Source organism: Heptranchias perlo, unplaced genomic scaffold, assembly GCF_035084215.1.
Source record: "Heptranchias perlo isolate sHepPer1 unplaced genomic scaffold, sHepPer1.hap1 HAP1_SCAFFOLD_47, whole genome shotgun sequence".
In the NCBI taxonomy this organism is placed as follows: Eukaryota; Metazoa; Chordata; class Chondrichthyes; order Hexanchiformes; family Hexanchidae; genus Heptranchias; species Heptranchias perlo.
Genome location: NW_027139484.1, coordinates 8836615 through 8980793, shown reverse-complemented (window position 1 = coordinate 8980793; position 144179 = coordinate 8836615). Strand labels below are relative to the sequence as shown.

The 144179-nt window shown below is 46.2% G+C and overlaps 1 protein-coding gene and 3 non-coding genes across 4 annotated transcripts; 1 reads left to right on the top strand and 3 right to left on the bottom strand.

Moving 5' to 3' along the window:
* The first annotated feature begins 35517 nt into the window (after positions 1 to 35517).
* On the top strand, positions 35518 to 35600 carry trnal-uag (transfer RNA leucine (anticodon UAG)). The gene has a single exon. It is a non-coding gene; the product is annotated as a tRNA-Leu (tRNA).
* A 5852-nt stretch (positions 35601 to 41452) lies between these two features.
* On the bottom strand, positions 41453 to 41525 carry trnav-uac (transfer RNA valine (anticodon UAC)). Its single transcript has one exon. It is a non-coding gene; the product is annotated as a tRNA-Val (tRNA).
* Positions 41526 to 42333: 808 nt separating this feature from the next.
* Positions 42334 to 42406, bottom strand: trnam-cau (transfer RNA methionine (anticodon CAU)). Its single transcript has one exon. It is a non-coding gene; the product is annotated as a tRNA-Met (tRNA).
* A 27812-nt stretch (positions 42407 to 70218) lies between these two features.
* Positions 70219 to 122353, bottom strand: LOC137313370 (NACHT, LRR and PYD domains-containing protein 3-like). The gene is made up of 13 exons (XM_067979497.1): positions 122347 to 122353; positions 122012 to 122113; positions 119858 to 119953; positions 117738 to 117904; positions 117252 to 117423; positions 117081 to 117146; positions 111687 to 113460; positions 110048 to 110134; positions 109709 to 109879; positions 109357 to 109433; positions 106977 to 106992; positions 70612 to 70689; positions 70219 to 70464 (listed from the first exon to the last, which is right to left on the bottom strand). Exons 1-13 carry the CDS (start codon positions 122351 to 122353, stop codon positions 70293 to 70295), a joined length of 2985 nt encoding a protein of 994 aa, XP_067835598.1. The 3' UTR covers positions 70219 to 70292.
* Between the last annotated feature and the right edge of the window lie 21826 nt (positions 122354 to 144179).

Sequence of the window (144179 nt, the reverse complement as noted above, 5' to 3'; positions counted from 1 at the left end):
GAATACATTCAGGGAGTGGGCAAATCGTGGCGCTGACTGGAGGGGAGTGTGAAGCGACTATTGTGAAGGGCAATGTTAGATCCGCAACTAGGGAATTAGGTCAAATGGGAGAGCTGCTCGCTTAGCATGCGAGAAATAACGAAAGCAATGCCCACATTCTTCCCTTGGGGAATTGTTCCGAAACAAAAATGGTGTCACTTTTCAGCAAATCCATAAACCACGGAAATTCTAAGCTTCGATAAAGAGAGGTCAAGGGGCTGTCAATCTTTTGGAATGCTGCAGTAAGCAAAAGTTTTTGATTTTGGTGTTTAGCAAAGATGGAAAGATGAAGTGAGACATGGAAAAAAGGTTCACAGGTCCTGATATCTTTTCTGTGGATTGAACTCAGGATTTACAAAGTTAATAAAACTAATAGACTCTCTGCTGTGTGTGAAGCGCACGAACGGTGGAGACAGCCAGGCAGCACTGCCAACTAGGTTAGTTTGCAAGCTATCTAAAGTCATAAAGTAATGGACAGTTGGCAAAAACAATCCAGTCAGGTAGGAGTTGTCCAGACAATCTTCTGATTTGTCATTAGACACGATATCCACTGCTCCACTGGTCTCGGGTGTGCAGAGAAAGTAGCAGCTCACACTCTCACAGCGCTGCGGTCTGAGCAGGAAATGAGTCAGTCTCGGTCATGCACACGTGACTCCACGAGTCCGGGAGTGTCAAAAGGCGCACAGTGAACATTTACCAAAGAGAGCAATCTTTGCTGCTTCCCTTCGATCGTTCAGCTGGTACAGCGGAGGACTGCAATACAATTAACAGATAAAAGTCATCCTTAGGTTTCTGGTTGGAACTAGCGAACGTGCTTTTGGAGTAAGCAGAAATTTGCTCAAAGCCGTTTTCTTTACTTTACAGACAGCCAAAAGCTTAACATGTTGGCGCTGAGGCACAGGAGACCTCCGTTCCTTTCTGAAACCAAAAGCTTTTTGTGTCTGCCCGAAATCGGCTGTTTTGCTCGAGCACTTGCATCTGCTCACCAGCAGGGCGTACCTTTGAATAACAACACGTCAAACCGCACTCACTTTCAGGCAAATAAGCCTTCCATCAGTCAGTCAGACCGACAGACAGACTGAGCTCTCGCTGTTTCCTCAAGCTCGGGCTGCTGTTCTTTTCCGATAACCTCGTCTGCGTTCCGCAGGCTCGGGCTCTTCTCGGCATCATTCACGATTACTGTGCCTTCCCGTTCTGCGGTTGCTCACTTGCGAATACTCGATATCGCGGATTGGAGCAAAGTATTGAAAAAATTCAGGGAGGTGGCAATTCGTGGCGCTGTTTGGAGGCGAGTGTCAAGCGACTATTGTGAAGGGCAATTGAATCCACCCAAACAGGGGAATTAGCTCAAATGGTAGAGCGCTCGCTTAGCATGTGAGAAGTACCGGAATCAATGCCCGCATTTTCCACTCACTCTTTTACCTTGGGGTATTGTCCCGAAACAAAAATGGTGTCAGTTTTCAGCAAATCCAGAACCCACGTCAATCCTCAGCTTCGACAAATAGAGGTCAAGGAGCAGCAAAGCTTTTGGTGTGCTGCAGTCAGCAAAAGTTTTTGATTTTGGTGTTTAGCAAAGATGGAAAGATGAAGTGAGACATGGAAAAAAGGTTCACAGGTCCTGATATCTTTTCTGTGGATTGACCTCAGGATTTACAAAGTTAATAAAACTAACGTACTCCCTGCTGTGTGAACAGCGAACGAACGATGGAGACTGCCAGGCAGCACTGCCAATTAGGTTAGTTTGCAAGCTATCGAAAGTCATAAAGTAATGGACAGTTTGCATAAACAATCCAGTCAGGTCGGAGTTGTCCAGACAATCTTAGACACGATATCCACTGCACCACTGGCCTCGGGTGTGCAGAGAAAGTAGCAGCTCACACTGCCACAGCGCTGTGGTATGAGCAGGAAATGAGTCAGTCTCGGTCATGCACACGTGACTCCACGAGTCCGGGATTTTCAAAAGGCGCACAGTGAATATTTACCAAAGAGAGCAATCTTGGCTGCTTCCCTTCGATCGTTCAGCTGGTACAGCGGAGGACTGCAATACAATTAACAGATAAAAGTCATCCTTAGGTTTCTTGTTGGAACTAGCGAACGTGCTTTTGGATTAAGCAGAAATTAGCTGAAGGCCGTTTTCTTTACTTTACAGACAACCAAAAGCTTAACATGTTGGCGCTGAGGCACAGGAGACCTCCTTTCCTTTCTTAAACCTGAAAGTTTTTTGTGTCTGCCCGAAAACGGCTGTTTTGCTCGAGCACTTGCCTCTGCTCACCAGCAGGGCGTACCTTTGAATAACAACACGTCAAACCGCACTCACTTTCAGGCAAATAAGCCTTCCATCAGTCAGTCAGACCGACAGACAGACAGAGCTCTCGCTGTTTCCTCAAGCTCGGGCTGCTGTTCTTGGCCGATGACCTCGTCTGCGTTCCGCAGGCTCGGGCTCTTCTCGGCATCATTCACGATTACTGTGCCTTTCCATTCTGCGGTTGCTCACTTGCGAATACTCGATACCGCGGATTGGAGCAAAGGATTGAGAAAATTCAGGGAGGTGGCAATTCCTGGCGCTGTTTGGAGGCGAGTGTGAAGCGACTATTATGAAGGGCAATTGGTCCCGTTACGCAGGGGAATTAGCTCAAATGGTAGAGCGCTCGCTTAGCATGCGAGAAGTAGCGGGATCGATGCCCGCATTCTCCACTCACTGTTTTACCTTGGGGAATTGTCCAGAAATAAAAATGGTGTCAGTTTTCAGCAAATCCAGAACCCACGTCAATCCTCAGCTTCGATAAAGAGAGATCAAAGAGCAGCAAATCTTTTGGTGTGCTGCAGTAAGCAAAAGTTTTTGATTCTGGTATTTAGCAAAGATGGAAAGATGAAGTGAGACATGGAAAAAAGCTTCACAGGTCCTGGTATCTTTTCTGTGGATTGAACTCAGGATTTACAAAGTTAATAAAACGAATGCACTCCCTGCTGTGTGAAAAGCGCACGAACTTTGGAGACTGCCAGGCAGCACTGCCAATTAGGTTAGTTTGCAAGCTATCTAAAGTCATAAAGTAATGGACAGTTGGCAAAAACAATCCAGTCCGGTAGGAGTTGTCCAGACAATCTTCTGATTTGTTATTAGACACGATATCCACTGCTCCACTGGTCTCGGGTGTGCAGAGAAAGTAGCAGCTCACACTGCCACAGCGCTGCGGTATGAGCAGGAAATGAGTCAGTCTCGGTCATGCACACGTGACTCCACGAGTCCGGGAGTGTCGAAAGGCGCACAGTGAATATTTACCAAAGAGAGCAATCTTTGCTGCTTCCCTTCGATCGTTCAGCTGGGACAGCGGAGGACTGCAATACAATTAACAGAGAAAAGTCATCCTTAGGTTTCTGGTTGGAACCAGCGAACGTGCTTTTGGAGTAAGCAGAAATTAGCTCAAGGCCGTTTTCTTTACTTTACAGACAGCCAAAAGCTTAACATGTTGGCGCTGAGGCACAGGAGACCTCCTTTCCTTTCTGAAACCTGAAAGCTTTTTGTGTCTCCCCGAAAACGGCTGTTTTGCTCGAGCACTTGCTTCTGCTCACCAGCAGGGCGTACCTTTGAGTAACAACGCGTCAAACCGCGATCACTTTCAGGCAAATAAGCCTTCCATTCGTCAGTCAGACAGAGCTCTCACTGTTTCCTCAAACTCGGGCGGCTGTTCTTTTCCGATGACCGCGTATGCCTTCCGCAGGCTCGGGCTCTTCTCAGCATCATTCACGATTACTGTGCCTTCCCGTTCTGCTGTTGCTCAATTGCGAACACTCGATACCGCGGATTGGAGCAAAGTATTGAATGCATTCAGGGAGAGGGCAATTCGCGGCGCTGCCTGGAGACGAATGTTAAGCGATTATTGTGAAGGGCAAATTCACGGTCGCAGCTGGGGAATTAGCTCAAATAGTAGAGCGCTCGCTTAGCATGCGAGAAATAGCGGGATCGATGCCCGCATTCACCACTCACTTTTTTACCTTGGGGAATTGTCCCGAAACAAAAAGGGTGTCAGTTTTCAGCAAATCCATAACCCACGTGAATCCTAAGCTTCGATTAAGAGAGGTCAAGTGGTAATAAATCTTTTGGTGTGCTGCAGTAAGCAAAAGATTTTGATTTTCGTGTTTCGCAAAGATGGAAAGATGAAGTGAGACATGGAATAAAGCTTCATGGGTCCTGGTATCTTCTTTGTGGATTGAACTCAGGATTCACAAAGTGAATAAACCTAATGCATTTCCTGCTGTGTTAAAAGCGCACGAACGGTGGAGACTGCCAGGCAGCACTTTCAATTAGGTCAGTTTGCAAGCTATCAAAAGTCATAAGGTAATGGACAGTTCGCAAAAACAATGCAGTCACGTTGGAGTTGACCAGACAATCTTCTGATTTGTCATTCGACACGGTATCCACTGCTGCATTCGCCTCGGGTGTGCAGAGAAAGTAGCAGCTCACACTGCCACAACGATGCGCTATGAGCAGGAACCGAGTCAGTCTCGGTCATGCACATGTGACTCCACGAGTCCTGGAGTGTCAAAAGGCGCACAGTGAACATTTACCAAAGAGAGCAATCTTTGCTGCTTCCCTTCGATCGTTCAGCTGGTACAGCGGAGGACTGTAATAGTATTAACAGATAAAAGTCATCCTTAGCTTTCTGGTTGGAACGAGCGAACGTGCTTTTGGAGTAAGCAGAAATTAGCTCAAGGCCGTTTTCTTTATTTTACAGACAGCCTACAGCTTAACATGTTGGCGCAGAGGCACAGGAGACCTCCGTTCCTTTCTGAAACCAAAAGCTTTTTGTGTCTGCCCGAAAACGGCTGTTTTGCTCGAGCACTTGCCTCTGCTCACCAGCAGGGAGTGCCTTTGAATAACAACACGTCAAACCGCACTCACTTTCAGGCAAATCAGCCTTCCATCAGTCAGTCAGACCGACAGGCAGACAGAGCTCTCGCTGTTTCCTCAAGCTCGGGCTGCTGTTCCTTTCCGATGACCTCGTCTGCGTTCCGCAGGCTCGGGCTCTTCTCGGCATCATTCACGATTACTGTGCCTTCCCGTTCTGCTGTTGCTCACTTGCGAATACTCGATACCGCGGATTGGAGCAAAGGATTGAAAAAATTCAGGGAGGTGGCAATTCGTGGCGCTGTTTGGAGGCGAGTGTGAAGCGACTATTGTGAAGGGCAATTGGTCTCGCTAAGCAGGGGAATTAACTCAAATGGTAAAGCGCTCGCTGAGTATGCGAGAAGAAGCGGGATCGATGCCCGCATTCTACACGCACTTTTTTTACCTTGGGGAATTGTCCCAAAACAAAAATGGTGTCAGTTTTCAGCAAATCCAGAACGCACGTCAATCCTCAGCTTCGATAAATAGAGATCAAAGAGCATCAAATCTTTTGGTGTGCTGCAGTCAGCAAATGTTTTTGAATTTGGTGTTTAGCAAAGATGGAAAGATGAAGTGACGCATGGAAAAAAGCTTCACGGGTCCTGATATCTTTTCTGTGGTTTGAAATCAGAATTTACAAAGTTAATAAAACTAATACACTCTCTGCTGTGTGACCCGCGCACGAACGTTGGAGACTGCCAGGCAGCACTGCCAATTATATTAGTTTGCAAGCGATCTAAAGTCATGAAGTAATGGACAGTTGGGAAAATAATCCAGTCAGGTGGGAGTTGTCCAGAAAATCTTCTGATTTGTCATTAGACACGATATCCACTGCTCCATTGGTCTCGGGTGTGCAGAGAACGTAGCAGCTCACACTGCCACAGCGCTGCAGTCTGAGCAGGAAATGAGTCAGTCTCGGTCATGCACACGTGACTCCACGAGTCCGGGAGTGTCAAAAGGCGCACAGTGAATATTTACCAAAGAGAGCAATCTTTGCTGCTTCCCTTCGATCGTTCAGCTGGTACAGCGGAGGACTGCAACACAATTAACAGTTAAAAGTCCTCCTTAGGTTTCTGGTTGGAACGAGCGAACGTGCTTTTGGAGTAAGTATAAATTAGCTCAAGGCCGTTTTCTTTACTTTACAGACAGCCTACAGCTTAACATGTTGGCGCTGAGGCACAGGAGACCTCGTTTCCTTTCTGAAACCTGAAAGCTTTTTGTGTCTGCCGAAAACGGCTGTTTTGCTCGAGCACTTGCCTCTGCTCACCAGCAGGACGTACCTTTGAATAACAACACGTCAAACCGCACTCACTTTCAGGCAAATAAGCCTTCCATCAGTCAGTCAGATCGACAGACAGACAGAGATCTCGCTGTTTCCTCAAGCTCGGGCTGCTGTTCTTTTCCGATGACCTCGTCTGCGTTTCGCAGGCTCGGGCTCTTCTCGGCATCATTCACGATTACTGTGCCTTCCCGTTCTGCTGTTGCTCACTTGCGAATACTCGATACCTCGGATTGGAGCAAAGTATTGAAAAAATTCAGGGAGATGGCAATTCGTGGCGTGCTTTGAGGCGAGTGTTAAGCGATTATTGTGAAGGGCAACTCTCTGATCGCAACTGGGGAATTAGCTCAAATGGTAGAGTACTCGCTTAGCTTGTGAGAAAGAGCGGGATCTTTTCTGCACTCTTTCTAGTTTAATAATATCCTTTCTATAATAGGGTGACCAGAACTGTACACAGTATTCCAAGTGTGGCCTTACTGATGTCTTGTACAACTTCAACAAGACATCCCAACTCCTGTATTCAATGTTCTGACCAATGAAACCAAGCATGCTGAATGCCTTCTTCACCACCCTATCCACCTGTGACTCCACTTTCAAGGAGCTATGAACCTGTACTCCTAGATCTCTTTGTTCTATAACTCTCCCCAACGCCCTACCATTAACGGAGTAGGTCCTGGCACGATTCGATCTACCAAAATGCATCACTTCACATTTATCTAAATTAAACTCCATCTGCCATTCATCGGCCCACTGGCCCAATTTATCAAGATCCCGTGGCAATCCTAGATAAATCTAAAGTCATAAAGTAATGGGCATTTTGCAAAAACAATCCAGCCAGGTAGGAGTTGACCAGACAATCTTCTGATTTGTTATTGGACATGGCGAGAGACTGGAAAGTACTGCAGTACAAAGGGATCTGGGGGTCCTAGTGCAAGAAAATCAAAAAGTTGGTATGCAGGTGCAGCAGGTGATCAAGAAAGCCAACGGAATGTTGGCTTTTATTGCTAGGGGGATAGAATATAAAAACAAGGAGGTATTGCTCCATATATATAAGGTATTGGTGAGACCGCACCTGGAATACTGCATACAGTTTTGGTCTCCATACTTAAGAAAAGACATACTTAAGAAAAGACATACTTGCTCTCGAGGCAGTACAAAGAAGGTTCACTCGGTTAATCCCGGGGATGAGGGGGCGGACATATGAGGAGAGGTTGAGAAGATTGGGACTCTACTCATTGGAGTTCAGAAGAATGAGAGGCGATCTTATTGAAACATATAAGATTGTGAAGGGTCTTGATCGGGTGGATGCAGTAAGGATGTTCCCAAAGATGGGTGAAACTAGAACTAGGGGGCATAATCTTAGAATAAGGGGCTGCTCTTTCAAAACTGAGATGAGGAGAAACTTCTTCACTCAGAGGGTGGTAGGTCTGTGGAATTTGCTGCCCCAGGAAGCTGTGGAAGCTACATCATTAGATAAATTTAAAACAGAAATAGACAGTTTCCTAGAAGTAAAGGGAATTAGGGGTTATGGGGAGCGGGCAGGAAATTGGACATGAAGCTGAGTTCGGATCGGTCAATGCCCTGTGGGTGGCGGAGAGGGACCAGGGACTATGTGGCCGGGTCCTGCTCCGAATTCTTGTGTTCTTTAGATTTGTGGTTGGGATCAGTTCAGCCATGATCTTATTGAATGGCGGAGCAGGCTCGAGGGGCCGATTTGCCTACTCCTGCTCCAATTTCTTATGTTCTTATGTTCTTATGTTATCCACTGCTCCACTGGCCCAGGGTGTGTGGAGTCAGTAGCAGCTCACACTCCCACAGCGCTGCGGTGTGAGCAGGTCCCTACTCAGGCTCGGTCATGCACCCGTGGCTCCACGGGTCACGGATTGCCAAAAGGCACAGGATGAACAATCAACAAAAAAAAAAGCGATTTGCTGCTTCCCTTCGATAGCTCAGCTGGTGGAAGCTGTAATTAAAAGTTAATTACACTCTAAGCCAAGTCATCCTTAGATCACTGTTTCAATTCCGGTTTGAAGGAACGTGTCTGCTTTTGAATTAAGCAGCAATTAGCTCAAGGCCGCTCTTATTAATTTTTCAGGCAGCCGACAGCTCAACATGTCGACACCTCTTTTCCTTTCTCAAACCTTTTTCCTTTCTGTGTCGACCCGAACACGGCTGTTTTGGTCGAGCATTTGCCTCTGCTCACCAGCAGGGAGTGCTTTTGAGTAAAAACACGTCAAACCGCACTCATTGACAGGCAAAAAAGTCTTCCATCAGTCAGTCAGACAGACAGGGCTCTCGCTACGCCCTCAAGCTGGGGGCGGCTGTTCCTTTCCGCTGACCTCGTCTGTCTTCCGCAGACTCGGGCTCTTCTCAGCATCATTCACGATTACTGTGGCTTCCCGTTCTGCTGTTGCTCACTTGCTGATGCTCGATACCTCCGATTGGAGTAAAATATTTATTGTATTCTTGGAGGGGGCCAATCCAAGGCAAGATTGATCGTGGAGCCGCTTGGAGGCGAATGCAAAGCAGCTAATGTGAAGGGCAATTTACAAGAAACAACATCAAATATGGAATAAAGTGGGGAGTAGCAACATGGACACAGAATTGGATAAGGGACAGGAAACATCGATTAGTGGTAAACGGTTGTTTTTCGGACTGAAGGGAGATGTAGAGTGGTGTTCCCCAGGAGTCGGTGCTGGGACCACTGCTTTTATTGATATATATTAATGACTTGAACTTGGGTGTATGGGGCACAATTTCAAAATTTGCAGGTGACACAAAACCTGTAAGGGTAATGAAGATTGAGGAGGATAGTGATGGACTTCAACAGGATATCGACAGGCTCATGGCATGGGCGGACACATGGCAAATGTAATTTAACACAGACAAATGCAAAGTGATGCATTTCGGTAGGATTAACGATGAGAGACAATGTAAACTAGAGGGCACAATTCTAAAAGGGGTACAGGATCAGAGGGATTTGGAGGTGCGTATGCACAAATCGTTGAAGGTGGCAGGGCAGGTTTAGAAAGCGGTTAAAAAGCATACGGGTTCCTGGGCTTTATAAATAGAGGCATGGAGTACAAAAGTATGGAAGTCATGATGAACCTTTATAAAACACTGGTTCGGCCACAACTGGAGTATTGTGTCCAGTTCTGGGCGCCGCACTTTAGGAATGATGTGAAAGGGTGCAGAAGAGATTTACTAGAATGATTCCAGGGATGAGGGGCTTTAGTTACGTCGATAGACTGGAGAAGCTGAGGTTGTTCTCTTTGGAACAGAGATGTTTGTGAGGATATTAGAAAGAGATATTCAAATTCCTGGAGGGTCTCGATAGAGCAGATCGAGAGAAACGCTGCCCGTTGGTGGAAGTGTCAAGGACCAGAGGACATAGATTAAATTTGATTGGCAAAAGAATCAAAAGTAACATGAGGAAAACCTTTTTACACAGCGAGTGGTTAGAATTTGGAATGCACTGCCGGAGGGGGTGATTCAATCATGGAAAGGAACATATTTGCAGGGCTACGGGGATGGGGCGGGGAGTGGGACTGGCTTGATTGGTCTTGCATGGAGCCGGTGCGGACTCGATGGGCCGAATGGCCTCCTTCCGTGTGGGAATCTTCCGATGATTCTGGTCGAGTGCTCCCTGCGCAAGCGCGAGAATGCAGCATCGATTCTTCCACCTGAGGGAGCTGTCCACGATCGAGTATTGCCGACCGGCACACTCCAAGGTGCAGGAGAACACGCTGCTGGACTCACTGAAGCGAGGTGCGGCGTCGCAACGGCTCCCTGGGGAAAGGCGACTGTTTCATGCCATCCCACGTGGTATTGTATAGAATGTATTAAGAAATATGTACCGTGGTTAAATTGTAATATTGGGATCATATTGTGTACGATCAGAAACTTATTGCTTTGAAATTGTGATATTTAATTTGTTCTCTGTGTGTTCTTAAATTTTATGAAATAAATTATATTTTGTAATAAAGTAAAAGTTTGCAGCAACCTTTAAGCCATGTAGGATTCGAACTAACTAATCTTCTGATATGCAATCCGAAAACAGGGTATCCAACGATCCACTGGCACACGTTGTCAAAAGTAAGTAGCAGCGTACACTCTGACAGCGCTGCTGTGTGAGCAAGTACCGAGTCAGTCTCGGTCAGGCCCACGCGATTACACGAGTTGGGGAGTTTAAAACGGTGAACAATCAGCAAACAGAAGGATCTTTGCTGCTTCCCTTCGATCGCTCAGCTGGTAGAATAAAGGACTATATTGGAAAACAAAGCAAAGTCACCCTGAGGTTGCTGGTTTAATTCCGGCTCCAAGTAGCAAATGTGATTTTGGAATAAGCAGCAGTTAGATCAAAGCCTTACTGTGGCTTCCCGTTCTGCTGTTGCTCACTTGCTGATGCTCGAAACCGCCGATTGGAGCAAAGTATTTAAAATATTCAGGGAGGGGGCCAACCCAAGGCAAGATTACTCCGCTGGTCGTGGAGCTTTGCAGAGGCCAGTGTGAAGAAGATACTGGAAGGGCAATGTATGAGTATTAAACAGGGAATTAGCTCAAATTGTATCGTGCTCATTTGGCCGGATCGACGCCGGCATTCTCCATTTATCTTGGATCAATTGTCCAGATACAGAAATGGCTTCAGTTTTCAGCGAGCCCATAAACCACGTAATTCCTAAGCTTCACCATGTGCTACGGTACAGAGAGGTCAAGGCAGCAAATCTTTTGGTGTGCTACAATAAGCAGAAATTCTTGATTTTGGTATTGAGCAAAGATGTTTAAAAAAAGCTTTAGAATCCATAATACCTTCTCCGAGAATCGAACTCAAGACCTTCAGATTATGAGACTACCTGCTGCGCTAATAAGGGATTTGGTATGTAACTAAGCAGGCAGCACTGCCGAGTAGGACAGTTTGCAGGGTGTAACGTCATAAAGTCAGGGGCAGGCTGCAAATCCCATCCATCCAGGTAGAAATCGAACCAACAATCTTCTGAAGTCTGGTTAGACACAATCTCCACTGCTCCACTGACCCCGGGATGTGGAGAGTAATTCGAAGCTTACACTCCCACAGCGCTGCGCTATGAGCAGGTACCGGCTCACTCTCGGTCATGCGCACGCGATTCGACGAGTCCGGTAGTGTCAAAAGACGCACGCTGAACAATCCCATTTGCTGCATCCCTTCCATCACTTAGCTGGTAAGACAGAGAATGATAAGTGAGAAATAAAGCAAAGTAAGCCTTTGGTTGCTGGTTCAATTCCAGATCGAAGGAATGAGTTTGTTTTTACAGTTAGCAGCAATTATCTCAAGGCGGCCCTCTGAACTTTTCAGGCAGCCGACAGCTTAACATGTTGGCGCTGAGGCCCAGGACACATCCTTTCCTTCCTCAAACCTTAAAACTTTCTGTGTCTGCCCGAACACGGCTGTTTCACTCGAGCATTTGTCTCTGCTCTCCAGCAGGGATCGCCTTTGAGCAGCAACTTTTAAAAATTTCAAAATATACTTTATTTCATAAAATTTAAGGATACATACAGTTCAGGGTAAAAGTCGCAATTTCAATTCCAAACAATACAAAACAGATCGCACAAACTATGATCCCATTAATTGAATTCAAAACATATTCCATATTTTCGAATATATTCTGTACAATAAAAGGTGGGGTGGCTTTACACGGTGGCCTTTCTCCATAGACCTTACGCGTCGGCCGCACCTCACATCAGTGCGTCCCGCAGCACGTTCTCCTGGCCCTTGGATTGTGCCAGGTTTCAGGTGGACCAAAAAGCCTCCTTCACCGAGTTGATGGTCTTCCAGCCACAGGTGATATCTGTCTCGGTGTGTGCCCCCGGGAACAGCCCGTAGAGCAAAGCGTCATGTGTTCCCGAGGTGCTGGGAATGAACTTGGACAGAAACCAACGCATCTCTCTCCACAACTTCTGCGGGAAGGGGCAGTCTACCTGGAGATGAGCGATGGTCTCGTCCATGCTGCAGCCTCGAGGGCAACTCGCAGTGTTGGAAGGACAGCAGTGAGAGGGGCTTTCTCACCACCATCCAGGCCACATCCTGGTGCCTGTTGGTCAGTTCTGGCGATGAGACATTCTGCCAAATTGCATCGATCTTCTGGTCGGGGAATTGCTCGATCGGATCCACGCTCTCCTTTTCCTGCAGGACCACCAGAACGTTCCGCTTTCGACCACCGTCTGACGGCCTTGTGGGCCAAGTAGTTCCTCCTCAGGAACTTATCCACCTGGGACAGGTTGGGGGGTGGGAGGGGGTGGGAGGGGGTGGGGGGTGCGGTCCAGCTGGACGGGACGTCCTGCGTCTGCTCGGCCAGTTCAAGGACTTTGGAGAGGAAAGGGAGATTGGAGATGGAGGTGATAGTTTGCAAGGTCAGAGGGGTGAAGAGTGTTTTTTTTGAGGAGGGGGGTAATGACTGCAGATTTGAAGTGGAGGAGGACAGTACCTGAGGAAAGGGAACCGTCAACAATATCAGCTAACATGGGGCCCGGGAAGGGAAGTTCGGTGGTCAACAGTTCAGTGGAAATAGAGTCGAGGGAGCAGGAGGCGGGTCTCATGGTCAAGATGAACTTGGAGAGGGTATGATGGAAGACAGGAGAGAAACAAGAGAAAGATGTGAGTTCAGGGCTAGGGCAGGGGGGAATCGTAGGGGATGGGAGGCAGCTGGATGGATGGTCTCAATCATAGTGATAAAGAATTTCATGAGCTCCTTGCACTTTTCGTTGGAGGTGAGGGTGGAGGGGGCAGGGGAGAGGGGTTTAAGAAGATGGTTTGTAGTGGAGAAGAGAAGCCGGTGGTGATCTTTGCATTCCAGGATGATCCTGGAATATTGAGCAGTTTTGGCAGAGGAGAGCAGGACCCGATATTGCCCGAAAGAAGGCTCAAAAGAAGGAGAAATTAGGGGGGATGACAAAAGCTTGAAGCAAGAGATGGGTTTCATGGGAGGTGTGAAAGAAGGAAAGCAATTGTCTTTTTATCGCGCCTTTCAAGACCTCAGGACGTCCCAAAACAGTCAATGAAGAACATTGTGAAGTGTCGTCACTGTGGTAATGTAGGAAACGCAGCAGCCAATTTGCACACAGCAAGATCCCACACATTTCATTGAGATAAATGAGAAGAAAATCAGTTTCAGTAATGTTGGTTGGTGGATAAATTTTGGCCAAGACACCAGGAAGAGCTCCCCTACACTATTTTGAATATTGCCGGGGGATCTTTTACATCTACCTGAGAGGGCAGATGCGCCCTCGGTTTAACGTGTCCTACAAAAGTTGGCACCTCCGAAATTGTCGCGTTCCTTCATTACTGCCCCTCCGAACGTTCAGCACTCCCTCAGTACTGCCACTCCGACAGTACTGTGCTCCCTCAATACTGACCCTCCGACGGTACTGCACTCCCTCAGCACTGACCAATGTACCAAGTTTGTTGATGATGCAAAGCTAGGTGGGTAAGTAAGCTGGGAGGAGGACACAAAGGTTCTGCAAAGGGATATAGACAGATTAAATGTGGGAAAGAAGGTGGCAGATGGAGTATAATGTGGGGAAATGTGAGGTTATTCACTTTGGTGGAAATAATAGAGAAACGGAATATATTTTAAATGGTGAGAAACTATTAAATGTTGTTATTCAGAGAAATTGGGGGGAACTTGTCCACAAAAAAGAGAGTTAACATGCAGGTACAGCAAGCAATGGTATGTCGGAATTTATTGCAAGAGGGTTGAGTGCAAGAGTAAGGAAGTTTTGTTACAATTGTACAGGGATTTGTTGAGACCACACCTGGAGTACTGTGTACATTTTTGGTCTCCATATCTAAGGAATGATATACCTGCCTTCGAGGTGGTGCAACGAATGTTATCCAGATTGATTCCTGGGATGAGAGGGTTGTCAAAAGGGGAGATTTTTTTTTATTCGTTCATGGGATGTGGGCGTCGCTGGCGAGGCCAGCATTTATTGCCAATCCCGAATTGCCCTTGAGAAGGTGATGGTGAGCCGCCTTCTTGAACCGCTGCAGTCCGTGTGGTGAAGGTTCTCCCACAGTGCTGTTAGGAAGCGAGTTCCAGGATTTGACCCAGCGACAATGAAGCAACGGCGATATATCTCCAAGTCGGGATGGTGTGTGACTTGGAGGGAAACTTGCAGATGGTGTTGTTCCCATGTACCTGCAGCTCTTGTCCTTCTACGTCCTTCGCGGGTTTTGGAGGTGCTGTCGAAGAAGCCTTGGCGAGTTGCTGCCGTGCATCCTGTGAATGTTTATGGTGGTAGATGGGGTGCCAATCAAGAGGGCTGCTTTGTCCTGGATGGTGTTGAGCTTCTGGAGTGTTGATGGAGCTGCACTCATCCAGGCAAATGGGGAGTATTCCATCACATTCCTGACTTGTGCTTTGTAGATGGTAGAAATGCTTTGGGGAATCAAGAGGTGAGTCACTCGACGCAGAATACCCAGCCTCTGACCTCCTCATGTAGCCACAGTATTTATGTGGCTGTTCCAGTTAAGTTTCTGGTCAATGTTGACCCCCAGGATGTTGATTGTGGGCGATTCGGCGATGGTAATGCCGTTGAATGTCAAGGGGAGGTGGTTAGACTGTCTCTTTTTGGAGATGGTCATTGCCTGGCACTTGTCTGGCGTGAATATTACTTGCTACTTATGAGCCCAAGCCTGATGTTGTCCAGGTCTTGTTGCATGCGGACACGCTTCATTATCCGAGAGGTTGCGAATGGAACTGAACACTGTGCAGTCATCAGCTAACATCCCCATTTCTGACCTTATGATGGAGGGAAGGTCATTGATGAAGCAGCTGAAGGTGGTTGGACCTAAAATACTGCCCTGAGGAACTTCTGCAACAATGTCCTCGTGCTCAGATGATTGACCTCCAACAACCACTACCATCTTCCTTTGTGCGAGGTATGACTTCAGCCACTGGAGAGTTTTCCGCCTGATTCCCATTGACTTCAATTTTACTCGGACTCCTTGGTGCCACACTCAGTCAAATGCTGCCTTGATGTCAAGGGCAGTCACTCTCACCTCACCTCTGGAATTCAGCTCTTTTATCCATGTTTGGACCAAGGCTGTAATGAGGTCTGGAGTCGAATGATCCTGGCCGAACCCAAACCGAGCATCGATGAGCAGGTTATTGGTGAGTAAGTGCCGCTTGATAGCACTGTCGACCACATCTTCCATTACTTTGCTGATGATTGAGAGTAGACTGATGGGGCGGTAATTGGCAGGATTGGATTTGTCCTGCTTTTTGTGGACAGGACATACCTGGGCAATTTTCCACATTGTTGGGTAGATTGAGAAGAATAAACTCATATTCTCTAGTTTAGAAGAATGTGAGATGATCGCATTGAAATTATAAAATTCTTAGAGGGCTTGACAGGGTAAATGCTGAGAGGCTGTTTCCCCTGGCTGCAGAGTCTAGAACTTGGGGTCATAGTCTCAGGATAAGGGGTGGGCGATTGAGGACTGAGATGAGGAGGAATTTCTTCACTGATGGTTGTGATTCATTGGAATTCCCAACCCCAGACGAGTGTGGATGCTGAGTCGTTGAGTACATTCAAGGCTGAGATCGATGAACATTTGCACTCTAAAGGAATCAAGGGATATGTGGATAGGCCCGGAAAGTGGAGGTGAAGTCGAAGATCAGGCATGATCTGATAGAATGTCGGAGCAGGCTCGAGGTTCCGTATAGCCTACACCTGCTCCTTATTCCTCACGTTCTTATGACCATCCGACAGCACAGTGCTCCCTCAGTACTGACCATCCGACAGCACAGTGCTCCCTCAGTAATGACCATCCGACAGCACAGTGCTCCCTCAGTATGACCATCCGACACCACAGTGCTCCCACAGTACTGACCATCCGACAGCACAGTGCTCCCACAGTGCTGACCATCCGACAGCACTGTGCTCCCTCAGTACTGCAGTGCAGTGTCAGCCTGGATTATGTGTTTCGGTCTCTGGAGTGGGACTTGAACACACAAATTTCTGACTGAGAGATGATAGTCCGACCACTGAGCCACGGCTGGCACCTGAAATGGGGAGAGGGAGATGGAGGAGCTTACGGAGACCACACTGGAGCGTGGATATGGCTGAAGGAACAGCTGTCAAAAGTAGGACAAATGAACTGTGGATGCACAAGTTGCCAAAAGTGAAGGACCGGAGTGATGAGCGACTGACCAATCAAAAAGCCAGGGGTGGGATGGAATCTGTCGCTTGGACTTCCCAATTTTTAACTTGAGGAAATTTTGTCTCATCTAAAACAGAATGTGGGTTTGACAAACACAAAGGCATTGGAGTCACAGAATCATAGAAAGGTTACTGCACAGAAGGAGGCCATTCGGTGCATCGAGTACGTTCCGGGTCTATGCAAGAGCAATCCAGCTCGTCCCACTCCCCCGCCCTATCCCCGTTGTCCTGCAATTTCTTTTCCTTTCAAGTACTTATCCAGTTCTCTTTTGAAGGCCATAATTGAATCTGCCTCAACCACCCCATCTGGCAGTGCAGTCCAGATCCTAAACACTCGCTGTGTAAAAAGGTTTTTCCTCGGGTCATCTTTGGCTCTTTTGCCATCTCCTTAAATTGATGTCATCTGATTCATGACCATTCCGCCAATGGGAACAGTTTCTCTCTCTCTACGCTCTATCTCGACCCTTAATGATTTTGAACACCTCTATCAAATCTCATTGCAACCTTCTCTGTTCCAAGGAGAACAACCCCAACTTCTCCAGTCTATCCACGTAACTAAAGTGTCTCATAACGGGAATCATTCTGGTAAATCTGGTTTGCACCTTCTCTCAGGCCTTCACATTTTTCCAAATGTGCGGGGCCCAGGACGAGACACAATACTTCAATTGTGGCCAAACCAGTGTTTCATAAAGGTTCATCATGACATCCTTGCTTTTGTGCTGTTTGCCTCTATTTATAAAGCCCAGGATCATGTATGCTTTCTCAACTTTCCCTGCCACCTTCAACGATTTGTGCACATATAACACCAGATCTCTCTGTTCCTGCACGAAGGGTCAATGGAGGCGATCGTTTTGTCTGCTTCCATTTGAAAGCTGGTCCGTGTCTGTGGAGTATGTCACCAAAGGACAGCATGTAGATGAGGAAGAGGAGGGAGCCAAGGATTGAACCTTTAGAAACATCAGAGATAACGGTTATAGGGTGGGAAGAGAAGATTCTCCTGACTCTGATCAGATAGGTGAGTGGAACCAAGTGAGGGTAGTCCCAGCAAAATAGCTCCGTACCGATGAATGAGGAGATCATTGGTAGTTTTACTGTGTGTCTGAAGAGGGGAGCGTTGGGCCATGGGGAGGGTTTTAAACCCAAGGATGAGAATTTTAAATTTAAGTGATATGGAACTGTGAGCCAGTGAGGGTCAGTGAGGCCGAGCAGGACCTGGTGCTGGTTGGACACGGACTACAGAGTTTTGGACGAGCTCACGTTTATGGAAGGTGGATGTTGGGTGGCCGGCCAGGAGTGCATTGCAGGAATGGAGTCTGGGGGAGACAGAGGCATTGATGAGGGTTTCAATGGAAATGGGCTGAGGAAGGAATGAAGGCGGGTAATGGAATCACGCAGCCTTGGTGATGGAGGTCAAATCGGGTCATGAGCTCAGCTCAGTGTTACACGGGACGAATTTTACTGGAGCCGTTAACCAATGTAGAATAAACGGGTAAACATCTGCAGTGAAATAGCGGAGAGAGGAATGTCAATGGGACACGTTCAGTGTCCGTCCCCTAATATCACCCACTGTCATTTCTAGGCTGCAGTCCTCAACCTGCCCTTTAACTGTCCTCGTGTCAGAGACTCACAATTCATATTTTAACTGGAAAACTGCAGGAACAGAGTGAAACGGGTCTGCTTGTGTCCCTGGATTCACTCTACACTGAGGAGAATCGATAACGTTTATAAATGAATCACCATGAGTGAACATGGTCAATACAATTATATAAAAACTGTAAATGGCGCCGCACATTATTATTGGATCAGTCCTGTATGAGAACACATTTAACTTTTATTCCTGAGAGAGGTCTGATCAAGATAATGACCTGGGCTTTGAGATGTTTGTATTATATCCACCACATTATTTACATCGGAGTCAAAGCTGCAGATGTAATATGTTTGTTAAACTGACTGTAACTAAGAGCAATGATCAGGAGTATAACCGTGTCAGTGGAGACTTATCCCCTGTATAAATCAGGGCTTGTTGGAATGGATCAGCTCAGAGTTCCTGCTGGAGCTGGGGTTTCCAGGGTAACAGAAGTCACTGCTTCTCACAGAAATGGGATATCCAGTAATATTTTGGGTGGAAGACATTTATTATCCTGTTCTTGCAGCAGTTGGAGTTCCAGGTAAGCCGTTATCTCAGCTGTTAATGGTGTAAATCAGTGTTGAATCTGCTGCTGTACTTGGGATATGATTTTTTCTCCTACCATGTTTAATACAGTCACCTGTTCCGTTCTATTGGTTGAATGATGGAATATGTTAAGTCTCTGCTCTTTCTGTCTTGTAGGAGCAGCATTTTATCCATAATGACCCTTTTATATCCAACCCTGGCATTGTTACTGGTTTATTTCCTGTATTGAATCTATTGTTGAATAATGATATCACTTTAACTTCCAAACTTTCGATATTGTAGGAGTTACATTATATCTGTAATGACTTTGTATATACAAAGCTGGCATTGTCACTGGATTATTCTCTGTGTGGAATGTATTGGAATCAGGTGTCTGGACTAAGAGCTGGTATCAGACCATCAGGAGCTGTTAACAGTTTCATTTTGTGGAACTGACCTGTCCTGGAATATGTTTTCATCAATATGTTTTCAGTGATTGTATAAGAAGACAGCTCACGGTCTCAGTGTTACAAGGAGGCAGTGTAGCGTCCTCCCTTCCCAATAACATGCTTCAGTTTAACTGAGATTTCAATGTATTTATTGATTATCACTGTTGTGAAACATTATTTCATCATGTGTGTATCTGACGCCGCTTCAGATGTCTGGTTACTGAACTGAGTTTGCGATTGGCTCTTTCACATCTCCTTCTCTGCTTCACTGTGGATGAATTCACTGACTGTCTATTACTGGACTTCATTGTAAAATGAAATGTTTGGTTGTTATGTTGTCTCAATTTGCACCGTATCTGTTGGAACCAGGAGCCCTTCTGTGTATCTGTGGATTATAGGTGTGATTTTGGCGTTTTGTTAACAGAACAATCCTGCCATCTATCACTTTAATTTACAATTACAGGTGAAGGGATCTCAATTATTGTGAGATCTGTCTGGAAGAGGCAATTCATTCTGTTTATTTGATGATTTGTACATGAAGTGTAAGTGAACAGGTGGAGAATGGGACGATCTGTCGAAACATTAACCTGTCCGACAGAGGGTTCACTATTTAACAAACGAACACTGAGAATAGGATCGGTGGAACACGGGGCTGGTGAACAGAATGCAGGCACAGGATGATAGGATTTAATTCGATATGAAACTGGACTTGAGAAAGAGAGTAGATTGAGTGATAGAGAGGGCGACTGAGAGGGAAAGCGAGAGGCTGTGGTGTGAATAATTCTTCAGAATGAACCGCTTAAACTTCCAGTACAATTAAACATAGAAAATGTGATTTGAAGGTGTTATTATGATGTGGTCAGATTGGGTGAGTTTTTATTGTGGGACTCGCTCCTCATGTTTATATCCCTGTCAGGTCCTCAGGCTGTTTTTGTGAATGTTCCTTTTCTTGCAACTTGACACGAAACATAATTACAATTTTCTTCAAGAATAGAATCAGAAATTTCTTGATCATAATGAATTATTCGGATACTGTAGTTTTAAAGCTCGGTTGAGTTCAATAACAACGGATTTGATTTTAATAATACTTTTCAGTTTAAATTTAATTTAATGTTCAACTTAAATTTATTAAAGACATTTTATACCCAACACGGGTTCCCTGACACCAATAACCACAGAAATGATCTGTTGAATGTATACGTTGGATTGTGTTCATGGGACCTCGAGATCAGATTTTCTCTAACACACCGCTGCAGTCTCTCCCTGTGAATCCCAGCCTCTCCTCACACTGCAATGAAACCTCGGTCTCTTTGTCGGTTGCTTCAGTTTGTCCGTTTTCCCAAACCAACTGCTCATGACTCCCCAACAGCTCCGACACGTTCATGTACACTACTCTATTCCTTGACTCCCTCCCAATCTCACTCACTGTCAGCTCTCTTAACCCAGAGCAACACACAAGCTGCTCCTCCCCCTCTCCCCTCTCCCCTCACCTTCCCCATTCTTCGATCTCTTTCTCTGTCCGTCTGGATCCCAAATGCGGCTTTAATCCACTGGATTCCCGATGTGTAAAACCCCTTCTCCCTTCCCCACCGACACTGCTCCCTCACTCAGCCCTTCCAGTGGATCCAGTGCTAACTTTATTCATTTTCTGTATCCATCTCCCAAATCATTATTGATCATTGTGTTTAAAAACATCTCTCTGCCCAAAAGCGCTCCCCAGGTCAATGAAACACATTCCTTGGATGCATCAACAAAGCTGGAAATTTCACCCCAGATCCTCTCAAACTGCTGCTTTGTCTCCAGGTCTGATCAGTAATTTCTCTGCTTCCTTTTCTCTCTCTTACAGTTAACTTGGTGGCGATTGTGATCCTGTCCCGAGGAAAGTGCGGTCTCTCCAAATGTATCAGTCGCTACCTGGTGGGAATGGCAGTGGCCGATCTCATGGTCGTTATTCTTCGTGTCATACTGGTGTGGATTAATGCGACGTATAGGCCATGGCCATTCCTGGACATGACTCCTGTGTGTAGTTCTATTATCGTCTTGAGTGGTGCAGGCATCGTGGTTTCGGTCTGGCTCACCGTCGCTTTCACCTTTGATCGATTTGTGGCCATTTGTTGTGAGAAGCTGAAAACTAAATATTGCACCGAGAGAACGGCGGCTGTGGTTCTGGGAACAGTGAGTGTGCTGGGCTGTTTGGTGAATGTCCCCTGGTACTTTACATTGAAACCTGAATATATAATTGATAATGTTCCCTGGGGTTGTGAGACGATACTGAGCTTCCGCACTTCCCCCGCATGGGCCGCATTTGAGATGTTTGACGTCATTTTAACACCTTGTGTCCCGTTCTGTCTGATTTTGCTGCTCAATGTTCTGACGGTCAGGCGTATTTTAGTGTCCAGTCGAGTCCGCAGGGGACTCCGGGGCCGCAGCAATGGAGAGAATCAGAGTGATCCAGAGATGGAGAACCGAAAGAAATCCATCATTTTACTCTTCAGTATATCGGGCAGTTTTATACTGTTGTGGCTGACATATGTTGTATTTTACATTTATGTGCGAATTGCAGACATTCGGTATTTTTACTCCTACACTGACCCTGGTTATATTACAGATCACACAGCAAAGATGCTGCAGCTTCTCAGTTCCTGCACAAACACGTGTATTTATGTCCTGACCCAAAATAAATTCAGAGAGGAGCTGAAGAACGCGGTGAAATACCCATTCAATGTAATTGTTAAATTTGTGAAAACATAGAAAGAGCTGAAGGGTTTCAAGCACTCGAACGAAATCCCATTTCATCCTCCATCCCCCACACTTCCTGGGGGATGGAAAGTACATTTTATATTAACAGCACAGAGTCCTGAAATGATCTTAAATCTGATTCTGAGATTATATTTTATTGATAATCTCACCTATTGAGGCAGGGTTTGCTTTGCAGACAACAATTGAATTTATTGCTCAAAATGGCGGCACTAAAGAGCTCAGCTGGACTTTAATTAACTGACCGCAAGACAAAATGGTCAAAGCTGGAAATCAAAGTCACTTCTGTGGACCTGATCAGGATGTGTGTACTTCACATAACTGGTGGGAGAGAGGGAGAGAGGAAGGGAGAGAGGGAGAGAGAGAGGGGAGACAGAGAGAGGGACAGAGAGAGAGAGGGGAGGGGGAGAACGGGAGACAGAGAGAGAGTGAGAAAGAGGGAGTGAGGGAGCGAGAAAGAGGAAGAGAAAGGGAGAGGAAATTAGAGAGAGACAGAGACAGAGAGAGGGAGACAGAGAGAATGAGAGAGGGAGAGTCAGAGACAAAGAGAGAGTTGGAGAGAGTCAGAGAGAGAGAGACAGAGAAAGAGAGACAAAGGGGAAGAGAGAGGGAAAGTGCGAGAGAGGGAGAGAGAGTGGGAGAGAGAGAGGGAGAGAAAGAAGGAGAGGCAGAGAGACAGAGAGGGAGATATAGAGATGGGGAAGCGAGGGGTAGAGAGAGACAGAGAGAGAGAGACAGAGAAAGTGGGACAGAGAGAGACCAAGTGAGAGACAGAGAGAGAGACCAGGAGAAAGACAAAGAGAGAGGCAGGGAGAGAGAGACACAGACAGATTGAGAGACAGAGAGGGTAGAGAGAGGGGGAGAAAGAGATAGATAGAAAGGCAGAGGGAGAGAGACGAGAGACAGAGAGAAAGACAGACAGAGAGAGAACATAAGGACAAAATAAATGTACCAATTAGAAAAGTGCAGAAATAAAGAAGGGCAGAGACAGAGTTATTCAGAGACGGAGAGATATAAAGAGTAAGTTATTAAGACAAGAGAGGAACATAAAGAGAGAAACAATTCTATATATATATATATAAATAAATATATATATATATATATATGTATATATGTGTGTATATATACATAAAAAGAGAGAGAGAGACACTGCCAAATAATTACAAAGTGAGAGGAGAGGAGAGGTAAACAGACAGAAGAAATCAATTCAAAATAACGAGAGACTGAGAGAGAGTCAGAGCAGGAGAGTGTCAGACATAAAACGACAAAGAGAAAGAGAAAAAGAGGAACAGAAAGCAGGGAGAAAATAGAAAAAAAAGACTGAGTGAGATGGAATGAAATACAGAAACAGATGCAAAGAAGAGTTCGAGAAGTCAAATAGAAACAGAGAGAAAGAAGTGGACAGAAGTAAAGCTGGAGAGAGTGAGAAGCAAACAGAATGAAATAAAGACAGATGGAAAGGGAAGGAAGAAGAGAGAGATAGAAAGAAGGAAAAGGGAAAAGTAGATCCACAGAGGGAAACAGACAGGTGATTCCTGGAGGCTGCACAATAAAGTCACTCAGCCTTGTGTACCTGACCCTGACCATTACTTACTGCAGGGGTTTCCCAGCTTCTCTGTGTAGTAAACATTCATCTGATAAACGAAAGCCTGAGAATAAATCGGCTTCAGCATGTCTGAAGTAAAAGGACGATTAAAAGGAGGAAGGGCTGTTAGAAGGATTGTTAATGTCACCTTGTGAAAGACCACACAGCAGAAGATAGATCACCATAGCAATAATAACGATTCCAGGAGGGCTGGAGATGGTTTGAACACCTGCCGGCTTGACTTGGCTACGAAGTGGACACTGAGAGAAAACAAATGAAGTGTCAATCAATCGTGGGTTGTATTTGTCGGAACCTATTTTTGATAAGCTAACGCCCCAGAGGTGTGGTTCGATGTTACAAAGAAGCTGGGCAGAAGTTGAGTGGAGAGAAACACAGAACCACCACTGCCGCTCCAAACTCACCTTTCACTTCCTGGCAGCACCACCTCACCTGGAATCATCATGACTGCTCGCCACCTCCCAGCTTGATGCCTCGGTGCTGGTTTACAGATTGTCTGTGAAGCAGATGACCTGGATACAAGAGAAAGACAGGCGACACGACAACGGTATCCATCAAAACGCCTGGAATCTTCCAGGCAAGCTTGAGTCAACCATAAGGATATAACTTTCGTTATCAGCTTAGTCGAAGATGGACATTGGATTTCCTAACGGTTATGCATTTTGGGAATTCAGACTGTGTCGTTTTATTGGTGTTAAAGCAATTCTAAATCGGGTATAATCCCAAGATGTTGATTAAATTCTAATGTAAATTTTTCTAGTGTATTAAGAATAATAAATGCTTGTTTTGTTCATAAAGCCATGGTTTGTGCCTCAGGTTTCTTTTGGATAAAGAGCCCATTATTTAAACATAAATTTTAACCTTTTGGAGATAAAAAGTCATTGCCCCAAATTAAAGTGTAAAATCACTTTGCACCTTTTTGCTCCTCCATCTCGACCATGTGTAACTTTCCCAGTGAGCTGCTGGATTCTGTAATAAATCACAATGTACTCTTACCCCTTCTGCTGTGTTACTAAACTGGACAGGGTCCCGCAGCACTCTCCTGCTCTGTTACTGTTACAAACACTGTTATTGTTTCAGATTAACGAAAAATATGATTAATAGAGAAATGAACCAAATCCGAGATCAGAACTACATTCAGATTGAGTCCAATTTTACTCTGATTTATTTAATAGAAGCTAGAATTGTAAACACTACACAAAATGGCTCATTTGACCTTTCCTCCGAATGTCTGGTCTTTCCTTCTCCAGGACCATTCCGTCCAAATAACCAAATGTTAATCCATTTTTTTGCAGATGTTCACATTTTGGTCCTTGATTTCCGTTTGTATCTTTAACTATAGTTCAACAGTGGTTTAACAGGAACAGCAAATGAACCCTCTCCGTATCTCACACCACAACAAGCTTCATCTTGCCCCTCAGTAAGATGGCTGCCTTAATGGTGGCCGTTGGGTTTCAGGATCAAGGCGGCCATTTTGTTTAAGCTTCATGGCGGCCAATTTGTTCAATATGACCATCTTGTCCCCCAGTAATTTGGCCGCCTTGCCCCTCAGTTAAATGGCAGCCTTGTCCCTCAGTAAGATGACTGCCTTACTAGTGTCCATTTTGTTTCAGGTTCATGACATTGAAGTTGTTGTTCATGGATTTAAGGTTTCATGGTAACTACGGCAAAAGAGGAGGCCTTTCGCCCCCTCTGCCTGTGCGAGCTCTTTGAACGGACTGTCGAATTCGTCCTATTTCCCCCTTTGATTTTTCCCCACATCCTTTATGGAGGCTTTGTAATAGTAGTTGTATTATGCAAGTACATATATATATATGTATATATGCAAATTGATGTTGTCGTATGTTGCTGTAAGATTTCAATACAAGTTGTTGTCGATAAAGATTGTCTCTCAATCTTTTACCACTTAGATTCTTCTCCTTTATAAACTGGGCTTTGTTTCTGTGTAAATTAATGTTGCTGAGAGATTGTCCCTGTAACGGATGAGGGATCTTGCTGTGTGTTAGGTTTTTTTAAAAAACTTTTTGCTTTGGCTCTTTTAAATGTCAGGATTTTTTAAAAATCTTTTGCTGATTGGATAAAGCCACAAATTATAAGTTGACCACAAACTACAGGCTTTCTCTCCACAGGGCACTGACCGAGGCCTTTAACAGAGGCTGCACAGAATGGGACTCACGTGAGATTTGTCTGGGTCACTGTGGGATCAATGGAAGCACTGTGGGGTCACAGGTTGCTGTGGGATCACTGGGACACTGCAGGTTCACTGGGGTATTTTGGGATCACTGGGACACTGTGGGATCAGTGGGACACTGTGGAATCATTGGGTTAATGTGGGAGCACTGGGACACTGGCGACCACTTTGTTTAAGATGACCGCCTTCATGGCCGCCATTTCGTTACAGGAGGAATTTCATTACCCATTCTATGTAATATATTATATATATATATATATATATATATATAACACGTTATTTTATATGCACAAATTGTTCAGTAAAAAGAAAGTCTCTCAAACGTTTACACAAATGCAGTTTGGATACTGGTACCTCTGGGTGCACCGTGGAATCACCAGGTGCATGGTGGGAACACTGGTGGCACTGTGGGATCACTGGGATCACTTTGAGAGAACTGGGACACTTTGGGATCACTGAGACACTTTGGATCACTGCGGCAATATCACTGGGTCACGCTGCGATCACTGTGGGAACACTGGGTGCACTGTGGATCATTGGGACACTGTGCATGACTGGGGCATTATCACGAATGCATTGTGGCATCAATGGTTCACTCTGCAATCATTGTGGGATCACTGGGTGCACTTTAGATCACTGGGACACTGTGGATCAATGGGGCACTCTCACTGGGTGCACTGTGGGATCACTTGGTCACTGTGGGAACACTGTGGGATATTTAATTACCCAGATGGGCCGAATGGACTGTTTCTGTGACGTGCTGAATTCTATGCAATATTTATATAAAGATATATTGTATTGTAGTTTACATAAAAGAAGTAGCTGTTGTAAAACAGAAATAGTAGTCGGGCCGAATGGACACTGTACTGTGCTGTACTGTACATTCGATGTTAAATATATATAAATATATTATTAAATTACATATTGTATTCTTTTTTCTACTTCAGAAGTTGTTGTCAAATAAGAAATTCAGGGGAACTTCTTTACACGGATGGGCTGAATGGCCTGTTTCTATGCCGTGCTGTATTCTATGTAAATATATGTAAACATATGTACGGGATTAAATTCGATAACCCCCGAATCCGGGCGCGGGGGTCGATTAGGCCCACGTGATTAACCTGCACCCGGTCATTGAGATGCAGACAGCCCGTGAGATTGGTGCTGCCTGGTGATTTACCTGATTCCTGCGAGCAGTTCAGCCTGGCTGCGCTGTTGAGCAGCTTCGCACCAGCGGGAGGGGTGGGGGGCGATTTTGCGTGAGTGGTGAGCACCTCTTAAAGGCAGCCTGCACCTCACAAAGTCAAACATTTGATTCAGATACAAACCTCCGGGGTCATTTCTTCTCGTACAGTTTTGATTGGCAGCTTCTTCTGAATTAACCAGACCATTGCTTAAAATGACTGGCTCCCAGTCACTGGTTTGAAGGCATTTTTCAGCCTGTCTTTTTCAAACTGGTGAGTCTGTTTGGAATCTCTGAGAGTGTTAATCAAGTCGACAGCTTCCATAGTTTGTGAGAAAAAGACAACAAAGAACCAGGATGTTCGAAAGTTCGGTCACAGTTTCGTATCGTATTTGTGAGTTATTTATTATTTTCTTTTCCAATAAGGATCCGGTTGAGCTTTACAGTAAACTGTTGTCTTATTGATACTATTTGTTTATTCTCTTAATATTTCATCAATTTGTTTGGCAGTTAAAGTCTAAAACAAGCTCTAGTTTAGTGTGAATCTGTCACCCTCTGAAGAGCAGGCACTATTAGGCACTGATAGAACGAGTGGGCTGAGATAATCTGAAGGGGTTTCACTGTTCATTACCTGGAGCCCTTCACATGTTACATTGATATCAGAACAAGCGGAAACACTGAGACATTGGGATTGAGGCTTCAGTTAACAGAGGAACTGCTTTTTCAAGCTTATAAATACAGCTGGTTTTAAATCTGCAAAATTTCACTTCATTAAAGTGGGCAAAAAGGCAGCTATCTCTGAACTGTCGCCACTATCTGAAAAGTACAGACATTTTACTGATCGGGGAATAATGAACTTGTTCAAATTGTAAAAATATAAAAAACAATTGTAATATTTTTAAAATAACGATCTGATATAAAACATTCTCCAACCAAACAAAAGCACCAAGCATTCCCAGGACATTGAGAGATTGTGTGAGTGGGCAAAACTGTGGCAAATGGAGTTCAATGTGGGAAAATGTGAGGTCATCCACTTCGGATCTAAGAAAGATAGATCAGAGAGTTTTCTAAATGGTGATGAGCTGGGAACTGTGGAGGAGCAGAGAGATTTAGGGGTCCAAGTACAGAAATCATTAAAAGCTAGTGGACAGTTACAAAAATAATTTAAAAAGGCTAATAGAATGTCGGCCTTTATTTGAAGAGGGTTGGAATATAAAGGGGTAGAAATTATGTTACAGCTGTACAGAGCTCTGGTTCGACCCCACCTGAAGGATTGGTTTCAGTTCTGGGCACTGCACCTCAGCAAGGATATATTGGCCTTGGAAGGGCTGCAGCGCAGATTCACCAGAATGATATGGGGACTAAAAGGGTTAAATGATGAGGACAGGTTGAATTGCCAAGGCTTGTATTCCCCTGAATATAGAAGATTAAGGCGTGATTGAATTGAGGTGTTTAAGATGATGAAAGGAGTTGATAGGGTAGATAGAGAGAAACTACTTCCTCTGTTGGGGGAGTCTGGAACAAAGGGGCATAACCTTAAAATTATCGCTCGGCCGTCCATGAGTGATGTCACGAATGACTTCTACACAAAAAGGGTCGTGGAAATCTGGAACTCTCTCCCACAAAAGTCTGTTGAGTCGGGTGGTCAATCCGAAATTTCAAAACTGAGATTGATAGACTTTTGTTAGGCAAGGGTATTAAGGATTATGGAACCAAGGCGGGTAGATGGAGTTAAGATACAGATCAGCCATGATCTAATTGAATAGCGGAACAGGTTGAGGAGCTGAATTGTCTACTCCTGTTCCTATATAACAGGCTCGTGTGGCTGAATGGACTTCCCTTGTTCCTATGTAACATGCTCGAGGGGCTGAATGGACTCATCTTGTTCCTTTGTAACATGCGTGATTGGCTGAATGGCGTCCAGATCCTGTATAACAGTCTCGAAGGGCTGAATGGCCTCCTCCTGTTCCAGTGCAACAAGCTCGAGGGGCTTAATGGCCGAGTCTTATTCCAGTGTAATAGGATCGAGGTGCTGAATGGCCTTCAGTTCCAGTATAACACGCTTGACGGGCTGAATTGCCTGCTGCTGTTCCGATGTAACAGGCTTAAGGGGCTGATTGGCCTCCAGGTCTTGTGTAACGGGCTCGAGGGGCTGAATGGCCTTCAGTTCCAGTATAACGAGCTCGAGGATCTGAGTGGCCTCCTCCTGTTCCTATGTAACAGGCTTGAGGGGCTGATTGGCCACCAGATCTGGTGTGGAGGGCTCGAGGGGCTGAATGGCCTCCTCCTGTTGCTATCTGACAGGCTTGAAGGGTTGATTGGCGTCCAGTTCTTGTATAACATGCTCGAAGTGCTCAATGGCCTTCAATTCCCAGATAACCGGCTCGAGGGGTTGAATGGCCTCCTCTTTTTGCTATTTGACAGGCTTGAGGGGTTGATTGGCCTCAAGTTCCTGTATAATAGGCTCGAAGGGCTGAATGGCCTCCTCCTGACTTTTTGTAACACGCTTGAGGAGATGATCGGCCTCCAGTAACGATGTAACGGGCTTGAGGGGCTGAATGGCCAACTCCTTTTCCTGTGCAACAGCCTTCAGAGGCTGAATGGCCTTCAGTTCCCATATAAGAGGCTTGAGGAGCTCAATGGCCTCCTTCTATTCCTGTCGAACACCCGTGAAGGGCTTGCTGCCATTTTGTCCAAGATGATCGCCTCACTTGCCGCCATTTTGTCCAAGATGTCGGGCGAACTTGCCACCATTTTGTCTAAAAATTAGAGCCGGACCTTTCAGGATCGAGATTAGAAAACATTTCTCCACACAAAGGGTGGTAGAAGTTTGAAACTCTCTTCCAGAAACGGCAATTGATACCAGCTCAATTGCTAAATTCAGATCTGAGATAGATAGCTTTTTGGCAATCAAATGATTTAAGGGATATGGGCCAAAGGCGAATATATTGAGTTAGATCACAGATCAGCCATAATCTTATCAAATGGCGGAGCAGGGACGAGGGGCTGAATGGCCTACTCCTGTTCCGATGTTCCTACGATATTATTTATATGGAATTCCGACAGGCATTTGATAAGGTTCCACACAAGAGACTTTTGGCAAAAATGAAAGCGCATGGAACTTGAGGCAATGTATTGACATGTGTAGAGAATTGGTTCGGAGATGGGAGACAGAGAGTAGGGATAATGGGTACATACTCCAATTGGCAGGATGCGACTAGTGGTGTCCCCCAGGGATCTGTAACTAGGGTCTCAGCTGTCACCATATTTATCATTGACTTAGATGAAGGAACAGAGAGTCGTATATCCAAGTTTGCTGATGACACGAAGTTAGGTGGTACAGTAAGTAGTGTGGATGCGAGTGGAAAGTTGCAAAGGGACATTGATAGATTAAGTGAGTGGGCAAAACTATGGCAGATGGAGTTCAATTTGGGGTAATCCACTTTGTACCTATGGTCAGGGTATTATCCAAAAGGTAAGAAGCTAGGAACTGTGGAGAAGCAGAGAGAATTAACGGTTCATTTCCATAAATCAGTAAAAGCTAACGGATGGGTGCAAAAACGGAGTGTTAGCCTTTATCTCAGGGGGCTGGAATATAAAGAAGTGGAAGTTATGTTCCAGTTATATAAAGCTCTGGTTGGACTGCGTCTGGAGTAACTGCGTTCAGTTTTGGACACTGCACCTCAGGAAGGATAGATTGGCCTTGGAGGGGGTGCACAGCAGATTCACCAGAATGTTACCGGGGCTAAGAAGGTTAAATTATGAGGACAGGCTGCAGAGACTGGGCTCATATTCGCTCGAGTACAGAAGATTGAGTGTCGGTCTGAGCGAAGTGTTTAACATGTTTAAATGATTCGATAGAATAGAGAGAGAGAATCAATTTCCTCTGGGGAATCAAGAACGAGGGGGGAAAAACCTTAAAATTAGAACCATGCCATTCAGATTCGAAATCAGGGAGCACTTTTTCACACAAAGGGCAGTAGAAGTCTGAAACTCTGTCCCCCAAAAGGCTGTGGATGCTGGGGGTCAATTGAAGCTTTCAAGACAGAGATCGATAGAGTTTTGTTGGGTAAGGGTATCGAGGGATATGGAGCAAAGGCGGGTAAATGGATTTGAGGTCCAGATCATCTCTGATCTAATTGAAGGGTGGAACAGGTTCAAGGGGCTGAATGGCCTCCTCCTGTTCCCAATCGAAATGTTGAGAATACGTTTTGTTGAGGCTGTGACGTCAGGGTCAACCCCTGTCCAAACAAGGCAGGTCACATTTGGGAGTTTAATAACTTTGAAATGAACATTTTTCTTTTGTGATTCGTGCAACTTCGATCAATTGAATAGTTATGAAAGAGAGTCAATGCAGTCATTCGAACTTCTGGCTGACGATTAGAGCAGAAGTTTCTTTCGTGTTGCGGTTGTCATGTTTTCTTTCCACGTGAAAGGTCCCTGGTTCAATCCCAGGCAGAAACATTATGTTGGGCAAATTTATTTTTTCTCTGTGAAATAGCCGGTCCTGTTAAATTTAACACAAATTCGTGGTCTCACGAGCACTGAACATTTTAAACCGAGCCCTTAAAAATACAGTGTGTAAAATGAGAAGGGATAAAAAGTTCATCGCACAAAAGAAATTATTAAAGTTTTCCAACTTCCCTCAGTTGCCTTTCATTCTGCAAAATAACGTTATCGGTTAATTAATGGTGATGAAAACAATGATTGTTTTTTTTCCTTCCCATAGAGTTTGAGTAAGTTCATGCGATTAATATCACAAGTGTTCAAAAGTTGCTTCTCTGACTTGGAATCCAACCCGCGCCGCGGCAATGAGAGCGCCGAATCCTAACCACTGGACCACCAGGGAACGCTGTTTGCATGATTATCAGGTGTAACGTGGATTTCCCTTTCTCTGTGATTCAGCTTTTTATTCTGTTTAGCTCCTGATTGCGGATATTGCCGAGATTAAATAGGAATAATGCACAATAGGCTCAGGAAAACCCGGGGAGGTGGCATCCCGTTCACCGAGCCTTTCCAGCAGCATTTATCTTACCAAGCACTGGAGTGAGTGAAACTTTCTCCGGGGGGGTCTCAGTGTGGAAAGGATGGCGAGTGAACGAGACATTTGTCAGTCAGCTAGAGCGGTCTAAGGAGCTGCGTTCAGGTCCCCTGAATATCGGAGATTAAGGGGTGATCTAATTGAGCTGTTTTATGATGAATAAGGGAGTTGATTGGGTCGATCACGAGAAACTACTTCCTCTGGTGGGGAGAGTCCAGAACAAGGGGGCACAACCTTAAAATTAGAGCTCGGCCGTTCAGGGTGATGTCTGGAAGCACTTCTTCACACAAAGGGTCGTGGGAATCTGGAACTCTCTCCCACAAAAGTCAGTTGAGGCGGTGGGTCAATACGAAATTTCAAAACGGACATTGATCGATTTTTGTTCGGCAAGGGTATTAAGGATTCTGGAACCAAGGCGGATAGATGGAGTTAAGATACAGATCAGCCATGATCTAATTGAATGGCGGAACAGGTTGAGGAACTGAATTGTCTACTCCTGTTCCTATGCAACAGGTTCGTGTAGCTGAATGGACTTCTCTTGTTCCTATGTAACATGCTCGAGGGGCTGAATGGACTTCTCTTGTTCCTATGTAACATGCTCGAGAGGCTGAATGGACTCCTCTTGTTCCTTGGTAACATGCGCGAGGGGCTTATTGGCGTCCAGATCCTGTATAACAGTCTCGAATGGCAAAATGGCCTCCTCCTGTTCTCAGTGCAACAAGCTCGAGGGGCTTAATGGCCGAGTCCTGTTCCAGTGTAATAGGATCGAGGTGCTGAATGGCCTTCAGTTCCGGTATAACACGCTCGAGGGGCTGAGTGGCCTCCTCCTGTTCCTATGTAACAGGCTTGAGGAGCTGATTGTCCACCAGATCTGGTGTAAGGTGCTCCAGGTGCTGAATGGCATCCTCCTGTTGCTATCTGACAGGCTTGAAGGGTTGAATGGCGTCTAGTTCCTGTATAACAGGCTCAAAGGGCTGAATGGCCTTCAGTTCAAAGATAACAGGATCGAGGGGCTGAATGACCTCTTCCTTTTGATATTTGACAGGCTTGAGGGGTTGATTGGCCTACAGTAGCTGTATAACAGGCTCGAAGGGCTGAATGGCCTCCTCCTGATTCTATGTAACAGGCTTGAGGGAATGATCGGCCTCCAGTAACAATGAAACGGGCTGGAGGGGCTGAATGGCCTCCTCCTTTTCCCGTGTAACAGCCTTCAGAGGCTGAATGGCCTTCAGTTTCCATATAAGAGGCTTGAGGAGCTCAATGGCCTCCTTCTGTTCCTGTCGAACAGCCGTGAAGGACTTGCCGCCATTTTGTCCAAGATGGCCGCCGTGCTTACAGCAATTTTGTCCAAAATGTCCGGCGAACTTGCCACCATTTTGACTAAAAACTAGAGCCGGACCTTTCAGGAGCGAGATTAGAAAACATTTCTACAAACAAAGGGTGGTAGAAGTTTGGAACTCTCTTCTACAAACGGCAATTGATACTAGCTCAATTGCTAAATTTAGATCTGAGATAGATAGCTTTTTGGCAATGAAATGTATTAAGGGATATGGGCCAAAGGCGGGTATATGGAGTTAGATCACAGATCTTATCAAATGGCGGAGCAGGCACGAGGGGCCGAATGGCCTACTCCTGTTCCTATGTTCCTCTGGTATTATTAATATGGAACTCCGACAGGCATTTGATAAGGTTCCACACAAGAGACCGTTGGAAAAAATGAAAGCGCATGGAACTTGAGGCAATGTATTGACATGGGTAGAGAATTGGTTCGGAGATAGGAGACAGAGAGTAGGGATAATGGGTACATACTCCAATTGGCAGCATGGGACAAGTGGTGTCCCCCAGGGATCTGTAACTGGGGTCTCAGCTTGTCACTATATTTATCAATGACTTAGATGAAGGAACAGAGAGTCGTATATCCAAGTTTGCTGATGACACTAAGTTAGGTGGTACAGTAAGTAGTGTGGATGCGAGTGGAAAGTTGCAAAGGGACATTGATAGATTAAGTGAGTGGGCAAAACTATGGCAGATGGAGTTCAATGTGGGGTAATCCACTTTGGACAATGGTCAGGGTATTTTCCAAATGGTAAGAAGCTCGGAACTGTGGAGAAGCAGAGAGAATTAACGGTTCATTCACATAAATCAGTGAAAGCAAACGGGCGGGTCCAAAAATAATTTAAAAGGCTAACGGAATGTTAGCCTTTATCTCAGGGGGCTGGAATATAATGAAGTGGAAGTTATGTTCCAGTTATATAAAGCTTTGGTTAGGCTGAGTCTGGAGTAACTGCGGTCAGTTTTGGACACTGCACCTCAGGAAGGATAGATTGGCCTTGGAGGGGGTGCAGAGCAGATTCACCAGAATGTTACCGGGGCTAAAAAGGTTAAATTATGAGGACAGGCTGCATAGACTGGGCTCGTATTCCCTCGAGTACAGAAGATTGAGGGGCGGTCTGAGCGAGGTGTTTAACATGTTCAAATGATTCGATAGAATAGAGAGAGAGAATCAATTTCTTCTGGGGAATCAAGAACGAGGTGGACATAACCTTAAAAAATTCGAACCATGCCATTCAGGTTCGAAAACAGGAAGCACTTTTTTACACAAACGGCAGAAGAAGTCTGGAACGCTGTCCCCCAAAAGGCTGTGGATGCTGGGAGTCAATTGAAGCTTTCAAGACTGAGATCGATAGAGTTTTGTTGGGTAAGGGTATCGAGGGACAGGGAGCAAAGGCAGGTTAATGGATTTCAGTTACAGATCATCTCTGATCTAATTGAAGGGCGGAACAGGTTCAAGGGGCTGAATGGCCTCCTCCTGTTCCCAATGGAAATGTTGAGAATATGCTTTGTTGAGGCTGTGACGTCTGGGTCAACCCCTGTCCAAACAAGGCAGGCCACATTTGGGAGTTTAATAACTTTGAAATGAACATTTTTCTTTTGTGAATTGTGCAACTTCGATCAATTGAATAGTTATGAAAGAGAATCAATGCAGTCATTCGAACTTCTGGCTGACAACCCAAACAGAGGTTCCTGCAGTGTAGCAGTTATCACGTTTGCTTTATACGTGGAAAGTCCCTGGTTCAATCCTGATCAGAAACATTATGTTGGGGCAAATTTATTTTTTCTCTGTGAAAGAGCCGGTCCTGTTAAATTTAACACAAATTCGTGGTCTCACGAGCATTGAACATTTTAAACCGAGCCCTTAAAAATACAGTGTGTAAAATGAGAAGGGATAAAAAGTTCATCGCACAAAAGAAATTATTAAAGTTTTCCAACTTCCCTCAGTAGCCTTTCATTCTGCAAAATAACGTTATCGGTTAATTAATGGTGATGAAAACAATGATTGTTTTTTTTTCTTCCCACAGACTTTGAGTCAGTTCATGCGATGAATACAACAAGTGTTCAAAAGTTGCTTCCCTGACCGGGAATTCGAACCCGGGCCACGACGGTGAAAGCGCCGAATCCTAACCACTAGACCACCAGGTAGCGCTGTTGGTTAGTTTATCAGATGTAATATGGATTTCCCTTTCTCTGTGATTCAGCTTTTAATTATTTTTAGCTCCTGATTGCGGATATTCCCGTGATTAAATAGGAATAAAGTACAATAGGCTCAGGAAAACCCGGGGAGGTGGCATCCCGCTCACCGAGCCTTTCCAGCAGCACTTATCTTACCAAGCACTGGAGTGAGTGAAACTTTCTCCGGGGGGGTCTCAATGTGGAAAGGGTGGCGAGTGAAAAAGCCATTTGTAAGTCAGGATGGCCGAGCGGTCTAAGGCGCTGCGTTTAGGTCGCAGTCTCCTTTGGAGGCGTGGGTTCGAATCCCACTTCTGACATCAGTTATTTTGACTCCTATTTTATTTGTTGCTGGAGCTGCGGTTGATTTTTCGGCCCAGTTGATTTGCTCTTCCCGCAAAAAGCAACAAGGTCTCGATCCACGGCACGTATTGCCGCCCACCGGCTCATCCCGAAACCGAGCTTTAAACGAAAATATGCTTTAAACACAAGGCAAACAACTATGGAGAGAACAGACACTCGGGGAAATGTACCACAGGAACAGGAGTCGGCCATTCAGCCCCTCGAGTCCGCTACGCCATTTGATAAGATCGTAGTTGACCTGTGATCTCACTCCATATACCTGCCTTTGGCACATATCCCTTAATACCTTCCGTTGGCAAAAAGCTATCGATCTCAGATTTAAAAATTGCAATTAAGCAAACATCAATTGCCGTTAGGGGAAAAATGTTCCAAACTTCTTCCACCCTTTGTGTGTCGAAGTGTTTTCTAATCTCACTCCTGAAAGATCTGGCTCTAATTTTTAGACTGTGCCCCCAAGTCCTAGAATCCCCAACCAGCGGAAATAGTTTCTCTCTATCCAGAAAATGTCAATGACACAGTCAACGAAAGGTGCAGTTCACGAAGGCGGCTCACCAGCACCTTCTCAAGAGCAATTAGGTTATCGGCAATAAATGCTGACCATTCCATTGACACCCACATCCCATGATTGAAGACAAAAAAAAGTCGCCTGCATGGCCGACTAATTTCCTGCTGCTAAACGACGGGAAGAATGAAACCATCGGCTTCAGTCCTTTGAACGAACTGTATACACTTGCCGTCGAGCTCAATCCCCACTTGGTCCTCTGCCCCGAATATCCACGACATCAGAAAATCCTCCACAACATAGAATCACAGCATGAAAACATCACAGAAGGAGGCCATTCGGCCCATCGTGCCTGTGCCAACTCTTTGAAAGAGCTATCCAATTGGACCTACTCCCCTTCCCTTTCCCCATCGCCCTGCAAAATTTTCCCCTTCAAGTATTTATCCAGTTCCCCTTTGAATGTTATTATTGAATCTGTTTCCACCACCGTTTCAGGCAGCGCATTCCAGATCATGTCAACTCGCTGCGTAAAAAAAAAATCTCCTCATCTCACCTCTGTTGCCAATTACCTTAAATCTGTGTCCTCTGGTTACCATCCTTTCTGGCACTGGAAATAGTTTCTCCTGATTTATTCTATCAAAACCGTTCATGATTTTGAACACCTCTGTTAAATCTCCCCTCAACCGTCTCTGCTCAAAGGAGAACAACCCCAGCTTCTCCAGTCTCTCCACCTCACTGAAGTCCCTCATCCCTGGCACCATTCTAGTAAATCACCTCTGCACCCTCTCCAAGGCCTTGACATCCTTCCTAAAGTGTGGTGGGCAGAATTGTGTGATGGCCAGCTGGGGCCGAACCAGTGATTTATCAAGGTTTAGCATAAGTTCATTGCTTTTGTACTCGATGCCTCTATTAATAAAGTCAAAGATTCCGAACACTTTTTTTTTTGCAATCTATTCAACTTGACCTGCCACCTTCAAAGATTTGTGTATGTCTACCCCCAGGTCTCTCTGTTCCTGCACCCCCTTTAAAATTGCACCATTTATTTTAAAGAGCTGGCACAGACTCGATGGGCCGAATGGCCTCCTGTGATTCTATGATTCTATGTTTTTGATTACACCTCTATGAAGCGCTTTGGGATATCCCCCAGAAGTGGGAGTCAGCAGTTCACTTTCTCACTTAACACTATCATCTAACCTTGGCTTGACTAAATAGATGTTTTCGTGGTGTAATGGTTGTCATGTTGGCCTCACAGGCGAACAACTCCCGGTTTAATCCCGGGTCAGAAACAATTTGCTGGAACTTGCTCCTCACAAACTTCCAGGCGCGAGCTTTCTCTCGTCTAAATTGGGCTTCAATCCTTTCAAATTCAACAACGACTGCACCAGATTCCTGGTCTCATAACCTCTGAACACTTCTCAGCAGACTCCGAAAATAAAGTGCGTAAAATGAGAAGGGATGGAAGTCAGAAAAGTTAGCCTAGTTTCGACAGTCACTCGGCAAACTTGTTAGCATTTCGTTCATTGCGAAACAGAAAGTTGTGGGTTTAATAATGGTAATTAAAAGAATCATCTCAGAGACTTGAAACAGTTTCTCCTTATTTGCTCTATCAAAACATTTCACAATTTTGAACACGTCTATCAAATCTTCCCTTAACCTTCTCTGCTCTCAGGGGATAACCCCAGCTTCTCCATTCTCGCCAGAAAACTGATGTCCCTCATCTCTGTTACCATTCTCGTAAATCTCCTCTGTGCCCTCTCCAAGGCCTTGGCATCTTTCCTAAAGTGAGGTGCCCAGAATTGAACACAATGCTCCAGCTGCAGCCGAACCAGTGTTTTATAAACGTTTAGCATAACTTTATTGCTTTTGTACTCTATGCCTCTATTAATAAAGTCAATTTCACCAGGCTGTCTATATCCTCCTGAAGTCTGATGCTATCCACCACATTGTTTTCTACATTCCCGAGTTTCGTGTCATCTGCAAACTTTGAAATTATTCCCTGTGTACCAAAGTCCAGGTCATTAATGTATGTATCAAAAATGAAAACTTTTTTGCAGTGTGACTTGTGTGATTTTAAGCCTAGTTGAAAGAACATCTTCTCATAATTTAACGCATTGCATCCTGGTAACAATCTGGTGAATCTGCGCTGCACTCCTTCCAAGGCCAATATATCCTTTCAGATTAAAAGGGTATAAACTTGAAATAAGCGTCACTGTGGATCAGTTTTCGCTCACTCAAAGTTATCTGTGGGCTTTTAAAGAATAAGGGAGCAGCCACTGTCGCCCCTTTTGACAAGCCTATTTTGTGGCACTTTATCAAACGCCTTTTGAACGGCCATTTAGACAACATTAACCATATTGTCCTCATCAAACCTCTCTGTTAACTTATCACAAATCTCAATCACGATTTGCCTTTAACAAATCCACAGTGGCTTTCTATTATCAATCCACACTTGTCCAAATGACTGTTAATTTTGTCCCAGATTATCATTTCTAAAAGCTTCCCACCACCGTGGTTCAACTGACTGGCCTGTAGTTGCTGGGTTTATCCTTGCACACTTTTTTGAAAAAGGGTGTAACATCTGCAATTCTCCAGTTCTCTGGCACCAAACCCTCTATCTAAGGAGGATTGAAAGATTATGGCCAGGACCTCTGCAATTTACACCCTTACTTCCCTCAGCAACCGAAGATGCATCCCATTCGGACCAGGTGACTTATCTACTTTAAGTACAGCCAGCCTTTCTAGTATCTCCTCTTTATCAATTTTCACCCCATCCAGTATCTCAACTACCTTCCCTTTTACTGTGATTTAGGCAGCATTTTCTTCCTCGGTAAAGACAGATGCAAAATACTCATTTAGTACCTCAGCCATGCCCTATGCCTTCATGCGTAGATCTCCTTTTTGGTCCCAAATTGGTCTTACCACTCCTCTTACTACGCATGAAGGCATAGAGCATGACTGAGGTACTAAATGAGTATTTTGCATCTGTCTTTACCGAGGAAGAAAACGCTGCTTAAATCACCGGAAAAGGGGAGGTAGTTGAGATACTGGATGGGGTGACAATTGATAAAGAGGAGATACTAGAAAGGCTGGCTGTCCTGAAAGTGGATAAGTCACCTGGTGCGAATGGGTTACATCCTCGGTTGCTGAGGGAAGTAAGGGTGTAAATTGCAAAGGCCCTGGCCATAATCTTTCAATCCTATTTCCAATTCTATTTATATGCCTATCGAAGACTTTTAATGATTTGATGAAGGGATCGAGTGTAATGTATCCAAGTTTGCTGATGATACAAAGCTAGGTGGGAAAGTAAGATGTGAGGAGGACACAAAGAGTCTGCAAAGGGATATAGACAGGTTCAGTGCGTGGGCAAGAAGGTGGCTGATGGAGTATAATGTGGGGAAATGTGAGGTTATTCACTTTGGTAGGAAGAACAGAAAAACAGAATCTTTTTGAAATTGTTAGAAACTATTAAACGTTGATGTCCAGAGAAACTTAGGTGTCCTGGACACCTGAACTCCAGGTTGTGCTAACCTAGTAAAGGCATCCAAAACCTGATGACGGAGAAAGGCGAAATAAACACTAAGACATGAAACAATCTTTGGTGGGTTCTGAGAGTCAGCAAAGTGGGATGGTTTACGACCATGAGTAAAGATCAGTGGTGATTATGTACAGAACAATGCAGCCGAATCGTATACAGATAGAGCATGTTCCCTTCTCAAATGTTGGAGCTCTCAATAGGGGACAGTCAGAAGTCCATTGCCACAGGCAATCCGCAAAGGTCAGGTCTGATCGACCTGGATTCGCAGAGAGGTCAGGTTGTGTTGATTGCTTGTCATTAATGTGATCTGTAGACAGTTATATTATAATAATAATATTGTTGAATGTAATGTTGAAGACAGCTGTAGTGCAACTCTGTTGTAAGTCAATCTATTAAACTTGCTATTTTGTAACCACTCGGGCTAAAATCAAGCGGAAGTTATTGTTGATGGATTAACAACCCATAGTTGCGACAGTAATGTGAGAAATCGGCGAACAAACATTCACTTTATATATAAACATCACACCCATAGATTTTATTTTAACACGTTCTTTTTTTGCAATTCTAACCAATGTCCAAACAACGAAAGCCCACGTGTTTTTCAGAAGCTTCCCATCCTGTTATGTATTTTGAGCAGTTTCCTACATGTATAAACATCACACGCATAGTTTATATTTTCACACGTTCTTTTTTGCAGTTCTAATCGACGTCTCAACACCGAAAGTCTAAGTGTTTTTCAGAAGTTTCCCCTCCTGTTATGTATCTTGAGCAGTTTCCCACATCCTTTTCCTGTGATGTGTTAATTCTGGGTGCAGGATGAATGTGATTGGATTTGCTGCAGTCCGCTGACAGCAGGCGATGGAAGCGAGCGCCATGCTGCCGCTGACAGGTGAAGGAAACTTCTGATGCTGCCTGACATCCGGTGGGGGTGGGCGGGGATTTGAAAGCCAACCCATTCCACCAATCTGGAAGCTATGAAGTGGTGCTTGAGAAACATTGATAGAAACAAACGCCCATGGTAGCAGCCAGGTCTCGTGGCGCAACGGTAGCGCGTCTGACTCCAGATTAGAAGGTTGCGTGTGCAAATCACGTCAGGGTCACAGTTTTTTTCCCTTTGAGATGGTTTGTATAATTCTGCAATTAATGTTTTCTTTGCGTCTTCACAATTAACAGAACCCTACTCTGAAGTCTGCCTCTGGTTCCCCAGTGTCAGGGAGGGAAGCACCTGATGATCTCATTTATTTAATGGAACGAACAGAAGAAAAACACACGTCTTCGTTCAAAAACCACCTTGCAGGTGGACACATAGTGAGATAAACACAGGGCAGAGATGCAGACAGTATCCGGAAACATCTGGAAATAGACAAGAGAAATAGATTGAGCTCTTTGTTATCAGAAAATTGTCGAAACCTCCATGGTCAATGAAAGGGCTTTTTTTGACCGGTTTCCCGTTGCAACTTGCAATTCAGGAGAACTTGGTAGATGGTTGGTTCGGTTCCCTTGTCCCCCACCAGTGGAAAAGGTTTGTCGATCCCACCCCACTAACTCCTTTCAAAAGCCACTCTGTCCAAAGCCCATATATCCTTCCAGATTAAAAGGGAATAAAACTTGAAATGAGCGTCACTGAGAATCAGTTTTCTCACACTCAAATTTATCTGTTCAATGAAGTAAAAGATGCAGCTTACAAAGAATAAGGGAGCAGCCACTGTCTCCCTTTTTGACACGAGAAGAAATTCGATCTGGATGTTCATGGAGACCAAGTTTCAAAATAACGTTTCCGCCCGGGATCAAACCAGGGACTTTTTGCGTGTAAAGCAAACGTGATAACCGCTACACTACAGAAACCGAGGATATTTTACCGAACACAATGGGCAACTGAATGGTGTCCTCTCTCTGCTCGTATTTGGAATGTGTTGTTTCACGTGCAGCAAGAGATACAGACAGTGGCTGCTCCGTCTTTTCTTTAAAAACTCTCAGGGTAGTGGGTTTGAGCCCCACGTTGGGCGAGTACCGTTTTAAACTTTTATGCTGCTTCCACCATTGAGCCCCAGCTCTGACACTTCCCCCCGCCCCCTCCCTCCGTCTCACCGGGCACGATGGGGCCGCGCCCGGGCTGAATTTCTCCAATTGGGTTTCCGCCACTGTCGCAGCACGAAATGGTCCTTATCAACTCACAAATGATACCCTATGCGACGACCACCATGATAAACTTTCCCTCCTCATCCTTCTCAAATACAATATCTCACCGTGCTGTTATGCTGTTCGACTAGTTTCCTCTCTCTGCTCTTATTTGGAATGTGTTGCTTTTCCGTCTGACGACACTGAGTATCATCGTATTATGTTTGTCCACAAGAGGAGATCATTCGGCCATCGTGCTGTAATATTTCTATGATTCAAGTCGAGTGCTCGTTGAGCATGTGAAAGATAGCAGGATAGATTCTTGAATTCTCCGCTCATCTTTTGACTTGGGTCAATTGTCCAGAAACAAAAGTGGCGTCAGTTTTCAGCGAGTCCACGGTCCATGTGCTTCTTAAGCTTCACTGCGTGCTACGGTACAGAGAGGTCAAGGGGCAGCAAATCTTTTGGTGTGCAGCAGGAAGAAAAAAATATTGATTTTGGTCTTGAGCAAAGATGGAAAAAAAAAGCATAATGATGCTTTCTCTGAGGATTGAACTCAGGACCTTCAGATTATGAGACTAACGCGCTGCCTTCTGCGCTAAGAAGGCATTTGATGCAGAAATACCCAGGCAGCACTACCAAGTAGGAAAGTTTGCAAGGTGTAAAATCATAAACCAATCCGCAGTTTGCAAAATCTCTCCATCCAGTTGGAAATCGAACCAACAATCTTCTGAATTTTGGTCAGACACGTTCCCCATTGCTCGACTGGACAAAGGTGTGTCGAGTAAGTCGGAGCTCAAACGCTCACAGCGCTGCGGTATGAGCAGGTACCGAGTCAGTCTCGGTCATGCCCACACGACTTCACGAGTCCAGGAGTGTCAAAAGGCACACGGTGAACAATCACCAAAGAGAGAGACCTTTGCTGCTTCCCTTCGATAGCTCAGCTGGTAGTGTGGAAAACTTGTGGAGATTAAAACTTGAAAGCAAAATCACTCTTAAATCGTTGGTTAAATTCTGGCTCAAAATAGTGAACGTGCTTTCGGAGTGAGCGGTATTGAGCTCAAGGCCGCTCACTTAACTTTACAGACTGCTTGCTGCTTAAAATGTTGGCACTTTTCCTTTCTCAAACCTGAAAGCTGTTTTACTCGAGCATTTGCCTCTGCTCACCAGCAGGGAGTGCCTTTGAGCAACAACACGTCAAACCGCACTCACTTTCAGGCAAAAAAGACTTCTGTCAGTCTTTTGGACAGGTCTCTCGCTGCTCAAAGGAGTGCCGTTGAGCAGCAATTTTTTTTTAAATATTCGAAATATACTTTATTTCATAAATTTAATGATACATACAGTTCAGGGTTAAAGTTCGCAATTTCAATTCAAAACAATACAAAACATATCGCACACACGATGATCCCATTATTTCAATACAATACACAGTACATGTCTTGGAATACATTCTGTATAAATAAAGGTGGGATGGCTTTACACGGTGCTCTTTCCCATAGGGCCCTTGCGTAGACCGCAACGCGCCTCAGTGCGTCCCGCAGCACGTTCTCCTGGACCTTGGAGTGTGCCAGTCGGCAACACTCGGTCGTGGACAGCTCCTTCAGCTGGAAGACCAGCAGGTTTCGGGCGGACCGAAGGGCCTCCTTCACCGAGTTGATGGTCTTCCAGCAGCAGCTGACATCTGTCTCGGTGTGCCTCCCGGGGAACAGTCCATAGAGCACAGCGTCCTGTGTTACCGAGGTGTTGGGGATCAGCCGGGACACACACCAACGCATCTCTCTCCAAACTTTCTGCGTAAAGGTCCAGTCCACCAAGAGACGGAGGACGGTCTCAGTCCCGTTGCAGCCTTGAATGCAGCTTGAGGTGGTGCTGAGGTACCGTACATGTTGGAAGGACTGCAGGGGAAGGGCCCTTCTCACCACCATCCAGCCCATATCCTGGTGCCTGTTGGTCAGTTCTGGCGACGAGACGTTCTGCCAAATGGGAACTGACCGATCGGATCCACCCTCTCCTTTTCCTGCACGACCCCCAGAACGTTCCACCGTCTGACGGCCTTGTGGTCGAAGTGGTTCTTCCTCAGGAACTTCTCCACCTGGGACAGTGGTGGGGGACGGTCCAGCTGGACGGGACGTCCTGCGTCTGTTCGGCCACCATGACCAGACCCAGTTTTCTCAGTGTATTGGACAGGTAGAAACTCAGCACGTAGAGACATTTGGTGTTTTTGTACCGGGTCTCTACACACATCCTGAGGCCGCCAAATGCAAAAGTGGCCATCAGGATCAGGGCAGCATTGGGGACGCTTCTGCCCCCTTTGCCTGGGGACTTGTACATGGTGTCCCTGTGGACACGTTCTACGTTGGACCTCCAGACGAAGTGGAAGATAGCTCGGGTGACTGTTGCGAAGGAACTGTGGGGAATGGGCCAGACCTGGGCCACGTAGAGCAACACCGCGAGTACTTCACACTTCATCATCAGGTGCCTGTTGGTTCTGGTGAGAGAGCGTTCCCCCAACATACCAAGCTTCTGTTTGGCTATGGCGACCCGCTCCTCCCATTTCTTGGTGGAGGCTTGGGGCCCCCCGAACCCGATCCCCAACATCATCAGGTAGCCGGACCTGACGGTTAAAGGGACAAAGGATCGGGTCTCCCACCTGCCATAGAATATGTCCTCACTCTTACTGCGGTTCACTGTGGCCCCCTCGAGGCCAGCTCGAAACGTTCGCAGATGCACATCAGTCTGTGGACCGACTGCTGATTGGAGCAAAAGACGGTGACGTCATCCATGTACAGGGTGGCCCAATCCCGAGAATCTGCACTGCATGGGATCGTCAACCCCTGATACCTGTGTCCTTCCTGATGGACGGGGTAAATGAACAAGACCACGGAGAGTCGACAGCCCGGCCTGACCCAAGAGCTGATTGGAAAACTCTCTGACTCCCGCCCATTGATTGAGAATGCTCTATGGATGTCAGCGTAGAAGCAGTCGGATCCAATCGCGGATTCCCTCCCCAAGCCCTGTTTTGAAGACCACGTCCATCATGTACGTGTGGAATATCCTGTCAAAGGCCTTCTCCGTGTACAGGCTGATGAGGCAGATGTTCACCGCCTTTCTTGCACGTAGGCGATCGTATACCTGGGCAGCTCAAGACTATCTGAACTCTTCCTGCCGGGTACAGTGCAGGTCTGATCCGGGTGGATCACCCGCTCCAGAGCAGACTTGAGCCTGTTGGCGATGACCTTGGACAGAATCTTGCATTCGGCATTTAGCAAGGAAATGGGTCGCCAATTTCTTATTTCTTCCCTCTCCCCCTTCTGCTTGTAGATGAGGGTGATGATGCCTTTCCTCATGGACTCTGAAATGCTGCCTGCCAGAAGAAAACTCCCCTACACATCCAGTAGGCCTGGGCCTAAACCAGTCCCACAGAGCCGAGTACAACTCAACCGGTAAAACATCATTCCCCGGATTTCTACTATTCTCGAAGGACCGGACGGCCTTTGTCAGCTTGACCAAGGTCAGTGGGCGATCCAGGCTCTGTCAATCGCTGTCCTCTTAGGCCTCCGTAATAGAGGACAGGAAGGGTTGGGAGGCCGTGCTGTCTCTGAGCTTTGCGTCATACAGTCCGGCTAAAAGGATTTACTGATCCTCAGTATGTCGGTCTGTGAAGACGTCACCGAGCCCTCTTCCTCCTTCAGACTGCTGATCACCAGAGGTCCCTCTGTGTAGCTTCTGGAAGAAGAAGCGCGAACATTTCTCGCCCTGCCCCACGGAGCGGACTCTGGACCGAAAGGTGATCTTCGAGGCCTCGGAGGCGAAGAGTGAGACTTTCTGGCCCTTCAACTCCCTGAGTTCCTCCCCGACATCGATCCCCATCGACTGCAGCTGGAGCAGATCCTGCACGCTTTAATGGAACTGGGACAATTTCCTCTGTCTCTCTCTTGCCCCTTGAACTGGACGGGTCAAACCGTGAGATCAGAGGCTGAGGCTCTTTAACTGGATGGGTCACAACGTGAGATCTCAGGGTGAGGCCGCTTTAACTGGACAGGTCACACCGTGAGAGCTCACGGTGAGATAACTTGAACTGGATGGGTCAAACCGTGAGATCTCAGGGTGAGACCCTGTTAACTGGACGGGTCACACCATAAGATCTCAGGGTGAGACACCTTTAACTGGACGGGTCAAACCGTGAGATCTCAGGGTGAGACCCCTTTAACTGGACGGGTCACACCGTGAGATCACACGGTGAGACTGCTTTAACTGGACGGGTCAAACCGTGAGACCTCAGGGTGAGGCCGCGTTAACTGGACGGGTCTCACCGTGAGATCACAGGGTGAAGTCCCTTTAACTGGACGGATCACACCGTAAGATCACAGGGTGAGGCCCCTTTAACTGGACGGGTCACACGGTGAGATCACAGGGTGAGGCTCCTTTAACTGGACGGGTGACACCGTGAGATCTCAGGGAAAGGCTCTGTGATTCCAGGTGGTATTTCCTCGCTCGGCTAATTTAAATATGTGAGGCGATGAGAGTGTTGGAGAAATGAAGGCTTGAGATGGCAGAAGCACAGGGTCTCAGCAGCAATGGGATCGGGACTGTACTTTGTAACTGGTGCAGGGAAACAGCAGTGGGAACGGAAATCACAAAATCACAAGAGACTTAGAGGTCCATGTATATAGATCATTAAAATGTCATGGACAGGTACAGAAAATAATCATAAAAGTCTCATGAATGCTGGCCTTTATATCTGGAAGACCAGAATAAAATGGGGTAGAAGTTATGCTACAACTATACAAAGCCCTGGATAGACCACACTGAGAGTACAGTGTTCAGTTGTGGGTACCACACCTTCAGAAGGACATATTGGTCTTGGGAGTGCAGCGCAGATTTACGAGAATGTTACCTGGACACTGAGGAGGAAATTTGGATAGGGCCTGTTTTTGGGCGGGAGGAGCACGATCCGCTGTTACCCCGTGCCCAATGGTCCCAGCGCAGGCAGGACGAGATTTTCGTCAGGCCTGAGGACTCACCTGCAATCTGCGTTGGAGATCAGCGTTGAACGAGGATTGCATGAAATTCGCACTTTCCACCAGCAGGGGGAAGCTCCAATCTCTTAAAGGCAGGCTGTCTGTTAGAAATCTATTAAAGGTAGCTGGTACCTGTTATTTGCTGAATATAACAGCCTGCTGTCTGCAAGGAGTATGAACGGAGATGAGACATCGCACACATATACCACGGATGCAGGTCCCATCCCTATTTTGACATACTGATGAGTTAATTTAAAATATCGAATAAAGGTTGCACACCACTCAATCCCACATCCTCCAATCTGCATGCCAGAACTCACCAATCTGCCGGTCTGAGAACACCTGCACCAAGGTTCTCTGCTGAATCTCTTGGTGCAAGAGGTGGACTGAAGGAGGGACATCCTATATCCACGGTAGGCAAGAGGTCCTCCAGACATACACCCAAAAGGTAGTGGGAGGCAGTCGGGGATGAGGTCAATGCCAGGTGCACAGTATCATGAACACGGATGCAGTACAGGAAGAAGTTCAATGCTTTGACATGAGTGGTCAAGATGAGCGAGGTCAACTTTCAAGTGGCGCCTCCTACCAACTACACCACTAGCCGCACCCATTGCTCCACGCACGACACACCCCATCACCCACATACCAACACACTCTTCCCATCAGTACTCAACCCTCTCGCCCTAACACATTACCAACATTGCAAGCCGCTCAGCCACAACTCACAGGCCACACACACTGGCAGCTATTCACCATCATAGGAACATCACCAGACACACATCCCGCTTTCTTGCAGGAGAAGCTGGCACATATCAGGAGGCAGCAAGTGGCGGTGGCATTTTGCCCCTCGAGCCTTTTCCATCATTCGATCAGATCAGTGTGGACCTGTTACCTAACTCCATATCCCCGCCTTAGCCCCATATCCCTTAATACCATTGGTTCACAGAAATCTATCAATCTCTGATTTAGAATTCTTGATTGAGCTAACATCAACTGCCGTTTTACAGAAGACCGTTCCAAACTTTTCCCACACTTTGTGCGTCGAAGCATTTCCTCACTTCACTCCTGCACGTCCTGGCTCTGAATGTTAGGCCAAGTCCCCGCGTCCTAGCTGAGGTATTAAATGAGTACTTTGCATCTGTCGTTACCAAGGAAGAAGAAAACTCACAGAAAAAAAGGAGGTCGTTGAGATATGGGACAGACTAAAAATTGATAGAGGAACTACTAGAAAGGCTGGCTGTACTTAAATAAATAAGTCACCCGGTCCGGCTGGGATGCATCCAAGATTGCTGAGGGAAGTAAGGGTGGAAATTGCAGAGGTTCTGGCCATAATCTTCCAATCATCCTTAGATATGGGGGTGGTACCCGAGGACCGGAGAATTGCAAATGTTACACCCTTGTTCAAAAAAGGGTGTAAGGATAAACCCGGCAACTACAGGCCAGTCGTTTAACCTCGGTGGTGGGGAAGCTTTTAGAAACGATAATATGGGACAAAATTAATTGTCACTTGGACAAGGGTGGATTAATAAAGGAAAGCCAGCACGAATTTGTTTAAAGCAAATCGTGTTTAACTAACTTGACTGAGTTTTTTGATGAGGTAACAGGAGGTTGATGAGGGGATTGCATTTGATGTGTACATGGACTTTTAAAAGATGTTTGATGAATTACCGCATAATAGGCTTGTCAGCAGAATTGAAGCCCATGGAATTAAAGGGGCAGTGGGAGCATGGATACGAAATTGGCTCAGTGACAGTAAACAGAGAATAGTCGTGAACGATTGTGTTTCTGACTGGAGGAAGTGTTCCCCAGGGGCCGGTGCTGGGACCACTGCTTTTCTTGATATATATTAACGACTTGGAATTGGGTGCACAGGGCACAATTTCAAAATTTGCAGATGGCTCAAAAATTGGAAGTGTGGTGAACAGTGAGGAGGATAGTGAAAGATTTCAAGAGGAGATAGGTAGGCTGGTAGAATGAGCGGACACATGACAGATGAAATTAACGCAGAGATGTGCGAAGTGACACATTTTGGCAGGAAGAGGAGAAGCAATATAAACTAAATGGTACAATTCTCAAGGGAATTCAGGAACACAGAGACCTGGGGGTATATGTGCACAAATCTTTGAAGGTGGCAGGATAGTTTGAGAAATCGGTTAAAAAAACATGTGGCGTCTAGGGCTTTATAAATGCAGACATGGAGTACAAAAGCAAGGAAGTTATGTGGAACCTTTATAAAACACTGGTTCGACCACAGCTTGAGTATTGTGTCCAATTCTGGGCATCACACTTCAGGAAGGAAGTGAAGAAGATAGATAGGGTGCCGACAAGATTTACTAGAATGTTCCCAGGGATGAGGGACTTCAGTTACGTGGAGAGCCTGGAGAAGCTGAGATTGTTCTCCTTCGAGCAGAGAAGGTTAAGAGGTGATTTGATAGAAGCGTTCAAAATCATTTCAGGTGATTAGCAAAATAACAAAAGGCGATATGAGGAAAAATCATTTTAATGCAGCGAATTGTTATGATCTGGAATGCGCTGCCTGAAAGGGTGGTGGAAGCAGATTCAATCATGGCCTTCAAAAAGGAATTGGATAAATACTTCAAGTGAAAAACTTTGCAGGGCGACAGGGTAGAGCGGGAGATTGGGTCTAACGGATTGCTCTTATAAAGAGCCGGCACGGGATCGATAGGCCGAATAGCCTCCTCCTGTGCTGTAACAAATGTATGATTCTCTGATTTTGAAGTGTAGTCATTGTGGTAATGTTGGAAATGCTGCAGCCAATTTGTACACAGCAAGATCCCAAATACTGCAATGAGATGAATGACCAGAAAATCGGTTTTAGTGATGTTGGTTGAGGGATAAATATTGACCAGGACACCGGGTAGATCTCGCCTGCACCTTTTAGAATCGTGCCGTGGGATCTTTTTCATCTAGACAGATGGGGCTTCAGTTTAACGTCTCGTCTGCAAGGCGGCATCCACAACAGTGCAGCACTTCCTCAATACGACCCGTTCGACAGTACAGCGCTCCTTCACTACTGACCCTCCGACAGTGCAGCACTTCCTCAATACTACCCCTTCGACAGTACAGCGCTCCTTCACTACTGACTCTCCGACAGTGCAGCACTTCCTCAATACTACCCCTTCGACAGTACAGCGCTCCTTCACTACTGACTCTCCGACAGTGCAGCACTTCCTCAATACTACCCCTTCGACAGTACAGCGCTCCTTCACTACCGACCCTCCGACAGTGCAGCACTTCCTCAATACTGCCCCTTCGACAGTACAGAGCTCACTCACTACTGACCCTCCGACAGTGCAGCACTTCCTCAATACTACCCCTTCGACAGTACAGCGCTCCTTCACTACTGACCCTCCGACAGTGCAGCACTTCCTCAATACTACCCCTTCGACAGTACAGCGCTCCTTCACTACTGACCTTGCCACAGTGCAGAACTACCTCGATACTGTCCATTCGACAGTACAGCGCTCCCTCCGTACTGATCCTCCGACCGTACAGTGCTCCCTCACTACTGACCCTCTGACAGTGTTGCATTCCTGCAGTACTGACCCTCTGACAGTGCAGCAGTGCGTCCATACAGCCCCTCCGACAATGCATCCCTCCCTTAGTATTGACCCTGCGACAGTGCAACACTCCCTCAGTACTGACCCTCCGACAGTGCAGCACTCCCTCAGAATGGCACTGTTGTGTCTGCCCGGATTATGTGTTCATGTCTCAGGAGTTGGATTTGAATTTACAACCTTCTAACTCAGAGGCGAGACTGCTACCACTGATCCACATCTGACACCTGAAAGGGGGAGAGGGAGATGGAGCAACTTAGGTTGGGCTTTCTGGAACGTTGAGATGGCTTAAGGCACGGCTGTCAAAAGTATGGCAAATGGACTGCGGATGCACAAGCGGCCAGAGGTGGAGGAGCAGAGTGTTTGGGAGGGGGTATCGGAATGGAGGAGGTGACAGAGACAGGGAGTGGTGAGGCTCTGATGGATTTGAATGGAAGAAAGAATAAAAATAAGCGACAGGCTTTGGAGACTAGAATCCAACGCAGGTCAGTAAGGGCTTTGGTGATTGGTGAGCAACTCACCAATCAAAAAGCCAGCGGTGGGGATGGAATCTGTGGCAAGGATGTGAAGATTTTGGGGCCAAAGATCATGACTTCCCAAATTTTAACTGGAGGAAATTGTGTCTCATCTCAATCAGGGTGTGGGTCTGACAACACAAAGACATTGGAAGGGTCAAGGGAGGCGGTGGTTTTGTCAGCGTCCATCTGAAAGCTGTTGCATGTCTGTGGACTGTGTCACCAAAGGGCAGCATGTAGATGATGAAGAGGAGGGAGCCAAGGATTGGGAAGAGAAGCTTCTCCTGACTATGATCAGATAGGTGAGTGGAACCAATTGAGGGTAGTCCCAGCAAAAGAGGCCAGTGTCTGGAGAATGAGGAGGTAACTGGATGGGTTGTCTGTCGGTAAGGCGGGGTGGGCCATGGAGGGATCTAATCCCAGGAATAAGAATTTTAAATTTAAGGGATATGGAACTGGGAGTCGGTGAGGGTCAGGGAGGCCGAGCAGGACCTGGTGCTGGTTGGACACGGATTACACAGTTTTGGATGAGTTCACGTTTATGGAAGGTGGAGGTTGGGTGGCCGGCCAGGAGTGCCGGATGAATGGAGTCTGTTGGTTGGGGGGTGCAGGGAACAGAGGCATTAATGAGGGTTTCAATGGCAATGGGCTGAGGAAGGAATAGAGGCGGGTGAGGAAATCACGGGGCCTTTGTGAAGGAGGTCAAATCGGGTCATGAGCTGATCTCGGTGTTGCACGGGGACAATTTTACTGGAGCCGTTAACCAATGTGGAATAAACGAGTAAACATCTGCAGTAAAATAGCGGAGAGAAGAATGTCAATGGGACACGTTCAGTGTCCGTCCCCTAATATCACCCACAGTCATTTCTGTCAAAGACTCACAATTCATATTCTAACTGGGGAAACTGCAGGAACAGAGTGAAACGGGTCTGCTTTTGTCCCTGGATTCAGTCTACACAGCGGAGAAATCGGTCTAAATTACAACTGAATCTCCAGGAGTGAACATGGTCAATACAATTATATAAAAACTGTAAATGGAGCTGCTCATTATTGTTGGATCAGTCCAGTATGAGATCAGATTTAAACTTTATTCCTGAGAGAGATCTGATTAAGTTAATAACCTGGGCTTTGAGATGTTTGTGTTCCATTCACCACATTATTTACATCGGAGTCAAAGCTGCTAATATAATGTGTTTGTTAAACTGACTGTAACTAATAGCAATGATCAGGGGTAAAACCGTGTCAGTGGAGAATTACCCCCTGTATAAATCAGGGCTTGTTGGAATGGATCAGCTCAGAGTGCCTGCCGTGGCTGCGGTTTCCAGGCCAACAGAAGTCAGTGCTTCTCACAGAAATGGGATATCCAGTGATGGTTCAGATAGAACGTATTTATTATCCTGTTCTTGCAGCCGTTGGAGTTCCGGGTAAGCCGTTCTTTCAGCTGTTAATGGTGTAAATCGGTGTTAACTCTGCTGCTGTACTTGGCAAATTGTTTTTCCCCCTGCATATTTCATAGTCACCTGTTCTGCACTATTGGTTGAATGGTGGAATGTCGGAGGTGCATTATATCTGTCATGAACTTTGTATATCCAACACTGGCATTCTTACTGTATCATTCTCTGTACTGAATATATTGGAATCTGGATTCTGGGCGAAGAGTTGGTAGCAGACTATCAGGAGCTGTTAAGGTTTTCTTGTTGTGGAACTAACCTGCCCTGGAATATGTTTTCATCAATGTGTTTTCAATGATTGATAATGAGACAGCTCACGGTCTCAGTGTTACAAGGAGGCAGTGCAGTGTCCTCCCTCCCCAATAACATGCTTCAGTTTAACTGGGATTTCAATGTATTTATTGGTGATCACTGTTATGAAATGTTATTTCATTATGTGTGTATCTGACGCCGTTTCAGATGTCTGGTTACTGAACTGAGTTTGCTGCTGATTCTTTCACATCTCCTTCTCTGCTTCACTGTGGATGAATTCACTGACTGTCACTGGACTTCATTGTAAAATGAAATGTTTTGATGTTTTGTTGTCTCAATTTGCACTGTCCCTGTTGGAATCAGCAGCCCTTCTATGTACCTGTAGGTTATAAGTGTGATGTTGGCGTTTTGTAAATTCAACAATCCCGCCATCTATCACTTTACTTTATAATTACAGGAGAAGGAATCTCAATTATTGTGAGATCAGCCTTGGAGAGGCATTCGATTCTGTTTATTCCATGATTTGTAGATGAAGTGAACAGTGTTGTTGAACAGGTGGAGAATTGAATGATCTGTAGAAACATTAAACTATTCCACAGAGGCTTCACTATTTAATAAACTGACACTGAGAATAGGATCGGTGGAACACGGGGCTGGTGAACAGAATGCAGGCACAGGATGATAGGATTTAATCGGATATGAAAATGGACTTGAGATAGTGATTAGAGTGAGTGATAGAGAGGGCGACTGAGAGGGAAAGCGAGAGACTGTGGTGTGAATAATTCATCAGAATGAACTGCTGAAACTTCCAGGACAATTAAACAGAGAAAATGTGATTTGAAGGTGTTTTTATGATGTGGTCAGATTGGGTGAGTTTTTACTGTCGGACTCGCTCCTCATGTTCATATCATTGTCAGGTCCTCAGACTGTTTTTGTGAATGTTCCTTGCTTTCCAACTTAACAGTAAACATAATTAAAAATTTACTTCAAAAATATAATCAGAAATTTCTTGATTGTAATCAATTATTCGGAAACTGTTTTTTTCAAGCTCGGATAAGTTCAATAACAACGTGATTAATTTTATTAATACTTTTCATTTTAATTTTCATTGAATTTGCAAATTAAATTTATTAAACACATTTTGTACCAAACACAGGTTCCCTGACACCAATAACTATAGAAATGAACTGTTAAATGTAATAGTTGGATTGTGTACAGTCTCTCGATCTGAATCCCAGCCTCTGCTCACGCTGCAATGAATCCTCTGTCTCGTCGGTTCCTTCAGTTTGTCCGTTCTCCCAACCCATCCAATCCTGACACCTCTCGAGCTCCTACACGTTCATGTACACTACTCTTTTCATTGACTCCCTCCCAATCTCACTCACTGTCGGCTCTCTTAACCCAGAGCAACACACAAGCTGCACCTCCCGCGTCCCCTCACCTTCCGACACTTCTCTCTCTTTTCCATCCGTCTGGAGCCCAAATCCGGCTTTAATCCGCTGGATTCCCGGTGTGTAAAACCCCTTCTCCCTTCCTCACCGGCACTGTGCCCTCACTCAGCCCTTCCAGTGGATCCGGTGCTCACTTTATTCACTTTCTGTATCCATCTCCCAATTCATTATTGATCATTGTGTTTAAAAACATCTCTCTGCCCGAAAGCGCTGCTCAGGTCAATCAATCACTTTCCACACTTCGATGCAGCAACAAAGCTGGAATTTTCACCTCAGATCCTCCCCTCATGACTCCAGGTCTGATCAGTAATTTCTCTGTTCCCTTACAGTTAACTTGGTGGCGATTGTGATCCTGTCCCGAGGAAAGTGCGGTCTCTCCAGATGTATCAGTGCCTACCTGGTGGGAATGGCAGTGGCCGATCTCCTGGTCGTTATCATTAGTGTGATATTGAATTGGATTGGTCTGATTTATTTCAGAGATTCATTCCTGCTCATTACTCCAGTGTGTTGTTCTCTTGCCTCCTTGAGTGCTGCAGTCACTGTGGTTTCTGTGTGGTTCACAGTCGCTTTCACCTTTGATCGATTTGTGGCCATTTGTTGTGAGAAGCTGAAAACTAAATATTGCACCGAGAGAACGGCGGCTGTGGTTCTGGGAACAGTGAGTGTGCTGGGCTGTTTGGTGAATGTCCCCACGTACTTTACATTTGAACCTTACGTTATAATTGATAATGTTCCCTGGTTTTGTGAGGTTAAACCGAGCTTCCGTACTTCCCCCGCATGGTCCGCATTTGAGATGTTTCACCTCATTTTAACCCCTTGTGTCCCGTTCTGTCTGATTTTGCTGTTCAATGTTCTGACGGTCAGGTGTATTTTAGTGTCCAGTCGAGTCCGCAGGGTATTACGGGGCCGCAGTCATGGAGAGAATCAGAGTGATCCAGAGATGGAGAACCGAAAGAAATCCATCATTTTACTCTTCAGTATATCGGGCAGTTTTATACTGTTGTGGCTGACAAAGGTTGTATTTTTCATTTATATGCGAATTGCAGACATTCGGTATTTTTACTCCTTCATCGACCCTGGTTATCTCACAGATCACACATCAAAGATGCTGCAGCTTCTCAGTTCCTGCACAAACACGTGTATTTATGTCCTGACCCAGACTAAATTCAGAGAGGAGCTGAAGAACGCGGTGAAATACCCACTCAATCTAATTGTTAAATTAGTGAAATCATAGAACGAGCTGAAGGGTTTCAAGCACTAGAACTAAATCCCATTTCATTCTCCATCCCCTACACTTCCCGGTGGATGGAAAGTACATTTTATATTAGCAGCACAGAAATATGAAATGATCTTAAATCTAATTCTGAGATTATATTTTATTGATAATCTCACCCATTGAGGCAGGGTTTGCTTTGCAGAAAACACGTGAATTGTTGCTCAAAATGGCGGCATTAAAGAGCTCAGCTGGACTTTAATTAACTGACTGCAAGACAAAATGGGCAAAGCTGGAAATCAAAGTCATTTCTGTGGACCTGATCAGGATGTGTGTACTTCACATAAATGGTGAGAGAGAGGGAGAGAGGAAGGGAGAGAGGAAGGGAGTCAGAGGCAGAGAGAGAGAGGGACAGAGAGAGAGAGGGAGGGGGAGAACGGGAGACAGAGAGAGAGTGAGAAAGAGCGAGTGAGGGAGCGAGAGAGAGGGAGAGAAAGGGCGAGGCAATTCGAGAGAGACAGAGACAGAGAGAGGGAGACAGAGAGAATGAGAAAGGGAGAGTCAGAGACAAAGAGAGTTGGAGAGAGACAGAGAAAGAGAGAAAGAGAAAGAGAGACAAAGGGGAAGAGAGTGGGAAAGGGCAAGGGAGGGAGAGAGGGTGGGAGAGAGAGAGAGAGAGATAAAGAAGAAGAGGCAGAGAGACAGAGAGGGAGATATAGAGAGTGGGAAGCGAGGGAAAGAGAGGGACAGAGAGAGAGTGAGACAGAGAGAGTGGCACAGAGAGAGACAGAGATTGAGACCAGGAGAAAGACAAAGAGAGAGGCAGGGAGAGAGAGACACAGAGAGAGTGAGAGACGAGAGCCAGAGAAAGGGATAGACAGAGAGAGAACATAAGGACAAAATATATGTACCAATTAGAAAAGTGCAGAAATAAAGAAGGGCAGAGAGAGTTACTCAGAGACGGAGAGAAATAAACAGTAAATTATTAAGACAAGAGAGAAAAATGAAGAGAGAAAGAAAGTATATATATATATATATATATATAATGAGAGAGAGAGACACTGCCAAGTAATTACAAAGTGATTGGAGAGGATAGGTAAATAGACAGATGAAATCAATTCAAAATAACTAGAGACTGAGAGAGAGTCAGAGCAGGAGAGTGTCGGACATAAAACGAAAAATAGAAAGAGAAAAAGAGGAACAGAAATCAGGGAGAAAATAGAAAACAGGAGAGAGGAGGAGAAATACAAATATTAAAACAGAGACTGAGAAAGATGGAATGAAATACAGTAACAGATGCAAAGAAGAGTTCGAAAAGTCAAATAGAAACAGAGAGAAAGAAGTAGACAGAATTAGAGCTGGAGAGATTGAGAAGCAAACAATGAAATAAAGACAGATGGAAAGGGAAGGAGGAAGAGACAGATCGAAAGAAGGAAAAGGGAAAAGTAGATCCACAGAGAGAAACAAAGAGAGAGGTGATGCCGGGAGGCTGCTCAATAAAGTCACTCAGTCTTGTGTACCTGACCCTGACCATTACTTACTGCAGGAGTTTCCCAGCTGCTCTGTGTCGTAAAAAAAAGTCATCTGATAAGCGAAAGCCTGAGACTAAATCGGCTTGAGCATGTCTGAAGGAAAAGGACGATTAAAAGGAGGAAGGCCTGTTGGAAGGATTGTTAATGACACATTGTAAAAGACCACACAGCAGAGGATAGGTCACCATAGCAATAATAACGATTCCAGGAGGGCTGGAGATGGTTTGAACACCTGCCGGCTTGACTTGGTTACGTTGTGGACACTGAGAGAAAACAATCGTGGGTTGTATTTGTAGGAACCTATTTTTGATAAGCCACCGTCCCCAGAGGTGTGGTTCGATGTTACAAAGAAGCTGGGCAGAAGTTGAGTGGGGATAGACACAGATCCACCACTGCCGCTCCAAACTCACCTTTCGCTTCCTCGCAGCACCACCTCACCTGGAATCTTCCTGACTGCTCGCTACCTCCCAGCTTGATGCCTCGATGCTGGTTCACAGATTGCCTGTGAAGCAGATGAGCTGGATACAAGACAAAGACAGGGTACACTATAACGGTATCCATCAAAATACCTGGAATCTTCCAGGCAAGCTTGAGTCAACCATAAGGATATAACTTTCGTTATCAGCTTCGTCGAAGATAGACATTGGATTTCCAAACGGTTATGCATTTTGGGAATTCGGAATGTGTTGTTTTATTTGTGTTAAAGCAATTCTAAATCGGACAGAAATCCAACGTGTTGATTAAATTGAAATGTAATTTTTTCTAGTGTATTCAGAATAATAAATGATTGTTTTGTTCATAAAGCCATGGTTTGTGACTGATGTTTCTTTAGGATAAAGAGCCCATTATTTAAATGTAAAATTAAACCTTGTGAAGATAAAAAGGAATTGCCCCAAATTAAAGTGTAAAATCACTTTGCACCTTTTTGCTCCTCCATCTGGACCATGTGTAACTTTCCCAGTGAGCTGCTGGATTCTGTAATAAATCACAATGTACTCTTACCCCTTCTGCTGTGTTACTAAACTGGACAGGGTCCCTCAGCACTCTCCTGACCTGTTACTGTTACAAATACTGTTATTGTTTCAGATTAAAGAAAAATATGAATAATAGAGAATTAAACCAAATCCCAGATCAGAACTACATTCAGATTGAGTCCAATTTTACGTTGATTTATTTAATACAAGCAAGAATTGCATTCTCTACACCAAATGGCTCATTTGACCTTTCCTCCGAATGTCTGGTCTCTCCTTCTCTGTAAGAATTAAGTCCAAATAACCAAATATTAATCCATTTTTTTGCAGAAGTTCACATTTTGGTCTTTGATTCCCTCACTGCACCGCTGTCTTTGTGTTAAACACCAGCTAGTTCCAGTCTCACTCAGTTTGTATCTTTAACTGTAGTGCAACAGTGATTTAACAGGAACAGCAAATGAACCCTCTCCGTGTGTCTCACTGCAACAAGCTCCACCTTGTCCTCAGTAAGATGGCTACCTTATTGTCGGCCATTATGTTTCAGGATCAGGGCCGCCATTTTGTTTCAGCTTCATGGCGGACAATTTGTTCAATATGTCTATCTTGCCCCCCAGTAAGTTGGCCGTCTTTCCTCCAAGTTAAATGGCCAACTTGCCCCTCAGTTAATTGGCCGCCTTGCCCCTCAGTTAAATGGCCGCCTTGCCCCTCAGTAAGATGACTGCATTGCTGGTGTCAGTTTAGTTTCAGGTTCATGACATTGAAGTTGTTCATAGATTCATTGTTTCATGGTCGGTACAGCACAAGAGGAGGCCATTCGGCCCACTGTGCATGTGCCAGCTCTTCGAAAGGGCTGTCGAATTAGTCCCATGTCCCCCTCTGCTCTTTCCCCACAGCCTTTATGGGGGCTTTGTAATAGTAGTTGTGTTATGGAAATATATATATATGTATAGATGCAAATTGATGTTGTCGTTGTTGCTCTAATATATAAATACAAGTTGTTGTTGCCGATAGATTGTCTCTCAATCTTTTACTCTTCAGATTCTTCTCCTTTATAAACTGGGCTTTGTTTCTGTGTAAGTGAATGTTGCTGAGAGATTGTTTCTGTAACTGAGTGAGGGATCTTGTTTTTTATTAGTTTTTAAAAAAAACATTTTTACTTTGGCTGTTTTGAATGTCATGAATTTGTTTGAACTCTTTGGTTAATTGGAACAAGCCACAAACTGTAAGTTGACCACAAACTATAGGCTTTTTGTCCACTGCTAATTAAAACAAGAGAAAAGAGCAAAGGTAAAGTTCGTTCACCTTTGCAAACTGCAACATAAAGGGTGAAGTAGCAAAATATGGCCACGCTTTTTGTCCCCTGCTCCAGGAACAGAAGAGAAAATGAGCACAGGGGCAATTTGGACACTGCAGCAAACACAGGCAGACAGACCAGCACCTTTTAGGGGAGGGTTGGTGAAGGCCGGGGGTGGGGGTGGTGAGTGAGGCAATGAGTGGCAAAACAGGAGAGAAAACCCTGCAAACTTGTATTAGAGAGAGAGAGAAGCAACTTGTGCTCTTCAGTCTGCCGTGAGTGTTTTTCTGTCTCTCTCTTTCTCCCAACTTTTCTCTCTTTTCTTTAGATTTTCTGCTTTGTAACTGGGGAGTTTGTTTGTCAGTGGTATTTGCTGAGGGATTGCTGCCTGTGTAATGGAAAGAGTGAGTGAGTTAGTGTGAAAGTGTGTGAGTGAGTGAGTGAGTGAGAGGGAGCTCTGTGCTCCAGCTGAGCAGTTTTAATCGCTTGTTTTGTTTCTAATCAATCCCTTTTCACTATCTCTCTCTCCCTCCAGAGGACTTTTTTTGTGGAAATGCTGTAACATGAAGATGTGGAAAGAGAATTTTTGGGAGGAGGTGGAATCCTTGGACAAGGAGCTTTCTCTCCACATGGGACAGACTGAGGCCTTCAACACAAGCTGCACACAATGGGGCTCATGTGAGTTGTATCTGGGTCACTGTGGGATCAACGGGCGTGCTGTGGGATCACTGGGACACTGCAGGTTCACTGTGACATTGTGGGATCAATGGGACACTGTGGGATCAATGGGACACTGTGGGATCACTGGGACACTGTGCGATCAATGGGACATTGTGGGATCAATGGGACACTGTGGGATCAATGGGACACTGTGGGATCAATGGGACACTGTGGGATCACTGGGACACTGTGAGATCACTGGGACACTGTGGGATCAATGGGACACTGTGGGATCAATGGGACACTGTGGGATCAATGGGACACTGTGAGATCACTGGGACATTGTGGGATCACTGGGGCACTGTGGGATCACTGGGACACTGTGGGATCACTGGGAGACTGTGGGATCAATGGGACACTGTGGGATCACTGGGACACTGTGAGATCACTGGGACATTGTGGGATCACTGGGGCACTGTGGGATCACTGGGACACTGTGGGATCACTGGGAGACTGTGGGATCACTGGGACACTGTGAGATCAATGGGACACTGTGGGATCACTGGGACACTGTGGGATCAATGGGACACTGTGAGATCAATGGGACACTGTGAGATCACTGGGACACTGTGGGATCAATGGGACACTGTGAGATCAATGGGACACTGTGGGATCACTGGGACACTGTGAGATCACTGGGACACTGTGGGATCAATGGGACACCGTGGGATCACTGGGACACTGTGAGATCAATGGGACACTGTGCGATCAATGGGACATTGTGAGATCAGTGGGACACTGTGCGATCACTGGGACACTGTGGGATCAATGGGACACTGTGAGATCACTGGGACACTGTGAGATCACTGGGACACTGTGGGATCAATGGGACACTGTGGGATCAATGGGACACTGTGAGATCACTGGGACACTGTGGGATCAATGGGACACTGTGGGATCAATGGGACACTGTGAGATCAATGGGACACTGTGGGATCAATGGGACACTGTGAGATCACTGGGACACTGTGGGATCAATGGGACACTGTGGGATCAATGGGACACTGTGGGATCAATGGGACACTGTGGGATCAATGGGACACTGTGGGATCAATCGGACACTGTGCGATCAATGGGACACTGTGGGATCAATGGGACACTGTGCGATCAATGGAACACTGTGGGATCAATGGGACACTGTGAGATCACTGGGACACTGTGGATCAATTGGACACTGTGCGATCAATGGGACACTGTGCGATGAATGGGACACTGTGCGATGAATGGGACACTGTGGGATCAATGGGGCACTGTGCGATCAATGGGACACTGTGCGATCAATGGGACACTGTGGCATCAATGGGACACTGTGCGATCAATGGGACACTGTGGGATCAATGGGACACTGTGCGATCAGTGGGACACTGTGGGATCAATGGGACACTGTGGGATCAATGGGACACTGTGGGATCAATGGAACACTGTGGGATCAATGGGACACTGTGGGATCAATGGGACACTGTGGGATCACTGGGACACTGTGGGATCACTGGGACACTGTGGGATCACTGGGACACTGTGGGTTCAATGGGACACTGTGGGATCACTGGAACACTGTGCGATCACTGGGGCACTGTGGGATCACTGGAACACTGTGAGATCACTGGGACATTGTTGGATCACTGGGACACTGTGGGATCACTGCGACCGTGGCGGCCATTTTATTTAAGTTGGCCGCCTTACTGGCCGCCATTTTGTTTCAGCTTCATGGCGTTACAGGAGAAACTTCTATACCCATTCTATGTCATATATAAATATTATAAACATGTATATATACATGAAATTATATGTACACAAGTTGTTGTATAAAAGAAAGCCTGTCAAACATTTGCACAAATGCAGTTTGGATACTCGGACTTCTGGGTGCACTGTGGGAACACTGGGTGCACTGTGGGAACACTGGGTGCACTGTGGGAACACTGGGTGCACTGTAGGATCACTGGGATCACTTTGAGAACACTGGGACACTCTTGAATTACTGGGACACTTTTCATCACTGAGGCAATATCACTGGGTGCACTGTAGGATCACTGGGTCACTCTGCGGTGACTGTGGGATCATTGGGTGCACGGTGGATCACAGGGACACTGTGCATGTCTGGGGCACTATCACTGGTTGCACTGTGGGATCAGTGGGTCTCTCCGCGATCACTGTGGGATGACTGGGTGCACTGTGGGATCACTTGGTCACTGTGGGAACACTGTGGGATATTTATTTATCCAGTTGGGCCGAATATCCCCTGATTCTCTGCTGTACATTCGATGTAATTCTATGTAGTATACAAATATATATAATGCTGTTGTTGTTGTCGTGAAGCAGGGACTCCCGGAGAGACTTCTTTACCCAGATGGGCAGAATGGCCTCTTTCTGTGGTGTGCTGTAGTCTATGCTATATATATAGATAGATAAATATATTATATGTACAAGAACATGTTGTAAAATAGAAATAGCAGTTTGGCCGAATGGACTCTGTGCTACACTGTGCTGTACTGTACATTCAATGTAAAATATATATAACTATATAATTATATTATATATTATTTTATACTGCATGTTCAAGAATTTGTTGTTGTTGTCAAATGAGGAATTCAGGGGAAAATCTTGACCCAGATGGGCCGAATGACCTGTTTCTGTGACGTGGTGCATTCTATGTAATATTTATGTGAAGACATATTATATTGTATAATACGTACAAGAAGTAGTTGTCATAAAATAGAAATAGCAGTCGGGTCGAATGACCTCTGTACTGCTCTGCACTGTACATTAGATGTTAAATATATATAAATATATTGTTAGATTATATATTTTATTATATTTTCTACTCTAGAAGTTGTTGTTGTCAAGTAAGAAATTCAGGGGAATTTCTTTACCCAGATGGCTGAATGGCCTGTTTCTGTGCCTTGCTGTATTCTATGTAATACATATATAAAGATATGTACGGGGTTAAATTCGATCACCCCCGAATCCGGGCGCGGGGGTCGATTAACCCCCACGTGATTAACCTGCACCCGGTCGTTGAGATGCAGACAGACCGTGAGATTGGTGCTGCCTGGTGATTTACCTGATTCCTGGGAGCAGTCAGGCCTGGCTGCGCTGCTGAGCGGCTTCTCACCTGCACGGGAGCCCCGATATTGCGTGAGTGGTTCGCACCTCGAAAAGGCAGGTTGCACCTGTTAAAGGCAGACTCCACCTCTTCAAGGCAGGCTCCACCTCTTAAAAGCAGGCTGCACCTCTTAAAGGCAGGGTTCACATCTGAAAGGCAGGCTGCACGTCTCAAAGGCAGGCTGCACCTCTTAAAGACAGACCGCACCTCACAAAGTCAAACATTTGATTCAGATACACACCTCCGGGGTCATTTCTTCTCGGACAGTTCTGATTGGCAGCTTCTTTTGAATTAAACAGACCATTGCTTAAAATGACTGGCTCCCAGTCACTGTTTTGAAGCCATTTATCAGCGTGCCTTTTTCAAACTGATGAGTCTGTTTGGAATCTCTCAGAATGTTAATCAAGTCGACAGCTTCCATAGTTTGTGAGAAAAAGACAACAAAGAACCAGGATGTTCGATAGTTCGGTCACAGTTTCGTATAGTATTTGTGAATTATTGATAATTTTCTTTTACAGTAAGGATCTGGTTGAGCTTTACAGTAAAATTGTTGTCTTACTGCTACTATTTGTTTGTTCTCTTACTGTTTCATCTATTTGTTTTGCAGTTAAAGTCTAAAACAAGGTCCAGTGTAGTGTGACTCTGTCACCCTCTGAAAATCAGGCACTATTCGGCACTGGATGGAACGAGTGGGCTGAGATAATCTGAAGGGGTTTCACTGTTCATTACCTGGAGCCCTTCAAATGTTACATTGATATCAGGACAAGCGGAAACACTGAGACATTGGCAGTGAAACCTCACCTAACAGATGAGCTGCTTTTTCAAGCTTAGAAATACAGCTGATTTTAAATCATCAAAATTTCACTTAATTAAAGTAGACAAAAGGGAAACTATCTCTGAACTGTCTCCACTATCAGAAAAACACGGTCATTTTACTGATCGAGGAATAACGATCTTGTTTAAAAAGTACAAAATAAAAATGAATTGTAATCTTTTTAAAATAACGACCTGATAGAAAGCATTCTCCAACCAAACGAAAGCACCAAGCATTCCCAGGACATTGAGAGATTATGTGAGTGGGCAAAACTGTGGCAAATGGAGTTCAATGTGGGAAAATGCGAGGCCATCCACTTCGGATCTAAGAAAGATAGATCAGAGAGTTTTCTAAATGGTGAGGAGCTCGGAACTGTGGAGGAGCAGAGAGATTTAGGGGTCCAAATACAGAAATCATTATGCAGCTAGTGGACAGTTACAAAAATAATTAAAAAGGCTAATAGAATGTCGGCCTTTATTTCAAGAGAGCTGGAATATAAAGGGGTGGAAGTTATGTTCCAGCTGTACAGAGCTCTGGTTAGAGCCCATCTGGAGGACTGCATTCAGTTCTGGGCACTGCACCTCAGGAAGGATATATTGCCCTTGGAGATGGTTCAGTGCAAATTCACCAGAATTATATCGGGGCTTAACGGGTAAAATTATGAGGACAGGTTCCATGGACAAGGCTAGTATTCCCCTGAATATAGAAGATTAAGGGGTGATCTAATTGAGGTGTTTAAGATGATGAAAGGAGTTGATAGGGTAGATAGAGAGAAACTACTTCCTCTGTTGGGGGAATCCAGAACAAAGGGGCATAACCTTAAAATTAGAGCTAGGCCGTTCCGAGGTAATGTCAGGAAGCACGTCTTCACAAAACGGTCGTGGAGATCTGGAACTCTCTCCCACAAAAGTCTGTTAAGGCTGGGAGTCAATACGAAATTACAAAACGGAAATTGAAGATTTTTGTTCGGCAAGGATATGAAGGATTTCGGAACCAAGGCGGGTAGATGGAGTTGTTATACAGATCCGCCATGATCTAATTGAATGGCGGAACAGGCTCGAGAAGCTCAATGGCCTACTCATGTTCCAGTGTCACAGGCTTGAGGTGCTGAATGGCCTAATCCTATTCCAGTGAAATATAGTCAAGGTGCTGAATGGCCTTCAGTTCCCGTATAACAGGTTCGAGGAGCTGAATGACCTCCTCATGTTCCTGTCAAACAGCTTTGAGGAAATTGCCACTATTTCGTCCAAGATGGCTGCCGTACTTACCGCCATTTTGTCCAAGATGGCGGCCATACTTGCCGCCATTTTGTTCAAAGTGGCCGCCGTACTTGCCGCCATTTTGTCCAAGATGCCAGCCGTACTTACCGCCATTTTATCCAAGATGGCGGCCATACTTGCCGCCATTTTGTTCAAAGTGGCCGCCGTTCTTGCTGCATTTTGTCCAATTTGGCTGCCGTACTTGCCGTCATGCTGTCCATGTGTATATGTTATAAATATAAGATATTGTTGTTGTAACAGTAGTTGTGGTTATCTAAATAGAAAGATTGCCGTTCTGGGATCACTCTGTTCTCACTGCGTACACTCTGGGCTGCCTGGGTGAACACTGGGATCACTCATGTGTGATTGGGCGCACTCTGGGTTCCCTGTGTGCAATCTGGGATTACTCTGGGGTGACTGGGTGCACTCTGGGGTCACCGGGGGCGGGGCGGGGTCACAGGGACGTTCAGAGGTCACTGTGGGATCACTTAGGACATTCTGCGCGGGACCTGCCGCCATTTCGTCCACGATAGCTGCAGTACTTGCCGCCTTGCTGGCCGTTTGTAAATACACATATATCATAGTTACATATATATCAATTATAAATACAAGTCGTTGTTGTTATGGTAGTAGTTGTTGTGGTAGTTGTCTTAATATAAAGATTGCCACTCTGGGGTGCCTGGGTGCACCCTGGAATACCTATGTGCGCGCTGGGATCAATCTGGGTTGACCAGGTGCACGCTGGGATCTCTGGAGGGTCACTGGGATATTCTGGGGTCACCTTGGGATCACTGGGGACACTCTGCGCAGTACTTGCTGCCATATTGACCAAGATGGCTGCCGGACTTGCCTCCATTTTGTTGAAGATGGCCACCGGACTTGCAGTAATTTTGTCCAAGGTGGCCGCCGTACATGCTGGCCGTATACAAATAGATATAATATGTATCATATATATTATATATATTATAAATACAAGTTGTTGCTGTAGTAGTAGCTGTGGTGGTGGTCTAATTATGAAGATTGCCACTCGGGGATCACTCTGGGGTGACTGGTGCACTCTGGTTTCCCTGGGTGCACTCTGGGATCACTGGGTGCAATCTGGGGTCACTGGGACATTCTGGGGTTACTGTGGTGTCACTGGGGACACTCTGTGCGGTACTTGCCGCCATTTTGTCCCAGATGGCCACTGTACTAGCACAGGTTGTTGTTGTTGAATTATTCGTTGTTGTGGCGGTGGTCTAAATACAAAGACAGCCACTCTGGGATCACTCTGGGATGAACAATGCCTCCCTCAGAGGGGACCGATCGAGGCCTCCATCCCTGGAGAGGACCGATCGAGGCCTCCCCAAGAGGCAATCGAACGAGGCCTTCTCCAGAATGGACGGACCGAGGCCTCCTCTAGGGGGAACCGACCGAAGCCTCTTCCATAGGCTGCACCCAAGCAGGGCACATGTGAGTTCGGTCGACTTATTGCCCTGGGCTTTAATTTCCTCTCTGGGCCCTGTGTTTGGGGCCTCGGTTTAACATGTTCCTGTTCGATTGTGAATGTTGTGATATAATCAGGTTCAAGCCTGGGGTTAAAGTCGCCCGGCCTGCAATGTTATACAAATACGTTAACCCAGAGTGAGACAAACAGGGGCCGAGAGGAGATTAACGTCTGAATCGTGAACCCCTCCCTATACGGGCTTCGAGGGTTTGTTATAATTTCAAAATGATGCTTGTGTTTCGGGGAGATGGGACAACTTTGAGGCCACAGAGCGGCCATTTGAGGGGTTTTAGTGGAATAAATAAGGAGAAAATGTTTCCAGTGGCAGGAGGGTCGGTAACCAGAGGACAAAGATTCAAAATAATTGTCAATAGAGCCAGAGGTGACATGAGGAAGGATTATTTTTCTGCAGCGAGTGGTTATGATCTGGAATTTACTGCCGGAAAGGGAGGTGGAAGCAGATTCAAAAGTAAATTTCAAAAGGGAATTGGATAAATAATGTAATGTATCATTCTGTGATATTGTGGCAGGTTCACGGCAGCCATTTTGCGACAGCTTCATGGCGGCCATTTTGTGACAGGTGCGTGGCGGACATTTTACATTGATGTTGGGAAGCTATTTTGTGGAGTCCCAGTTGAGCTGTTTTGCTCACAGTCCGTCGCACCATTTTGTGCAAATTCCATATCCAGCCCCACACCCCAGGTAAGACCCACCCAGTTAAATAGGTCGACCGGTCACATGTATGATGCCATTTGGAGGAGGTGTGATGTAATTTCGTGGAATATTTCAAATACAAACACCAGTAATTTAATAATGAGGAGACGAGGGCTGTGCTGATGTAAATGATGGAGTTTTATTAACACAGCACATTGACAACAACTTATATTTATATAGCGCATTCAGAGTAGCAAAACGTGCCAAAGTGCTTCACAGGAGCAATAAGACAAATTTGACACTAATAAGGAAATATTAGGACAGGTGGCCAAAAGCTTGGTCAAAGAGACAGGGTTGAAGGAGCATCTGGAAGGAAGAGAGAGAGGGAGAGAGATGGAGAGGTTTAGGGACTGAATTCCAGAGCTTAGGGCTTCGGCAGCGGAAGGCAGGTACACAGGAACACGTTCCAGATTCTGAATCCTCACTGGGACAGGCACCCAGGTGCACTGAGTCCAAATATCAGTGACACACTGCACACCAGACTGAGCCCACTCTGAGACCTTCCTGTCCGTAAATTAACCAGTGTCCCACTGCAACCCAGTCTGAGCCCCACCGTGGACTCTTCCTGTCGTTACATTGATACAATGTCTCACTGCAGCCCAAACTGAGCACGACCCTGGGCCCTTCCCGTCTGTACATTGACCAAGTGTCCCACTGCAGCCCAGACTGGGCAATACACTGGGCCCTTCCTGTCTGTACATTGACCCAGTGTCCCACTGCAGCCCAGACTGAGCCCCACCCTGGGCCCTTCCTGTCTGTACATTGAACCAATGTCCCACTGTAGCCCAGACTGAGCCCAAACCTGGTCCCTTCCTGTCTGTACATTGACCCAGTGTCCCACTGCAGCCCAGACTGAGCCATACCCTGGGCCCTTCCTGTCTGTACATTGACCCAGTGTCCCACTGCACCCCAGACTGAGCCCAAACCTGGGCCCTTCCTGTCTGTACATTGACCCAGTGTCCCACTGCAGCCCAGACTGAACACCACCCTGGGCCCTTCCTTTCTGTACATTGAACCAGTGTTCCATTGCAGCCCAGACTGAACCCCACCCTGGGCCCTTGCTGTCTGTACATTGACCCAGTGTCCCACTGCAGCCCAGAATGAACCCCACCCTGGGCCCTTGCTGTCTGTACATTGACCCAGTGTCCCACTGCAGCCCAGACTGAGCCCCACCCTGGGCCATTCCTGTCTGTGCATTGACCCAGTGTCCCACTGCAGCCCAGACTGAACCCCACCCTGGGCCCTTGCTGTCTGTACATTGACCCAGTGTCCCACTGCAGCCCAGACTGAACCCCACCCTGGGCCCTTGCTGTCTGTACATTGACCCAGTGTCCCACTGCAGCCCAGACTGAGCTCCACCCTGGGCCCTTGCTGTCTGTACATTGACCCAGTGTCCCACTGCAGCCCAGACTGAGCCCCACCCTGGGCCCTTCCTGTCTGTACATTGACCCAGTGTCCCACTGCAGCCCAGACTGAGCTCCACCCTGGGCCCTTCCTGTCTGTCCATTGACCCAGTGTCCCACTGCAGCCCAGACTGAGCCCCACCCTGGGCCCTTCCTGTCTGTACATTGACCCAGTGTCCCAATGCAGCCCAGACTGAGCCCCACCCTGGGCCCTTCCTGTCTGTACATTGACCCAGTGTCCCACTGCAGCCCAGACTGAGCCCCACCCTGGGCCCTTCCTGTCTGTACATTGACCCAGTGACCCACTCCAGCCCAGACTGAGCCCCACCCTGGGCCCTTCCTGTCTGTACATTGACCCAGTGTCCCACTGCAGCCCAGACTGAGCTCCACCCTGGGCCCTTCCTGTCTGTACATTGACCCAGTGTCCCACTGCAGCCCAGACTGAGCCCCACCCTGGGCCCTTCCTGTCTGTACATTGACCCAGTGTCCCACTGCAGCCCAGACTGAGCCCCACCCTGGGCCCTTCCTGTCTGTACATTGACCCAGTGTCCCACTGCAGCCCAGACTGAGCCCCACCCTGGGCCCTTCCTGTCTGTACATTGACCCAGTGTCCCACTGCAGCCCAGACTGAGCCCCACCCTGGGCCCTTCCTGTCTGTACATTGACCCAGTGTCCCACTGCAGCCCAGACTGAGCCCCACCCTGGGCCCTTCCTGTCTGTACATTGACCCAGTGTCCCACTGCAGCCCAGACTGAGCCCCACCCTGGGCCCTTCCTGTCTGTACATTGACCCAGTGTCCCACTGCAGCCCAGACTGAGCCCCACCCTGGGCCCTTCCTGTCTGTACATTGACCCAGTGCCCCATTGGGGACCATCCAGCCCCGGATATCCGGCAGAATCAGCGCTGTGGGACCGGGTGACTGAGTCTCGTGACCCTGTCGCTGGGCCTCTGACGTCACAATGGGAGACGACGCTCGCTCAGCTCGAGCTGGAAACCGTTAAAGGGCCGTTCGGATTCAAACCTGGAGCGCGGCCGGTTAAAGGGGAGGGACAGAGAATCGGCCAAAAATATTCATATAGTGAGACCAGCAATGGTTATAAATTGAAATCTTCGTATAATGAGACCAGGAATGGTTATAAATTGAAATGTTCATATAATGAGACCAGGAATGGTTATAAATTGAAATGTTCATATCATGAGACCAGGAATTGTTATAAATTGAAATGTTCATATAATGAGACCAGGAATGGTTATGAATTGAAATGTTCATATAATGAGACCAGGAATGGTTATGAATTGAAATGTTCATATAATGAGACCAGGAATGGTTATAAATTGAAATGTTCATATAATGAGACCAGGAATGGTTATAAATTGAAATGTTCATATAATGAGACCAGGAATGGTTATAAATTGAAATGTTCATATAATGAGACCAGGAATGGTGAGAAATTGAAATGTTCACTCTCCCACACTCAGTCCGGGTCTGGATTCCCGCAGTGACTCTACGTGTCTCTTTCCATTTGGACTGAACTGATTCTCCCTCAGCCTGAAACAAATTAAAGATTTAACAGGAAATAAACAGATTGAACAACAGTGTAAATAACAGGGAGACTGGGGTTAATATTTCAATAATAATTACTGACAAATATTACCGATAATAGGAACTGGATCTCATCGATATTTTATTTATTACATTAAACATTAGCACAAACACTCATCCGATCTGTTCCAGACTTTTGCGGGTCAGTATGAGGGAGCGGAGAGCGGGGACAGATCGGTCTGTGAAGGAGTTTGATCCCAGGGACAGATCCGTCAGTGACCGGTTTGTCCTGAGAGCGGAGACGAGATCCTCGGTACAAGAATCTGTGAGACCGACACCAACCAGACTGGGGATCAGAGAGAAATGGAGAAAAAACAGGAATCAAGATAAATCCCCAATGTTTATTTGAATTATTATTACTTATACCGACATTAATGTACAGTGTTAGACATCCAGTTATGATAAACACAATCTCACACAGTCTGATACTTACTACAGTTCCTGTATTTTACAGTCCGGGTTCCCCAGAGCCGCAGATAGTAGTTTCACTCCTGAATCTCCCAGTTTATTTCTCCCCAGTCGAAGCACAAACAGACAGCGAGTTGGAAACAAACTGAATCCAATCCCAGATCTGATACATTTTTTCTCTGATATTACAGGAAACAATGAAAAATCTTCAGGAAATTAATAACCAGATTTCCCTGTCACTGACAATGAATCTCATTCTGTCCAACAGCCCATATATTCAGGGACTGTCAGTAAATGTATTTATTAAATAAAGTGCTGTCTGCGTGAAGCCTTTAAATGTCCCTCAGTCTTATTCCCTGATGATCAGAATTAAATTGCTGGAGGTTTAATTCCCTGTCGATCAGAACTTTTCATTCCCTGATGATCAGAATTAACCTGCTGAAGGTTTCATTCCCTAATGATCAGAATCACCCTTCTGAAGGTCAGTGACTGGTCCAGTCATGTTTGGGGAAACTGTGTCATTTCTGCTGCTTCGTAAATCCCACATTTTATTGGAATGGGGGTTTTCCCGGAATTAAATGATAAAGCGGTGATTACCTGTACTTTATGCAGTTTTATATTAATCTGTATGATATCTCGGGGTGAGTTATATTGTGAAACTGCGCTAACGGCTGGTGCAAAATCCGTCCCCCAGGATTTTTTTTATTCGTTCATGGGATGTGGGCGTCGCAGGCGATGCCGGCATTTATTGCCCATCCCTAATTGCCCTTGAGAAGGTGGTGGTGAGCCGCCTTCTTGAACCGCTGCAGTCCTTGTGGTGACGGTTCTCCCACATTGCTGTTTGGAAGGGAATTCCAGGATTTTGACCCAACGACGATGAAGGAACGGCGATATATTTCCAAGTCGGGATGGTGTGTGACTTGGAGGGGAACGCACAGGTGGTGTTGTTCCCATGTGCCTGCTGCTCTTGTCCTTCGAGATGGTAGAGGTCGCGGGTTTCGGAGGTGCTGTCGAAGAAGCCTTGGCAAGTTGCTGCAGTGCATCCTGTGGATGGTACAGACTTCAGCCACTGTGCGCCGGTGGTGAAGGGAGTGAATGTTTAGGGTGGTGGATAGGGTGCCAATCAAGCGGGCTGCTTTATCTTGGATGGTGTCAAGCTTCTTGAGTGTTGATGGAGCTGCACTCATCCAAGCAAGTGGAGAGTATTCCATCACACTCCTGACTTGTGCCTTGTAGATGGTGGAAAGGCTTTGGGGAGTCAGGAGGTGAGTCACTCGCCGCAGAATACCCAGCCTCTGACCTGCTCTCGCAGCCATAGTATTTATGTGGCTGGTCCAGTTAAGTTTCTGGTCAATGGTGACCCCCAGGATGTTTTATTTGATAAGGAGAGTTTATTCTGTCCTGTTACAAGTTTTAAATGTCCCTGTACTCCTCATTTATTTCTTGGACACACAAATCTCCATCAAAGACGGCCACCTCAGCACCTCACTCTACCGCAAGCCAACGGACAACCTCACGATGCTCCACTTTTCCAGCTTCCACCCCAACCACGTCAAAGAGGCCATCCCCTATGGACAGGCCCTACGAATACACAGGGTCTGCTCAGACGAGGAGGAACGCGATGGACACCTACAGACGCTGAAAGACGCCCTCGTAAGAACTGGATATGACGCTCGACTTGTCGATCGACAGTTCCGACGGGCCACAGCGAAGAATCGCTTAGACCTCCTCAGAAGACAAACACGGGACGCAACCAACAGAGTACCCTTCGTCGTCCAGTACTTCCCTGGAGCGGAGAAACTACACCATGTTCTCCGCAGCCTTCAAAATATCATCAATGAGGACGAACACCTCGCTATGGCCATCCCCACACCTCCACTACTCGCCTTTAAACAGCCACCCAACCTCAAACAAACCATCGTTCGCAGCAAATTACCTAGCTTTCAGGAGAACAGCGTCCACGACACCACACAACCCTGCCACGGTAACCTCTGCAAGACATGCCAGATCATCGACACAGATACCACCGTCACACGAGAGGACACCACCCACCAGGTACATGGTTCATACTCCTGTGACTCGGCCAACGTTGTCTACCTCATACGTTGCAGGAAAGGATGCCCCGGAGCATGGTACATTGGCGAGACCATGCAGACGCTGCGACAACGGATGAACGGACACCGCGCAACAATCGCCAAACAGGAGGGTTCCCTCCCAGTGGGGGAACACTTTAGCAGTCAAGGACATTCAGCCACCGACCTTCGGGTAAGCGTTCTCCAAGGCGGCCTTCGAGTCACACGACAACGCAAAATCGTCGAGCAGAAGTTGATAGCCAAGTTCCGCACCCATGAGGACGGTCTCAACCGGGATCTTGGGTTCATGTCACGCTACACGTAACCCCACCAGCAAAAAGGGGGAACAAAATTATATGTTTTTTTCATATTCTCTCTCTCTCTCTCTGCCATTTTGGGTTTCTTTCTGCCTGCCTGTGTAATAGACACAATGTTTATCCAGTGTACTGGGACGTGCTGTTCTCCGTGACTGGCCTGTTTGAATAACAACGACACCTTTTGATTGGTGTGATGCTGTCCCAGCCAGGTATAAGATACGCGATTTGAGAACTTTTTCACTCATTCATCTGACGAAGGGGATAATCTCCGAAAGCTTGTGATTTTAAAATAAATTTGTTGGACTATAACCTGGTGTTGTAAGATTCCCTCATTTATAGAGAGGAGAGTATCTCACTTTATTCCAATTAAACTGGCTCTACATTTATTCAGGTGTAACTGGCCCGACAGTTTATGGGGAATTTTCTGAAGTTCCCTCCCGAGCGGGACCACACACAGAGTGGGGCAGATTCGGGGATATTCCCAGGTTCACTGTCCCTGGTTATCCTAGGAGCCGCCCGCTGTGTGTGGGGCCCCACCGCTGGCCGGTGTGTGTCTGTACTCCTGGGCTAATACCCCACAACCCGTTAGATTGGAAACTTTTTACGGGCAGATTTTCGTTCCCAAATCCCACTGAAGCGAGGGGCCTGAATCCACAACCTTCTGACTCAGAGGCACGAATGCTGCCAGCTGGGTGAAGAGATGGTGGATGTCATGGAGAGTGTGAAGGGCTGTGTCATTGATGAGTTAAGACAACGCACTGACGTCGTGCGGGGAAAGCTCAGCTCGCCCACTGGGGGTTGACCGCCCGAAACCTGTGTTTTACTCTTTGTTACTGAATGTTTGGTGTTTCTGCTTCCCTCTCCTACACACGTTGACAGTCCGGTGACTGTCACTTGTCCCCCACACCTCGGTAAGAGGGTGGGATGCTCCAACGCACAGACTGCTGCAGTTAGTGTCAGTCTACGTGTAAGTAACAGTGAGAAGTATCCTCTACAATGGACGTATCTCAGGCAGTGAGAAAAACAGCAACAAATATCATTTATTGCAATTAAATTATCAGACTCTTTCAGTGACCTGTATTTACTGATCCGATAAAGACTGTAAAATCCCGACTTGTTCAAAAGCATCCATTTTAGATTCTCCAGTCCTCAGGGATTTACCGATCCTGTTATCATTTGTCATATTTGTGTTGAATCTGCTTCTCTATGGTTTGAGGAAGCACTGAGGGTAGCAAGGGCACAGTCTTTATTCTGGGTGGGGGACTTCAATATCCTTCACCAAGAGTAGCTCGGTAGCACCACTACTGACCGAGCTGGGCGAGTCGGGAATGACATCGCTGCCAGACTGAGCCTGTGGCAGGTGATGAGCGAACCAACACTGAGGAAAAACCTGCTTGACCTCGTCCTCACCAATCTACCTGTCGCAGATGCATCTGCCCATGACAGTATTGGTAGGAGTGACCACCGCACAGTCCTTATGGAAATGAAGTCCCGTCTTCAGACTGAGGACACCATCCAACGTGTTGTTTGGCACGGCTGGAGTGCTGAATGGGATAGATTCAGGACAGATCCAGCAGCTCAAAACTGGGCATCCATGAGGCGCTGTGGGCCATCAGCAGCAGCAGAATTGTATTCCAGCACAATCTGGAACCTCATGGCCCGGCATATTCCTTACTCTACCATTACCAACAAGCCAGGGGATCAACCCTGGTTCAATGAGGAGTGTAGAAGAGCATGCCAGGTGCAGCACCAGGCGTACCTAAAAATGAGGTGTCAACCTGGTGAAGCTACAACTCAGGACTACATGCATGCTTAACAGCGGAAGCAACATGCTATAGACCGAGCTCAGCGATTCCACAACCAACGGATTGGATCAAAGCTCTGCAGTCCTCCCACATCCAGCCGTCAATGGTGGTGGACAATTTAAAAACTAACAGGAGGAGGAGGCTCTGCAAACATTCCCATCCTCAATGATGCCAGATTCCAGCACGTGAATGCAAAAGACAAGGCTAAAGCGTTTGCAACCATCTTGAGCCAGAAGTGCCGAATGGATGATCCATCTCGGCCTCCTCCCGATATTCCCACCGTCACGGAAGCCAGTCTTCGGCCAATTCGATTCACTCCACGTGATATCAAGAAACGGCTGAGTGCACTGGATACAGCAAAGGCTATGGGCCCCGACAACATCCCAGCTGTGGTGCTGAAGACTTGTGCTCCAGAACCAGCTGCGCCTCTAGCCAAGCTGTTCCAGCACAGCTACAACACTGGCATCTACCCGAAATGTGGAAAATTGCCCAGGTACGTCCTATCCACAAAAAAATACGACAAATGCAATCTGGCTAATTGCCGCCTCATCGGCCACGTCTCAATCATCAGCAAAGTGATGGAAGGTGTCGTCGACAGTGCTTTCAAGCGGCACTTACTCACCAATAACCTGCTCACCAATGCGCAGGTTGGGTTCCGCCAGGACCACTCAGCTCCAGACCTCATTACAGCCTTGGTCTAAATATCGACAAAAGAGTTGAATTCCAGAGGTAAGGTGAGAGTGACAGCCTTTAACATGAAGGCAGCGTTTGACCGAGTGTGGCACCAAGGAGCCCGAGTAAAATTGAAGTCAATGGGAATCAGGGGAAAACTCTCCAGTGGCCGGAGTCATCCCTTCACAAAGGAAGATGGTAGTGGTTGTTGGAGGCCAATCATCTCAGCCCCAGGACATTGCTGCAGGATTTCCCCAGGGCAGTGTCCGAGGCCCAACCTTCTTCAGCTGCTTCATCAATGACCTTCCGTCCATCATAAGGTCAAAATGGGGATGTTCGCTGATGATTGCACAGTGTTTAGTTCCATTCGCAACCCCTCAGATAATGAAGCAGTCCGTGTCTGCATGTAGCAAGACCTGGACAACATCCAGGCTTGGGCTCATAAGTGGCAAGTAACATTCGCGCCAGACAAGTGCCATGCAATGACTATCTACAACAAGAGAGAGTCTAACCACCTCCACTTAACATTCAACGGCATTAGCATCGCCGAATTCCACACCACCAACATCCTGAGGGTCACCATTGACCAGAAATTTAACTGGACCAGCCACATAAATACTGTGGCTACAAGAGCAGGTCAGAGGCTGGATGTTCTGTGGCGAGTGACTCAACTCCTGACTCCCCAAAGCCTTTCCACCATCTACAAGGCACAAGTCAGGAGTGTGATGGAATACTCTCCACTTGCTTGGATGAGCGCAGCTCCAATAACACTCAAGTAGCTCGGCACCATTCAGGACAAAGCAGCCCGCTTGATTGGCACCCCATCCACCACCCTAAACATTCACTCCCTCCACCACCGGCGCACAGTGGCTGCAGTGTGTACCATCCACAGAATGCACTGCAACAACTCGCCAAGGCTTCTTCGACAGCACCTCCCAAACCCGCGACCTCTACCACCTAGAAGGACAAGGGCAGCATGCACACGGGAACACATCCAACTGCACGTTCCCCTCCAAGTCACACACCATCCAGACTTGGAAATATATCGCCGTTCCTTCATCGTCGCTGGGTCAAAATCCTGGAACTCCCTTCCTAATAGCACTGTGGGGAAACCTTCACCACACGGACTGCAGCGGTTCAAGAAAGCGGCTCACCACCACCTTCTCAAGGGCAATTATGGATGGACCATAAATGCTGGCCTCGCCAGCGACGCCCTCATTCCATGAACGAATAAATAATAAAGAATAATTTGCAGACCGCCTTTAACGTAATAAACATTCCCAAGGGGATTCACTGAGAAGTAAATGGAGTAAGAAGATATCAGGAGGACTGGTGAAAACCTTGGTCAAAGAGTGGGCTTAAGGATGGTGTAAAAGGAGAAGAAGTAAATGGAGAGTCGGAGGGGATAATATGGGTTTTCAAGAGTAGAATTTCGAAGTCTGAAGGATAAAAATGGATCCCCGACCAAAGAAGGAGATATTAGGAGGGATGACAAAAGCTTGAAGCAAGATATAGTTTTCATGGAAGGCCTGAAAGAAGGAAAGAACTTGCCTTTATATCGCGCCTTTCAAGGCCTCAGGACCTCCCAAAACAGTCAATAAAGTACATTGTGAAGTGTAGTCACTGTGGTAATGTAGGAAAGGTGACAGCCAATTTGCACACAGCAAGATCCCACTCACTGCAATGCGATAAATGGCCAGGAAATAGGCCTTAGTAATGTTGCTTGAGGGATAAATATTTGCCAGGACACCGGAAAGAACTCCCCTGCACTTTTTCGAATATTGCTGTGGGATCTTTTACATCTCCCTGAGAGGGTAGATGGGTCCACGATTTAATGTATCCTATTGTCGGAACCTCCGACAGTACAGGACTGCCACAGTACTGCCCCTCCAACAGTACTGCACTCCCGCAGCACTGACCATTCAACAGATTGAGAGTCCCTCAGTACTGGCCCTCCGACAGTGCAGCAATTCCTCAGTACTGACTCTCCGACAGCGCAACCCTCCCTCCATACTGACCCTCCGTCAGTGTAGCACTCCCACAGTACTGACCATCCGACAGTACAGTGCTTCTTCAGTACTGACCCTCCGTAAATACAGTGCACCCTCACTTGCATTTCAGTGTCTGCATGGATTATGTGTTCAAGTTTCTGGAATTGGATTTCAATGCACAGCCTTCTAACTCACAGATGAGACTGCTACCAATGATCCACATCTGACACCTGAAAGGAGGAGAGGGAGATGGAGGGGCTTCGGGAGATCATTGAGTCGCGTGGATATGGCTGAAGGCACGGTTGTCAAAAGTAGGACAAATGGACTGCGGATGCACAAGCGATCAGAGGTGGAGGAGTAAAGTGTTCCCGAGGGGCTGTCGGACTGGAGGAGGTTACAGAGGTAGGGAGGGGTGAGGCCCTGATGATATTAAGTGTAAGAAAGAATAAAAATAAACTACAGGCTGAGGAGAATGGAATCCAATGCAGGTCAGTAAGGATTTTGGTGATTGGTGAGCCGCTCACCAATCAAAAAGCCAGGGGTGTGGATGGCATCCCTGGCAAGGATGTGCCAATTTTGTGGCCAAATATCATGACTTCCCAATTTTTAACTGGAGGAAATGGTGGGTCATCTAAAACAGAAAGTGGGTCTGACATCACAAAGACATTGGAAGGGTCAAGAGAGGCGGTGGTTTTATCAGCGTCCATCTGAAAGCTGGTCCATGTCTGTGGACTGTGTCTCCAAAGGGCAGCATGTAGATAAGGAAGAGGAGGGAGTCAAGGATTGAACCTTTAGAAACATCAGAGATAAAGGTGATGGGGTGGGAAGAGAAACTTCTCCTGGCTGTGATCAGAGAGGTGAGTGGAACCAAGAGAGGGTCGTCCCAGCAAAAGAGGCCAGTGTCCGATGAATGAAGAGGTGACGGGTGGGTTGTCTGTAGGTATGGAGATGGGGAGGGTTTTAAACTCAAGGATGAGAATTTAAAATTTAACGGATATGTAACTGGGAGCCAGTGAGGGTCAGTGAGGCCGAGCAGGACCTGGTGCTGGTTGGACAACAACGTTTTGGACGAGCTCACTTTTATGGAAGGTGGAGGTTGGGTGGCCGGTCAGGAGTGTATTGGAGGAATGGAGTCTGGAGTGGACAGAGGCATTGATGAGGGTTTCAATGGCGATGTGCTGAGGAAGGAACAGAGCGTGTGATGGAATCACGGGGCCTTTGTGATGGAGGTCAATTCGAGGAATGAGCTCAGCTCGGTGTTACACGGGGCCAATTTTACTGGAGCCGCGAACCAATGCAGAATAAACGGGTAAACTTCTGCCGTAAAATGGCGGAGAGAGGAATGTCAATGGGACACGTTCAGTGTCCGTCCCCAAATATCACCCACAGTCATTTCTGGGCTGCAATCCTCAACCTGCCCTTTAACTGTCCTCGTGGCAGTGACTCAATATTCATATTTTAACTGGGAAACTGCAGGAACAGAGTGAAACGGGCCTGCTTGTGTCCCTGGATTCAGACTACACTGCGGAGAATCGGTAACATTCATAAATGAATCGCCAGCACTGACCATGGTCAATACAATTATATAAAAACCGTAAATGAAGCCGTTTATTATTGTCGGATCAGTCCCGTTTGAGAACAGATATAAACTTTATTCCTGAGAGAGGTCTGATTAAGATAATGTCCTGGACTTTGAGATGTTTGTGTTTTATTCACCACATTATTTACATCGGAGTCAAAGCTGCTGATATAATGTGTTTGTTAAACTGACTGTAACTGATAGCAATGATCAGGAGTATAACCGTGTCAGTGGAGACTTATCCACTGTATAAATCAGGGCTTGTTGGAATGGATCAGCTCAGTGTGACTGCTGGAGTTGTGCTTTCCTGGTCAACAGAAGTCACTGCTTCTCAAAGAAATGGATTATCCAGTAATATTTCAGATACAAGACATTTATTATCCTGTTCTTGCAGCAATTGGAGTTCCAGGTAAGCCGATATCTCAGCTGTTAATGGTGTAAATCAGTGTTGAATCTGCTGCTGTACTTGGTGTATGATTTTTTTCTCCTAGCGCATTTAACACAGTCACCTGGTCTGTTCTTCGGTTGAATGATGGAATATTTTAAGTCTCTGCTCTTTCGGGCTTGTCGGAGCTGCATTATATCCATAATGACCCTTTTATATCCAACCCTGGCATTGTTAATGGATTATTCTCTGTACTGAATGTATTGTTGACTAATTGTATCACTTTAACTTCCAAACTTTCGATATTGTCGGACTTACATTAGATCTGTAATGACTTTGTATATACAAAGCTGGCATTGTTACTGGATTATTCTCTGTATGGAATGTATTGGAATCAGGTGTCTTGGCTAAGAGTTGGTATCAGACCATCAGGAGTTGTTAACAGTCTCATGTTGTGGAACGAACCTGTCCTGGAATATGTTTTCATCAATGTGTTTTCAGTGATTGATAATGAGACAGCTCACGGTCTCAGTGTTACAAGGAGGCAGTGCAATGTCCTCCCTCCCCAATAAAATGCTTCAGTTTAACTGGGATTTCAATGTATTTATTGGTGATCACTGTTATGAAATATTATTTCATTATGTGTGTATCTGACGCCGTTTCAGATGTCTGGTTACTGAACTGAGTTTTCTGCTGAATCTTTCACATCTCATTCTCTGCTTCACTGTGGACGAATTCACTGACTGTCACTGGACTTCACTGTAAAATGAAATGTTTTGATGTTATGTTGTCTCAATTTGCACCGTATTTGTTGGAATCAGGAGCCCTTCAGTGTATCTGTACATTATCAGTGTGATTTTGGCGTTTTGTTAATTGAACAATCCCGCCAAATATGACTTTACTTTATAATTACAGGAGAAGGAATCTCAATTATTGTGAGATCTGCCTGGGAGAGGCTTTCGATTCTGTTTATTCCATGATTGGCAGATGATGTGAACAGTGTAGGTGAACAGGTGGAGAATCGGATGATCTCTAGAAACATTAAACTATTCCACAGAGGCTTCACTATTTAACAAACCGACACTGAGAATAGGATCGGTGGAACACGGGGCTGGTGAACAGAATGCAGGCACAGGATGATAGGATTTAATCGGATATGAAAATGGACTTGAGAAAGAGAGTAGAGTGAGTGATAGAGAGGGTGACTGAGAGGGAAAGCGAGAGGCTGTGGTGTGAATAATTCATCAGAATGAACTGCTGAAACTTCCAGTACAATTAAATATACAAAATGTGATTTGAAGGTGATATTATGAAGTGGTCAGATTGGGTGAGTTTTTATTGTGGGACTCGCTCCTCATGTTTATATCCCTGTCAGGTCCTCAGTCTGTTTTTGTGAATGTTCCTTGTTTTCCAAACTTAGCACTAAATATAATTCAAATTTACCTCAAGAATAGAATCAGTAATTTATTGATTGTGATGAATTATGAGGATGCTGTGATGTTAAAGCTCAGCTGAATTCAATAAACAACAAGTTTGATATAATTAATATCCAACACAGGTTCCCTGACACCAATAACCACAGAAAGGAACTGTTGAATGCATTAGTTGGATTGTGCAAGTGGGACCGATGGATTAGATTTCCTCTAACACTCTGCAGCAATCTCTCCCTGTGAATCCCACCCTCCCCTCCCACTGCATTGAATCCTCTGTCTCCCTCCAAATCTCACTCACTGGCTCGGTCTCCAGCTGACTTACCCGTTTAGTGCCAGTCCCTGTCGGCTCACTTAACCCAGAGCAACAAACCAGCTGCACCTCCCCCTGTCCCCTCACCTTCCCGACACTTCCCTCTCTTTCCCCATCCGTCTGGAGCCCAAATCCGGCTTTAATCCACTGGATTCGCGGTGTGTAAAACCCCTTCTCCCTTCCCCACCGGCACTGTGCCCTCACTCAGTCATTCCACTGGATCCAGTGCTCACTTTATTCACTTTCTGTATCCATCTCCCAATTCATTATTGATCATTGTGTTGAAAAACATCTCTCTGCCCGAAAGCGCTGCCCAGGTCAATCAATCACTTTCCACCCTTCGATGCAGCAACAAAGCTGGAAATTTCACCTCAGATCCTCTCAAACCGTTGCTTTGGCTCCAGGTCTGATCAATAATTTATCTGCTTCATTTTCTCTCTCTTACAGTTAACTTGGTGGCGATTGTGATCCTGTCCCGAGGAAAGTGCGGTCTCTCCAAATGTATCAGTCGCTACCTGGTGGGAATGGCAGTGGCCGATCTCATGGTCGTTATCTTTGGTGTGATATTGAATTGGATTGGTGCGATTTATTTCCCAGGTTCATTCCTGTTCATTACTCCCGTGTGTAGTTTTATTTCCTCCTTGAGTATTGCAGCCACGGATGTTTCTGTCTGGCTCACAGTCGCTTTCACCTTTGATCGATTTGTGGCCATTTGTTGTGAGAAGCTGAAAACTAAATATTGCACCGAGGGAACGGCGGCTGTGGTTCTGGGAACAGTGAGTGTGCTGGGCTGTTTGGTGAATGTTCCCTGGTACTTTATGTATGAACCTTACGATATAATTGATGATGTTCCCTGGTTTTGTGAGACTAAACCGAGCTTCCGTACTTCCCCCGCATGGGCCGCATTTGACATGATTCACCTCATTTTAACCCCTTGTGTCCCGTTCTGTCTGATTTTGCTGTTCAATGTTCTGACAGTCAGGTGTATTTTAGTGTCCAGTCGAGTCCGCAGGGGACTCCGGGGCCGCAGCAATGGAGAGAACCAGAGTGATCCAGAGATGGAGAACCGAAAGAAATCCATAATTTTACTATTTAGTATATCGGGCAGTTTTATACTGTGGTGGCTGACACAGGTTGTATTTTACATTTATCTGCGAATTGCAGACAATCGGTATTATTACTCCGACTCTGAGCCTGGTTTTCTCTCACAACAGACGGCAATGATGTTGCTGCTCCTCAGTTCCTGCACAAACACGTGTATTTATGTCCTGACCCAGACTAAATTCAGAGAGGAGCTGAAGAACGCGGTGAAATACCCACTCAATCTAATTGTTAAATTAGTGAAATAAAAGAAAGAGCTGAAGGGTTTCGAGCACGAGAACTAAATCCCATTTCATACTCCATAGAATCATAGAATGGTTACAGCACAGAAGGAGGTCATTCAGCCCATCGAGCCCGTGCTGGCTGTTTGTAAGAGCAATCCTGTTAGTCCCATTCCCCTGCAATTTTTTTCCCTTCAAGTATTTATCCAATTCCTTTTTGAAAGCCATGATTGAATCTGCTTCCACCATACTTTCAGGCAGCACATTTTGCCAATCACCTTAAATCGGTGTCCTCCGGTTCTGGACCCTTCCGCCAATGGGAACAGTTTCTCTTTATTTATTTTATCTAGATCATAGAATCATAGAAGTTACAACATGGAAACAGGCCCTTCGGCCCAACGTGTCCATGTCGCCCAGTTTATACCACTAAGCTAGTCCCAATTGCCTGCACTTGGCCCATATCCCTCTATACCCATCTTACCCATGTAACTGTCCAAATGCTTTTTAAAAGACAAAATTGTACCCGCCTCTACTACTGCCTCTGGCAGCTCGTTCCAGACACTCACCACCCTTTGAGTGAAAAAATTGCCACTCTGGACCCTTTTGTATCTCTCCCCTCTCACCTTAAATCTATGCCCCCTCGTTATAGACTCCCCTACCTTTGGGAAAAGATTTTGACTATCGACCTTATCTATGCCCCTCATTATTTTATAGACTTCTATAAGATCACCCCTTAACCTCCTACTCTCCAGGGAAAAAAGTCCCAGTCTGTCTAACCTCTCCCTGGTCCTTCATGTTTTGAACACATCTAACAAATTTCCTTTCAACCTTCTCTGCTATAAGGAGAACACCACCAGCTTCTGAAGTCTATATACGTAACTGAAGTTCTCATCCCTGGAACCATTCTAGTAAATCATTTCTGCTCCCTTTCCAAGGCCTTCACATTCTTCCTAAAGTGCAGGGCCCAGAATTGGACACAATACTCTATTTGTGGCCGAACCAGTGTTTTATAAATGTTCAACATAGCTTCCTTGCTTTTGTACTCTATTTATAAAGCCCAGGAACCCGTATGCTTTTTTAATCTTTAAAGATTTATGCACATATACCCCCAGGTGTGTCTGTTCCTGCACCCCTGCAATATCTTATTTAATATGGAATATTAACATTTCACACTCCAGATGAGAAACCCATTCGGAAGTCAAACGACATCAGTCCCAATCCTTGGAAGATGCAAGATAACAACTACTTGCATTTGTCCAGTGCCTGTAAAGTGGAAAAATGGCCCAAAACACCATACAGGTGTAAGATGGCATTAACTGAAATAAATATCATCTATGAAGAGGCATTTCAGTGACATATGAATTGACATTTCAAATTAAACAGGTAGTCATTTTAATTTTACTTTCAAATCTACTGTTATCATAAAAAGTTATTCAAATCCTGAAGAGGCTGAATGGAAATAGTCATAAATCTTCAAAATATAAATGTAGAGTATCTAAAACCGGAGCAATTGGTTTTCCTTTGCATTATTAAGCTGGAAGATCATTTTCTGCTTGGATACAGTTTCCATTCATATCTAAAATCAGACAGACATCCAACCACATTAAGTTTAATGGACCATAAAGCGGCAATGATTACTTTCCTTCAATTTACTAAAATCTATAGGTTCAAACAAGCTTTTCCAGCGCTTAATATATATTCATGCATTGTATATATGTAGCTGTGCATGAACTGGTTTGTTGTATGTATTTGCTTCCCTTTTCTCTTCCCTCAGTTGGTGACTTTGTCCCCTCAATCTATTTCATCCACACTAGGTCACTACTATTAGTCTCGTCATGTCCCATACACCAAAGAAACCACATATGGTCTCACAGAATTTTTTTAAAATGTTCATGTTCGAATTTTTTTTAATTTTATAGGTTGAAAAAATTGTGATTATTTTGAATATGAAGACTGAGGAAATGTAAAGAAAGTCCATTTAGTGAAATCTACTGCAGTAATTGGTCCATCAGTCGCATGAACAGAGCTGGCTGAATCATAGAAAAGAAACGTGGAAAAATTTACAGCACAGGAGGTGGAAAAAGAGCTACCCAGCCGAATCCCACATCCCAGCACTTAGTCTGTCGCCCTGTCGGTGAAGGCACTTCACGTGCATCTCCAAGTTCCTTTTAAATGTGATGAGGGTTTCTGCCTCTACCACCCTTTCAGGCAGTGAGTTCGAGACCCCTACTATCCTCTGGATGAAAAAAGTTTTCCTCTAATCCTTCTACCAATTACTTTAAATGCATAAGATGGTCGAATAGACCAGTCCATTGATATCTTCCTGCAGTCTACAGCTTTTCTCTTCACTATCAACCACACGGCCAATTTTTGTAACATCTGCAAACTTCTTAATCCTACCCCCTACATTTAAGTCCAAGTCATTAATATATACCACAAAAAATAATGGACCTGGTACTGAGCCCTGTGGAAGCCCACTGGAAACAGCCTTCCAATCACAAAACCCATCGACCATTACCCTTTGCTTCCTGCCACTGAGCCAATTTTGGATCCATTTTGCCACTTTCCCTTGGATCCCATGGGCTTTTACTTCTTTGACCAGTCTGCCATGTGAGACTTTGTCAAAAGCCTTGCTAAAATCCATGTGGACTACATAAAATACACTACCCTCATCGACCCTCCTTATTACCTCCTCAAAAAATTCAATCAAATTAGTCAGACATACCTTCCCTTAACAAATCCATGCCTTTCTAAATGACGGTTTATACTGTCTCTCAGAATTGATTCCAATAATTTGCCCACCACCGAGGTTAGACTGACTGGCATGTAATTAATTGCTCGCTCCCTATTCAAACAGTACAATATTACCAGTCCTCCAATCCTCCGGCATCATGCCTACAGCCAGGGAAGATTGGAAAATGATGGTCAGAGCCTCCGCTATTTCCTCCCTTGCTTCTCCCTTGCTTCTCTTAACAGCCTGGGATGCAATTCATCCGGGCCTGGCGATTTATCTACTTTCAATGATGCTAAATCCCTTAATACTTCGTCTCTCACTATGTTTATCCCATCCAATATTTCACATTCCTCCTCCTTAACTACAATCTCTGTATCGTCCCCCTCTTTTATGAAGACAGACGCAAAGCATTCATTAAGAACCTTACCCACATCTTCCGCCTCCATACATAGGTTATCGTTTTGGTCTCTAATAGGCCCTAACAGGATGGTAAGACAATTGGCTGTTTTTTTTAAAGCAACTTGACTACTCACTAATTTGCATAAGTGCATGCTAGTACTCAAACCTTGAATTTACGCCTCTCACATTGTCTAACATGTTTTTCAAGTTTGACTTCACAAATTCCTAGTGGTGGTGGTAGGTCAAAGGTTGGTTTGCTCCTATTAGGGAATAATGGAGCTCGAACTTGCTGTTTTCTTTCTCTGAGCCAGTGTTATCTCATGATCTATCAAGAATGCTCTTTCCCCTCAAACTTAGTACAGGCTGAAAGTAGCTTCGCATCTGACAAGTTCACTTTTTAAAAAATCATACCTTGTAAGGCATTTTAACATAGTTGGCAATATATTTTTTCTCACTAATGAGTTAATGTATGTGATGCAAGACACTCAAAACACAAGGAATTAATAATATAACTGCAAACTGTGAAAGCAGTATTCATGGAATTTGTACTGAAGTCGATTTTACACAAGTATTAAATCAGATAATCATGTTTTGAAGGATTCATTTTTCCACCCAAATAAATACCATTTTACTCAACCATGAAATTGCTTTGGACTATAACTTTTCTGTCATTGTTATCTTGCAAACTGAACAGGGGACGGAAAGTACATTTTATATTCGCAGCACAGAGTTCTGAAATGATCTTACATTTGTTTCTGATATTATATTTTATTGACAATCTGACCTATTGAGGCAGGATTTGCTCCACACACGGCACATGAACTGTTGCTCGAAATGAAGGCACTAAAGAGCTCAGCTGGACTTCAACTAAATGGCCGCCCTGATAAATAAGCAAAGCTGGTAATCAAAGCAGATGTTTGTGGTCTGATGAGAATGGGTACACTCTAAATAAATGGAGAGGGAGAAAGGGAGTGAGTGCAGAGAAAGAGAGACAGAGAGAGACAGAAAGAGAGAGAGGCGGAGAGGGAGAGAGAGACAAAGAGAGAGAGAGGCAGACAGAGAGACGAACAGAGAGAGGCAAAAAGCGAGAAACAGAGACAGAGGCAGACAGAGAGAGAGAGGCAGACAGAGAGAGAAGCAGACAGCGAGAAACAGACGGAGCGAGGCCGACAGAGTGAAAGAGACAGAGAAAGAAAGACAGGGAGAAAGAGACAGAGAGAGAGAGACAAAGAGAGAGACAGAGAGAGAGAGAGTGAGACAGGGAGAGAACGACAGGGATAGAGACGGACGGAGAGAGGCACAAGGACGAAAGAACTGTAACGATTTAAAAAGCGCAGAAAATTAAGACAGATTCACATAAAAGGGTGAGAGTGTGTGTGTGAGAGAGACAGAAACAAATAGGGGCAGAGACAGTGTTACTCAGAGATGGAGAGAAATAAAGATAGAGTTATTAAGATAGGAGAGAAAAGTAAAGGCAGAAAGAAAGCGGGTACATATAATATATATTATGAGAGAGAGAGAGAAAGCAGACATGGACGGGACGAGAGTGAGACACTGATAAAGAATTACAAAGTGATAGAAACGGAGAGGTAAATAAACGGAAGAAATCAATTCAAATTAAGTAGAGACTGAGGGAGAGGCAGAGCAGGAGAGTGTAAGACATAAACAGACAGTAACAAAAAGAGAGAAAGTGGAATAGAAAGCATGGAGAATAATGGAAAACAATAAAGAGGGAGAAATACAAAGATAAAAACAGAGATTGAAAGAAATGGAATGAAATACAGAAACAGATGCAAAGACGAGATGGAGAAGTCAACTAGAAACAGAGAGAAAGAAGTCGACAGAAGCAGAGCTGGAGAGAGTGAGAAATAGACAGAATGAAATAAAGACAGATGAAAAGGGAAGGAGCAAGATATGGATAGAAAGAAAAGGGAAAAGTAGTCCCACAGAGAGAAACAAAGGCAGATATAGACAGAGGAAAACGGAAAGAGGGAGAAGGATACGGAGAGAGAGGTGGAAAGACTAAAAGACGGATGAAGTCAGAGAGAGAGAGAGCGGGGGGAGACAGAGAAGCTAGAGAGAGAAGATAGGCAGCGACGAGCAGACCGAGAGAGAGAGGGAGGCGTATAGAACTAAAAGCCAAGAGCAACAGATAAAAAAAGATGGAGAGATAAACAGTGACGGAGACTGAAATTACAGTAGAAGTGGAAATAACAAGTAGAAAAAGATGGAGACGTAAACAGCAACAGAGGCGGAAATTACAGTTGAAGTGGAAATAACAAGTAGAAAAACAAACAGAAAATAAACAGAGATCAATGAAATGAACAGGAATAGACAGAATGAAAGACGGACAAACATATAAAGTGACAGGAGGGTAGAGAGAGAAGTGAGAATAGAACACAGAAAGCATTAAATAAACAAACAAACTGTGTAATCAGCCTGGAGTGTGTGAGAGTGCTGACCAGCAGAACAGCAGCAGATGAAGCAGGCCAGACAGTTCATGTTTGTTCTGGGGTAACACTCTTGTGGATTTAATTTTGACATTTCTAATGGTGATGCCTGGAGGCTGCACAATAAAGTCACTCAGTCTTGTGTCCCTGACCCTGACCATTACTTACTGCAGGAGTTTCCCAGCTGTTCTGTGTGGTAAACACTCATCTGAAAAACGAAAGCCTGAGACTAAATCGGCTTCAGCATGTCTGAAGGAAAAGGACGATAAAAAGGAGGAAGGACTGTGAAAAGAATTGTTAATGACACGTTGTAAAAGACCACATAGCAGAGGATAGATCACCATAGCAACAATGACGATTCCAGGAGGGCGACAGGTCGTTTGAACACCTGCCGACTTAATTTGGTTACACTGTGGACACTGAGAGAAAACAAGTGAAGTATCAATCAAATGTGGGTTGCATTTGTAGGAATCTATTGTTGATAAGCTGCCGTCCCCAGAGGTGTGATTCTGTGTTAAAAAAGGTCTTTAAAGCTGGGCAGAAGTTGAGTGGGGAGAGACACAGATCCACCACGACTGCTCCAACCTCGCCTTTCGCTTCCTGGCAGCACCACCTCAACTGGAATCTTGCTGACTGCTCGCTACCTCCCAGCTTAATGCCTCGATGCAGGTTTAGAGATTGCCTGTGAAGCAGATGACCTGACGACAAGAGAAAGCCATGCTTTACTATAACATTATCCATCAAAATACCTGGAATCTTCCCGGCAGGCTTGAGCCAACAATCAGTATAAAACTTTCGTTATGGGCTTAGTCTAAGATAGGCATTTGATTTCCAAACGGTTATGCATTTTGTTAATTCAGAATGTGTTGTTTTATTGTGGGTAAATCAATTCTAAATCGGACATAAACTCAAGGTGTTGGTTAAATTCTATTCTCAATTTTTATACTGTATTAATAACAAATGATTGTTTTCTTTGTGACGCCACGGTTTTATGCCTGAAGTTTCATTAGGAAAAAGAGCTCATTAAGTTTCATGTAAAATTAAACCTTGTGGAGATAAAAAGTCATTGCCTCAAATTAAAGTGTAAAATCACTTTATACCCTTTGCTCCTCCATCTATACCATGTGTAACTTTCTCAGTGAGCTGCTGGATTCTGTAATAAATCACAATGTATTCTTAACCCTTCTGCTGTGTTACTAAACTGGACAGGGTCCCGCAGCACTCTCCTGATCTGCTACTGTTACAAATACTGTTATTGTTTCAGGTTAATGAAAAATATGAATAATGGAGAGATGAACCAAATCCCAGATCAGAGCTACATTCAGATTGAGGCCAATTTTACTCTGATTTATTTAACAGAAGCTAGAATTACATTCTCTGCACAAAATGGCTAATTTGACCTTTCCCTCCGAATGTCTGGTCTCTCCTTCTCGTTAACCATTAAGTTCAAATAATCAAATGTTAATCCATATTTTTGGAAGTTCACATTTTGGTGTTTAATTCCCTCACTGCACCGCTGTCTTAATTTTAAACACCAGCTAGCGCCAGTCTGACTCAGTTTGTATCTTTAATTATAGTGCAACAGTGATTTGCGACCCGTTTTACACTATCACAGTCTACCTCAATGGATCTACAGCAGACCCAGACATGAGCTGTGAAGCTTTGTGAATCTCAGGGTATAAATTTGTCTACAGCAAGCCCAGACATGAGCTGTCGAGCTTTGTGAACCTCAGGGTATAAATTTGTCTACAGCAGACCTAGACATGAGCTGTGGAGCTTTGTGAATTTCAGGGTATGAATTGGTCCACAGCAGACCCAGACATGAGCTGTAGCGGTTTGTGAACCTCAGGGTATAAATTTGTCCACAGCAGACCTAGACATGAGCTGTGGAGCTTTGTGAACCTTAGGGTATAAATTGATCTTCAGCAGACCCAGACATGAGCTGTGGAGCTTTGTGAACCTTCGGGTATAAATTGGTCCACAGCAGACCCAAATATGAGCTGTGGAGCTTTGTGAATCTTAGGGCATAAATCAGTCTCGTGCAATTCCGTAAAACAGGTGGTAAAGAATCAGCCGCCCGTTCTACAATCCGCCCGATTTCCTTTTCCATTGAAGTCAATTGTTGGGAAAATCGGACCAACAACAAAACGGACTGCTGATACACCATCGCTCATTTTACGCTATCGCTTATTTTGCACCATCGCTCATTTTGTACCATCGCTCATTTTGCACCACCGCTCATTTTGTACCATCGCTCATTTTGCACGATCGCACATTTTGCACGATCGCTTGTGATGGAACAATTTCATTCTGAAAGTGCTGTTGACGTCAGGGCTGATTCCTCGAATGGGCGCTCTGGGAGAGCCCATCCATAAACCACAAGGTCGCTGCGCTTTATTTTCTACCCACTAATTTAAATCGACTGGAGATCGAAGAAATCCGTCTGTGGGCCGGAGATTTCCCCACCCTGCTACTCGACCAGTTGTGCCAGCCCTGTTGTTACGAAAGAAGAAGCCTCTAAAGTGGAAAGACTGAAAACCCTGGTGAAAGCAACTCAAAAAATATGTGGGTAAAATTCAACTTACGTAGAAACATAGAAAATAGGAGCAAGAGTAGGCCATTCGGCTCTTGGCCTGCTCCGCCATTCAAAATGATCATGGCTGATCGTCTAACTCAGTAACCTGTTCCTGCTTTTTCCTCATATCCCTTGATCCCCTTAGCATTAAGAAATATATCTATCTCCTTCTTGAATAAATCTAATTACTTGGTCTCCACTGCCTTCTGTGGTAGAGAATTCCACAGGTTCGCCACCCTCTGAGTGAAGAAATTTCTTCTCATCTCGCTTCTAAATGACATACCCCGTATCCTGAGACTGTGAACCCTGGTTCTGGACTCCCCAGCCATCGGGAACATCCCCCTTGCATCTAGTCTGTCTAGTCCTGTTAGAATGTTACAAGTTTTGCTGAGATCACATGTCATTCTTCTAAACTCCAGTGAATATAGGCCTAGTCGACCCAATCTCTCCTCTGACGTCAGTCCTGCCATCCCAGGAATCAGTCTGGTAAACCTTCGTTGCACTCCCTACATGGCAAGGACATCCTTCCTCAGATAAGTAGACCAAAACTGAACACAATAGTCCAGATGTGGTCTCACTAAGGCCCGGTCTAACTGCAAATCCTCTTACAATGAAGGCCAACATACCATTCGCCTTCCTAATTTCTTGCTGCACCAGAATGCTCGCTTTCAGCGACTGGTGTACAAGGACACCCAGGTCTCGTCGCACCTCCCCCTTTTCCCAATCTATCACCATTCAGATAATAATCTGCCTGTCTGTTTTTACAACCAAAGTGGATAACCTCACATTTATCCACGTTATACTGCATCTGCCATGTTCTTGCCCACTCACCCAACTTGTCTAAACCACATTGGAGCCTCTTTGCATCCTCCTCACAGCTCACTTTCCACCCCAGCTTTGTGTCGTCTGCAAACTTGGAAATGTTACATTTAGTCCCTTCATCCAAATCATTGATATATATTGTGAATAGCTGGGGCCCAAGCACTGATCTCTACGGTACACCACTAGTCACTGCCTGCCACCCGGAAAAAGACCCGTTTATTCCCACTTTGTTTCCTGTCTGTCAAACAATTCTCAATCCATGCAAGTACATTCCCCCCAATCCCATGTGCTTTAATTTTGCACACTAACCTCTCGTGTGGGACCTTATCAAAAGCCTTCTGAAAATCCAAGAACATCACATCCACTGGTTCTCCTTTATCTATTCCACTAGTTGCATCCTCAAAAAACTCCAGTAGATTTGTTAAGCATGGTTTCCCTTCCATAAACCCATGCGGACTTTGTCCAATCCTGTTAATGTCATCCAAGTGTTCTGTTATCACATCTTTTATAATAGACTCGAGCATTTACCCCCTACTGATGTAAGGCTAACTGATCTGTAATTCTCTGTTTTTTCTGTCCCTCCTTTTTTAAATAGTGGGGTTACATTTGCCACCCTCCAATCTGTAGGAACTGTTCCAGAGTCTATAGAATTTTGGAACATGATCATCAATGCATCCACTATTTCCAGGGCCACTTCCTTTAGTACTCTGGGATGTTGATTATGAGGCCCAGGGGATTTGTTAGCCTTTAGCCCCATAAATTTTCCTAGCACTAAGTTTTTACCAATAGTGGTTTCCTTCGGTTCCTCCCTCTCACTAGACCCTTGGTTCCCTAACATTTCTGGGAGGTTATTTGTGTCCTCCTTTGTGAAGACAGAACCAAAGTATGTGTTTAATTGTTCTGTCATTTCTTTGTTCACCGTTATAATTTCCCTCATTTCTGACTGTGAGGGACCTACATTTGTCTTCACTAATCCTTTTCTCTTGACATATTAATAGAAGCCTTTACAGTCAGTTTTTATGTTCCCTGCTAGTTTACACTCATACACTTTTTTCTCTCTCTTAATAAATCTCTTTGTCCTCCTTTGCTGAATTCTAAACTGCTCCCAATCCTCAGCATTGCCGCTTTTACTGGCAATTTTATATGTCTCCTCTTTGGATCTAATACTATCCCTGATTTATTTTATAAGACACGGTTGATCCACCTTTCCTGTTTTATTTTTGTGCCAGAAAGAAATGAATAATTGTTGTAATACCTGCACACGTTCTTTAAATATTAGACATTGCCTATCCACTGTCATACCTTTCAGTAAAGTTCTCCAATCTATACTAGCCAACTCGCACCTCATACTTTCGTAATTTCCTTTATTTAGATTCCGGAACCTAGTTTCGGATTCAACTACTTCACTTTCGATCTGAATGAGGAATTCTATCATGTTATGGTCGCTCTTCCCTAAGGGATCCCGCACAACAAGATTGTTAATTAATCCTTTCTCATTGCACAATAGCCAGGCTAGGATCGCCTTTTCTCTAGTTGGTTCCTCAACATATTGGTTTTGAAAACCATCACTTACACACTCCAGGAATTCCCCCCCACCCCCAACAGTATTATTGCTAATTTGTTTGAAAAATCTCTTTGTATATTAAAGTCACCCATGATTATAGTTGTACCCTTGTTGCATGCTCTCTAATTTCCTGTTTAATGCCCACCCCTACATTTCCACTACTGTTTGGGGGCCTATAGACAACCCCCACTAACGTTTTCTGCCCCTTGGTGTTCCTTAGCTCCATCCATACAGATTCCACATCGTGATTTTCAGAGCCAATATGCTTCCTCACTATTGCATTGATTTCCTAACTTTACTAACAACGCTACACCACCTCCTTTCCCTTTTTGCCTGTCCTTCCTAAATATTGAATACCTCTGATATTCAATATTTCGACCAGGGCACAACGCAGGCGGTAGCGGATGGGCCGCCTATTATACACCCCACTCAGTTCTCCTTTGCATTGAAGTCACGGTGTGTAAAACAGGCGGTCGATGCGCTACCGACTGTAATTCAGCTCCACTGAAGTTACATTTCATCCCTGATAATCCACAGGGTGCAGCCACCAGCCTCCGACCTGATCCGGGGCACTCAGCAGGTTCATTCCAGATTGAACTCACTGACCATCTGTCAAGCAGCTCAAAGTGTCCTCAATTTCCACAACTCGAATAGTCCAACACTTTGCCCCATAAACAAAACACTGTTTATGTCTGGGTGCCTCGGTAAATTTTGGTATAAGGAATATAACATTTGCCTTTTATTCCTGTTATCAATGTAACGCAAACTATCTTCCCCCCAGTCATTTTATGTCAGGTCCAACACAGCAGTAGCAATGGGACTTGGACCTGTTTCTGCTCTCATCTCACTTGTGCGTGTAATGCATACTGGGTTCAGTCCAGAACCACACACTGGAATGACACAACCTCATTATCCACGCCATCAGAAACAGTGAAATGTGCAACCACTCCTTGCAGGTCACTGGTGCTGGGAATGGGCTCGGTTGGACTGAAGGTCAGTGTGAGACTGACCGAATTGTTACAGTGAAGCTGTGAAAGCCTGAAATATGCTGCTATTGAGGGCATCAGACTAGTAATCTATGGAGGCGGTAATGACTGTCACTCCAGAAGTAACGAACGCCCTTAGAATCTCCACCATATCCCTTGTTGCAACAGGAATCACCTGGACTGCCATATTGTCCGGGGTGCTCTGAATGGCCTTACATACCTCCTGCGTTGTCTTACAAATGCAGATCTTGAACTTCTCCAACTGATCGGTCATCTCCAGAATGTGAGAGGTGACTGTCTCCACGGCCTGCCCTTTAGGTCTGTGCTGCCAAGTCATAGTTCTGTTGAAGACTGGCGTCCTCAGCTCTGGGGCCTTGGGCCCCTCAGCCAAGGACAGTTGTTCCTCGGCCTCCAAACGGGAGAAATATATTATTTCAAGCTCCTCCTGCTCACTGGTGCTCTGTGCTTAACCCTGTCATATACCCTCAGTCTCACTATAAACATCCTTTCGAGAGGCTGCATCTGGGCTGGTGATGGGAACGGTGAATCAGGTATAGCAATAGATGCTTTAGCGATTCAAAGCTTACTCTCATATCCTTACTTTATTAAATGGTGGGAGACTTTACAATTATCAACAACATGCGTTTATATAACGCCTTTAACGTAATGAATCCTCCCAAGGTTCGAGTCACTATTTCATTCTTTTCATCAAATGCACTCATTTCGCTGAGATGAAGTTTTTTCTTTAATGGCTTAACATTTCATCTTCAAATCCAGTAAATTTCCGTTGTGCTTGTCACTTTTTGATTGTTTTTAACAAGTGTAACTATTTCACTGAGATAAAGCTTTTTCTTTAATGGCTTAACATATTATCTTCAAATCCAAAAAATAATCGTGGTTCACCTTAATGTTTTCTTGTTTTCAATAAATGCACTTATTTCATTTTGTCAACTCATTTAATAAGTACCTTAACCTATATGGCTACGGACCAATTGCTGGAAAATGAGATTCGGCTGGATGGCTCATTTTCGGCCACAACGGACACGATGGGCCGAATGGCCTCCTTCTGTGCCGTAAATTTTCTATGATTCTGTGATTATAAGGCACGTCACAGGAGCTTCTCAGATCAAATCAGAGGACAGCAGCTTGATGACTGGTTGGTGAGTGATACACTTTCTTGCTCTCTCAGTTAGGGGAGTGGTTTAAACTAGAGACCTATAACTTACTAATACTTTATTCAATTATTAACTTAAACTAGATCAATTAATTAATTAAAAAATTATCAAAATAAACCAAGTGAATTAATTACATAAAGACTTTAATGAAGTAAATAAATAAAACAAGGTTAGGTAGGGATCGTAGGGCGGGTGATGTGCTGTAACTGCAGCATGTGGGAGTTTGTGGAGAGCAGCGTGATCCCAGGGATCCACATTCGCAGTAAGTGTCTGCAACTCGAGGAACTTCGGCTCAGAGTTGTTGAGCTGCAGTCCGAGTTGCAGACATTGCGATGAATAAGGGAGGAGTGAGTTATCTGGATACTTCGACCCAGGCGGCAGTCACACCCCTTAGGTTAGGTAGTGGTTTAGATTTAGCTAGTGGTCAGGGACTGGAGGATGTGACTGCGAGTCAGGCAGTTAAGGGGACCTCAGATGCAGTGGTGGAGGAGTCTCATCATTTGCTTTGTCCAACAGGAACGAGGTGCTTGTTGCCTGTGTGGATGAGAATAAAGATTGCAGGGAGGAAGGGCAAATTGACCAGAGCACCGTGGTGCAAGGGGCCATTCAATTTCCGGAGGGGTGGAATTAAAAGAAATATGCTGGTGTTACGTGATAATATACTCAGTGGGATACATACTGTTCTCTGCAGCCGTGACCAGGAGTCCCGAAGGCTGTGTTTCCTGCCTGGTGTCAGGGTTAAGGATATCTCCTCATGGCTGGAGAAGAACTTGGAACATGAGGGGGTTGGGGTATGGAATGTAGTTTTCGTGGTCCACGTAGGAACCAACGACATAGCTAATGCTAGGAATGAGATTCTGCTGAGGGACTTTAAGGAGCTAGGGTCCGAATTAATGAGAAGAACCACAACGGGAATAATCTCTGCATTACTAACTAAGCCACGCCCATATTGGCATCGGGTCAAACAGATCAGAGATTTAAATGCGTGGCTCAAAGAGTGATGTGGGAGACTGAGGTTTCAATTCATGGGGCACTGGCACCAGTACTGAGAAAAGAGGGAGCTGTTCCGTTGGAACTGGTTCCATTTAAACAGGACTGAATAACTAGGGCGGTAGATAGGGCTTTAAACTAAAAAGGGCGGGGGAAGATTCAAGTAAGGTTAAATTTATAAATATGAAGAGGAAAGTCAAGTCCAGAGAGCAGTGTAGCGATTTGGTTAAAGCTAAGCAGAGTGTGTGAGGAAGGGACAGAGAGTGTAACGGGAATAGTACCTCAGTGAATAAGGTCAAATCAGGGGAAAATAGTAAAACGTTAAAATTAAACGCTCTTGATCTGAATGCATGAAGCATTCGGAACAAGATCGACTAATTAGTGGCACAAATAGAGATAAATAGGTTTGATCCAGTAACATAGAAAATAGGAGCAGGAATTGGCCATTCGGCCATTCGAGCCATTTAATATCATCCTGGCTGATCTTCCATCTCAATAGCATATTCCCGCTCTCTCCCCATACCCCGAGATGACTTTTGTGTCTAGAAATCTATTTAGCTCCTTCTTATACATATTCAGTTACTTGGCCTCCACATTCTTCTGTGGTAGAGAATTCCACGGGTTCACCACACTCTGAGTGAAGAAATTTCTTCTCATCTCAGTTCTAAATGTCCTACCCCGTATTCTGAGACTGTGCCCCTCGTTCTGGACCTCTTGGCAGGGGAAACTTCCTCCCTGCATCCAGTCTCGAGCCCTGTGAGAATTTCATACGTTTCAATTAGATCACCTCTCATTCTTCTAAACTCGAGTGAACACATACGACAGTGCTGCCATACCAGGTATCAGTCTGATGAACCTTCGCTGCATTCCCTCGATGGCAAGTGTATCCTTTCTTATGTAAGGAGACCAAAACTGCACGCAATACTCCAGGTGTGGTCTCACCAAGGCCCTGTATAACTGCAATAAGACATCCCTGCTCCTACACACAAATCCTCTTGCAATGAAGGCCGACATACCATTCGCCTTCCTAACTGTTTATAAGAACATAAGAAATAGGAGCAGGAGAAGGCCAATCGGCCCCTCGAGCCTGCCAGCCATTCCATAAGATCATGGCTGATCTGATCCTAACCTCAAATCTAAATTAATGTCCAATTTCCTGCCCGCTCCCCGTAACCCCTAATTCCCTTTACTTCTAGGAAACTGTCTATTTCTGTTTTAAATTTATTTAATGATGTCGCTTCCACAGCTTCCTGGGGCAGCAAATTCCACAGACCTACTACCCTCTGACTGAAGAAGTTTCTCCTCATCTCAGTTTTGAAAGAGCAGCCCCTTATTCTAAGATTATGCCCCCTAGTTCTAGTTTCACCCATCCTTGGGAACATCATGACCGCATCCACCCGATCAAGCCCCTTCACAATCTTATATGTTTCAATAAGATCGCCTCTCATTCTTCTGAACTCCAATGAGTAGAGTCCCAATCTACTCAACCTCTCCTCATATGTCCACCCCCTCATCCCCGGGATTAACCGAGTGAACCTTCTTTGTACTGCCTAGAGAGCAAGTATGTATTTTCTTAAGTATGGAGACCAAAACTGTATGCAGTATTCCAGGTGCGGTCTCACCAATACCTTATATAACTGCAGCAATACCTCCCTGTTTTTATATTCTATCCCCCTAGCAATAACAGCCAACATTCCGTTGGCCTTCTTGATCACATGCTGCACCTGCAAACTAACCTTTTGATTTTCTTGCACTAGGACCCCCAGATCCCTTTGTACTGCAGTACTTTCCAGTTTCTCGCCATTAAGATAATAACTTGCTCTCCGATTTTTCCTGCCAAAGTGCATAACCTCACATTTTCCAATATTGTATTGCATCTGCCAAATCTCCGCCCACTCACCCAGCCTGTCTATATCCCTCTGTTGGTTTTTTATGTCCTCCTCACTTTCTACTTTCCCTCCCATCTTTGTATCATCTGCAAACCTCGGTCCCCTCCTCCAACTCGTTAATATAGATTGTAAAGAGTTGGGGACCCAGCACCGACCCCTGCGGAACACCACTGACTGCAGGTTGCCAGTCCGAGAATGTACCATTTCTCCCAACTCTCTGCTTCCTGTTAGATAACCAATCCTCCACACATGCCAGAATATTACCCCCAATCCAGTGATTATTTATCTTGAGCAATAATCTTTTATGTGGCACCTTGTCGAATGCCTTCTGGAAGTCCAAATACACTACGTCCACTGGTTCCCCTTTATCCACCCTGTACGTTATATCCTCAAAGAACTCAAGCAAATTTGTCAGACATGACTTCCCCTTTGTAAAGCCATGCTGATTTGGTCCGATTAAATTATGTTTATCCAAATGTTCTGCTACTGTCTCCTTAATAATAGACTCCAAAAGTTTACCCACCACAGATGTTAAGCTAACTGGTCTATAATTTCCAGCCTTCTGCCTACTACCCTTTTTAAATAAGGGTGTTACATTGGCAGTTTTCCAATCTGCCGGGACCTTTGCCGAGTCCAGAGAATTTTGGAAAATTATTACCAAAGCATCCACAATCCCTTCTGCCACTTCCCTCAAGACCCTCGGATGTAAGCCATCAGGTCCAGGGGATTTAACCGCCTTGAGTCCCATTAATTTATTGAGTACCAATTCCTTAGTGATTTTAATCGTATTTAGCTCCTCCCCCCCAAGAGCCCCCTGTTTTTCCAGTGTTGGGATATTCTTAGTGTCCTCTACCGTAAAGACTGAAACAAAATATTTGTTCAGCATTTTTGCCATCTCCATGTTTCCCACCATTAATTTCCCGGTCTCATCCTCTAAGGGACCTACGTTTGCCTTAGCCACCCCTTTTCTTTTCATACAACTGTAGAAACTCTTGCTATCTGTTTTTATATTTTTTGCTAATTTATTTTCATAATCTATCTTCCCTTTCTTAATCAATCCTTTTGTTACTTTTTGCTGTCTTTTGAAGACTTCCCAATCTTCTATCCTCCCACTAAGTTTGGCTACCTTATATGTCCTTGTTTTTAGTCGGATATTATCCTTAATTTCTTTACTTGGCCACGGATGGCTGTCATTTCTTTTACACCCTTTTTTCCTCAGTGGAATATATATTTTTTGAAAGTTTTAAAATAACTCCTTAAATGAACACCACTGCTCATGTACCGTCTTACCCTTTAATCTATTTTCACAGTCTACTTTAATCAATTCCGCTCTCATACCATCATAGTCTCCTTTATTCAAGCTCAGTACGCTTGTTTCAGAACCAACCTTCTCACCCTCTAATTGGATATGGAATGTAACCATATTATGGTCACTTATTCCAAGGGGATCCTTAACTAGGACATTATTAATTAATGCTGGCTCATTACACAGGACCAGGTCCAAGGTTGCTTGCCCCCTTGTTGGTTCAGTTACATACTGCTCAAGAAATCCATCCCTAATACACTCAATGAACTCTTCCTCAAGGCTACCCTGCCCAATTTGATTTGTCCAGTTAATATGATAGTTAAAATCCCCCATAATTATAACTGTTCCCTTATTACATGCCCCGACTATTTCTTGATTAATACTTCTTCCAGCAGAGTTGCAACTATTAGGAGGCCTATGTACTACGCCCACGAGTGTTTTTTGCCCCTTATTATTCCTTATCTCTACCCAAACTGTTTCATTATCCTGATCCTTTGTCCCAATATCTTTTGTCTGTATTACAGTGATTCCTTCCCTTATTAACATAGCCACCCCACCTCCCCTTCCTTCCTGCCTGTCCTTCCTGATTGTTAAATACCCTGGCATATTTAATTCCCAGTCGTTGTCACCCTGCAGCCATGTTTCTGTAATGGCCACAAGATCATACCCATACGTTGTTATTTGTGCCGTTGACTCGTCCATTTTGTTACGAATGCTACGTGCATTCAGATGAAGAACTTACAAATATGTTTTGTGACACTTAGTTCCTGCTTTTTCCTTTTTTAACACTTTACCTTTTACTCCATACCTTCTGTCCCTTCCTGATATGCTTTCCTCAGTCTCGCTGCTCACGTTCCCAACCCCCTGTCACAGCTTTGATGCTGGGTTAATCGCCTTACGCCTTCTAGTTTTCATTTTATCTGTCGTGCCTAAAGTGCCTAAAGTACACTTTCTTTCCGCTGCTCTATGCTTTTCCCTTTCATTTGTTCTTGAACAACTGTTTGTACTATTCGTATTGTAGATTTCCCCTGGGTCTTCCCCTCTCTTGCTGCTCTCAACTTTATTCCCTTCTGACTCCCCGCTCAGGTTCCCATCCCCCTGCCATTCCAGTTTAAACCTTCCCCAACAGCACCAGCAAACACCCCCGCGAGGACATTGGTCCCGGTCCTGCTCGGGTGTAACCCGTCACGCTTGTACATGTCCCACCTTCCCCAGAACCGGTCCCAATGTCCCAGGAATCTAAATCCCTCCCTCCTACACCATCCCTGCAGCCACGCATTCATCCTGTCTATTCTCCTGTTCCTATACTCACTAGCACGTGGCACCGGTAGTAATCCTGAGATCACTACCTTTGAAGTCCTGCTTTTTAATTTATCTCCTAACTCCTTAAATTCACCTTGCAGGACCTCATTCCTTTTTTTTACCAATGTCGCTGGTACCAATATGGACCACGACTACTGGCTGTTCACCCTCCCCCTCCAGAATGCCCTGCTGCTGCTCCGTGACATCCTTGACCCGAGCACCAGGGAGGCAACATACCATCCTGGAGTCACGTTTGCGGCCGCAGCAACGCCTATCTGTTCCCCTTACAATGGAATCCCCTATCACTATAGCCCTGCCACTCTTCTTCCTCCCCTCCTGTGCAGCAGAGCCACCCGTGGTGCCCCGAACCTGGCTCTTGCTGCTTTCCCCTGATAAGCCATCTCCCCCAACAGTATCCAAAGCAGAATATCTGTTTGAGAAGGAGATGGCCCCAGGGGACTCCTGCTCTACCTGCCTAGTCCTTTTAATCTGCCTGGCGGTCACCCATTTCCTTTCTGCCTGCGTATTCTTTACCTGCGGTGTGACCACCTCACTGAACGTGCTATCCACGATAGTCTCAGCATCGCGGATGCTCCACAGTGAGTCCACCCGCAGCTCCAGCTCCGAAAAACGGTTAGCCAGTAGCTGCAGCTGGACACACTTCCTGCACACATGGTCGCCAGGGAAACTGGTAGTGTCCATGACTTCCCACATAGTGCAGGAGGAGCATATCACGGGTGCGAGCTGTGCTGCCATGAATTTCCTCAGACTCCTAGACTCTCTTCCCGCTCTCGGCCTCCCCTTTTATACTCTGCTCACCTCTCGGACTCTCCTGCCTCACCTGTGATGTTGCACAGTAGTTGTCTCTTGGTGCAGGTCTGCTGCTGCTTTTATTTCACAATCTCAGTCTTCTACTCTCAGGTACACTGCCGCTCTGGGGAAAAGTTCGGAAAAGCAAGGCAAAGCAGCACCTCCCTCCCCCACTACACCGAACTCCCACACTTACCAAACTCTCAGCACACTGTGTCGTCCGCAGTGACAGGCCCCTGTATTTCGACAGTTGAGACTCAGATGAGTCAGGCAGGCCCCACCTTCAAGTACCAGTTGAATCTAGCTAACCAATTAACTTGCTACAGCAGCTCTCTGCTGAAGCCTGACAGAAATTAAAAAATCAAACTTTTAAATTGACCTTAAACAGTTGAAGCAATATGCACTAGATTTAAAGAGATTAACCCTTAAACTCCCACACTTACCGAACTCTCAGCACACTGTGTAGTCCGCACACCGTGCAGTCCGCAGTGACAGGCCCCTGTATTTCTACAGTTGAGACTCAGATGAGTCAGGCCTGCCCCACCTTCAAGTACCAGTTGAATCTAGCTCACCAATTAACTTGCTACAGCAGCTCTCTGCTGAAGCCTGACAGCAACTTAAACATTTAAACTTTTAAATTGACCTTAAACAGTTGAAGCAATATGCACTCGATTTAAAGAGATTAACCCTTAAACTCCCACACTTACCGAACTCTCAGCACACTGTGTAGTCCGCACACCATGCAGTCCGCACTGACAGGCCCCTGTATTTCTAGAGTTGAGACTCAGATGAGTCAGGCCTGCCCCACCTTCAATTACCAGTTGAATCTAGCTAACCAATTAACTTGCTACAGCAGCTCTCTGCTGAAGCCTGACAGAAACTTAAAAATTTAAACTTTTAAATTGACCTTAAACAGTTGAAGCAATATGCACTAGATTTAAAGAGATTAACCCTTAAACTCCCACACTTACCGAACACTCAGCACACTGTGTCGTCCGCACACCGTTTGCTGCACCTGCATTTTTGCTTTCAGTGACTGGTGTACAAAGACACTCAGGTCCCTTTGTACATCAACATTTCCCAATGTATCACCATTTAAATAATACTCTGCCTTTCTGTTTTTCCTTCCGAAGTGGTTAACTTCACATTTATCCACGTTATACTGCATCTGCCATGTATTTGCCCACTCACTCAACTTGTCTAAATCGCCTTGAAGCCTCTTTGCATCCTCCTCACAACTCACGATCCCACCTAGTTTTGTGTCGTCAGCAACTTGGAAATATTACATTTGGTTCCCTCATCCAAATCATTGATATATATTGTGAATAGCTGGACCCCAAGCACCGATCCCTGCGGTAACACACGAGTCACTGCCTGTTACCCCGAAAAAGACCCATTTATTCCAACTCTCTGTTTCCTGTCTGTTAATCATTTTTCAATCCATGCCAGTATATTACCACCAATCCAATGTGCTTTAATTTTGCACACTGACCTCTTATGTGGGACTTTATCAAAAGCCTTCTGAAAATCCAAATAAACCACATCCACTGGGTTCTCCCTTATCTATTCTAGCAGTTACGTCCTCAAAAAAACCCAGTAGGTTTGTCACACATGATTTCCTTTTCATAAATCCATGTTGACTTTGTCTGATCCGGTTGATATTTTCTAGGTGTTCTGATATCACATCCTTTATAATAGACTCCAGCATTTTCCCTACTTCTGTTCTGTCGTTCAGGGCTAAAGGGTTAAATTATGAGGACAGATTGCATTGACTAGGCTTGTATTCCGCTGCATAGAGAAGATTAAGGGGTGATCTAATTGAGGTATTTAAGATGATTAAAGGAATTGATAGGGTAGATAGAGAGGAACTATTTCCCCTGGTGGGGAATCCAGAACAAGGGGGCATAACCTTAAAATTAGAGCTAGGCCGTTCAGGGGTGATGTCAGGAAGCACTTCTTCACACTCAGGGTAGTGGAAATATGGAACTCTCGCCCACAAAAGTCTGTTGAGTCGGGGGGTCAATACGAAATTTCAAAATGGTGATTGATAGATTTTTGTTAGGCAAGGGTATTAAGGATTAAGGAACCAAGGCGGGTAGATGGAGTTAAGATACAGATCAGCCATGATCTAATTGAATGGCGGAACAGGCTCGAGGATCTGAATGTTCCATTCCTCTTCCTATGTAACATGATCGTGGGGCTGAATGGCCTCCTCCAGTTTCTGTGCAACAGTTTGGAGGGGATGAATAGCCTTCTCCAGTTCCTACTTAACATGATAGAGGGGCTGAATGGCCTCCAGTTCCTGCAAAACAGGCTTAAAGGACTGAATGGCCTCCTCCTGTACCTGTGTAACAGGCTCGACGATCTTAATGGCCTCGTCCTGTTCCTGTGTAACAGGCTTGACGGGCTGAATGGCCTCCTCCTGTTGCTATCTGACAGGCTTGAGTGGTTGGTAGGCCTCCAGTTCCAGTATAATAGACTCGAATGTCCGTATGGCCTCCTCCTGCTCCTATGTGACATGCTTGAGGGGCTGATCGGCCTCAGTACTGATGTAACTGGCTCGAGGACCTGAATGGCATCCTCCTTTTCCTATATAACAGGTTCGAGGGGATGAATGGCCTCCACCTGTACCTGTGTAACAGCCATGAGGGGCTGAATGGCCTCCTCCTGTTCCTGTCGAACTGCAGTGAGTTACTTGCAGCTACTGCATCCAAGATGGCTGCCGTAATCGCCGCCATTTTGTCCAAGATAGCCACCTTACTTGCCGCCATTTGTCCCAGAGGGCCGCCAAACTTGTGCCCATTTTGTCCAAGATGGCTGCCATACTTGCTGTCATGCTGGCCTTGTGTAAATACGCATATATGATATATATATTATGAATTCAAGTTGTTGTTGTTGTACTAGTAATAGTTGTGTTCGTGGTCTAAATATAAAAGTTTGCCATTCTGTGATCACTCTGGGGTGTCTGGGCGCTCTCTGGGATCATTGGGTGCATCCTGGGATCACTCTTGTGAGACGGTGTGCAATCTGGGATCCCTATGTGCGCTCTGGCATCACTCCAGGGTAACTGGGTGCACTCTGCCACCATTTTTTGCAGGATGGCAGCCACACTTGCAGTCACTTTGTCCAAGATGGCCACCATATTTGCCGCAATTTTGTCCAAGGTGGCCGCTGTGCTTGCCGCCATTTTTTTCCAAGATGGCTGCCATTCTTACCGCCATGTTCGCCGTGTTTAAATATACATATATATATCATATATATACTATAAATACAAGTTGTTGTTGTTGTAGTTGTTGTGGTGATAGTCTAAATATAAAGACTGCTACACTGGGATCAACTTGGGGTGACTGAGTACAGTGTGGGATCATTGGGTGCAATCTGAGGTCCCTGGCTGCACTCAGGATTCCCTGGCTGCACTCTGGGATCACTCTGGGTGCAATCTGGGATCCCTGGATGCACTCTGCGATCAATCACGGGTGACTGGTTGCACTCTTGGATCACTGGGTGCACTCTGGATTCACTGTGGGGTCACTGGGACATTCCGGGGTCGCTGTGGTGTAACTGGGGACACTCTGCGCGGTACTTGCCAGCATTTCGAACAAGATGACTGCCGTACTCGCTGGCGATTTGTCCAAGGTGGCTTCGGTACTTGGGGCAATTTTGTCCAAGATGGCCACCACACTAATTCACGTCCTCGTCGTCGTCGTTTGTTTGTTTGTTTGTTGTTGTTGTTGTTGTTGTGTTGGGGGTTGCTGAGGTGGTCTAAATATAAAGACTTCAACTCTGGGATCACTCTGGGTGACGGATGACACCCCCAGAAGGGACCGACCAAGGCCTCCTTCCCTGGAGGGGATGGATGGTGGCTTCCCTTAGAGCGCCTGACCAAGTCCTCCCCCAGAGTGGACCGACTAAGCCATCCCCCAAAGGGGACCAACCGAAGCCTCCTCTACAGAGTGGACTGACCGAGGACTCCTCCAGGGGGTACCGAATGCGGCCTCATGAAGAGGGGACTGACCGAGGCCTCCTCTAGAAGGGACCGAGCCAGAGATCCTGCACAGGTTGCACCCAAACAGGGCCCACATGAGATCGGTCTGTTTATTGCCCTGGGGTTTAATTTCCATTCTGTGCCCTGGTTTTGGGGCCTCGGTTTAACACGTTCCTGTTCGATTGTGACCGTTGTGATTTAACCAGGTTAAAGCCTGGGGTTAAAGTAGCCAGGCCTGCAATATTATACAAACACGTTAACCCAGAGTGAGACAAACAGGGGCCGAGAGGAGATTAACGTCGGAAACGTGAACCCCTGTACGGGCTTCGAGGGTTTGTTACAATTTCAAAATGATGCTTGTGTTTCGGGGAGATGCGACAACTTTGAGGGGACAGAGCGGCGAGTTGAGTCGGTTTTGATGGAGTAAATAAGGAGAAACTGTTTCCAGTGGCAGGGGGTCGGTAACCAAAGGACACAGATTCAAAATAATTGTCAAAAAGCGAGAGGTGACATGAGGATTATTTTTTATGCAGCGAGTTGCAATGATCTGCAATTCACTGCCTGAAAGGGAGGTGGAAGCAGATTCAAAAGTAACTTTCAAAAGGGAATTAGATAATTACTAGAAAAGGAAAAATGTGTTGGCCACGGGGAAAGATCAGGGTAATGGGACTATCTGGTTAGCTTTTTAATAGAGTCGACAATGGCACGATGGGCCGAATGGTTTCCTTTTGTGATGGATCATTCTGTGATTTTGCGGCCGGTCCACGTCAGCCATTTTGCGGCAGGTGCATGGCGGTCATTTTGTTTTGCATGTCGGGAGGCCATTTTGTGGGGTCCCAGCTGAGCTCTTTTGCTCACAGTCCGTCTCACCATTTTGTGCAAACTGCATATCCAGCCTCCGAGTAAGACCCCTCCCCCCAACACAAACATAAACACATACAGTTCACTCGACCAAACAGTCACGTCTGCGGTGCTGCTTGGAGGAGGAAGGATGGAATTTCCAGGATCCTTTACTCAATAATTTGAAACACTAACACCATTTAAAAAAATAACGAGACCAGGCCTGAGCTGAAGTAACTTTCAATAACTTACATTTATATTGCACCTTTATAGCAGAAAAACGTCACAGGGCGCTTCTCAGGAGCGATTCATGTGACACCGAGCCACACAAGGAGGTATTGGCACAAGTGACCAAAAGCTTTGGCAAAGAGGTAGGTTTTAAGGAGAGTCTTAAAGGAGGAGAGAGAGGCGGGGAGGTTTATGGAGGGAATTCCAGAGAATAGGGCCGAGACAGCGAAAGGCACGGCCGGCAATCGTGGAGCAAAGGGAGTGGGGGATGTGCAAGAGGCCAAAACTGGAGGAGCACAGAGATTTTGGAGGGTTCGAGGGTCAGTTGTTACAGAGTCCGACTCATAACTGGGAGGGACAGAGACTGTACATGGGGACATTAATTACCAGGAACACTTCATGTCTGTACATTGAACGAGTGTCCAACTGCAGCCCAGACTGAGCACCACCCTGGGACAATCCTGTCTGTACATTGAGCTGTGTCCCACTGCAGCCCAGACTGAGCCCCTCCCTGGGCCCTTGCTGTCTGTACATTGACCCAGTGCCCGACTGCAGCCAAGACTGAACCCCACCGCTGGGCCCTTCCTGTCTGTACATTGACCCAGTGTCCCACTGCAGCCCAGACTGAGCCCCACCCTGTGCCCTTCCTGTCTGTACATTGACCCAGTGTCCCACTGCAGCCCAGACTGAACCCCACCCTGGGCCCTTCCTGTCTGTACATTGACCCAGTGTCTCACTGCAGCCCAGACTGACCCCACCTTCGGACAATCCTATCTTTACATTGACCCAGTGTCCCACTGCAGCCCAGACTGAGCCCCACCCTGGGCCCTTCCTGTCTGTACATTGACCCACTGTCCCACTGCAGCCCAGACTGAGCCTCACCCTGGGCCCTTCCTGTCTGTACATTGACCCAGTGTCCCACTGCAGCCCAGACTGAGCCCCACCCCGGGCCCTTCCTGTCTGTTCATTGACCCAGTGCCCCACTGCAGCCCTGAATGAGCCCTACCCTGGGCCCTTCCTGTCTGTACATTGACCCAGTGTCCCACTGCAGCCCAGACTGAGCCCCACCCTGGGACCTTCCTGTCTGTACATTGACCCAGTGTCCCACTGCAGCCAAGACTGAACCCCACCCTGGGCCCTTCCTGTCTGTACATTGACCCAGTGTCTCACTGCAGCCAGACTGAGCCCCACCTTCGGACAATCCTATCTTTACATTGACCCAGTGTCCCACTGCAGCACAGACTGAGCCCCACCCTGGGCCCTTCCTGTCTGTATATTGACCCACTGTCCCACTGCAGCCCAGACTGAGCCTCACCCTGGGCCCTTCCTGTCTGTACATTGACCCAGTGTCCCACTGCAGCCCAGACTGAGCCCCACCCTGGGCCCTTCCTGTCTGTTCATTGACCCAGTGCCCCACTGCAGCCCAGACTGAGCCCTACCCTGGGCCCTTCCTGTCTGTACATTGACCCACTGTCCCACTGCAGCCCAGACTGAGCCTCACCCTGGGCCCTTCCTGTCTGTACATTGACCCAGTGTCCCACTGCAGCCCAGACTGAGCCCCACCCTGGGTCCTTCCTGTCTGTACATTGACCAAGTGTCCCACTGCAGCCCAGACTGAGCCCCACCCTGGTCCCTTCCTCTCTGTACATTGACCCAGTGTCCCACTGCAGGCCAGACTGAGCTCCACCCTGGGACCTTCCTGTCTGTACATTGACCCATTGTCTCACTGCAGCCCAGACTGAGCCCCACCATGGGCCCTTCCTGTCTGTACATTGACCCAGTGTCCCACTGCAGCCCAGACTGAGCCCCACCCTGGGCCCTTCCTGTCTGTACATTGACCCAGTGTCCCACTGCAGCCCAGACTGAGCCCCACCCTGGGTCCTTCCTGTCTGTGCATTGACCCAGTATCCCACTGCAGCCCAGACTGAGCCCCACCATGGGCCCTTCCTGTCTGTACATTGACCCAGTGTCCCACTGCAGCCCAGACTGAGCCCCACCCTGGGCCCTTCCTGTCTGTACATTGACCCAGTGCCCCATTGGTGACCATCCAGCCCCGGATATCCGGCAGAATCAGCGCTGTGGGACCGGGTGACTGAGTCTCGTGACCCTGTCGCTGGGCCTCTGACGTCACAATGGGAGAAGACGCTCGCTCAGCTCGAGCTGGAAACCGTTAAAGGGCCGTTAGGATTTAAACCTGGAGCACGGCCCGTTAAAGGGGAGGGACAGAGAATCGGCCAAAAATGTTCATATAATGAGACCAGGAAAGGTTATAAATTGAAATGTTCATATAATGAGACCAGGAATGGTTATCAATTGAAATGTTCATACATTGAGCCCTGGAATGGTTATAAATTGAAATGTTCATATAATGAGACCAGGAATGGTAATAAATTGAAATGTTCATATCATGAGACCAGGAATGGTTATAAATTGAAATGTTCATATCATGAGACCAGGAATGGTTATAAATTGAAATGTTCACACTCCCACTCTCAGTCCGCGTCTGGATTCCCGCAGCGACTCCAGGTGTCTCTTTCCGTTTGAACTGAATTGATTCTCCACCAGACTGAAACAGATTAAAGATTAAACAGGAAATAAACAGATTGAACAATAGTGTAAATAACAGGGAGACTGGGGTTAACATTTCAATAAAAATTACAGACAAATATTACCCACAAAAGGGACTGAATCCCATTGATATTTTATTTGTTAGATTGAACATTAACGCAAACACTCACCAGATCCACTCCAGACTCCTGCGGGTCAGTATGAGGGAGCGGAGAGCGGGGACAGATCGGTCTGTGAAGGAGTTTGATCCCAGGGACAGACCCGTCAGTGACCGGTTTGTACTGAGAGCGGAGACGAGATCCTCGGTACAAGAATCTGTGAGACCGACACCATCCAGACTGGGGATCAGAGAGAGAGAAATCACAGGAATCAGGGTAAATCCCCAGTGTTTATTAATAACACTATTACTGTTACTAATAATAATGTACAGTGTTTATTAATAACACTATTACTGATACTAATAATAATGTACAGTGTTTATTAATCACACTATTACTGACACTAATAATAATGTACAGTGTTTATTAAAAACACTATTACTGATGATAATAATAATGTACAGTGTCAGACATCCAGTTATTATAATCACAATCTCACACAGTCTGGTACTTACTCCAGTTCCTGTATTTTACAGTCCGGATTCCTCAGAAGCGCAGACAGTAATTTCACTCCTGAATCTCCCAGTCCATTGAAATTCAGATCCAGGACCGTCAATGACCGGTTTGTCCTGAGAGCGGAGACGAGATGCTCGGTGCAAGAATCTGTGAGGTCGTTATTCCATAACCTGGAGATCAGAGAAAGTCAGAGGAGAGAGACAGAGGCAAGCAGAGATAACAGGAATCAGAGTAAATTCCCAGTATTGATTTGTATTATTATTACTAAAACTTACATTAATATACCGTGTTAGACATCCGGTTATTGTAAGCACAACCTCACACAGTCTGATACTTACCACAGTTCCTGTATTTTACAGTTCGGGTTCCTCAGAGCCGCAGACAGTAGTTTCACTCCTGAATCTCCCAGTTTGTTGCTCCCCAGTCTAAACACAAACAGACAGTGAGAAACACATTGAATTCAATCCCCGATCTGACACAATTTCTCTCTGATATTACAGGAAACACAAAAATCTTCAGGAAATTAATAACCAGATGTCCCTGTCACTGACAATGAATTTCGCTCTGTTCAATGCCACATATATTCAGGGACTATCAGTAAATGCATTTATTCAATAACGTGCTGTCTGTGTGGAGCCTTTAAATGTCCCTCAGTCCGGTCTCATTCCCCGATGATCAGAATTACCCTCCTGGAGATCAGTGACCGGTCCCGTCAGGTTTGTGAAAACTTGTCTCATTTTTGCTGCTTCTTAAATCCCAGATTTTATGGGAATGGGGCGATTTCCCTGAATTAAATGATAAAGCGGCGATTACCTGTACATTATGCAGTATTTTATTAATCTGTATAATATCTCGGAGTGAGTTATATTGTGAAAAGGCGCTAACGGCTGCTGTAAAATGCGTCCCACAGGACTTTATGTATCAAGGAGAGTTTATTCTGTCCTGTTACAAGTTTTAAATGTCCCTGTACTCCTAGTTTATAGGGGAGGGGAGTCTCTCTCTTTATTCCCATTAAACTGGCTCTACATTTATTTCAGGTGGAACGGGCCCGACCGTTTTTGGGGAATTTTCTGAAGTTCCCTCCCCGAGCAGGACATCACGCACAAGGGGACAGATTATGGGAAATTCCCGGGTTCACTGCCCCTGGTTCACCCAGGAGCCTCCGGCTGTGTGTGAAGCCCCACCGCTGCCCAGTGTGTATTTGTTCTGCTGGGCTAATATACCACAACCCGTTCGATTTCAACCTTTTTACCGGCATATTTTAGTTCCCAAATCCACTGAAGTGTCGGCCTGGATTAATGAGCGAGGGGCCTGAATCCACGACCTTCTGACTCAGAGGCACGAGTGCTGCCAGCTGGGTGAAGAGATGGTGGATGTATTGGAGAGTGTGAAGGGCTGTGTCATTGATGAGTTAAGATAACGTACCGCCGTCCTGCGGGGAAAGCTCAGCTCGCCCACTGGCGGTTGACTGCCCGAAAGCTGTGTTTTGCTCTTTGTTACTGAATGTTCGGTGTTTCTGGTTCCCTCTCCTACACACGTTGACAGTCCGGGGACAGTCACTTGTCCCCACACCTCGGTAAGAGGGTGGGATGCTCCGACACACAGACTGCTGCAGTTACTGTCGGTCTACGTGAAAGCAACAGTGAGAAGGAGTCTCTTCAATGGACGTATCTCAGGCAGTGAGAAAAACTACAATAAATTTTATTTATTGCAATTCAATTGTCAGACTCCTCCAGTGACCTGTATTTACTGATCCGATAAAGACTGTAAAATCCCGACTTGTTCACAAGGATCCATTTTAGATTCTCGAGTCCTTAGGAAATTACTAACCGATCCTCTTATCATTTGTCATATTTGTGTTGAATCTGCTTCTCTCTGGTTTATCTGAACTGTTTGTTTCCCTTCATTACGGAGCAACAATATAATTCGTGACTGTTCTACAATTGGTCTAACAGTTAGAGACAAATGAACAGTTACCTCAACACCTGGCATTTGTGCAGTGCGGGTCCCAGCCGCTGGAGTCCTTCATACCGAATGGAGCAGTTCTCCAGATTGAGGTGTTTTATAGTATCGCAGAGTCCAATGACATGAGACAGCACCGCACAGTCAATCGGGGTCAGTCGCAATTCACTCAATGTAAGTGTTTCCACAGATCCCACTGTGACCCGAGCCAGTGTTTGATTCTGAGACTCAAACAGGTAGTGGAATGTGTTCAGGAGGTCCGTTTTACGAGTTTCTCTCCCTATGTTTCCAATCTCTCCTTCAACCTTTTCCTTCACCCAGTCAATCACTCCACAAATTGTGTGATGAAGAAATGGACCCAGAAACTCCTCCAGGGGCCGAGCTGACCGTGAGGAGGAGAGACCAACAAAAAAACGGAGAAATATCTCAAATCGCCCATCTTCCTTGCTGTGGGCTTCACTGAGGAGTTTCCGGATGTCCCCTGGATCTGGAGTCAGGAATTGTGCGAGTGCGGCTACAAACTCTTGGATGGTGAGGTGCGGGAATGTGTAAACCATACTCTGGGCAGAATCATCTCTCTCCAAAAGTTCCACCATGAACCCAGACAGGAACTGGGAAGGTTGCAGATTGTTCTTGATCAAATCTCCATTTCTAAACACAATCTTCTTCTCGGAGACTCCAGTGAAGGCCATCTCACCGATCTTCAGTAACACATCACGGGGGGATTCAATCTCTCGGCCATGGTTTTTCAGAATGTTGTAAATATAGTAGGAATATAGTTGGGTGATGGTCTTGGGAACTCGCTGCTGTTTCCTGTCTCTTTGTGTGAAGAAGGGACCCAGTGACAGACCGAGGATCCAGCAGTAGGAAGGGTTGTAACACATGGTGTACAGGATCTCGTTCTCCTCCACATGTTTGAAAACAGCTGCTGCCACCGCCTGATCTTCAAAAAACTTGTTGAAATATTCCTTCCGTTCTTCACCAACAAATCCCAGGATTTCAGCCCAGACACTGATCTCAGCCTTTTCCAATAAATGTAATGCAGTGGGGCGGCTGGTCACGAGCACTGAACATCCTGGGAGCAGCTGGTGCTGTATTAAACTGTACACAATGTCAGACACTTCACACCAGTCTTCAGGATCTGTGCACATGTACTGAGGTTCTGTATTTCTCCGATTGTCAGCAAAATCGATACTGTCCTTGAATTCATCTAAACCATCGAATATAAACAGTAATCCTACTGGGGTCTTCCAGAGCTCTCCCAGAATATTCCCAAAGTAAGGATACATATCCAGTATCAGATTCCTCAGGTTTATTCTACAGTTAATAGCGTTCAAATCCCGGAATTTAAAACTGAAAACAAATTGAAAGTGTGGGTATATTTTCCCAGTGGCCCAGTCATAAACAATCTTTTGTACCATTGTTGTTTTTCCAATCCCCGCGACTCCGCTCACTGCTGCTGAACTCCCAGAACTGGATCGCTGGAAGAAACTCTTCATTTTCTGGAACAAACTGCCTCTCTGAGAAAAACTGCTCTGGAACAATTGATCTGTTCGGATTTTTTCCAGTTCTCTCCGGAGATGTTTCCCTCTCCACTCTTCATGGTCTCGGCCTCTTGCCAGCAGTTCATGTTCTACAAGTGTCCGATCTCGAACAGTAGAAATGACCGTTAGCTCAGTGTATAGAGTGACCAGCTGGAAAATCTTAACCTTCTCCTTTATTAGGATCGTGTTCACTCTCAGTGTTTCAGTTTGGACCCGGAGTGTTTCCTTGTGTTTCTGTTGAACATCTTCAATGAGAACAGACAGAAAGTGGTTCTCAATGTTATTTATTTTGAAAAAAGTAACAACTTCTCATTATCACTTTACTCGTCAGTGTCATTTCGTCAGTCCTTGGGCAAGTTATCTTGATTATTGTGGGCACTGGGAGAGAGACAGACTGTGAATGGACAGAAGTCCCACTGTTATTGTATCAGGTCTAGGGCAGGTTATCTGGGATACTGTGTGTACTGAACAGACTGAAATGGGCAGAAATCTATTGTTTAACCTCAGTTGTGGGGAAGCTTTTAGAAACGATAATCCGGGACAAAATTAGTATTCAATTTATTAAGTGTGGATTAGTTAAGCAAAGCCAGCACCGATTGTTAAAGGTAAATCGTGTTTAACTATCTTGATTGAGTTTTTAAATGAGGTGACAGATTGCGTTGAGGAGTGCAATACGATTGATGTTGATATGGACTTTCAAAAGGCGTTTTATAAAGTGTCGCAAAATAGGCTTATTAGCAAATTTGAAAGCCATGGAATAAAAGGGGCAGTGGCAGCATGGATACGAAATTGGCTCAGTGACAGGAAACAGAGAGTCGTGGTGAACGGTTGTTTTTTGGACTGGAGGAAGGTTTACATTGGTGTTCCCCAAGAGTCGGTACTCGGACCACTGCTTGTTTTGCTATATATTTATGACTTGGATCTGGGTGACGCAAAACGTGAAAGTGCAGTAAACAGTGAGGAGGATAGTGATAGACTTCAATAGGACATAGACAGGCTGGTGGAATGGGCGGACATATGCAGATACAATTTAACGCAGAGAAGTGCGAAGTGAAACATTTTGGCAGGAAGAATGAGGAGAGGCAATATAAACTAAATGGTATCATTCTAAAGGGGGTGTAGGAACAGAGAGACCTGGGGGTGTATGTTCACAAATTTTTGAAGGTGACAGGACAAGTTGAGAAAGCAGTTTAAAAAGCATACGGGATACTTGGCTTGAAAAATAGATGCATAGACGACAAAAACAAGGAAGTGATGATGAAGCTTTATAATTCCCTGGTTTGGCCACAACTGGAGTACTGCGTCCAATTCTGGGCACCGCACTTTACGAAGGATGTGAAGGCCTTAGAGATGATGCAGAAAAGATTTATTCGAATCGCTCCAGGGATGAGGAACTTCAGTTACGTGGATAGACTGGAGAAGCCGGGGTTGTTCCACTTGGAGCAGAGAAGATTGAGAGGAGATTTGATAGAAGTTTTCAAATCCATGAAGGGTTTAGGTCAAGTAAATAAGGAGAAACTGTTCCCATTGATCGGACGGTCGAGAACCACAGGACACAGATTGAAAGTGATTCGCAAAAGAACCAATGGCGACAGGAGAATAAACTTTTTTTAAGTAGCGAGTAGTTATGGTCTGGACTGCTTTCTCTGAAAGGGTTTGTGGAAGCAGATTCAATCGTGGCTTTCGAAAAGGAATTCGATAAATACTTGAAGGAAAAGTTTTGCAGGGCTACGGGGAAATAGCAGGGGAATGTGGCGAACTCGGTAGCTCTTGCAAAGAGCCGGCAGGGGCTCGATGGGCTGAACGGACTTCTTCTGTGCTGTAAAAATTTTATGATTCTAATGTATCAGACCGTGGGCAGGTTATCTGGGGTATTGTGGGCACTGCGAGAGGGAGAGTCTGTGAATGGACAGAAGTTCCACTGTTATTGGAACGGACCTCGGGCAGGTTATCTGGGATATTGTGGGCACTGGGAGAGGGACAGAATGTAAATGGACAGAAGTCCCACTGTTATTGTATCAGACCTCTGGCAGGTTATCTGTGATATTGTGGGCACTCGGAGAGGGACAGACTGAGAATGGACAGAAGTTCCACTGTTATTGTATCAGATCGCGGGCAGGTTATCTGGGGTGTTGTGGGCACTGGGAGAGGAACAGACTGTGAATGGACAGAAGTTCCACTGTTATTGTATCAGACCTCGGGCAGTTTATCTGGGATATTGTGGGCACTGGGAGAGGGACAGACTGTGAATGAACAGAAGTTTCAATGTTATTGTATCAGACCTATACTTCTTTAGTCACCTGATCACAGGTAAATATTACTGACATTCTGAAGGTACAGGGGGGATTAAGAAAGACAATTTAAGGTATTAGGAGTTTAGGTTGAGGGAATGGTGAGAGGGTTTGATGTATCTTGTTAGTGTAAGAGACTTCGGTATTGAATCATTTCAACGTAATTCACAACTTTAATGCAGGAAAAAGGCTCACACTCACGAAAATAATTAGAGACGGAGAAAATTTAAAGTCGGAAATAAGAAGAGAAATCAGGGTAATTTTCTCACTGAAGGGTCAGAGAGCGGGGAACCAGTTACCAGGGAAACACACTGAAGGGGCAGTGTAAGTGGGGTTAAAAGACAATTGAACGTGTTTCTGTGGATACACTGAGAGGAGGAGTAGGTGGGGCCATCTCTCAAAAAGAGGCAGGCTTATTTGGGCCAAATGGCCTTTTCCTGTCTCTAATCATTCTCCCGTTATATTGTATTTCAGAAATTGTGAACAATTTTTCAGCAGCTTTGCACCTATATTTAATGTGTTTTTATAACAGTCCTTTCATAGAATTAGAATTAGAACTACTGCCCACATCACTCAGTGTAATGTTAGAGCAGAAAACATTCACAGTTCATATCAACTGTTCTCCCAATAATTATACTCTGTTGTTTCATTTTGGTCTGAATTTCCTACAATGCAGGATTGGGAAATTACAAATCTGTTTCCATCAGTCATTCCATTGGGTCTAAAAAGACCCTGAGTTAAATGACTATTCTTTGAGTGGAATAAGTTCTCTCTTTCACTGCCATCAGTCATTCCATTGGGTCTAAAAAGACCCCGAGTTAAAGGACTATTCTTTGAGTAGAATAAGTTCTCTCTTTCACTGCCATTAGTCATTCCATTGGGTCTAAAAAGACCCCGAGTTAAAGGACTATTCTTTGAGTAGAATAAGTTCTCTCTTTCACTGCCATTAGGAAGCCAGCCCAGAACTTCCGAATTACCCTGAATATTGTCTTTCCCTCACATTTCTCCACGGATTAATGATCTATTGTGTGAACATCTGAACATCTTCTCAGATCAGATCGAACACCGAAGTCTCATTCTGTGCTGTGTAATGAAAATGTTTTAATATTTTGCATTTCTCCACCTCTTTCCCTACCGTTGATGGTGGGCCAGATTTCTAGAGTAGTCGGTAAACCTTAAAGTCTGGCTTAAGGCACTGCTCATTAATTCTGAGCCCAGAGCTTCTATGTGCCTCATAGGAGTTGTGTATGGGGATTCACGGTGTATCAGGATCCTACCAGGTGTGTATGGGGATTCACAGTGTATCAGGATCATGCCAGGTTTGTATGGGTATTCACAGTGTATCTGAATCCTGCCAGGTGTGTGGGGATTTAACAAGTGCTGGCGATCATCAGCTGGATTAAGTGAAATAATGCAACCTCCGCATATTCCTAACGAGGTTTCATTTCTGTACCCTCCACCCTTTGAATTTCTGATTCCCAGATTCTGACAATCCCTAAATAAAAGTCTACAGTCAAACATTCTGATTCTCAGAAGTGAAATAAATGGTTTGAAATCTCCATTTCATCACTTACCTTTCAGCTGACTGGGTATTTCAGTTAAACCTCGTCCGATGTTCATATAATCAAATGGATCAGGACCTGTTTAAATCAATGAGCTTTCATGAAATCAGATCTGTGTAATATTAAAGTAAATTCTGGAGTTTTTCAATCCGAAATTGAATTCAGTGTCTGATTTTACCGTACCAAGTTCCTGCATCTCTTTCAGTATTTTGTCCAACTTTGGTACCGCATGGTGCATTTTCACAAAGGATTCCCACATCACCCTTCGGGCCCGCGAGCCTTTCTCCATCACCAGATTTAGGAGAAGTTTGGAACTGTCAGCTCTATTTCCCTTCTCCACGAGATCAACGACTTTCTGTAAAGAATAATAATTAATATATTGGTCTCTCCTTTTCCCAACCCCACTGAAACTGTTTCCTTTTTTTTCAGTCCACAGAAAAGTTATACCCGAAGCGTTCCTCTATCCTTTGTGCAAGCACTCACCGATCCACTGGGTATTTTCCTCTCATCGTATCATTGTTTCAGATTTACTGTATTTTCAGTTTGATCCATTTATTTCCTATTTGGCATGTTTCTGTTCTGTAACATTGTTTGATTCTAAGATCTGATATCCTGTTATTTCCCTGATGTTTAAATAATCCAAACTCATTCTGTTTCCAGCCCACTTACCCGATGTTCCTGTCCACTGAAATGCCTCTCGTATGTTAACAACGAGCTGACTCCGTCCACCCCTTCTTCAATCGCCTGTTCTAGTCTGTCCCGGTAGAATTTCGTCAACTGGAACAGATGATAGTCGTCGCACTTTGTCAGGAACTCAGTGATTGCAGTGTTCGGATCTGTGAGCAAAAATGGAGAAAACTAAACACATTATCGACTTTCTATCCAGGCGGTTACATTTCCTCTTATAACAAACGGCTGAAGCCTCCTGTGAGCCACATTATCAAACACCTTCTGAAAACCCAGAGACACCGCATGTGATACATTCCATCGACCTATATAGTCACCTCTCAACAAAGCTGCATCAGATTTGTCAAATACGGCTTGTCTGCAGCGAATCATTTCCAGCCTCCCCTGATCATCCCTTGTATCTCTAAATGTTCACGAATTCGACCTGGAATTACAGATTCTAGGAGTTTGCCCACTACTGACGGAGACTAATTGGTCTCCAGTTACCCGTTGACCCTCTCTCCCTATTTTAGCAGAGACATTACTTGGGCTCCTTCAGTCCACCTGGATATTTTTGATAACAAGCGAGGATTGAGAAATTGGGGTCAGAATCCCTCCTATCGCCTCTTTGACTTCCTTTAACAGCCTCGGATGTGTTATCTCTGGGGCCAGTGATTTATCCACCTCGGCGATGTTTCTCAGATCCAAATCCTTCTCTTTACCTCTCTGTTCTCCTTTTGGAATATCCTGGAAACCTACCTCTTTGACCAAGCTTTCCGTCACCAGTTCTAATATCTCCTTATTTGACTCTGTGTCAAATTTTGTTTGATAATCGCTCCTGTGAGGCCCCTTGGGTAGATTTACTATATTAAAGGCGCTATATAAATGCAAGTTGTTATTGTTCTAGCTCTGTCATAGAAGCTTTATTAATACTGGCGACCAGAGGTATTTTTCTTTCTCCTCAAAATGTGATAACCAAGAACGTTTTGTTCTGAGTCCTGTGAAAACTCAGGCCCTGTCTTGCAGATACTAGATCACATCTCTCATGATTCTGATTTTCCAAATGTGTTTGGAGTGATTTGTATATTTAGAGATAAAATTCAACCATAACTCCGATTTTTTGGAATGTTGACCCGTTTCCGTTTATTGTGTTTTTTTAATACCAAGTGACTTTATCTCTCAATACTTCAAAACCACCTTCCTTTTTACCTGCCAATAACTTTTCATTATTTCATAAATCTTCTGTTCCTGCTCCAACAGTTTTATGAATTCCGTTCTCTCATCTCAGACCCGGATATTTCCCACCCTCCAGATTATCAGCTGAAACCCTCCCGCTGCTCCATTCACCCAGTCTGTAAAATCATTGTTGTTCGATTCAGACCGTGACCGTCCCTTCCCTTCTCCCTGAACTCACCCTCGTGCCCCGAGACCGTGAACCCTTCCCTCCTGCTCCATTCACCCAGTCTGTAAAACCAATGGTGGTCGGTTCATATCGTGTCCGCCCCTTCCCTTCTCCCTAAACTCACTCTATTCGCCAAGACCGTGAACCCTTCCCTCCTGCTCCATTCACCCAGTCTGTAAAACCATTGTTGGTCAGTTCATATCGTGTCCGTCACTTCCCTTCTCCCTAAACTCACTCTATTCGCCAAGACCGTGAACTCTTCCCTCCTGCTCCATTCACCCAGTCTGTAAAACCATTGTTCTTGATCGGTTCAGATCGGGACCTGCTCAGGGCTGCAGAAGAGCCTTTCTATTCCCTGACTATGGAATATCCCATCACTATCACTCTCCTATTCCTGTGTCCCACCTGCCTCTCACCCCCGCCCCACTCGGGGTGTCCCCCTGCTCCCTGGCCTCACACTGTTACTCAGGAAGACCATCCTCTGAGTCACTGTCTCTGTCCACCTTACAGTCCCCGCCATCAGGTATCAATTGGACAGTTCCAGTACTCAGGAGATCCCTACACCTGTGACTGCACTATGCCTCTAGATGGTCACTCACTTCCCTCTATCTACACGGTATCTGTACTGTTACATCTTCCTGTGTGAACTGCAGGTTCTTGCTCCTGATCTGGACCCTTTGTCAGGACGGAAATTTTATTGTGAAGAATTTTCTGAACCTACCTGTGTACATTCTCATTCTTGTTGAAGATGTTGGAACTTCTCCCCTGTTTGAACCTTCAGCCATGGTGGTGACAGACGTTCCCAGATTCTGATGCCCTGTAATAAATATAATATAAATAGGAGGGTTAGACGGAAATATTAAAATAAGCAGGAGAGCATTGCCTTGTTAAACATGATTCCAAGTCTCTCCTCCCCCATCAGCACAACAGCTGTTCGCTCTGGGATCGAGCATTTCCCGAGTGTTATGATCAACGCTCCACATCAGGTGTGACATGGACAGCTGCCCAGTGAAGTCCAGTGAGTCCCGCTGATCTCCACAACCCAGTTCCAGACGGGAACCCATCGGCAGAGACTCTGAACTGGGAGCGTCCCTTGGTAAGATTTACTCACACAGTACAGGCCAGAACCAGCCTTATTCCTGAGGCAGTGAATATTCTGGAGGGAAATCTGGAGCGGGGTGATCATTGATGGATTAAATGACCCTTCACTCGGTTTAACACAGTCTGAGGCAATTGTGTTATTTTTATTCACAAATTGTGTTGAATATTTTTGATTTGTTGAGTTTCGTCATTAAATTCAGATACTTTATGAATATGATATCTATCCTCATACACAATATATAGCTGGGTGGGATTCCTCTGGTGCCTTTGGGCAGTGAAAGTGTCCGTGTGTTCATGGAGAGGTGTCCTGGTTGGTGTTTCTACTGGAATATATTTACCACATCCCCATGGTGTCAGCACCTGACAATCACTGTAGGAGGTGAGGAGATTTACCACTGTTCTAATATTAACACTAATGAGCACTGTAGGAAGTGAGGAGATTTACCACTGTTCTAATATTAACACTAATGAAAACTGTAGGAGGTGAGGAGATTTACCACTGTTCTAATATTAACACTAATGAGCACTGCAGGAGGTGAGGAGATTTACCACTGTTCTAACATTAACACTAATGAAAACTGTAGGAAGTGAGGAGATTTACCAATGTTCTAATATTAACACTAATGAGCACTGTAGGAAGTGAGGAGATTTACCACTGTTCTAACATTAACACTAATGTATAATGTTATGAATCGTGTAACTTTAAACATTCAGGTGATGCACAATATTTATTTAGAGAATGTCGTTCTGGGTTTTACAGTCTCAATGTTCAAGTGGTGGATTTGATTGTTTTTATATAATCACGTTTGTGACTGGCAGTTGTATGTGTGTCTCACGAATGTGCTCCCAATCAAACTATCAGTCCCAGTGCCATTTCCTTTCCCCACTGTGGAAATGTAAAAATGATTAAATCTCGGATCAGTAATTTCTCCAAACTATATTTGAAGTTATTCTCCGGCATTAATTTATAACCAAGTTTGAGACTTTGTAAAATTCAATTCCTGCTGTTTCACTCACACTGACACTAGTATAATAAACACACAACAGCAACAACTTGCATCACCACAGAGCCTTTAACATCGAAAAAACATCCCAAGGCGCTTCGCAGATGCTGAATCAGACAGAAAATGGCCAAAATTTTGGTCAAAGAAGTGAGTTTTAGGATGGTCTTTATTGTGACACCGCACACAAAATAATCAAATGGAAGAAATTTTACAAATCTTTATTAAAATTTAAGATCTACATATCATTTTATCACCAAATTATATCGAAATGGTAATCATTTAATTCAACTGTAATTTTGAAATTCAGAAATAGATTTACTGATGGGAAATAACATTAAGTAAAACCCAGTAAGATGATTGATTTTGATAGTTGGATCTGAAATATATTTGAATTCGGTAACACTGTCTGGTACTACCTTAACACACAGCGTAATATCGATATTATGAGGGCTATCAAGGTGGGTTCATTCCGATTTGATGCTGGGGGCGGGGAGACACTGTTTTTCTGCTGGGCTCTGCCTCGGACTGGAGCCACTTCTTCGATCAAACCCCTTCACTCCAAAACACACACAAGATTCATCAGTGACTGTGTGTTTTGAGATAGAAACTGATCTCACTTCACATTTCATTGCACGGCCTCATGCTGGATAATTGTACTCGGTGATCAGACTCTCCCAGTCTCATTCTCACCATTTCGCCCCTTAACTTGTAACCTTTGTGGACCGTCAACAGGACCAGTGTTTATCTGAGTAAGTGAGACTTTCTCTTACCTTTCTCCCCAGTCCATCTATGGAAGCTCTTTGAATCGGAAGGATTCTCTCTGGTTGCTGCTCTCACAATCCTGTGCTGATTCACCTGCTGTTGTTCCTCAGTCTACAATCCCTGTTTACTTCCAGCTGTGGGCTTTTCTCAATCACTCCGTCATTCACCGGGAGATCTAATAATGGCAGGGCAGAAAATGAGACAAACATTGACTGTGTGAAGGAGAATGTAATCTGCACTTTCCCTCTAATGTTGAATTTAAATGAAAGTAATTGAAACTTAAACAATTGAACAACAAATATTTGATTGAATAAACACACTGTTTGAGGAACTCTGTTCTCACATTCCATGTCTCTTTACCATCCCGACCACAATATTTGATCGTTTCATTCTCCAGCCCTCGTTAGAGGCAATTCCTTCTCCATGTCCCGCCCCTGGTTTTAGGATCACATTTGCTATTTGTGAATCAGTGACCATTCCTTTATATTTTCTGGCTGAACTCCATCCAGGGGCGAGACCCCCAGTTTCCAAGTGTATTTTAGTAGCATCATCGACAAACAGGGAGAGTTGATGGGACAATATCCTCAGGGATATGGTTCTACCCACAGAAGGCAGCTGTACTGCCCCAACACCGTGACTGGGAAGTGTGACTATTACAGTGAGTTCACTTCACTGAATATTTACAAAACATAACATAACATGGGACTGATTTATCACAGAAAGAAGAGATTTCCCCTGCTGTGAGTGTTACTGTTTGGACACTGCGATGAGTATAAGTCCTAGTAACAACTGTGGACCGGGTTTCTAACCGTCTTGAATTGACAGTTCCTGACTCAGAGGCTGGATGTGTCTCCAGTTAGCTGCAAACTCCAAAGTTCTGGCACGTGGGGGTGGGGAAGGAACGTTTGTAACTACAAGTGAGACATTTTAATAACAATATTTAACTGTCAAATAGGTATTAACTGTAATAACAACACCTCAGTGTGGGAATGTGGTGGGAACTTTGACCATATTTAAGAGAACAAGAGAAAATAGAAGCTCTCAGCAATTAACTTGTTTCTATTTTGCTATAAATGGTCATTGATGTACAGAACTGGACGATAGATTACAACTCATTCTCATGCCTGTAATAAAATATCTCTGATTAGATAAAATCACGATCAGTAACGAAATCATTTGAAGTAGAATGTGTGAACAAATATGGCCCATTCTTAGTTTTAGGATAAATCAAATCACTATCCCCAAAAATATCAATAGTTGAATGCGTAATTGGAATTGAAAGATTTATTGGGGCCACTGTCCAAACACAATGGATATGATCGAAGGACTCACACTTCAGGGAGGGCACGGTGTCCCCAATGATGACATTGTACCGTGTCTGATACAACGGGGCGGGGAGGGCACTTTGTCACCACAGGATGGTATTGTACCTTGTATCGAACAAGGTGGCGGGGAGGGCACTTTGTCACCACAGGATGGCAGTGTACCGTGTATGGCACAATGGGGCGGGGAGGGCACCGTGTCACCACAGGATGGCAGTTTACCGTTCCTTACACAATGGGCGGGGCAGGCACTCTCGGGTACCGACCCCAAAAGATGGCAATGTACCATATGAGATATGGAGGAGGCGTGGGTATATCAGTCAGTGATTCTTTGTGTGTTTGATAGAGAGAGATAGGGGAAGTGAACTCGTGTCTATTTCAGTGAGTGAATCTTAATGTTTGTGTGTACATGAGAGAGAGGGAGAGTGAAACAGATTTTATCAGTGAGCAACTGAGGATTGTATGAGTATGAGAGAGAGACAATGGATGCCTCTGTCTAACTGTGAGACTCTGAATGTGTGTTTATGTGATGGAGCCAGATACATTGTGCATCAGTGAACAACTGAGTGGGTGTGTGTGTGTGTGTGAGAGAGAGACAGAGAGAGAGAGAGAGAGAGAGAGAGGATGTGTCTGTATATCTGAGTGACTCTGAGCAGGTGTGTGTCTACGTGACGGAGGGAGACACATTGTGTATCAGTGAGGGACTGACTGAGTGTTTGTGTATGTCAGAGGCAGAGAGAGAGAGAGAGAGAGAGAAAATAGCTCTGCATATCTGAATGACTCTGAGTGAGTGTGTGTGTGAGAGAGGGAGACAGAGGATGCCTCTGTATATAAGTGAGTGACTGACTGTGTGTATTTTCTGTTGGGGGAGAAGCGGCAGGATGATGAAATATAACCTTTAACTATCAACCACTTCTAAGATCGTACACAGACCGGTATTTAACAAGTTAAATTGCCAGAAGACACGTGTCCATATCAAACGTTCAATCAGACACAGCAAGGGCAGACGACATGCAAAGTGCAAAAACCTCTTGCTCTTATAGATTAAAAGTTGGAGGAAGTGAGTTCCCACAAACGGAAACCGTTCAGCTCTGTCTCTGCAAGATTCAGCATTTTGCTGTTACTTTGTGTCACTCAGGGGCAGACATTTTGAGACTCACTCAGTACCCCCTTCAGTTAGATTTTTTTAGCAGAGGTTTATTCAATCCCATTAGTTCTGATTAAAGTAGCTCTGGGTTTCAATTCGACCCGAACATCCACCTGAGAATAATGGGGTCACCCGCATTTGGTGTTGATTAATTCTCTGCATTAGGTTTTATCGTTAATTCTGATCACCATCTGGTTTCCACCCAGAACCGTGTGTGTGACGAGATCTGCACTTAATGTAGAAATGTGTTTCCTTCTATATCATCCCCCACTCTCAGACATTCTCAGTCACTCACCCAATTCGTCCTTTGAAAAGACTGAAGCCACATGTGATCTGGTCCGCACGGGCCCTGTCGCCAGTCAGGACTTGATACCTAGGGATTAGGCTGATCTCCCCGCCTTGCTCTCCCTGTCCCCAGTGAAGACTCTGGTACTCGTGGATTCGGTTGATCTCCCCGCCTTGCTCTTCCTGTCCCCAGTGAAGACTCTGATACTCTGGGATTCAGCTGATCTCCCCGCCTTGCTCTTCCTGTCCCCAGTCAGGACCCTGGTACTCGTGGATTCGGCTGATCTCCCCGCCTTGCTCTCCCTGTCCCCGATCAGGACTCTGCTACTCGGGGATTCGGCTGATCTCCCCGCCTTGCTCTCTCTGTCCCCAGTGAAGACTCTGGTACTCGGGGATTCGCCTGATCTCCCCGCCTTGCTCTCCCTGTCCCCAGTCAGGACTCTGATACTCGGGGATTCGGCTGATCTCCCCGCCTTGCTCTCTGCTCGACACAATTTGGGTGGAGCGCTCCAGGAAGTGTCAGCGCACACCAATATCGCTGTCACCTCTTCCGCTAAATGTTACTGACATATAAAGTTCGTGTGGGGCATAACCCGAAACCTCGCGTTGCCTTTACTCTTCCTACCAGCTAATTCACGTGGGTTTGATGTGAGTTAAGTTTCGTATTAAGTGCTCAAATGATGTAAGTGCTTCGATTAAAAATCCCCCCATTGATTTGAATCAAACAAAACAGAAGGAGACCATTCGGCCCCTGGTGTCTGTGTTGGTTCTTTGAAAGAGGTATCCATTTAATCACACTCCCCTGCACTTTCCCAATGGTCCTGCAACCTTTCTCCTTTCTCCTTTACAAGTATTGATCCAATTCCTTTTTGAAAGTTCACCGCGAGCGACTGGACAGACAGACCATCCGTTATACACAGAGACATTGGGGTAGATTTTAAACACGAATCTGCTTCCACCGCCCTTTCAGGCATTGGGTTCCAGATCAGAACAATTCGCTGCGTGAAGATTATTCGACTCATCTCTCCCCTCCCCCGCTGGATTTTTCCAATTCTCATCAATCTGCGTCCTCTGGTTACCGACCCTCCTGCCAGTGGAAACGGTTTCCCCCGATCCACCCGATCAAAACTCCTCGATTAAATCTGCGACAAGTAGAGCAACCCAAGCTTTGAAGTCCCTGGGCCAGACGCAGAAAATTGCAGGATATTCGCTGGAAGTTAATTTTATTGAAGTCAATCGAAGCAGCTCAGTGATGTGAGAATTCTGAGCAGTCAGTAATTCACATTAAAACACGGAAACAAATTGTACAGATTAAAGTAAGGGGCTCTCTGTCATTCTCTCTATCCCCCCTTCCCACGCCCATCACTGATTAAAGTAAGGGCCTCCCTGTCATTCTATCCCTCCCCCCTTCCCCCGCCCATCACTGATTAAAGTAAGGGGCTCTCTGTCTTTCTCTCTCTCCCGTCTTCCCCCGCCCATCACTGATTAATATAAGGGCCTCCCTGTCATTCTATCACTCCCCCCTTCCCCCGCCCATCACTGATTAAATTAAGGGGCTCTCTGTCATTCTCCCTCTACCCACCTCCTCCCATCCATCACTGATTAAAGTAAGTGGCTCTCTGTCATTCTCCCTCTCCCCCTCCCCCCGCCCATCACTGATTAAAGTAAGAGGCTCTCTGTCATTCTCCCTCTCTCCGCCTCCCCCCGCCCATCACTGATTAAAGTAAGAGTCTCTCTGTCATTTCACCTCTCCCGCTCCCCCGACCATCACTGATTAAAGTAAGGGGCTCTCTGTCATTCTATCTGTCTCCCCCCACCCCGCCCATCACTGATTAAATTATGGGACTATCTGTCATCGTCCCTCTCCCCCTCCCCCCGCCCATCACTGATTATATAACGGGCTCTCTGTCATTTTCCCTCTCCCCCTCCCCCCGCCCATCACTGATTAAAGTAAGGAGCTCTCTGTCATTATCTCTCTCCACCTCCCCCCGCCCATCACTGATTATAGCAAGGGGCTATCTGTCATCCTCCATCAACCCCTCCCCCCGCCCATCACTGATTGAAGTAAGGGGCTTTATGTCATTTTCCCTCTCCCCCTCCCCCGCCCATCACTGACGAAAGTAAGGGGCTCTCTGTCATCCTCCCTCAACCCCTCCCCCCGCTCATCACCGATTAAATTAAGGGGCTCTCTGTCATTCTCCCTCTTCTCCCTCTCCCACCCATCAATGATTAAAGTAAGGGGCTCTCTGTCATTCTCCCTCTCCCCCCTCACCCGTCCATCAATGAATTATATAAGTTGCTCTCTGTCATTCTCCCTCTAACCCCTCCCCGAAACATCACTGATTAAACTAAGGTGCTTTCTGTCATTCTCCCTCTAACCCCGCCCATCACTGTTTATCGTAAGGGGCTCCCTGTCCTTCCCCCTCGCCCACCTCAACCTGCCCATCACTGAATAAAGTAACGGGCTCTCTGTCATTTCACCTCTGCCGCTCCCCCCGCCCATCACTGAATAAAGAAAGGGGCTCTTTGTATTTCGCCCTCTCCCCTCCTCCACTCATCACTGATTAAAGTAAGGGGATCTCTGTCATTCTCACTCTCCCCCTCCCTCCACCCATCACTGATTTTGGGAAGGGGCTCTCTGTCATTCTCCCTCTCCGCCTCCCCCGCCCATCATTGATTAAAGTAAGGGGCTCTCTCTCATTCTCCCTCTTCCCCTCCCCCTCCCATCATTGATTAAAGTAAGGGGCTCTCTCTCATTCTCCCTCTCCCGCTCCCCCCGCCCATCATTGATTAAAGTAAGGGGCTCTCTCTCATTCTCCCTCTTCCCCTCCCCCTCCCATCATTGATTAAAGTAAGGGGCTCTCTCTCATTCTCCCTCTCCCGCTCCCCCCGCCCATCATTGATTAAAGTAAAGGGCTCCCTCTCATTCTGCCTCTCTCCCCCTACCCCTGACTATCACTGATCAAAGTATGAGGCTCTCTGTCATATTACCTCTCCCCCTTCCCCCGCCCATCACTGAATAAATTTAAGGGCTCTCTGTCATTCTAAGTCTCACCCCTCCCCCACCCATCACTGATTGAAGTAAGAGGCTCTATGTCATTTTCCCTCTACCCCCACCCACCGACCATCACTGTTTGAATAAGGGGGTGTCTGTCATTCTCCCTCACACTCACCCCCCGCCCATCACTGATTAAAGTAAGGGGCTCTCTGTCATCCTCCCTCACCCCCTCCACCACCCAACACTGATTAATATAAGGTGCTCTCTCTCATTCTCCCTCTCCCCCTCCCCCCGACCATCACTGATTAAAGTAAGGGGCTCTCTCTCATTCTCCCTCTCCCGCTCCCCCCGCCCATCATTGATTAAAGTAAGGGGCTCCCTCTCGTTCTGCCTCTCTCACCCTCCCCCTGACTAACAGTGATCAAAGTAAGAGGCTCTCTGTCATACCACCTCTCCCCCTTCCCCCGCCCATCACTGAATAAAGTTAAGGGCTCTCTGTCATTCTAATTCTCACCCCTCCCCCCCGCCCATCTCTGATTGAAGTAAGAGGCTCTATGTCATTTTCCCTCTCCCCCCACCACCCGACCATCATTGTTTGAATAAGGGGGTCTCTGTCATTCTCCCTCACACCCACCCCCCGACCATCACTGATTAAAGTAAGGGGCTCTCTCTCATTCTCCCTCGAACCCCTCCCCGAAACATCACTGTTTAAAGTAAGTGGCTCTTGGTCATTCTCCTTCTACCCGTCCCCCGCCATCACTGATTCAAGAAAGGGGCTCTCTCTCATTCTCCCTCTCCCCCCGCTCATCAATGATTAAAGTAAGGGGCTTTCTCTCATTCTCCCTCGAACCCCTCCCCGAAACATCACTGATTAAAGTAAGGGGCTCTCTCTCATTCTCCCTCTCTCAGCCTCCCCCCGCCCATCACTGATCAAAGTAAGAGGCTCTCTGTCATTCTCCCATTCTCCGCCTTCCCCCGCCCATCACTGATTAAAGTCAGAGTCTCTCTGTCATTTCACCTCTCCCGCTCCCCCGCCCATCACTGATTAAAAGTAAGGGGCTCTCTGCCATTCTCCCTCTGCCCCTCCTCCACCCATCATTGATTAAAGTAAGGGGCTCTCAGTCATTCTATCTCTCTCCCCTCCCCCCGCCCATCACTGATTAAATTAAGGGGCTCTCTGTCATTCCCCCTCCCCCCGCCCATCACTGATTAAATTAAGGGGCTCTCTGTCATTCTCCAGCTTCCCCCACCCATCACTGATTAAAGTAAGGGGCTCTCTGTCATTCTCCCTCTCCCCCCTCACCCGCCCATCAATGAATTATATAAGTTGCTCTCTGTCATTCTCCCTCTAACCCCTCCCCGAAACATCACTGATTAAAGTAAGGTGCTTTCTTTCATTCTCCCTCCAACCCCGCCCATCACTGTTTATCGTAAGGGGCTCCCTGTCCTTCTCCCTCTCCCACCTCAACCTCACCCATCACTGATTAAAGTAAGGGGCTCTCTATCATTCTCCCTCTCCCCCCAACCCACCCATCACTGATTAACGAAAGGAGCTCTCTGTCATTCTCCCTCGCCCCCCTCAACCCGCCCATCACTGATTAAAGTAAGGGGCTCTCTGTCATTTCACCTCTCCCGCTCACCCCGCCCATCATTGAATAAAGAAAGGTGCTCTCTGTCATTCTCACTCTCCCCCTCCCTCCACCCATCACTGATTTCGGAAAGGGGCTTTCTATCATTCTCCCTCTCCCCCTCCCTCCACCCATCACTGATTTCTGTAAGGGGCTGTCGGTCATTCTGACTTTCACCCACCCCAACAAATCACTGATTGAATTAAAGGGCAATCTGTCATTCTCCCTCTCCCGTTCCCCCCGCCCATCATTGTTTAAATGAAGGGGCTCTCTCTCATTCTCCCTCTCCCCCTCCCCCCTCTGATTAAAGTAAGGGGCTCTCTCTCATTCTCCCTCTCCCGCTCCCCCCGCCCATCATTGATTAAAGTAAGGGGCTATCTCCCATTCTCCCTCTCCCGCTCCCCCAGCCCATCATTGATTAAAGTAAGGGGATCTCTCTCATTCTCCCTCTGCCCCAACCCCGCCCATCATTGATTAAAGTAAGGGGCTCTCTCTCATTCACCCTCTCCCCCCTCCCATCATTGATTAAATAAGGGGCTCTCTCTCATTCTCACCCTCCCGCTCCCCCCGCCCATCATTGATTACAGTAAGGGGCTCCCTCTCATTCTGCCTCTCTCCCCCTCCCCCTGACTCTCACTGATCAAAGTAAGAGGCTCTCTGTCATATTACCTCTCCCCCTTCCCCCGCCCATCACTGATTAAAGTTAAGGGCTCTCTGTCATTCTAAGTCTCACCCCTCCCCCCGCCCATCACTGATTGAATTAAGAGGCTCTGTGTCATTTTCCCTCTCCCCCCACCCACCGGCCATCACTGTTTGAATAAGGGGGTGTCTGTCATTCTCCCTCACCCCCATCCCCCGCCCATCACTGATTAAAGTAAGGGGCTCTCTGTCATCCTCCCTCACCCCCTCCCCCACCCATCACTGATTAATATAAGGTGCTCTCTTTCATTCTCCCTCTCCCCCTCCCCCCGCCCATCAATGATTAAAGTAAGGGGCTCTCTCTCATTCTCCCTCGAACCCCTCCCCGAAACATCACTGTTTAAAGTAAGCGGCTCTCTGTCATTCTCCCTCTCCCCCTCCTCCATCCATCACTGATTAAAGTAAGCGGCTCTCTGTCATTCTCCCTCTCACCCTCCCCCCGCCCATCACTGATTAAAGCAAGGGGCTCTCTGTCATTTTACCTCTCCCCTTCTCCCTGGCCATCACTGATTAAAGTAAGGGGCTCTCTTTCATCCACCCACTCCCCCTCCCCCCACGCATCATTGATTAATTTAAGGGGTAACCTGTCATCCTCCCTCTCCCCCTCCCCCGCCCCATCACTGATTGAAGTAAGGGGCTCTCTCTCATTCTCCCTCTCCCCCTCTCCCCGCCCATCACTGATTAAAGTAAGGGGCTCTCTGTCATTCTCGCTCTCCCCCGCCCCCCACCCATCACTTATTAAAGTAAGGGGTTCTATAACATTCTCCCTCTCCCCTCCTCCACTCATCACTGTTTAATGTAAGGGGTTCTCGATCATTCTCCCTCTCCCCCTCCTCCACCCATCACTGTTTCAAGTATGGGGCTCTCTCTCATTCTACCTCACCCGCCCATCAATGATTAACATAAGTTGCTCTCTGTCATTCTCCCTGCAACCCCTACCCGAAACATCACTGATTAAAGTAAGGTGCTTTCTGTCATTCTCCCTCGAACCCCGCCCATCACTGATTATCGTAAGGGCCTCCCTGACCTTCTCCCTCTCCCACCCCACCCCACCCATCACTGATTAACGAAAGGAGCTCACTGTCATTCTCCCTCGCCCCCCTCCCCCCGCCCATTACTGAATAAAGAAAGGGGCTCTTTGTCTTTCGCCCTCTCCCCTCCTCCACCCATCACTGATTAAAGTAAGGGGCTCTCGGTCATTCTCCCGTTCCCCCTCCTCCACCCATCATTGATTTTAGGAAGGGGCTTCCTGTCAGTCTCCCTCTCCCCCCGCCTGCCCATTACTGATTAAAGTAAGAGGCTCTCTGTCATTTCCGTCTCCCCCTCCCCCCGCCCATCACTGATTAAAGTAAGGGGCTCTCTGTCATTCTCCCTCGCCCCCTCCCTCCACCCATCACTGATTTCGGTAAGGGGCTGTCGGTCATTCTGCCTTTCACCCACCCCAACAAATCACTGATTAATTAAAGGGCAATCTGTCATTCTCCCTCTCCCGCACCCCCCGCCCATCACTGATTAAAGTAAGGGGTTCTCTGTCATTCTCCCTCTCCCCCCACACATCACTGCTAAAATAAAGGGGAAATCCTTCATTATCCCTCTCCCCATCCTCCACCCTTCACTGATTAAAGAAAGGGGCTCTCTGTCATTCTGCCCCTCACCCCTCCGATCACTGATTAAAGTACGGGGCTCTCTTTCATTCTCCCTCTCCCCCACCCCCCACCCATCACTGATTAAAGTATGGGGCTCTCTGTCATTCTGACTCTCCCCCTCACGCCACCCATCACTGATTAAAGTAAGGGGCTCTCTGTCATTCTCCCCCTCCCCCCACCCATCACTGATTAAAGTAAGGGGCTCACTGTCATTCACACTCTCCCCCGATCCCCTCCCCCTCCCCCCTCCACCTCCCCCCTCCCCCCTCCACCTCCCCCTCCCCTCCCCCTCCCCCCCTCCCCCTCCCCCCTCCCCCTCCCCCCTCCCCCTCCCCCTCCTCCCCTCCCCTCGCCCTCCCCCGCTCCTCCTCCCTCTCCCCTCGCCCTCCCCCCTCCCCCTCCCCCTCCCCCCCTCTCCCCCCTCCCCCCTCCCCTCCCCCCTCCCCCCTACCCCTCCCCCTGCCCCCCTCCCCCTCCCCCTCCCACCCTCCCCCTCCCCCCTCCCTCTCCCCCCTCCCCCCCCCTCCCCCCCCTCCCCTCCCTCCCCCCCTCCCCCCCTCCCCCCCTCCCCCTCCCTCCCCCTCCCCCTCCCTCCCCCTCCCCCTTCCTATCACTGATTAAAGTAAGGAGCTCTCTGTCATTCTCCCTCTCCCCCCTCCCTCTCCTATCACTGATTAAAGTAAGGGGCTCTGTCTCATTCTCCCCTCCCCCGCCCATTACTGATTAAATTCCGTGCCTCTCTGCCATTCTCCCTCTCCCCCTCCCCCACCCATCACTGATTAAAGTAAGGTGCTCCCTGTCATTCCCCCTCTCCCCCTCCCCCTGCCCATCACAGATTAAAGTAAGGAGCTCACTGTCATTCTCCCCCTCCCCCCACCCATCACCGAATAAAGTAAGGGGCTCTCTCTCATTCTCCCTCTCCCCCTCCCCCCGCCCATCACTGATTACAGTAAGGGGCTCACTGTCATTCTCCCTCTCCCCCTCCCCCCACCCATCACTGATTAAAGTAAGGGGCTCTCTCTCATTCTCCCTCTCCCCCCTCCCCCCGCTCATCACTGAATAAAGTAAGGGGCTCTCTCTCATTCTCCCTCTCTCCCCTCCCCCCGCTCATCACTGAATAAAGTAAGGGGCTCTCTCTCATTCTCCCTCTCTCCCCTCCGCCACCCATCACTGATTAAAGTAAGGGGCTCTCTCTCATTCTCCCTCTCCCCCCTCCCCCCGCTCATCACTGAATAAAGTAAGGGGCTCTCTCTCATTCTCCCTCTCTCCCCTCCGCCACCCATCACTGATTAAAGGAAGGGGCTCCCTGTCATTCTCCCCCTCCCCCCACCCATCACTGATTAAAGTAAGGGGCTCTCTCTCATTCTCCCTCTCCCCCCTCCCCCCACCCATCACTGATTAAAGTAAGGGGCTCTCTCTCATTCTCCCTCTCCCCCCTCCCCCCACCCATCACTGATTAAAGTAAGGGGCTCTCTCTCATTCTCCAACTCCCCCCATAGATTTGGTCCCTTTTGGATCAATCCCGATTGACAAGTCCGTCCCCATTTCCTCCCTAACCGACTCCTCCCCCTGGGCCCATCCGGGGCGGGATCTGCGCACTGCGTGCTCGGGACAAATGAACGCCGAACCCACATGCACCGCCCTCTTTCACTTGATCGACCGCAGAAAGGGTCACGTGTCTCCAGATTTTTAAACCCTTTCGGCCGTTTCACCGACTCAGCGCGGGCCCGGATGCAGCGCGCTTGTGTGATGTCAGCAATCGGGTGGGGTCGCGAACTGACTGATTGGAGAGTCCAGGGGACTGGAGAGGATCAACCGGTCCCCATCCACCACCATCATCTCAATCCACCGCCATCCTCCCCCTGGAGAAGATCAACCGGTCCCCATCCACCGCCATTATCTCAATCCACCGCCATCCTCCCCCTGGAGAAGATCAACCGGTCCCCATCCACCGCCATTATCTCAATCCACCGCCATCCTCCCCCTGGAGAAGATCAACCGGTCCCCATCCACCGCCATCATCCCCCTCGAGAGGATCAACCGGTCCCCATCCACCACCATCATCTCAATCCACCGCCATCCTCCCCCTGGAGAAGATCAACCGGTCCCCATCCACCGCCATTATCTCAATCCACCGCCATCCTCCCCCTGGAGAAGATCAACCTGTCCCCATCCACCGCCATCATCTCACTCCAAGGCCATCCTCCCCCTGGAGAAGATCAACCGGTCCCCATCCACCGCCATCATCCCCCTCGAGAGGATCAACCGGTCCCCATCCACCGCCATCATCTCAATCCACCGCGATCCTCCCCCTGGACAAGATCAAACGGTCCCTATCCACCGCCATCATCTCAATCCACCTCGATCCTCCCCCTGGAGAAGATCAACCGGTCCCCATCCACCGCCATCATCTCAATCCACCGCCATCCTCCCCCTGGAGAAGATCAACCGGTCCCCATCCACCGCCATCATCTCAATCCACCACCATTCACCTCTGGGCGGAAGTGTGAATCAGGTGGTTAATCTGACTCATCCATCCCTTTATCACCTCCAGACTCCACTATTCCAATACTCTCCTGCCCGGCCTCCCATCTTCCATCCTCCATAAACATCCAAAACTCTGCTGCCCATGACAGAACTCGCACCAAGTCCCGTTCACCCATCACCCACTGTGCTCACTGACCTGCATTGGCTCACGATCCGGGAACGCCTCCATTTTAAAATTCTCATCCTGATTTTCAAATCCCTCTCCGACCCTCGCCCCTCTCCCCATTTCTGTAACCTCCTCCAGCCCTACAACCCTCCGAGATCTCTGCGCTCCTTCAATTCTGGCCTCCTGCCTATCCCCCGATTTCCATCGCTCCACCATTGGCGGAAGTGCCTTCAGCTGCTGGGGCCCAAAGCTCTGGAATTCGCTCCCGAAACCTCTCCACCTCTCTCTCTCTCCTCCTTTAAGACGCTCCTTAAAACCCATCTCATTGACCGAGCTCTGGACGGGCTCTGAACAGAGCTCTGTACAGCTGCAACATAACGTCCTCCCCTTTATATTCCAGCCCATGAGATAAAGGCCAACATTACATTTGCCTTTTTGATTACTTTCTGTACCTGCCCACTAGCTTTTAGAGATTTGTGTACTTGGACCCCTAAATTTCTCTGCTCATCCACAGTTCCCACACTCTTCCCATTCAGAAAATATTCCGATTTGTCTTTTTCTGATCGAAAGTGGATGACCTCATTAAACAGCATCTCCCACAGTTTTCCTCACTCACTTAGTTGGTCTGTGTGTCCCTGGTTTCCAGTTTCCCAATAGGGTCCGATTCTGTTTTCAGTACAAAGTAACAGGGAATCAAATCTACCCTTTTATTAGCTGGATCGAGGTGATAGGAAGTTGAGGTACAGTTCGGCTACGATCTAATAAAATGGGGGACAGGGTCGAGGGGATGAATGGCCTCCTCCTGTTCCTGTGTAACAACCTCGGGGAGCTGAACGGCCTCCCCCTGTTCCGGTGTAACAGGCTCGAGGGGCTGAACGGCCTCCTACTGTTCCTGTGTAAAAGGCTCGAGGGGCTGAATAGGCTCCTCCTGTTCCTATATAATGTCATTGGTTGTGTTGTGAAACACACGGGTAATGATACAGTGTCAAACACTTTGTGGAAGGCACTGGGTCACCACACAATGGCAGGGTACCGTGTGAGAGACACAGTGTGAAAGGATGTGTGTGTGTATCAGTGAGTGAGAGTGAGAGAAAGAGGATGCCTCTGTATATCAGTGAGTGTGTGAGAGAGAGGATGCCTCTGTATATCAGTGAATGAGTGAGTGTGTGTGAGACAGAGGATGCCTCTGTATATCAGTGAGTGTGTGAGAGAGAGGATGCCTCTGTATATCAGTGAGTGTGTGAGAGAGAGGATGCCTCTGTATATCAGTGAGTGTGTGAGAGAGAGGATGCCTCTGTATATCAGTGAGTGTGTGAGAGAGAGGATGCCTCTGTATATCAGTGAGTGTGTGAGAGAGAGGATGCCTCTGTATATCAGTGAGTGTGTGAGAGAAGATGCCTCTGTATATCAGTGAGTGTGTGAGAGAGAGGATGCCTCTGTATATCAGTGAATGAGTGAGTGTGAGCGAGGGTGCCTCTGTATATCAGTGAATGAGTGAGTGTGTGAGAGAGAGAGGATGCCTCTGTATATCAGTGAGTGACTCGGAGTGAGTGTGTGAGAGAGAGGATGCCTCTGCATATCAGTGAGTGTGTGAGAGAGAGGATGCCTCTGTATATCAGTGAGTGTGTGAGAGAGAGGATGCCTCTGTATATCAGTGAATGAGTGAGTGTGTGTGAGAGAGAGGATGCCTCTGTATATCAGTGAGTGTGTGAGAGAGAGGATGCCTCTGTATATCAGTGAGTGTGTGAGAGAGAGGATGCCTCTGTATATCAGTGAGTGTGTGAGAGAGAGGATGCCTCTGTATATCAGTGAGTGTGTGAGAGAGAGGATGCCTCTGTATATCAGTGAGTGTGTGAGAGAAGATGCCTCTGTATATCAGTGAGTGTGTGAGAGAGAGGATGCTTCTGTATATCAGTGAATGATTGAGTGTGAGCGAGGGTGCCTCTGTATATCAGTGAATGAGTGAGTGTGTGAGAGAGAGAGGATGCCTCTGTATATCAGTGAGTGACTCGCAGTGAGTGTGTGAGAGAGAGGATGCCTCTGCATATCAGTGAGTGTGTGAGAGAGAGGATGCCTCTGTATTTCAGTGAGTGTGTGAGAGAGAGGATGCCTCTGTATGTCAGTGAGCGAGTGAGTATGTGTGTGTATTTTGTGTTGGGTATAAGTGGCAGGATGATGCAACCCGACCTTAAACCATCAACAACTTGTAAAATCCGACACAGACTGGGACTGAACAAGTTAAATTCCCAGAAGACACGTGTCCATAACACAGGTTGGATCAGACACAGCAAGTGGTGTCTCGGGACAAAGGATCACAAACCTCTTCCTCATATTGACCCATTCAGCAGAGGGGGGTGATGCAACAGATCTACTTTACCCCCCAGTCTCCAGGTTACAAACCACAGTCAGCAGAGGGGGGCGATGCAACAGATTTACTTTACCCCCCATTCTCCAGGTTACAAACCGCAGTCAGCAGAGGCGGGCGATGCAACAGATCTACATTAACCCCAGTCTCCAGGTTACAAGCCTCAGTCAGCAGAGGCGTGAGATGCAACAGATCTACTTTACCCCCCAGTCTCCATGTTACAAACCGCTGACAGCAGAGGGGGGGGGGGCGATGCAACAGATCTACTTTACCCCCCAGCCTCCAGGTTACAAACCTTTATCAGCAGAGGCGGGCAATGCAACAGATCTCGTTTCCGTTCCTTGAGCTCGCTGACAACTTACAGCTGCCAAATGGAAAAAAGTGTTTTGAAGTTTGTGTCGCTGCAATTATGCTTGTTTTTCATAGAACATTTTATAAACCCGCCATTTCTTAACAACTGTATTACTTATCATGATCACTTTGTAATATGAAAGTTACATGACACGCCAGATTGTACATTAATCTAAAGGGCCTGTCACTCACTGATGTTTTGAAAACACGGTCCTCTATTTATACCTGTTAAGTTGGATTAAATATAATTATAAATCGATAAACGGATGGTTAGAAAAAAGGCTTTTAAGATTAACATGTGTCGATAACCAGGGGAGACAGATTTAAGACAATTGACAAAAGAAGCAGGCGGGGGGTGATGGAGAGATTTTCATTTTGATGTGGCCAGATATTATGATCTGGAATGCACTATGAACGGGTGGTGGAAGCAGATTCAATAGTAACTTGAAAAAGGAATTGGATAGAATAACGGAATGATTACAGCATCGATTCTATGATTCTATCCAAGTTACATAATTGGTTTAATATTAATTACTTGGGATACAATGAAATATATGAATCGTTATCACAATTAAAACAGCATGGCGGCACTCCAATTTTCCTGCCAGCTATCGGGGCAGGTGGCCCTGTTGTGCCTGTATAAGTGTGTACCACGCACCCAGATTATTTAAATGACCCTTTCTCTGTGATTTTGGATGGGGTCTACAGCGGTAGCTGCATTTCCTACGGTGGAGTGGGACTCCCAGGATTTCAGGTCCAAGTTGTCTGGGCAGGGTAAAGAAACTTTATACCTGGCTTGGGAATGCTTGATGTTGATATTCAATGTCCAGAATGGAAATCCCAAGCACAAATATTCCCGCACCTGGATGAGCACAAAATTCACTGAAAAGAGTAAATAGATAAATATCTCAGATTAAAGTAAGGAGGAACGTGGTCTACATGGACTTTAGACAAGGTACCGCATGGTAGGTTGTTACATAAGGTTAAATCTCACGGGATCCAAGGTGAGGTAGCCAATTGGATAGAAAATTGGATTGACGACAGAAGACAGAGGGTGGTTGTAGAGGGTTGTTTTTCAAACTGGAGGCCTGTGACCAGCGGTGTGCCTCAGGGATCGGTGCTGGGTCCGCTGTTATTTGTTATTTATATTAATGATTTGGATGAGAATTTAGGAGGCATGGTTAGTAAGTTTGCAGATGACACCAAGATTGGTGGCATTGTGGACAGTGACGAAGGTTATCTAGGATTGCAACGGGATCTTGATAAATTGGGCCAGTGGGCCGATGAATGGCAGATGGAGTTCAATTTAGATAAATGTGAGGTGATGCATTTTGGTAGATCGAATCGGGCCAGGACCTACTCTGTTAATGGTAGGGCGTTGGGGAGAGTTATAGAACAAAGAGATCCAGGAGTACAGGTTCATAGCTCCTTGAAAGTGGAGTCACAGGTGGATAGGGTGGTGAAGAAGGCATTCAGCATGCTTGGTTTCATTGGTCAGAACATTGAATACAGGAGTTGGGATGTCTTGTTGAAGTTGTACAAGACATTAGTAAGGCCACACTTGGAATACTGTGTACAGTTCTGGTCACCCTATTATAGAAAGGATATTATTAAACTAGAAAGAGTGCAGAAAAGATTTACTAGGATGCTACCGGGACTTGATGGTTTGACTTATAGGGAGAGGTTGGATAGACTGAGACTTTTTTCCCTGGAGAGTAGGAGGTTTAGGGGTGATCTTATAGAAGTCTATAAAATAATGAGGGGCATAGATAAGGTAGATAGTCAAAATCTTTTCCCAAAGGTAGGGGAGTCTATAACGAGGGGGCAAAGATTTAAGGTGAGAGGGGAGAGATACAAAAGGGTCCAGAGGGGCAATTTTTTCACTCAAAGGGTGGTGAGTGTCTGAAACGAGCTGCCAGAGGCAGTAGTAGAGCGGGTACAATTTTTTCTTTTAAAAAGCATTTGGACAGTTACATGGGCAAGATGGGTATAGAGGGATATGGGCCAAGTGCAGGCAATTGGGACTAGCTTAGTGGTATAAACTGGGCGACATGGACATGTCGGGCCGAAGGGCCTGTTTCCATGTTGTAAACTTCTATGATTCTATGATTCTATGAAGGAGGCCGTTCAGGCCATCGAGCCTGTGCCGGCTCTTTGTCAGAGCATTCATGTTAATCCCATTCACCCGCTCTTTCCACGTAGACCTGCAAATATTTTCCCTTGCACAATTTATCCAATTCGCTTTTGAAACTGCTTCCACCATCCCGTCAGGCAGCGCATTCCAGACCATTAAACTCACTGCATTTGGTTCTTTCGCCAATCACCTTAAATGTGTGTCATCTGGTTCGTGACCCTTCCGCCAATGGGTACTGTTTCACTTTATCTACTTAATCTAAATCGCCATGATTTTGAACACTTCTATCGAATCAAAGAGCAAGGAAATGAATCTGGATTGTATCGGGACAAACATCGCTCTCAGTTTATTAAAAAGAACCCTCGGCCGAGACTGGATCAGGTGATCACCCAGAACATTATTCTGACAACACACAAAATAATCAATTGGAAGAATTTTTACAATCCATTAAATAAGATTTGCGTATCATTTTATCACCAGTTTATATTTAAATGATAATAATTTAATTCAACTGCAAGTGTGAAGTCCGGAAATAAATTTACCAATGAGAAATAATATTAAGCAAAACACAGTATCTAGTTCAGAATTGTAAGATGGTTGATTTTGATGGATATGAAATATATTTGAATTCAGTAACACTGTCTGGCATTACATTAATACACAGTATAATATCGATATTATGGAGGCAAGAAAGGTGGGTTCTTTCCAAGTTGGTGCTGGGGGCGGGGAGACACTGTAAACCTGATGGGCTCTGCCTCAGACTGGAGTCACCTCTTCGATCAAACCCCTTTTCTCTAAAACACACGCAAGATTCATTTGTGACTGTGTGTTTTGAGACAGAAACTGATCTCACTTCACATTTCATTGCACGGCCTCATGCTGGATAATTGTACTCGGTGATCAGACTCTCCCAGTCTCATTCTCACCATTTCCCTCCTTACCTTGTAACCTTTGTGGACTGTCTACAGGACCAGTGTTTATCTGAGCAAATGGGACTTTCTCTTCCCTTTCTCCCCAGTCGATCTATGGAAGCTCTTTGAATCGGAAGGGTTCTCTCCAGTTGCTGCTCTCACAATCCTGTGCTGATTCACCTGCTGTTGTTCCTCAGTCGACAATCCCTGTTTACTTCCAGCTGTGGACTTTTCTCAATCACTCCGTCATTCACCGGGAGATCTAATGATGGCAGGATAGAAAATGAGACCAATGTTGACGGTGTGAAGGAGAATCTAATCTGCACTTTCCCTCGCTGCAGAAATTTATGCCGCTCATAGAGTCCGCCCCATCCATTGGTTCAAAACAAGTGATTGATAACCCCACCCGCCAATCAGGGCCTGGTCCCACACACAGCCCCACGCCCGCTTGTTATGAACCAATAGAATAGAACCTCCCTTCCGATCAGCACTGTGGGAGAACCTTCACCACACAGACTGCAGCGGTTGAAGAAGGCGGCTCACCACCACCTTCTCAAGGGCAATTAGGGCTGGGCAATAAATGCCGGCCTCGCCAGCGATGCCCACATCCCATGAATGAATAAAAAAATAATAGAACGGGCGGAAGTCACTCGCCTATGCGAATCTCTATCGGAGTTTTTTGAGGATGTCACGAGCAGGGTCGATAAAGGGAAACTAGCGGATGTTGCTTATTTCGATTTTCAAAAGGCAGTCAATAAATTGCCACACAATAGTTTGTTACACAAGAGAAGGGCTCATTGGGTTGGGCTAATATTGAGGATTGAGAATTGGTTCACGAACAGAAAACAGAGAGTCGGGATAAACGAGTCATTTTCAGGTTGGCAGGCTATAACAGTGGAGTGCCACAAGGATCAGTGCTTGGGCCTCAGCTATTTACAATCTATATTAATGACTTAGATGAAGGCACCGAGTGCTGTGTATCCAAGTTTGCTGACGATACAAAGCTAGGTGGGAAAGTAAGCAATGAGGATGACACAAAGAGTCTGCAAAGGGATATAGACAGCTTCAGTGAGTGGGCAAAAATATGGCAGATAGAGTATAATGTGGGGAAATGTGAGGTTATTCACTTTTGTCCGAAGCAAAGAAAAACAGAATATTTTTTAAATGGTGAGAAACTGTTACATTTTAGCGTTCAGAGGTGTCCTCGTACAAGAAACAAAGAAAGTTAACATGCAGGTACAGCAAACAATCATGAAGGCAAATAGCATTTTGGCCTTTATTGCAAGGGGTTGGAGTTCAAGAGTAAGGAATTCTTCCGAGAATTGTATCGGGCTTTGGTGAGACCTCACCTGGAGTACTGTGTACACTTTTGGTCTCTTTATCTATGGAAGGATATACTTGTCTTACAGGCAGTGCAAGATGGGTTCACTGGATTGATTCCTGGGATGAGAGGGTTGTCCTATGAGGAGAGATTGAGTAGAATGGGCCGATACTCTCTGGAGTTTAGAAGAATGAGAGGTGATATTATTGAATCATATAAGATTCTGAGGGGTTTTGACAGGGTCGATGCTGAGAGGTTGTTTCCCCTGGCTGGAGAGTCTAGAACAAGGGGGCATAGTCTCAGGATACGGGGTCGGACTTTTAGGAATAAGATGAGGAGAAATTTCTTCATTCAGAGGGTTGTGAACCTTTGGATTTCTTTTTCCCCAGTGGGCTGTGATGGTCAGTCGTTGAGTATATTCAAGATTGAGGTTGAGAGAATTTTGGACTGTAATTGACTCAAGGGATATGGGGATCAGACGGGAAAGTGGAGTTGAGGTCGATGATCAGCCATTGAATGGCGGAGCAGGATCGAGGGGCCGTATGGCCCAGCCCTGCTCCTATTTCTTATGTTCTAATGAGGTGACCCAGGGGATGGACCGGGCTGTGAGACCAGGCAGTGAGACCGGGCGGGGAGTGCGGTAGTGCAGCTCCTCACTGACTGAGGCCCGGGGTTCAAGGAGGGGGAGATTTATCTGAGCCACAAGCACATTCCCCGGAGCTGCCACACGTTCCCGGGCCCAGAGAGAGGAGCAACACAGTCACTCACATGGCCCTCCGTGCACCCTCATTCACGTGCCTCTCCCTCCACAGTCACCCACATCCCTATCCCTCCACCGTCTCTCACATCCCCCACCCTCACCCTCACCCACATCCCCATCCGTCCACCCTCTTTCAGATCCCCTCCCTCCGCTCTCACTCACCTCACCCTCCCACAACACTCATTCACATCCCACTACTTCCACTCTCACTCACATCCATTTCCGTCCAGCCTCACGCATATGCCCCTCACTCCACTCTCACTCACATCACCCTCCTTCAAAACTCACTCATATCCCGATCCCTCCATCCTCTTTCACACCCCCTCGCTCCACTCTCACTCAGATAACCCTCAACCCACTTTCATTCACATCCACTTCCGTCCAGCCTCACTCACATAACCCTCCCTCCACCCTCACACACACCCCACTCCCTCCATCCTCACACACATCCCACTCCCTCCTCCCTGACTCATAACACCCTCCCTCCACTCTCACTCACACATCCCCCTCCCTCCACCATCACACACAATCCCCTCCCTCCACTCTCACTAACACATCCGCCTCCCTGCATCCTCACTCACAACCCCCTCCCTCCACCATCATACACAAACTCCTCCATCCACACTCACTCACATCGTTCCTATCAACCTCATTCACATTCACCTCCTTCCCTTCTCACTCACATTCGCCTCCCTCTACCCTCACTCATATTCCCCTCCCTCCACACTCAATCATATATCCTCCTGTCTCTACCCTCACTCACATTCCCTTCCCTCCCTTCTCACTCACATCACCGTTAGTGCACCCTCATTCACGTCCCCCTCCCTCCACCCTGACTCACATAACCCCCTCTCTTCACCCACACTCACACATTTCCCCCCCTACGCCACCCCCCACACACAATCCCCCCTAAGCCACCACCCACACACAACCCCCTTCCACAACACTCACTCACATATCTACCTCCCTACACCCTCATTCCATCTCCCTGCCTCCACCCTCATTCAAATCCCACTCCCACCACCCTCACTCACACAACCTCTTCGCTCCACGCTCACTCAGACATCCCCCTCATTCCACGCTGACTCACACATTCCCCTCCCTTCACCGTAACTCACACAGCCCACCCTCACCCACATCCCCCTCCCTCTACCCTCACACATACTTCCCCGTCCCTCCTCCATCAATCACATATTCACCTCCCTCTACCCTCAATCACGTCATCCTCTCTCCAGCCTCACTCACACATCCCCTACTTTCAAACTCACTCACATCCCCTCAGAGTCATTCACATTCCACTCCTGCCACACTCATTGACACATCCCTCTCCTTCCATCCTCACTCACACACCCCCCTCACTCGACCCTCACTCACACATCAAGCTCCTTCCACCCTAATTCACACATCCCACACCCTCCACGCTCATTCACATTCTCTGCCCTCCTCCCTAACTACCACACCCTGCCCTAACTCACATCTCCTCCGTCCGCCTGCACACATACTTCACCCTCCTTCCACCATTATTCACATCCCCTTCCCTCCAACCTCACTCCCATTGACCTACCACCAACCTCACTCACATCCCCCTCCATCCACCCTCACTGACACATCCCCATCCACCCTCACTCATACATCCCATCCCTCCACCCTCATACAAACATCCCACTAACTCACCATCACACACACACCATTCCTCCAACCTTATTCACTCATTCCCCGCCCTCCACCTTCACTCACACATCCTCCTTTCTCTACCATCACTCACTCATACCCCTCCCTCCATCCTCACTCACAAATCCACTCCCACCACCCATCCATCCTGAGTCAATCACACATCCACCTCCCTCCAACTTCACTCACATATCCTCTGCCTCCGCCCGCACTCACATCCCTTCACCTCACCCTCACTCACACACAGCCCACCCTCCACCATCAATCACACATCCACCTCCAGCC

Excerpts from the sequence above, each read along its gene's own strand:
- LOC137313370 (XM_067979497.1), bottom strand. Across the intron at positions 117,424-117,737 it reads TCAGTGGACAGGAACATCGG|AAAGTCGTTGATCTCGTGGA; the intron begins GTAAGTGGGCTG and ends TATTCTTTACAG. Across the intron at positions 113,461-117,080 it reads AATACCCAGTCAGCTGAAAG|ATGTTCAACAGAAACACAAG; the intron begins GTAAGTGATGAA and ends TTCTCATTGAAG.